Source organism: Saccopteryx bilineata, chromosome 6 (genome assembly GCF_036850765.1).
Source record: "Saccopteryx bilineata isolate mSacBil1 chromosome 6, mSacBil1_pri_phased_curated, whole genome shotgun sequence".
Taxonomy (NCBI): Eukaryota; Metazoa; Chordata; class Mammalia; order Chiroptera; family Emballonuridae; genus Saccopteryx; species Saccopteryx bilineata.
Window position 1 is genome coordinate 143879286 of NC_089495.1, and position 144179 is coordinate 144023464.

The 144179-nt window shown below is 45.4% G+C and overlaps 1 protein-coding gene and 1 non-coding gene across 4 annotated transcripts; one reads left to right on the forward strand and one right to left on the reverse strand.

Moving 5' to 3' along the window:
- Nucleotides 1-4999: 4999 nt before the first annotated feature.
- Nucleotides 5000-102872, reverse strand: CYRIA (CYFIP related Rac1 interactor A). 3 transcript variants are annotated; one of them, XM_066235010.1, is made up of 13 exons: nucleotides 102763-102872; nucleotides 59538-59689; nucleotides 40468-40643; nucleotides 36164-36243; nucleotides 22608-22729; nucleotides 21257-21362; nucleotides 18797-18933; nucleotides 18290-18367; nucleotides 17997-18113; nucleotides 17826-17905; nucleotides 15453-15579; nucleotides 12699-12769; nucleotides 5000-9965 (listed from the first exon to the last, which is right to left on the reverse strand). In XM_066235010.1, the coding sequence occupies exons 4-13, from the start codon at nucleotides 36231-36233 to the stop codon at nucleotides 9902-9904; spliced, it is 972 nt and encodes a 323-aa protein (XP_066091107.1). In that variant the 5' UTR covers nucleotides 36234-36243; nucleotides 40468-40643; nucleotides 59538-59689; nucleotides 102763-102872; the 3' UTR covers nucleotides 5000-9901. The 3 variants fall into 3 exon arrangements, with proteins under 3 accessions (XP_066091107.1, XP_066091105.1, XP_066091106.1); XM_066235008.1 differs by lacking the exon at nucleotides 40468-40643; XM_066235009.1 differs by lacking the exons at nucleotides 40468-40643; nucleotides 102763-102872 and adding an exon at nucleotides 87010-87102.
- Nucleotides 10374-10449, forward strand: TRNAT-GGU (transfer RNA threonine (anticodon GGU)). Its single transcript has one exon. It is a non-coding gene; the product is annotated as a tRNA-Thr (tRNA).
- Nucleotides 102873-144179: the final 41307 nt, after the last annotated feature.

The window sequence follows — 144179 nt, forward strand, 5'->3', positions numbered from 1 at the left end:
GGAATTGTCTGACTCCATCAGAAAGAATAACATAAGAATAATAGGTATATCAGAGGGAGAAGAGAAAGAAAATGGAATGGAGAATATACTCAAACAAATAATAGACGTGAACTTCCCAAGCCTGTGGAAAGAACTAAAGCCTCAAATTCAAGAAGCAAACAGAACACCGAGTTTTCTTAACCCCAACAAACCCACTCCAAGGCACATCATAATAAAGATGACACAAACCAATGACAAAGAAAAAATTCTCAAGGCAGCCAGGGAAAAGAAGAGTACAACATATAAAGGAAGGCCTATTAGATTATCATCAGATTTCTCAGCAGAAACTCTACAAGCTAGAAGAGAGTGGACCCCAATATTTAAAGCCCTGAAAGAGAGAAACTTTCAGCCAAGAATACTATACCCATCAAAGCTATCTTTCAAGTATGAAGGAGATATAAAAACATTCACAAATACAGAAAAGATGAGAGAATTTATCAACAGAAAGCCCCCACTCCAGGATATACTAAAGGGGGTTTTCCAACCAGATTCAAAGAACAAAAGAAAACAACACCACAAGTAACAGCTCCACCAAGAACACAATAAAACCAAACTTAAACTGTGACAACAAAGGAAAAAAAGGGGGGAGAGGATGGAGATTAACAGTAGCAAAGGACGATGAAGTGCAGAAATACTTATAAGATAGGGTACTACAATGAATATGGTAGGTACCCTTTTCATTACTTAATGGTAACCACCCTTGAAAAAACCACCACAAAAACACTTGACTTAAAAAAGGTAGCAACAGAGGAAAGAAGTATGGAACACAAACAAACAAAAACAAATGATAGAAAAACAAAAGAGAAGAATCAAACTAGATACAAAACTAACAGAAAGCAATTTATAAAATGGCAGTAGGGAACCCACAAGTGTCAATAATTACACTAAACGTAAATGGATTAAACTTACCAATAAAAAGACACAGAGTAGCAGAATGGATTAAAAAAGAAAATCCAACTATATGCTGCCTACAAGAAACACATCTAAGCAACAAGGATAAAAACAAATTCAAAGTGAAAGGCTGGAAAACAATACTCCAAGCAAACAACACCCAAAAAAAAGCAGGCGTAGCAATACTCATATCTAATAATGCTGACTACAAGACAGAAAAAGTACTCAGAGACAAAAATGGTCATTTCATAATGATTAAGGGGAAGTTGAATCAAGAAGACATAACAATCCTTAATATATATGCACCAAACCAAGGAGCACCAAAATATATAAGACAGCTACTTATTGACCTTAAAACAAAAACTAACAAAAATACAATCATACTTGGAGACCTCAATACACCGCTGACGGCTCTAGATCGGTCATCCAAACAGAGAATCAATAAAGATATAGTGGCCTTAAACGAAATACTAGAACACCTGAATATGATAGACATCTACAGGACACTTCATCCCAAAGCGACAGAGTATACATTTTTCTCTAGTGTACATGGAACATTCTCAAGAATTGACCATATGTTGGGCCACAAAGACAATATCAGCAAATTTAGAAAAATTGAAATTGTACCAAGCATATTTTCTGATCATAAAGCCTTGAAACTAGAATTCAACTGCAAAAAAGAGGGGGAAAAACCCACAAAAATGTGGAAACTAAACAACATACTTCTAAAAAATGAATGGGTCAAATAAGAAATAAGCGCAGAGATCAAAAGATATATACAGACAAATGAAAATGAAAATACGACATATCAGAATCTCTGGGATGCAGCAAAGGCAGTAATAAGAGGAAAGTTCATATCACTTCAGGCCTATATGAACAAACAAGAGAGAGCCGAAGTAAACCACTTAACTTCACACCTTGAGGAACTAGAAAAAGAAGAACAAAGACAACCCAAAACCAGCCAAAGAAAGGAGATAATAAAAATCAGAGCAGAAATAAATGAAATAGAGAACAGAAAAACTATAGAAAAAATCAATAAAACAAGGAGCTGGTTCTTTGAAAAGATCAACAAAATTGACAAACCCTTGGCAAGACTCACCAAGGAAAAAAGGCACAGGACTCAAATAAATAAAATCCAAAATGAAAGAGGAGAGATCACCACAGACATCATAGATATACAAAGAATTATTGTAGAATACTATGAAAAATTATATGCCACCAAATACAACAATCTAGAAGAAATGGATAAATTCCTAGAACAATACAACCTTCCTAGACTGAGTCATGAAGAAGCAGAAAGCCTAAACAGACCAATCAGCAGGGAGGAAATAGAAAAAACTATTAAAACCTCCCCCAAAATAAAAGTCCAGGCCCAGACGGTTATACTAGTGAATTCTATCAAACATTCAAAGAAGACTTGGTTCCTATTCTACTCAAAGTCTTCCAAAAAATTGAAGAAGAAGCAATACTTCCAAACACTTTTTATGAGGCCAACATAACCCTCATACCAAAACCTGGCAAGGATGGCACAAAGAAAGAAAACTACAGACCAATATCTCTAATGAATACAGATGCTAAAATACTAAACAAAATACTGGCAAACCGAATACAACAACATATTAAAAAAATAATACATCATGATCAAGTGGGATTCATCCCAGAATCTCAAGGATGGTTCAACATACGCAAAACGGTTAACGTAATACACCATATCAACAAAACAAAGAACAAAAACCACATGATCTTATCAATAGATGCAGAAAAGGCTTTTGATAAAATACAACACAATTTTATGTTTAAGACTCTCAACAAAATGGGTATAGAAGGAAAATATCTCAACATGATAAAGGCCATATATGATAAACCATCAGCCAACATCATATTAAACGGCATAAAACTGAGGACTTTCTACCTTAAATCAGGAACAAGACAGGGTTGTCCACTCTCTCCACTCTTATTTAACGTGGTGCTAGAAGTTCTGGCCAGAGCAATCAGACAAGACAAAGAAATAAAAGGCATCCATATCGGAAAAGAAGAAGTAAAGGTATCACTTTTTGCTGATGATATGATCCTATACTTCGAAAACCCGAAGGACTCCACAAAAAGATTATTAGAAACAATAAACCAATACAGTAAGGTTGCAGGATACAAAATTAACATACAAAAGTCCATAGCCTTTCTATATGCCAACAATGAAATATTAGAAAACAAACTCAAAAAAATAATCCCCTTCACGATTGCAACAAAAAAAATAAAATACCTAGGAATAAACATAACAAAGAATGTAAAGGACCTATATAATGAAAATTACAAAGCATTGTTAAGGGAAATCGAAAAAGATACAATGAGATGGAAAAATATTCCTTGTTCTTGGATAGGAAGAATAAATATAATCAAAATGGCCATATTACCCAAAGCAATATACAAATTTAATGCAATTCCCATCAAAATCCCTATGAGATTTTTTAAAGAAATGGAACAAAAAATCATCAGATTTATATGGAACTATAAAAAACCCCGAATAGCCAAAACAATCCTAAGGAAAAAGAATGAAGCTGGGGGCATTACAATACCTGACTTTAAACTATATTATAGGGCCACGATAATCAAAACAGCATGGTATTGGCAGAAAAATAGACACTCAGACCAATGGAACAGAATAGAAAGCCCAGAAATAAAACCACATATATATGGTCAAATAATCTTTGATAAAGGGGCCAACAACACACAATGGAGAAAAGAAAGCCTCTTCAACAAATGGTGTTGGGAAAACTGGAAAGCCACATGCAAAAGAATGAAACTCGACTACAGCCTGTCCCCGTGTACTAAAATTAATTCAAAATGGATCAAAGACCTAAATATAAGACCTGAAACAATAAAGTACATAGAAGAAGACATAGGTACTAAAATCATGGACCTGGGTTTTAAAGAACATTTTATGAACTTGACTCCAATGGCAAGAGAAGTGAAGGCAAAGATAAATGAATGGGACTACATCAGAATAAAAAGTTTTTGCTCAGCAAGAGAAACTGATATCAAAATAAACAGACAGCCAACTAAATGGGAAATGATATTTTCAAACAACAGCTCAGATAAGGGCCTAATATCCAAAATTTACAAAGAACTCATAAAACTCAACAACAAACAAACAAACAATCCCATAAAAAAATGGGAAGAGGACATGAACAGACACTTCTCCCAGGAAGAGATACAAATGGCCAACAGATATATGAAAAGATGCTCAGCTTCATTAGTTATTAGAGAAATGCAAATCAAAACTACAATGAGATACCACCTCACCCCTGTTAGATTAGCTATTATCAACAAGACGGGTAATAGCAAATGTTGGAGAGGCTGTGGAGAAAAAGGAACCCTCATTCACTGTTGGTGGGACTGTAAAGTAGTACAACCATTATGGAGGAAAGTATGGTGGTTCCTCAAAAAACTGAAAATAGAACTACCTTATGACCCAGCAATCCCTCTACTGGGTATATACCCCAAAACCTCAGAAACATTGATACATGAAGACACATGTAGCCCCATGTTCATTGCAGCACTGTTCACAGTGGCCAAGACATGGAAAAACCAAAAAGCCCTTCAATAGAAGACTGGATAAAGAAGATGTGGCACATATACACTATGGAATACTACTCAGCCATAAGAAATGATGACATCAGATCATTTACAGCAAAATGGTGGGATCTTGATAACATTATAAGGAGTGAAATAAGTAAATCAGAAAAAAACAAGAACTACATGATTCCATACATTGGTGGAACATAAAAATGAGACTAAGAGACATGGACAAGAGTGTGGTGGTTACCAGGGGTGGGGGGAGGGAGGACATGGGAGGGAGGGAGGGAGAGAGTTAGGGGGAGGGGGAGGGGCACAGAGAACTAGATAGAGGGTGGTGGAGGACAATCTGACTTTGGGCGAGGGGTACGCAACATAATTTAATGACAAAATAACCTAGACATGTTTTCTTTGAATATATGTACCCTGATTTATTAATGTCATCCCATTACCATTAATAAAAATTTATTAAAAAAACAACAACAACAAAAAAACTACATATCCTTAAGTCATAACATTGAAGACTTTAGCTCTTGGGTGGTTTAGGAATGGTTAATAAAATAGAGCTCTTGACTTGAAACAAACTCTGTCATGGTGCAAACCAGGATTCTTTAAAACATGAACAGAAAGCAGGGCCAAGAAAAGGGATCTCGAACTTTGTTATTTGATGAGGAAAACTGGAAGATTTCATGGAGAAATGATTTTCCTAACTGAGTTTATGAGAACTTACAGCCTAAAAGACTCCTTATAAACTAAATGTTAGGGCATCTGAAATCTTACCAACATTTCAAATGGTGTTTTGATGGAAGCATTTTGCAGAAGGTATTTTCAGGATATCCACCTCCAGTATTTCCAGGATTTATGAACTTTGTGTAAGAGGAAACAGGCAAGGAAAGAGTTACAGAGGTAAAAATACCTCAAATCAAGTCCCAGAAACTTGATTTGACCAGGGCAGAAAAACTCTCTTCTTGAATTTTCTTTTGAGTTGAAGCCGACTGAACTACCAAGACCTCTTATTATTTAGACACCACGTCGGTGTGAGCAGGGATTTTCTTTTACTAACAGAGATAAAAATTCTGGCATTGAATAAATTAAATACTTAATGAATATAAATAATTTCAATGAATCAATAGAATTAAATATCATTGAATCAGTCACTTAGTTTGTGCTGAGTAAGTATAGTTACAGATCTTTCAAATAGCACTTACAAATTCTATTTGCTCATTGATAACTTGAAACATAAAATCTGATGTGAACACAAATTGCAAATATTCAACAGGCATCATGAATGCAGCCAGCTGAACTCTTCATCCCGTCCTTCACAAAGAACCTTGACTGGTATGAAGGGTGTTCAATCCCTCTCTAGCTGTGTTCTTGACAATCACACATACTCTACTCCTCTTTTTCCCCTTTAACTCTCAGCACTCTTTTAATTTAATCTCTCTCCTTCTCAGCTTTCATCCACTTATAATTTGTCCATATGCCAATTTATAGAAAATGTCCCATTTGTATTCATTTCTCTTTGTCTTTCACATAGAACTTTATAGAAAGTTTCTCTTGGAGATTGTGACCCATTAAGATCACACATAATTAGGTCTCAAGTGATAAGCTTACAAGGTACAGACAGGCATTAAAAGTCATGCTCTAGAATAGTTTTAATGTTCAATAGTCAAGAGAATGGCTTTAGTGCTAAAGTTGCCTGAAAAAAATGTATGTCTATATAAGGAACAGGTTATTTGCTGATTTAGCAAAATTCATAAAGTGCTAATGTACTTAAAAAAATGACTGAAAGAGCATTTATTAGGATTTTTAGCCTCTTTGGACAAATATATCTCATGCATTTCTAGATATCAATCATTCCTCTATTTAAATAATGCTTTTTTTCTGATGAGAAGTCTTTGCTGAACTTAGTCATATATAGCTGATAACCAGAGCTGTACACTTGGGGTATTTCATGTTGTGTAAGAAGAAACTAAGACAGAAAAGTCAAAGGCAGATGGTGTGATTTCCTGGTGCCCAGAACAAATGTTCAGCAACTTTCTATGTTTGGCATGTGTCTATGATTGTGTGTTTATCGCCCACTCAACCTTGAACATCATATAAATGTAGGTGTATTTTTAAATATATGTACCAAACTTTAATTTTCATTTCACACCCAAAACTTGTGTACAAAAAGAGGCAAAACGGGCAAAAAAATATTACAATGACTTTAGCAAACAATACATGACGACTTTAAACAGCTTTGTGTATGCAACAGCCTTTATAGATGAGGTGGGGAAATTGAGCTTCGAAGTGTTTGTTCCTTTCAAATAAAATCCTAATATTTATTATTAAAATCTGAAAATCTCATAGCTTTCTAGTATATAAAATTGAATCAAAAGATCTACTGGACAACTGGATCCCAAAATTTAGTAGGATCTATTTTTCTTTCAAGGAAGCATGAAATTATTTTTACTTCGGTGAAATGATAGATGATGTATCTAAAAGTTCATTTTACCATTAATATCTTGATATAATGGTGATGACTAGGAGCAAACTTTTATAAAGCATGATATTAGTTAATAGTTAAAGTATAGTATCCAAGACTTTCTTTCAGGTTGTAAATCAATATGCCAGCCTGAACGGGTCACCACAGTTCAAACATTTATTGCACCTATTTTTATTTTTTATGACTAACTCCTTATAGTATATGAAAGATTTCTGAGAACAAATTTATAACACCAAAATAGCAGTGACTTCAAGAAACATAATTTCCATTTTGTTGCTTGTCCCCAAAATAAATATCTGAGTAATGGAAAACACTGTTTACTTGAAAACTAGGAGACATCAAGTAGGAAATATAGTTAACATTGACATGGATATATGGTCACTAGCATTTTCCCCTAAGCCACCCATAGGTCTTGGATGCATGTGCATGCAGCACACAAGAATAGTGATTGTTCAAGGACTCCTGATGCCTGTAGGACAGTCTGTTAAAAGAATTTGTCTCCCACAGTACTTCTGGCGTGGACCTGAGGTCCATCACCTGTTAGCGATCACAGACGTTCAGTTAACCTGTCCTCCTCATAGTCAGAGGCAACAGTTCAGACCCTGGGCTTTGGAGAATCCATATACTGGTGAATAAATCTTGACTTTGAGACAACATGACCTGGCTAAATTGGGGTAGGCCAGCAGCCCCTCCCATATATTTGGTCCCATTTGATAGAAAGTCTAATTAAAAATTATACACATACTCAACTATGTACTCTGAAAGACCATTCCTCTTTCCATGACTTCATCTCCTTTCCTGATAAAGGAGGAAAATTGACCCAGTGATGATAAAACATTCAGTGACTCTCTATTTCCAGTCTTGACAATTGTTGCCAAAGGATAATGTGTGCCTTCCAAATAGAAGAACATTTCTTAAGCTGGATACTTAATGAATTTGTGCATCCATTGCTACCCTACTTTCTGGTTTACTCTGGGATTTTAGAATCCCTAGGCCTGAAAGGGTCTTGAAGGCCATCTAGTGTATTTCTGCTCTGGTGGGAGAAATACCAGCCAAGCATCTGTACTGGTCCAGCTTGAAAAACATTAAAAAAAGAGTCTTTCCTCTCTGTTGACTGACATTTAGATATAGACCATGGAATCTGTTCTGCCACTTGGCTGGGTTTCTTTGTTAAAAATAAAATAAAACAAATGTAGGTCCCCCCTTTTCTCAGAGACCTCAAGGGAATGTCACCTGGCCCTTACAGTCTTTAAAGCAGTGGTGTGACAGCTCACCCCTCGGGACGTTGTGAATGATGCCGAGCTCTAACGTACCCAGACTCAACTTCTGGAACTATCATTCACGGGGTAACTCCTTCTGTCTGTCAGAAATAGAAAGTAATTACCTAGGCCAGACTGAGGGTTTACTTTGAATTATCCAGTATCACCCCTGTAGTAGGTATGCATAGGCCATGTGGTGAAATCGAAAGAACATGGAGTCCGGAGGGGGCGTCCTGGGTTCTAGTCTTCCATCGGGGCAGGGAGCATCCTGATTGGCGTCACCCTCTGTCTCATCTTCCTTTTATTGGAGATTTGATTTCCCTGATTTCATTCTGAACCCTGATCTTCAGTCAGAATGACTCTAGGTTTTGTCCTACCATCAATCATGAGGGTAAGGTGGGATCATGCTTAGAGGACTCTACTTCTACAGAGAAGCACGTAGGGGTCAGTTGTTGTAATGACTCACACTCTTGCAGAGTGTCTGTTTTCAATATCCATTTTATAGATAAGAAAGGTAAGACACAGTGCTTAGGTGAATTTCTCAAGATCTCTCTGTGAATCAGTGGGGCTAGAACTAAATTCAGGAACTTTGGCTTTATACATGGCAATAAGCTAGCCATGGGGACCGGGAGATGCTGCGTACAAGGGACCAGGGGGCCAGGAAACATAGATTTCTTCCCCTCCAAATTTTCAGTCTTCTGGTAACTAATGAAGTGCCCCAGACCTTTATAGTCATGGGAATGGTCCACAGAGATCAAAGCTCTTATTAAAAGGAGCTGTGTGCCGAAGAGTGCCCAAATGACTGGAATGTCAGCAAACTTCTCCACAATTTCAAAGCCAGAGCTCCCTTTCCTTGTCCCAGCAGATAGATGGGTAAAGCATAGAGATGACTGTCCTGTTACCTGGGTGTCCTTCCTCCCAACTTGTCCCCCACTTCCAGGACAGCCACTTTTATCAGCCCACCTGTGACAGCGCACCTGTCTGTTCCTGCTTCTCTCTTGCTAACTGCTCCAAACAGATGACTTTCCTCTTGCAAAATTGAAAAAACATTTTGGAGGGATATAAGTCTAGACAGAAAGTGAATGTGCTGATGAATAAAACACGTGCAAATGGGAAGGCTGTGCGTGTGGTCTGCAGTCTCAGGAAAGAGAGCACATTCTGAGTTCCAAACACATGGGCCGGAAGCCCCACATGCATTTTTCTTTTTCCCATCCCTCTCTCCTTCTGTCAGGGTATCAGTTGTGTTTCCTGTAGCTGAGCCAATACAGGATATCAAATACTTTGTGTTTCTATAATATACTTCCCAGAGAGATTATACATCTAGAATTTAAACACTACCACAAACTATTAGCTATTAGCAATGTCTGATTGCTACAGGTGTAGTTAAAGGACTCAAGCGGCAAAGTTCAAAGTCTCCAAATTTTGCCTTTGGAGAAAGGGGTTTCATTTTAGATATCAAAGGTAAGGCTCAAGTCAATTTATGCTCTGCTGGGTTGAGTCAGTCAGGATACAAATTAAGGTCCATATATTTCAGTGACAACAAGGAAACGGTTATGTAAATACACAAGTATTAACATCAATCTGTATTAAATTATGTAAACATATACATCTTCTGAGGTCAGTACATAGATCCTCTTCTTGGAGCAGAGCTTTACTGAAGCATTGCTCGAATCTGTTTAGAAGTTGATTCATCATTCAAGTGCTTTGTAGTGAACCTGGATGGAGAGAAAATGATGGAGTTCACTGTGCAAATAGTGCTCTGTGAAAGCTTCTGTAATGACTCGCCAGCCCATCCTTACCTTGGGAGACACGAGGGATACTTATATATCAAACTTAGGTTGGTCCTTTAGACAGAGAGTCACATTCCTACACTCAGAGTATCTTGTACAGATTGAATAGTTGATTCTTCCTTCCAAAGGAATTTTGTATTGTGGTTATTAAACAAGTGGATCAAATAATCAAATAACTACAGAGGAGATATGAAGCAATCTCATTTTCCAGGCAGGTAGACTTCACGTGATTGAGTGCAGACACCTGGCCATCTGGGTTACCCCCGCTAAGTCACAAATTTCAAAATAGGGATTTGAATAGCAACCTAGCAGCACTAAGACCACTTATAGTCGGCCCTGGCCGGTTGGCTCAGTGGTAGAGCGTCGGCCTGGTGTGCGGAAGTCCCGGGTTCGATTCCCGGCCAGGGCACACAGGAGAGGCGCCCATCTGCTTCTCCACCCCTCCCCCTCTCCTTTCTCTCCGTCTCTCTCTTCCCCTCCCGCAGCTGAGGCTCCACTGGAGCAAAGATGGCCCGGGCGCTGGGGATGGCTCTGTGGCCTTTGCCTCGGCGCTAGAGTGGCTCTGGTAGCAACAGAGCAGTGCCCCAGATGGGCAGAGCATCGCCCCCTGGTGGGCGTGCCAAGTGGATCCCGGTCGGGTGCATGCGGGAGTCTGACTGCCTCCCCGTTTCCAGCTTCAGAAAAATACAAAAAAAAAAAAAAAAAAGACCACTTCTAGTTTCCTGTTTTTTAGACAACACTCATCCTGATTGCCACCACCATGGGGCACAAATGCAGTGAACAAATAATAATAATAATAATAATGTAATGTAATTTGCATCCTCACATTAACCTAGTGCGGAAATAGTTTATGAAAAGGAAGGGAAGGAGAAGTAATATGTAATAAAGTCTTGATGATGTCCTAGGCTCTCCACTGAAGTTCATTTCACTCACTCTGACTCTTTGCAAGAAAGGTTATTTGCCTCCACTTTACAGATGTCAACACTGAGATTTAGAGAGGTTCCGTGACCCGTTCCGATCACAGAGATGGCGATGAAGGATCTGTGAACAATTTGGATTCGGGTCTGGCTGCTCTAAAAGCCTGTGCTCTCTCACTCTGCACACTGCTTACAGGACACACACATGCCAGCACTTGGAGGGGACCCACAGCCTACAATGTTGCCCTGCTCTAGAAGTCTTCCTTGATTGAATGAAGCTGAAGACTTGAAACACTTAAGTATGAAAGTCTCCATACTGAGACGGAAAACCAGCTTCCTGTGAAATGGACACCACTGGATAATCCCTTGGCTGACCCACAGAATCTGGAAGGCGCTTATATCAACTCTACAGCTGTCTTGAACAATGATGACTTAGAAGTGCCACAGACCAGGGTCAACCTCAGGGTCTAGTCACAGGCTTCCTGTGTATCTCAGCTTCTTTATCTCCTGAGGGAGGGTAACAAATGAGCCTTCCTTCTCCACGTGCTGATGACGAAATAAGACAACGTGACTTGGAGCGGAGTATAAAACATAAGTGTGATACGTAGGTGGAATATTATTGCTCCATTCCAATTACATTTATTGAACACTTACTGTGTACACAATATTGGGTAGAACTGAGGGAAATAAAAAATGGGTAAGATAGCTAAGGGACCATAAACTTTTCAGGACGTAATCCAGTATTGGAATGACTTACACAATGAATGATTTGACGAATTCCTGTAGACACATCACAGCTACACAGTGAGCATCCCTTTCCTGAAGGTGCTCGGGCATTACTTATTGGCAGAGAGGAACTATCACGGGCCACAGCTGCCAAATACTTGAGCACCCAGACCTTGTGGGACAGGTTCCCCAATTCTGGCAGCTGCATATGTCAATGCTCAGGGAGTTTCAAAACAAATCTACAGGTCTGACCTGTGGTGGCGCAGTGGATAAAGCGTCGACCTGGAATGCTGAGGTCGCCGGTTTGAAACCCTGGCTTGCCTGGTCAAGGCACATGTGGGAGTTGATGCTTCCAGCTCCTCCCCCCTTCTCTCTTTTTGTCTCTCTCTCCTCTCTCTCCCTCTCTCTCTCTCCTCTCTAAAAATGAATAAATAAAATAAAAAGAATTTAAGAAATCAATAAATAAACTCTTTAAAAGAAAAAAATATATATATAAAAGAACAAATCTACAAACACAGTGGGTGCCTGAGCCCCATTCCGAGGACTCTAATTCATTCGGTCTGGGTTGGCCTGTGAGCGTCAGCAGTTTCTAAAGCTATCCACACAACTCTTCTGTGCAGCCAGTTTTGGGATCCATCAGTGAAGAGGGAAGAGGGACCTGGGAGGTGGCTTCATCTGCTGAGCCCCTACTAACCACAACCACAGAGCAGGGTGGCCGGGAGTTAGGCTTCTGACCTGTGGGGTCGCTCAGACCTGAGTTTAGGTCATGGCTTGGCCATCTGCTGTGCAACTTTTGGCAAGTTATCTGACTTCTCTAAATCTCAGTTTCTTCTGTCTGTAAAAAGAAGATGATGAGAATGGCGCTGACCTTCACAGGTTGTTGGGAAGAGTAAATGTGTTCAACTACGCAAGGGGTTGAACCTAGTGCCCCTGCCCTCTGTTCCTGGTGGCATCTAAGTTTGAAAAGGTTCTGAAGGCTGGCTGTCCTGTGGGTCTCGCACGGGCGGAGGCTCACCTGAGGGCGTTCAGCAGCCCCTCCACACTGTCTGGGGCCTGCTCCTTCAAAACTTTTATGCAGCCTTTCATCTAGGAAAAAGAACAGCAGTTCGTTAATACTCTAGTAACTCTGCTCATCATAACCTCTGTCGTTATAATATTTGTCTGCAATCGTATCACAGTATTCCTGCTCACAGATGGAGAGTCCAAGAGAGATGGGGAATACTAATCTGAGATCCAGTCCATAGGATTGGTGACTTGATAAGATATGAAGGTGAAAAAGGGGAAAGAAGACAAGAAGACAATTCCTAGATTCTGAAAGACAAATACAGGTTTCTGGCTCAGGGACCGGGTTGGAGGAAGGTAAGATACCTGAGCCAATAGCCCAGGAGGAGGAATAGCTTTGTGGGCAAAGGATGACCTTCAATTTGAGGATGACTGTTTCAGGTATCCAGAGGAGGTGAGGTCTGGAATTCTGGACATAGTTCAGGCCAGGGGCTAGGTTATAGATTATCGCATACAATTTTAAGGACATCGGTTGAAAATGCTTTCTCATTTCAGCATGGCTTTTCTGGCAGCCAAGAAGAGCATCTAGTCTCTAAAGGGTGCATACCCCCATGTGCCTTGGTAACTTTGCTCTGATGATTCCTTCTGCCTGAGAATTCCCCTTGTTTGTGTCCATTTAGTAAGAGCCTACCCCTTCTTCAAGCTCTACCTCAAAAGGTGACAGCCCACCATCCTTCTGTCTCTGCCTCTAACACAGGGAGTGTCTCCCTCATCTGGGTTTCTAGATCTCATTGAATATCTCTTTTGCACTCCAGGGCAAGTTTTTTGTAAGTGCATATAATAGTTCCTATGCCAAGGCCTCACAGATAAATATTACTATTTTTTTCACAGTTGATGTCAACACTTAAGGATTTATAAGCCCAGTGCATGTAACTCCTGGCTTAGAAGCTGATTGGAAGATCCTTTATGTTATCAAAATAAATGGCCCAACTAATACAGTTGTATTTGGTAAACTCAAAACTTTTTTAGAGATACATGAAAAATTTAGTATGAGGACATTTCTAAGTGAGACCTGCATGAACAAACAGACTTCATCAAGATGATGTGTGGTTAGATGGAACATCATAGAATGCTTAGGACCTCAACGGAAAGGCTCAGTGAATGGCAAGCAATGACAAGCTTTTCAAAGGTTAAGAATACAAGACACAATTGTACCTAGTGTATTTTTAATTATTGACTCTGTGACAAGTTAACAAATGGTTATGGTAGATGAGACTGTCCTATGAGTACCAGGTAATAAACGCAATCTATATTCAAATGATGTTCATGGAGTTGTTAATAGAGTTATTTATACTCAATCTATTGCATAAAAATGTTAAGCTTTACAAAGTAAAATATTTATTGGTATAAAAGTTTCTATAATATACTGTTATATAACTTAAATGTTTAAAAACCACATTAGTCCAGGGTGCTAATTTGGTAAGTACTTATACACATACATAAACATCTATGTAAGCAGAAGGGGCATATGTATGCTGACCCTGCTGACAGTGGCCATCCATCTGTGCTGAGGTTACTACAGATACATTTAATTTCCTGTATTGTGATTTCCTGTAGTTTCCATATTAGACATTTATTTTCTTCGCACAGAAATAGTTACATTACAAATAATGAAGAGCCATGTCTAACCGTGTTAGGAAGCCAGAATCTCAAAATGAGTCATCCAGGTTGTATTTTAAACTGATAAATTTTCTTACATTCTGCAGACTCATGGGTCCTCTGGGCATGCAGACTTCCTGTGCGTTCAGAACAGATGCTGTTCTGTGCAGATGAAGGAACACAGAGTGTGCCACCCAACTCAGCCGCGTCAGAATGTTAGTACCAGGAGGGCCTGTTCTGTACTTAAGAGGCTTATCAATACATGGGATACACTGCTGGGTGATGCTTGAAGCAAGCGCTGGGCTGAGAAGAGGCAAGCTTTATTCCACGATCAACAGGAAATCTCTTCCACACCAAAATCACTTGTTTTCCAATTTTATTCATTCCTTCAGAAGGAAAACTCTATGGAGCATCTACCGAGTCCCATGTTCTATATGCCAAAGATGCGGCTCGGCAGTAAATCAGACATTGAGTGTATAGATAATGGTCTCTGCTCCTCATTGATCTACATCTGTGGGGGCATGAGAAAATCTAAAAGGATAAATGCTCTGAGGGTCAGAGAAGAAAGAAGGGGAGGAGGGAATATTTGAAGAGGACCTTAAAGGAATCCGCCCATCCGAGGAGAGGAGAGTACTCTGGGCACATGCTGATGACAAGAACAGGCACGTGGACCTGGTGGGCTCACTGCCAAGCTCAGAAGGAGAGGAAGTTGGCATGTTGTCTGGGATTGTGCAGGGTGCCTTATAATTTAGTATCTCCCTGTGCTGTACACATGGAGGCTCAGAGAACATATGAGGAATACATTTACATAGCACTCAAGGTACAATGAAGGGGCAACTTGCAGCTAAGTGACCGTTCATCTATCTGTTCAGCTCCGCTACAGGCTGGGGGGTCAGCCCCTCCACGTTTCTGTTATGCTTTTGAGGTTGGATGTTCAGTTGTAAGCACATAAAAAGGACTGGACTTCCTCTCCTGGAGAGAGCTGCCAGGATGGGGCTTGGATCTCAGAGGTCATTCTTGGTAGGGAATGGATGAGAGGGAAAAGCAAGGTCTCTTTGGCAACATTCACGACCTCTTATTGGAAAGCACATTTTATAATTATTCTTACATCGATCTTGGATGTCTTGCAGAAAGCTCCCACAGGGTGGACATGGTCGTAGAGGATGATGACCCCCACCATCACCCTCATGCAGAACATCAGCGTCTCTTCGCTCGTAAACCTACTCCTGTACTCCCTGGGAGAGACAAGAGATGGCCCCGGTTACTGCCTGGCCCGAGTATGCTCATTTACGGCTCCACACTGGCTGCTTTAGACTCCTCCAACCCTCTCTTGAGAACAATCCCAGACCTGCACCAGCTGGGTTAATATGCTCTTCTAGAAACCCATAATGATAATTCTCCTTGAATCTATCCAACCAGCAATTCAGCGTGAAAATAAGGTAAATTAGAGGGCAGTCAATTCTCTTCTCTTCTGCCCTTCAGCATGCCAGCTCACTGCGTCCATCACTCCCCACCCATCAATCTTGAATATTTTATAGCAGTTCTCTCTGGCTGTCCAAGATTATGGAGAATAATGGTTTCATTATAAAGAAAAAGAATCAAGCTCATTTCCACAGAGCAGCTATCGTGCCTGCAGTCAGGATAACTACCTTTGTTAAGATACAGGTGCAGATTGAATTGAATTGTGGGAGATACCTGAAGAAATGAGGTGCTGTTCATTGGGCTGAAAGTATTTGTGAAGTTTGAATTTTGTTCATTTACCCCGACAGGGTCTCTGATTATTCAGATTACTTGAGCTAATACTAGGGGCTTTCTTAATATCTATTTCATTATGAACTGGTCCCTCAATGAAGATAATTATTGGTTTTTGTCTTGAAATAAGTCTCAACTTCAATACAAGCAAAATATTTAATATTTATGTCATCTTACACTTGAACAGAACGTCAAGTTTTCTAAGGCATTCTTGCTACCTCTGGGCCTCCCGCATATGGCAACCTAGATGGCACTGTGAGAGCTTCAGCACGCGGGGAAGCCAGGCCCCGACACCGTGAGAGCTTCAGCACGCGGGGAAGCCAGGCCCCCACACCGTGAGAGCTTCAGCACGCGGGGAAGCCAGGCCCCGACACCGTGAGAGCTTCAGCACGCGGGGAAGCCAGGCCCCCACACCGTGAGAGCTTCAGCACGCGGGGAAGCCAGGCCCCGACACCGTGAGAGCTTCAGCACGCGGGGAAGCCAGGCCCCCACACCGTGAGAGCTTCAGCACGCGGGGAAGCCAGGCCCCCACACCGTGAGAGCTTCAGCACGCGGGGAAGCCAGGCCCCCACACCGTGAGAGCTTCAGCACGCAGGGAAGCCAGGCCCCCACACCGTGAGAGCTTCAGCACGCGGGGAAGCCAGGCCCCCACACCGTGAGAGCTTCAGCACGCGGGGAAGCCAGGCCCCCACACCGTGAGAGCTTCAGCACGCGGGGAAGCCAGGCCCCCACACCGTGAGAGCTTCAGCACGCGGGGAAGCCAGGCCCCCACACCGTGAGAGCTTCAGCACGCGGGGAAGCCAGGCCCCCACACCGTGAGAGCTTCAGCACGCGGGGAAGCCAGGCCCCGACACCGTGAGAGCTTCAGCACGCGGGGAAGCCAGGCCCCCACACCGTGAGAGCTTCAGCACGCGGGGAAGCCAGGCCCCGACACCGTGAGAGCTTCAGCACGCGGGGAAGCCAGGCCCCCACACCGTGAGAGCTTCAGCACGCGGGGAAGCCAGGCCCCCACACCGTGAGAGCTTCAGCACGCGGGGAAGCCAGGCCCCCACACTGTGAGAGCTTCAGCACGCGGGGAAGCCAGGCCCCGACACCGTGAGAGCTTCAGCACGCGGGGAAGCCAGGCCCCCACACTGTGAGAGCTTCAGCACGCGGGGAAGCCAGGTCCCAGGCAGCTTTGACCACTTGTTCGAGGGTCCAGTAGGGGCTACAGATGTAAATGGAATCCTGACTTTTGAATGTGGATTTCCTCATTGCCATACTGTCTCATTGTTAACAACCTAAACCATTTTAAAAAATCAAGTAACCAGTTTAAATATAAAGAAACTACTCAGAGTGAGAGTGAGAGAGCAAGAGAGAGAAATTTTCGTTATCACTTTTGCAACAGTCTCACCACTTCTCTTGGTTCCAAATCTTTTCTCTAATATATTGGCATAATACCCAGTGATTTCACCCAACCCCCCACTTGATTCTTACACAATTTCTATAACATCTTTGACTCGAGTTTTGGTTCTGCTATCTAACAAGCTACGTGATCTTTAGAAAGTGAGCCTTAGCTTTCTTATCTCTCCAATAGGATAGCGACACCTATCACCTAAGGTTCTTTATGAAATTAATTCAGACAGCAGGTGTGTAAATGTTAATGTGCCAACCCAATTGTTAGATGGCGTCATCACCATCATCACATCAACAAGCTCCTGACCATGAATGCACCTCTGGTGTAACTTACGGCGTCTCCAGCATAACTTTACAGACACTCGTCATCGTGCTGAGGCAGTCTGTGGTGTTCTCAATGGGCAGGGTTTTGTTCTGTTTGGCAGACACAAATGCATGTTAGCCTTGCAGGCAGCTTTTGGGCTCAATAGAGAATTAAAGCACCTTGTTGCTCAATTCCACTTACTTCAGAGACAAAGTGCATGGTGGCATTGCTAAGGGTTTTCAGCATCGGCGTGGCTTCTGCATAGAAGAGGGACATTCGATTGGCCATCTCATTATTGACTTCGTTCTCAATGTCTAGCTGATGAAAACAAGAAGAGAAGATGCAATTGATAAAGAGATGGACAAAATCCCCACACAGCATCCTCTGGAAATTGCATTACAGACAAGTCTTCGCCTCCTCCCTGTGCCCTGCCTGATGCAGACATCAAAGAAGATGGGAGATTGGGTGTCTGGACCAGGAGACCCGGGACTCACGTGCATGTTGTTAATGCGGTTGCGACTTATTGTTCTCCTGTAGTAGCTGAAGTCATTCTGAATCGCCGGGTTCCGCATCTGAAATTAAGAAGGGAGGGAAGAAGGTCCTCTCTCAGCATTGGATGGGGAGTGTACTGGGAGCCCCACACTAGGTTTCTAAATACGCCAAGATTTCTCCTTGCTACACAAGAGTCAAAGCAACATTTGGTTAAAAATAAGTACTCAGAGCTTCATTATTTAAAAATATGCCCGGTTTTTACTGTGTATTTATTTGTCCTCAATGAGAAACAGACACTCACAAAAGGTTTTATCCTATTGTCATAGGCAGATTTTGAATCGTCATGTAAAAACCACAATCCTGAGTCACTTTGACCACAGAGTGAATATTCTCACCACATTCCATCTCTCACTCGGCGCTGTCTCCCAACCCCACAGCTCTGCAGAGGACCTGTACATAGCAGGTGCTCAGTACCAGTTTGTTAAACTGTCAGAGGTAAGTGGCCTCACCTTCAGCTCATCGAATCGAAGGGTAAAATGCAGGATTTCCGCGAACTCCTTGGCCAGGGCCTGCTCCCGCTCCAGATGCTGCGTTGGCGTGTAGGGCGGACAGGTCAGAGACTCCAATAAACTCTGCAGAGCTTTTTCTGAAAGTCAAAGGGGTAGATACACATTTGAGGGAACCTACAGAGAGCTATTAAAAAGCACCATGTGCAGCCCCAGCTGACATTCTCAGAGGGCACCTGTCAGAGTCCTTCCTTTCCCCGTCTTTCCCGGTATTGTGTGTGACCTGACATGTGCGGACAGCAAGAGGAGGAACCCCACATGCGAGCAGGCGTATCCCCAGTACAAGCCCCCCACCCATGGCCGCATGGTCATGTAAATGCCTCTCTAAGCTCAGCTGCCCAGTAGTCCCAATTGCTAACCGTGTTAGAAAACCATAAATACATGTTTTTGGAACCTGTGCATGGGTTAGCCATTCATGGTCCAGGAGGAGACGAGGTGCTTGTGAACACCTGGGTTAGATGACCTGCCTTGGAGAGAGACCTCGGGGCCCGTTCAGTGTTTCTCTGTATCTACCGTCTCACCTCATCTCAGCAACATCTTTTCTACACACCCATTGCCATACCTACCTCCATCATTGCCCTTGAAACAGCCTTGTCACTTCTACTTATGTGTCTCTAAACAACCCTGCAGTTTTCACTTCCATGTATTTCTAATATGTGGGATATTTCTAAGAGCACCAAGTCATTCAATCAACCCTCTCCCCGAGGGGTTTGCCAACTCTGGCCCCACTTTTATTTAACAGAGTTTTTAAAAAATTTTAAATAATGTTGTAGAGCGGGTAAGTGGGACTATGCAAATAATTATTCTGTATAAAAAAATAAAATTTTTAAAGTTTTATTTAAAACTCTTTTGTGGTTTTATTTAGTGTTAAATAAAAAGTAAAGGTTTTATATAAAATTTTAAAGTTTTATTTAAAAATAGCCACACTGGTTCCTCTATGTATTGGCAGTGGTTATTTTTGTGCCACAATGGCAATAAAGACAGGCTGGCCTGCATGCCTAAAATATGTTATATGGCTCTTTACAGCAATGCTCGCCAGCACCTGCGCTAGAGTCTTACATGCCCTTTCCAGCATCTTTACAAGGGCGTGTCGAGCCTTGTCCGTCTCTGGGCATGCACTACTTTCTGAGGCAGCTGGTTCGACCTTGACCTGCTCTGGCAGGTGGAGCTTTTCCCTTCTGTTGAGCTGAAACATGTCTCCTCGAGGTTTCAGGTCCTAGACAGAGGCTTTGAGGGAACAGAGAAATAGCTCCCTAGCCAACCCGAGTCTTCAAAGGCTCTCTCTTCCTGAACAACTGGTTCAGTTCATTCAACTTCTTCCTCCCTCTGGGTCTTAGCATCAAGTTCCCTCAATATCATGGCTATTATTCTCCTCAATTTCTCCATTTTCCTCTTAAAATGTAGCATTCACTTCTGGAAAAATTAGAGTAGAACACGACTACCCTTTTCCTCATTCCAGACACATTAGCGAATGAAACCTCAGACAGTTGGCCTGTTGAGGGAAGCAGGTACGTCACATTGGTGGTCAAATCCAGAAGACTATCATAGCAAACTGGACTTGACCTTTACTTCTGAGAAGCCATTCTGTACCTCTGCCGGGTTTGGTTTTGTTTTCTTTGTTCTACATCAGTGGTAGTCAACCTGGTCCCTACCGCCCACTAGTGGGCGTTCCAGCTTTCATGGTGGGTGGTAGCAGAGCAACCAAAGTATAAATCAAAAGATAGATTTAAATATAGTAAGTTGTTTTATAAAGATTTATTCTGCCAAACTTAGCGAAAATCTGACATAAAGTATTTTGTAAGTAATTATTATTATATGCTTTAACTTGCTGTAACTCTGCTTTATAAATTTTATAAAGTAAAGTTACTTCCCTACTTTATAAATCACCATTACTGTGGAACCGGTGGGCGGTTAGAAAATTTTACTACTAACAGAGATAAAAAGTGGGCGGTAGGTATAAAAAAGTTGACTACCCCTGTAAAGCTCAAGGGCAGAACATTATGCTTATCTTTCTTGTATTTTATTGTATTCTATTTATGCCTGACTCCAGCTAACCAAGTTCTTTTTGGGGTAGCAGTAACATGAGTTTCCCAACTTCTCCATCATCCAGAAATAGAATCAGACCATAGTGAAACCCTTAAGAGTCGGGCTTAGCTGAGAGCACAACCAAAGGGGCCGCTCATAGAGACGCTCTAAATGTTCCAAGAAATTCAGGAGATGAGACATGGAGGTGAATTGAAAGAAATGAAAAGGACAGGTGTTGTTTGTCCATGAATGGCCTCTGGTAAGACCAGCAGGTGGTTATAGGACATTTGCTAAGGCACCTAGCTCTCCTGTGACTGTCACCGAACATCATAATAGAACTGCACATGTGAGACATGGAAACTATAAACACAAACTCACCTAGCCTTATGGAAAACTCATAAAATCTTTTTAGCCTCACAACCAGAGGACACACTGCATTCCAAGCTTTTTCCTGAAGCTGGATGTCATTGGGATTTTGAATTGCCTATAAAAAAAATCACAGAATTATTTAGAAAGAAACAATAAGCTCCACATCAAAATGACTTATGATAGAGCAAGAACTTAGATTAAAAAAACAGAAAAATTAAAAAAATATTTTCATGTACTTCGCTAATATGTACTTGTTAAACTAACGCCAGTGCATTGGACTCCAAGATGTTCAGTTAAAATGGAGATTTTAGCCCGTGAATATAATGCAAATGACTACAATTTGATCTGTGTCAACTGATTTCTCTTCTCTTAAATATAAAAATGTGCACATCTAATTGGAAGCAATGCAGCCCTCCCCAGCCACCATTTATTCCTCTAAAGCAGAGTGGATGCTCATTATGAAATAAAAATTCTATAGGTCTTTTCTCTTCTCTGTACTATGCAGTACATTCTTGTTAGTCTGTGATGTTACCTCAATTACTTAAATTAATGGTGTCCCCCTATGTAGAAAAACAACCTTCTCACAGGCTGTTACTTTCTAATCCACGCTGTTTTGTCTGTGTCTCAGCAGCTGGAGAATTGTGATGTTAGTGGTGTTATTTGTTTAGAATAATTTTGGCAGCAGCAGTAGGGGTGTGTGTGCACGTGTGTCACACGCGTGCATGTATGTGTTGATGCATCTACAAAACTAATTATTTTAAATAAGAAGAGTGAGAACTTTTTCGCCTTCAGGGCATTTTGAAGTCTCAAAAGGAACCCTTTGCAATCTCCTGTTTTTGTTTTGGTTGCTTTGTTTATTATGCATTTATTTTTTTATCTCACAAGTCAGTTCAAAACGACAGACCTGCAGGAGACTCAAAGTGAGGTAGTTTATGACTGTTGTTTGTGGTACTGGTGGAACCTGCCCAAATTATTACAAAATCTTGGAAAGTTCATGTAAACCCAGACTTCGTGACTCATATTTCAACTGTTGTGCATGGACTTTCTATGTATGTTTCCCTCAGAGGAAGAAGAGTCTGACAAATTATTGTTTAAATGTGAGTCCTGTAATATCACACATATTTCTGTGAAGAGAATGGCTAATATTTTACAAGGTCTACCACAGTTTGTGCTTAGATTAATGAACTAGAATAAAAGGGGCCATTCATACAGTTTTTTAAGAAGACACATTACCATCCTTGTTCTTCTTATTACACTAGGAAATACTAGGTCTATTACTTAATCCTGCTCTGTGTGTGCGTGTGTGGGTTTCCTTTCCTCTCCAAGGGTGTTGTCAGCTCAGTGTTAATCGTTGGCATACGTCTCGAATCTCCGGCCCTGCGCCCTTGTAAGCCTGCAGGTCGGCGAGGATGCTCTCAGAATCCTGGAGGACGGCACTGATCTGGTTCCAGATTTCCCTCTCTCCTTCTGTGGGCTGGGCATCTAAGCAAAAGGGAAACCAAGAGACAGACGGCTAGTGTTCACAAATAGCTGGAGAAGAGGATGAGCAGGCAGCTCTGCCTATGAGACAATCCGATTTTATTCCTGCAGGTTTGGTATTTACTTTAGCTTAATAAGCTACTGGGAAGGGAAAGTCAACACAACTTGGCCCATTCCTCAGTGCAAAACGGTCATCAATCTTTCTGTACACATGAAATCAAGCTTGTTGGAATCATTGTTGGCACTCTTTGCCGAATACACCTACCATGGGTTGAGTGGTGCATTGGATGCTAGAAGGTATCAGCATTGTCTTTTTGGGTCCACTTTTAATAGAAGAAGCAATTGGACATTTTCCATTATGACTAAGAATCTATGAATCTAAGTATACATACGAAAAACCATCCCCTTCGTTTTTCCATATAAAAATAAGCTTAAAAGATGAGCTAGTTATCCTTCAGAGACATGACAGAAATCTATCTTTCCAGAATACAGGACAATGTAGAAAGCACTGAGATTTGCCATTGAACATGAACTTCACAGAGGCCCGTGTTCATTTTAAAGACACCTGTCCTGTTGATATTTGGTCTTGACCATGAATGTCACCCACAAAAATAAGTGACACATTCAAGCTCACCTAAGTGAAGAACATAGTCTAACAGTCATGGAAGCATCCCCTTAGCTCCTCAGTGAATTTTCACTTGACTACATCCCTGAAGCCAACACATGCTCTTGTCCCAGGAGCTGTGTATATAGGCTGGTGGGTCACAGCTGAGTGATGGTGAGATTGGGCTGTACGCATCTCACAACCCCTGTACAATGGATTAGCCTGGGCTAGGAAGAGTATTAATCTCCACCTTACACAAAGAGATAGGTGTCAGTTCCCAAAATCCTGTTTTCAAAAATCTATGTCCCAAGGCACTAAATTCTTTCAGAACACGTCATTAATGAAAGAAAAGGATAAAGGCTGGCCTGGCTAACTCTCCCCAGATCAAATCCCAGTTTTGACTAATTTTGTTGAAAGCACAAAAAAGGTTGATCCTATAAAATGTAATTCACAGTCGTACTCAGGGGGTAGACAACAGAATTCCTAAGACAGGTGATATCTAAGATGGCACAGATCAGCTGAGCAGGCCATCACAAAGGCGGAGTAGCTAGTGAGGCGAGGCAGACAGGGCTGTTCCTTTGCAGTGACCATCTGCCACACCTTCGTCCTAAGGCCAGACATCTGAATAGTGATGCCCATGGGGCCTCACAGACCATTTACTTGCCAGGTGCTGCTAAGACCTAAGAGATTCGTAGTTACCTGGGAAATGAAGTTGTACCTCTCTTTAGATAAACAAAAACAAAAACAATGACCCTATTGATTATCCAGAAATTCACAAACTACACTTCCTACAAATGAGATGGATTTTAACCAGGGAATGAGAAAGGATTAAAATACACACACAGGAAGGTTAGAGAAGAAAAGACAAGTATGGGCTGGGAGGAGTGGAACCCACTTAGCGTAAGGGAAGGGACCGAGCGGGGCAGGAGGCAGGCAAAGGGGTGTATCCATGGGGACCACATAAAGGCTGGGGGCCCAGACAGCACGGCTGGGCTGGAGGAGAAGCTGACCTGCCAGGCGAGAGGACAGGATGCAGTCTATTGCAAACTTCCACACTTTCCCACGAGCACTTGGTAGGTTTTCTCAGGTACAATGCCATCCACAATATTGACCACTTTCTATCTGATCTTTCTCTACTTTCCCAAACTTCTCTCAAAGCAACGTGGCTGTCTTCTAATAGAAACCTCAAAGCTCACAAGCTAGGAAGAAAGCATTTCAGTGGAACAGAATTCCAGGGTAATGCTGGCAACTTTCAAGTAAGAGGAACATCAGGGAAGAGAACATAGGACAAAAATGCAAAGCAAGGATCCTAAAAAAATAAATAAAAATCAAACACTGAAATCCTTTCTCTTTTTGGTGAATGTATCGGGGAAAAAACACAAGCCAAAGAAAATTTGTTCTTAAAGAGCTATATCTTTGAAGAAGAGAAAAAGAAAAATCACATCTGTGACCAAGAGTCTAAGGGGAAAAGCTATTTGGATATAATTATAAAGCAGGTGTGAAATGAGAAGGCAGTTGGAAACCAGAAGATGAAGCCTTCAAATCTTGACTCCCAAATGACACTATCTCCACAAGCCACCACTTGATAAGGTTTAAACAAAACAGAATTACAGCAGAGTGGGCTGGGAGAGGGTGTGGGGAAAAACAAACCCCCAAACTCATCCTTTCCTTGATTACTGAGCCACAAAAGGAGAAAGATGTCAAAGTTGGTTTTTAAAAATAGAGGTCTTTCAGTATGTAAAGCCAGGAGCCAGGGCCTGGGAGTCTATCACAGCAGCCCAGCCCATGCAGGTTCGCATTGGATTCGGACAGTCGGTAAAGAAACAACGGAGCCACAAACTGGTGGGCCATAGTCTTTAATCTTAGCTTGCACCCGGTGGGCAAGTAAAAATACACACTGGGCTCCAAAACCTACTCACATTCAGTGCTCACAAAGCCACTGACTTATCCGAGTTTCCTAGAATCAAAGGTTTCTAGCTCACCAGACTTATTCACCTCTGTTCCCCATCTCCTTCCTTATCCCAAATACAAACTCTACACAAACTGGCATCTCACTCAGCACTCCACCATCTTGGCTGCTTCTCCTGGCCTCCTCCACGTGGCCTTTCTCTGCTCTCCTCTGCTCTCTCTTCTAATGATAATCTCAGGAACCAAGACCCAAGTCCCGTTCTGCCCCCCATTTTATAGTGTAGCTTCACAACCTTTAATCCAATATACAAAATAGGGTAGTCTCTAATACAAAGTCACTTCTCTGAGGCATGATTGGATTGTACCACCCTACATCAAAAAGGGTGGGAAAGGCTTAATCCCAAAACCAAGCCCCAGGCTACAAGGATTCTGCCTGCCTTTAGCCCACCCCAACACACATTAATATCACCTGGGCAACGGCCTCCTCGTGTTATCTTTAACAAAGTGAGCATACTACATTTTATCTGCCCAACACAGTACTTCCAAGAAAAGACAGTTTCTGATAGTGTCCTAAAAGTAGTACCAGCTGTAGATGAGAGAACCCCTCTCTCCATCCCTGGTGAAGTGCCGCTTCCTGATACAAACCAACACCACCATGTATGCGACCACAAGGTGTTGGACAGGTGGCACGAGGGGTAGTGAGTGAAGGCGGTGGGGAGTGCCTTCCACTACCCAGCACTCTCCCTGGGCCACCGGCATGCCCTGGGAAACAGGACCCTCGGCCCCAGCCTCTGGCTCCGGGGAAACGTTTCTTTGGACAGCTGGCTTACTGTCCTGGTTGAACTGTTTCTCAGGCACCCCCGTTCAGCAGAGGAGGGGTGGGAGAAATCAGCCCATCGTCCTGTCTTTCATCTCGACTTAGAAATGGGGTGGCCCATCTTCTCCCATAATCTGTTAGCGTTGCTGCATGCCATATTTTATCCTCCTTCCCCATCACGGGACTGCAGTCAGCGCCTTTCCCGTTAATAATTAGGCCCTAGTGCCAGCAGCACAATCCCTGCCTTCTGGGCAGGGGTAGGGTTTGTGAGGTTCTCAGGGGACCCAAACCCCGAGTGGCACCAATTTCCAAGGTAAAGACTGTCGACTGGGAGAAGCTGTGATCTGTCTGTTTCTCCTTTCAAATGGGGAAAGGACTGTGTAACCCTAAGCGACATTTAGCACTGGCCCATGTCCTTGTGAAGTCTGTAATTCACCTTACTTTTAACCTCTGGCTCAATGATCAGTCAGGACTAATTAATGAGAATCTGACTCATTAGACCTTAGAGCTCTGGCCTTGCTGTACTGGACAGTGTCTCTCCAGGGCCTAGCAAGTGCCTGACATGTGATAGACACTCAGGAAAAATGTGCTGAATGAATAGTTGGCTGGGTGATTTAAATATATTTCTCACACTATGCTTCATGATGATCTTCCTGCTTGTCTTTGAATTCTGCAATCTTTGGAGTCAGTACTCTCTCTTGTCTTCAGTGCCCCCATAAGGCCCGACCAATTGGAGACTCTCAATAGACATGTTACAAACCAATAAACAAATAAGGAAATAGACCAGGAGTTGAAGAATGAAAGTCTTGGGATGCAGAGAAAAAAATAAAAATAAAAATTTTATGACTTCTAGATGTTCCCCTTTGTCTCTTCCTCAAACGGCTGTTCTGTCTCTCACTGTTACCATGAAGATATATGCATCTGCTTACAATCACATTAGCTCATCCCACTTTCATTAAGAAGTGTGTTTTTAAATTGTCCATCACTGACTTATGGCCTCCATGTCTCCTCGGTGTGGTCCACACACCAATAGGATATTTGTTGAGTGAAAAACTGCAATCATGTTTACTCTCCCAATCAGAAGGCTGTTATCATTTTGCTTTCTGGACTATTCCTTTGAGAGGCTTTGGGGTTTATACATTTTAGTATTCTCCATATTGGTAACTATATTTTTAAAAATTCATGTCTGTAGATGCCAAGGAAAGACATCTCGAAAGAGGCCTTGAAGCATTCGTGATTGAAAGGTTGCTTTATTTAACCTATCGGCAACCTCCCAAAGCATTTGCTGAGTCAACACGGACTCTGAATTGCAGGTTTGGCTTTTCTATTTTAACACAAAGATTGACCTTTAGTCAAAGGCACACACATATGCACAATGCCCACCAAATAATATTCTTGATGAAAATAGGTCTTTATTTCCCTCTGCTGCCAGTGAATTCTTTTGTGATGTTTCCTTTAAAAACCACATTCTAAACTTCTAATCATCACTAATGATTTCATCAAAATTGAGAATGGCTACATAAAGCCAGGCTGCTCCCATCTAACAATGAAGCTGTTAAAAATCCCTGTGATTTACACAGGCAATTTCAGAAACCAATACTTCTCGGAGCCTTGGAACCAGCCCATCCAGGCCATTCCCCAGGCGATGATTTAAATCCTTGTCCTGTACTTGCTATTGTGGAAAGTGTGACAATGTATCATGTGCTCTGCAATCTTGAATGCATAGATTCTTGTCAAGAACTCGCTGGATTCCAAGGCCCTTGAATTTTTAATGGTAAAAAAATCCCTCATCAATTAAGAGAGGTAAACCCATATTCATGTGTTCGCAGGGGATCTCTTTATCCTTCCTTGACTCAGTTTGCTAGTGAAGGTGGATAGGAACTCAGCACTTTGGTATCATGGGGTCAGGTGGAGGTTTGACAAAGGAGGGCTATAAGATTTACTGGAAGCAGAATGCCTGGCATTCCACTGTGGGGACAGAGAAGAAGGCGGCTGTGTGTTTTGTTTGTGAGGATTGAACATCTTAGGGGAACATACCCCAGGGTGGGACATCGGGGCTCAAACCAGAGCAGGGCTGCCACATCAAAGGGTCCTTATCTTTGTCAGTCAGTTAAGAATGCACTCTGTCTTCACCAGCAGCAGGAGCACACATACCTTCTTCTAACGACCTATGTGGGACTGCATAGAAAATCTGACCAGAATCAAACAGATTCACCAAAGATAACATGAGGGGATAACAACTTATTTGGAGATGTCTTTGGCTTTGAAGGAATCCCTGGCACTTCATCAATAGGATATGTCACTATCTCTTCACACCACCAGCTGTTGTATAAACACCAAGAAAGATACAGCAAAAAAGGATTTGAGGGAGCCATAACTTAAATCTATAGCTCTTCTTCCCAACCCACTTCCTCACTCCTCCACCCCGCTCCCTTCAGGGTAAACTGAGAGACGTAAATAACTATCTATTAGTAACATTTGGGGATGGAAAATGGCAATGATTTATAGCACGGTGTATAACTGCTTATAGAAGCAACATAACATTGCACAGGTCCAGTGAAAAATGTAAGTATGACTGGGGTGACATTTATTTGTACAGAAACATTAGTCATCCCTCAACAGCGCCCAGAGCCCTCTCCGATGGAATAACCAATGAGGGTTTGCAAAGAGCAGTGATGTTTGAGGTGTTAGAAGGCTGGTTTATTTCATTTACATGCAATGGGATCCCTGAGATATCATGAGGGAAGGAGCAATGCCAAGAATGGAGTTTTTTGCCACCCAGATTCTATTGCCAGTTTTGCCACTTACTGTTAGACCCCAGAGCAAACCAATTAATCTCTCTTTGCCTCAGATTAATTCTTGGTAGAGAGAGAAGCTGGCAAGAACCCCCGAATAAGACTCCCCCTATCTCCTCGTGTCTCCTCTCTGTATAGTCCTGTAAAGTCATAGTGTAGGTGTGGACAGAGAGGTAAAGCACTTAAAAAGCAGAAGTACTAGAAATGTAAGCAATTGTGAGTGAATCTCTGGGTCGGCATTCATATACAGCTTCCCAAGTCTGTTTCATTTAACTAGGGCTTCTTTGTTTGCTTTTCATTTGCAAGGTGACCAAAAATTTCCCTCTTTCTCTCCAAGATTATCTGGTGTCTTCTGAACAACCTTAGCAGATGTGAGGGTACCAAAGAGGGACAGATGAAAGAAGGGATCAGTAGTAGCAAGCAGTGGGTTGTGTCAACCAAAATATCCCAGATGGTCAGCTAATCTGACACCCTCCTTGCTTTAAAGAATGGGAGAATGGCATCCTAATAGGTCAGAATGCTCAGTCTTTCTGAGAGCATAACGGCTTTTAGGTTTTAGACTTTCTTTCTTAACAACCTCACCTCCACAATGACTATTCTTGGTGTTCCTATTATTCTCACAAAGGTCAGTTTGTCTTATAAAAAAATGATTTTCAGTTACTATCTTCTAAGAAACTTGCTTTCAGCACAGCCTGGAACCTGTACTTCTGGCTCTCTGTTCTAGTACAGATTTCACTGCTACCTGTATTATTGTCTCTTCAGTGGACTTGCATCTGATCTTCCCAGTAAGATTACATATTTTTTTATATAAAAAGTGGTCATGTTCTTTTGATACTCCTATATTTATGTGCCCTGTGTCATCCATCTGTGCCTCTCTGCCTAATCCCTTGTTGTTCTCACTTGAGTCTATGATGCAGGAGATGCTATGAATATAGTTGCTGAATTAGCATTAATTTAAAAATAAAAGTTCTTAAGCCTATACTTCATGTCCAGCCCGATGCTGGACACGAGATAAAACATGATATAAGCATAAGATCTATTAACACAAAGATACCACCCCTCCCACACACTTAAAAGGTTACTGAGAGTTCAAAATTTTAAAATTGCAAGAGAAGTTTATCACATATGTAGAAGCAAAACATGTAACACTCACATAAAGTGTAGAAGGGTGCTGACTGGAGGCATACTGTGTTAAAGTTCATAAATTCTTCATGAAGAAAGAATATGTTTTTAAGATGGATTCCATAAATTAAAGATGTATATTATAATATATAAAATAAGTGCTATGAGGCACAATTAAAAAGACAATAGAAAATAGAGATGAGAATACTAAAAATTATTTGATTTAATCTTAAGGCAGAAAAACATTAAAAACAAAGAGCAAACGGAACAAATGGAAATCAACACCAAGATAAGTTCAAATACAAACATTAATTAAATGTACATACAATAATTAAATGCAAATGGATTAAACATTCCAACTAAAAAGGAGATATCAGCTTGGATGAAAAGTGAGGGTGAACTATCAGTTTTTTTGCAAGAACACAGTATAAAAATTAATGCATAGAAAAGAGAGGGTACAGACACCACACAAACACTAAACATTAAAAAAACTGTTATGGTCAAATTATGAACTGGTGAATGATATATTCAATAAAAGATATGCAGAATCTCAAAATACTATAAAACTTTTCTGAGTGAAAATAACAGATATCTAAATAATTGGAAAGATATACCATATTCAGAGGTAGCAAGAACCAACATTGTTTAGATGTCAATTCTTACCAAACCAATCTAGAGATTAAATGTAATTATAATCAATATTTTACAAGATTTTTTTTTTAGAAATTGAAAACGAATTAAAAAATTTATTTAGACAAGTAAAAGAGCTGGAATAGTAAAAACAATCTTAAAAAGGAACAACATAGTTGAAGGACTTAATATTCCTAACTTTAAAACTTATCATTTGTTATATCTTGGTGTTAATTGGTGAAAAGGATCAATAAAACAATGGGAGAGAATAGAAAGACCAGAAGTTGGCCCATACACATTATAGTTAACAAATTTCTGATAAGGTTATTAAGGCAATCTATCTGAAGTAAAATGATTTGAAATAAACCCAGCACCTTTCTCAAAATACATACAAAAATTATTTCAGTATTTGTCATTGACCTAAATATAAAACTTAAAATTCTAAAACTTCCAGAAGAAAACATAGTAGAATATCTTTTGAACCTTGGGGTAAGCCCTAATGTCTTAAAGATGATATGGTGTGTGCTCAGCATAAAAGAAAAAATGATAAATTGCACTTTATCAAAATTTAAAACGTCTGTTCATGAAAAAAACATCTTTAAGAAAATAAACAGGTAAGCTACTGACTAAGTAAAAATATTTGCAAGCTACATCTCAAGGAAGACATGTATCCTAAATACAGTAAGTAACTCTTAGAACTTAGTAGTATAAAGAAAAATAATCTAAATAAAAATGGTTGAAAGACGAGTAGACGACATTTCTTAAAAATGATAAGCAAATAATAAACACATGAAAAAAGTATTCAAAATTATTAGTTACCATGGAATGCAAATTAAAACCACAATAAGATACCATCCTATAGCCAGTAGAATAGCTAAAAAGACAAAGATTTACAATACTAAATATTGTAAAAGATGTAGAACGCCTGAGTGCCCCATCTTGCTGGCAGAAATGGAAAATAGTACATCATGTTTAGAAAACTATTTGATAGTTTCTTGCAAAATTGCATATAACTGACCAAGCAAACCCACTGCTACGTATTTAACCGAGAGAAATAATGCCCATCAAAATACTACGAGAATGTTCAGAGAATGTTCAAAATAGCCAAAAACAAAACAAAACAAAAACACAACCCTATAAATAGCTTAGGTATTCATCAACAAGAAAATGAGTACATAAACTGTCATACATCAGAAGATGTTGTAACCAAAAAAAGGGGGAATTAATTATTCATACCTATAATTACATGTACAATAGATTTTCATCTACTTGGACTTTTAGGTGTCTTGAAGACCTCCCACTGAAAGGCAGACAGACACTGTGTGAAGGACTGAGGAGTGTGTCACTCTAGAGTTGTAGCTCTGACTTACGGCATGCTCTATACTGCCTGTTGCACAAAGGATAATAGGGAGACAGGAGCTAAGCTAAAAGGGGCCCTCTGTGACTAATGCTGGTGACCTCAGCCCTGGACCTTGGAACTCGAAAGGTTGCTTTGTTAGCTCCCCTGTCCCAAACACTAGGCTGGGCTAGTGCCTCACTTGGATGCACTAGTTAAATGTGGTTCCTAAACTGGCCAATCTTTGGAAACTCAGAATGTGGGCAAAAGCAGACCCTTTGGACTACAGCACCAAATCAGAAGCAGAGGCTCAGAGGACTATACAAAAATAAGGTCTGCCACATGTTTCTAATGGTCACCTCAGTCTAGGAATCACCGGAACTATTTCACTGAAAGGCTAATGATGCCCGCTGCCCACTTTGGGTGCCATAATGGGTGGATTCAGTTGAACAACTAGCAGACCTTCAGGCACACATCTCTCTGCACACTATCCCCCCCAAAAGCATCACTTATGAAAGATTAGGCTGCATTTTATTTCCCCTCTGTCTCCCAAGACTTTAAAGAGGATGAAAAAACAACAATGTTAAGTGGTTATGCAGAAGTGTGAGCATAAAGTGTAGACCTCACTGCAAAGGTCAAACAAGAGTTTAAATCAGATCTACACAACTGGGAACCTAAATACAGATGTGTCTAATTTTGTATTATATTTTGACCTAGCTTAATTATATCTATTTGACCTGGTTCAATTATATTCCATCACTGACTTCAAAAAGAATATTCAACACTCAAAGCAGAGGTGCCAAATTCATTTAAGCTATTGCTACATGCTGTTCAGCCTTCCTTCCTGCCTCCACTGCTTACTCCTTAACTCTTTGCAATCCAGCCTCTGTTCTCAAAGCAATAAATCTTAAATCTGTTCTCCCAGTAGCTCCAAAGAGTGGGGCAGCTCACTTTCCATATTGTTATCAAGAATCTCATTTGGTAAGATATCCTTTTCCCTCTACAATGTAGCCTATTTCCTGGATCCTCTGAATAATAAACCTCACCCCCCACCACGCCCCTGTCTTAAGCATAAGTGTACCTTAAGTTCCCTTCTGCTCAGATACTGTCTGATCTCTAGTCTCCCCCTAGTGATATTAGCTATTCTCTTCGGAGATGAACAGTAGTTAGGAACCTACAGTCCTGAGCTTGGGTACCTTTCTTGCCCAAGCCAGCCTTCCATTTCTGCATCCATTTCCTTTCAACAAGCTTTTGATACTTCCAACTGGGGCCTCTTGTTATTCCCCAAACATACCCTTCCTATTTCTATCCTCACTTTCATCTGCTGGAAAGCTCCTCTCCTGGTTTCTGAAAAAACCACTCATTCTTAAAGCCCATTCCACTGCGCCACTGCCTGGTCAACTTAAAGCCCATTCCAAATGCCACCTATTACTAGAAGTTTTCTCTGATCGTTCTGTGGTCTTTAATTTCCTAAGACTAGATGGATTCTCTTTCTCCCTCTTTATTCCCAGGCACACTGTGCTTCTCTTAAGCCCTTCATTTTATCCTGTGTTTTGAACTGTGTGCCTACATTGTCCTCTGTACTCACCTAAGACTTCATTAGGCAATGACTGTTCTTGTTTAGCCCTGTCTCCCTAATGTCACCTGGCTTTTGAGGATGTTTAACATACTCAAAATACTGTTACTGTATTGAGCTGAAATCTACAGACTCAAGGCAAATCATGACAACAGCCTTCTTTCCCTACCCTTCTAGTCCATCATGGTTCTTTTTTGAAAACCACCTTTAGGAAATAGGATTTGTAGAATCAAGAAACCAAAAGTGGTATTTTGTTGTTGTTGTTGTTGTTGTTTTTTCATGAGACACCTTGCTTTTTGATGACTAAGGGTCCCTCTCTACTCTGGAATAGAATGATGGCTGAAGACACAACTTCAGAACTCTGGTGCTCCAGAGAACACTAGTAGAAAACCACCACTGTTTTAAATCTCTGAAGATTTTACTTTTATCACTTTAAAGGCTTTTAAAATTAGACTTAACAAAGACTTCAACACTGCTCTTTGTGGAGGAAGCATGGAAAGCCAAGAATCCAAGAACAGATGTCGGCAAATGGAGGCCACTGAGTCTAGTAGGCATTTGTGAGCAGCAAATGCAGGAAAAATTTAGAGCACTGAGAAAAGCACAGTCATGGAACTCCCCTTGGTGTTTATAGACTTCTGCAGTTTCCAGTGAACGGGGTATTGTACTACTATTTTGGCCTTCGTGTATTCTAGATGAAACAGAGTAAAATGCCATAGAAAGAACCAGTTTAATATGCAAGAAGTAAAATTAAGGTGGTGAGATAATAGATAATTTATTCTGTAAAAATTCTTAAAGCTATTAATAAATCTATAGATTAATTAAAATAAATTTTAATGACAAAGATATGTTTATTGTAGAGAAGTAGCAAAAGTTCCATCAGTAAACAAGCCCATTCCTTCTGAAGTCCAAATCAATCTGGTTTGAGCTTTCAGGTGCACCCATTACCAAACCCAACCAAATCTAGCCAAACCCAGCCACACCCAACCAAACCCAGCCAGATCCAATCAAATCTAGCCAAATTCAATCAAAGCCAGCCAAAGCCAACCAAACCCAGCCAAACCCAATCAAACCAAGTCAAATCCAACCAAATCTAACCAAACAGCAGCAGCAGCAGCACAATGAGTTAAATCAGAAGTGAGTTGTCTTTCACTGAATATAAATAATATAATCTACGTTAAATATTCTTTTTCAGAACACAGGAGTTTTTGGATAATTTTTCCTGATTTTCAAGAAGTTATTTTAGACCAAGTAGAGATTCTGAAAAGATAAATCCAGGAAGCTTTTACTTTTTGGCTTGCTGCACCTTGCAAGAGTCTTATAACGTTTACCTAGAAAATGTTTGTTAGAAAATTTAATCTGTATCTAAGAAAGATTTAACATATTTTTAATATGGATAAGATGTTAGCAAAAAATCAAAGTTTAAAGTAGATTAAAGTCTTAAATTGATGGTGAATACTGGCAAAAATGACATTTAAAAGTGACTATACTTGTTATATAGAATTGCAATTAAAAAAAGTGCATGTGGCCCTGGCCGGTTGGCACAGTGGTAGAGCATCGTCTGGCATGTGGAAGTCCTGAGTTCAATTTCCAGTCAGGGCACACAGGAGAAGCGCCTATCTGCTTCTCCATCCTTTCCCCTCTCTTTCCTCTCTGTCTCTCTCTTCCCCTCCCACAGCCAAGGCTCCACTGGAGCAAAGTTGGCCCGGGCGCTGAGGATGGCTCCATGGCCTCTGCCTCAGACTCTAGAATGGCTCTGGCAGCAACTAAGCAACGCCCCAGATGGGCAAAGCATTGCTCCCTGGTGGGCATGCTGGGTGGATCCAGGTCAGGCACATGCAGGAGTCTGTCTGACTGCCTCCCCGCTTCTGACTTCAGAAAAATAAAAAAAAGAAAAAAGAGAAAAAAAAGTGCATGTGGGGACACAGGAAGAAAGGTGGAAACAGGAGTTTAGTCAATTAAACACAAATATGTCACTCATTTATAAATACATTCAATCAAAAAATAAACAAGATAAGAAAGAATCTCTGTACTTAGTCATGGTTCATAAGCCATTTTATCTTAGAAAAATATTTAAAGTTTTGATAAAAGAAATAAAACCATTCACAATCCTGAAATAGTGTTGCATTATAAAATAATATATAAAAAAGAGATAAAAATGACTAAAAAATAAATCATCTGTCAGCCTTATTCCTAGTATTGATCACTTTTTATTTCGTGTCCAGTAACAATTTGCTTGACATTAATCTGTGGAAATTACCATGTCTACTATTTTCCTTTGGAATATAACATAGAAGTGCATGATCATTATTAGGAAAAAATACCTGATGAAGATTTATGCTAAGCCTACAAAATCTGATCACTTCTAAAACCAAAGAAAACTATGGACATATTTTTTAAAAGATGTTCCATTTAGTTTTTTTGTTTTTTGTTTGTTTGCTTTTGCTTCAGAACATTTATTTTAGCAAACACTTCCTAGTACCTAAATGTTAAAGAAAAAAAAAAAGGAAAATGATCTTTGAAGACTCAAAAAGAAATGCAGTGAAAGTAGAATGTTTAAGGATCACATAAAATTTTTATGTTATAACTTCCTTATTAGCAAGTTATTAAGAAAAACGTTTTCATAATTATCTTTTAATTTTTAAAACTTACTTTCAAAATCCAGGAAAAAATGTGGATAGTTTTCAATTTCCCTGGTAAGGACCTTGAGCAGGTTTCCCATGCTAGCAAACCTAGGAAGACAACACAAACCAAATATCATTAGCAGCATGAGAAATAAACTTCTAAAGAGGTGACCACATTGACTAACATGCACAAATACAACTGAACCCCCATAACTATGTGTTAGCACCCTATAAAAAACATCTTCATATTGGGAGATGAGTAATAACTTAGCCATCATTTCCAATAAAAGTCAAGTATTTTAGTTATAAGAGATAGAGTTTAGGTATGGTCTAAAAAGTGTTCCCTTTCCCCCCTTCACTAATCCCCTTAAATCTTCACAGTTAATATCGTAGCTTTGCTTTGTTTCTGTTTGATTATGTTTGAATATACCATGTTCATGGACGAGCACAACAGAAAGGGTATTATTAAAATATCTGTCCAGAAAGGTAAATTTCTTAATGTTTCTGAGGAAGATTTTAGAAAACACAGAGGTACAACCTCAGAGACCTCTTTTTGCCTCTATAGAGGACACATTCCTGGTACAATTCCCAGGCAAATCAGAGGCTCTCATAATTTGACATTTAAGTAGTAAAGAGATTGGGTATTTCATGAACTGTAAAAATGAAAAGGTATAATATCCACATTTTATTCTTAATAAAATGGCAACCCAAGGCATTTGCAAAAATGAATAAAATATACAGAGAAATACACATTTCTTACATATCTGCAATCACACACTAAAAACAATGGAGCAAATGTAGTTATTATTTAAGTAGATAGCCTAATTTCTACTGCTTTAAGCTCTAGACATTGAACTGCCTTCTTCAGGAGGCCACCCATTCATTCATTCATTCAGCACATGTTTATAGAGTAACAATTTGATGCTTGGGTGCTGTGCTTTTTGCCAGACATTTCTCTCACTTGTGACCGAGATATTTCAGCTTGTAAGGGATCAACTTGAAAAATCTGAACTTTGAAATAGAGCTAATTACAAGGCTGCAATTTTCCATGCACATGGATTCTAACTGTATACAGAAAAAATTTTAAATGCTGCTATAAGAAAGATGGGTTGAGAAGAACATACTAGAAGGATGACTGTGCATGAAAATACACACCAAGCAGTTCCCAGAAGTACAGAAGGTGATATAGTCCAGTCTCCATAATCCTCCCCTGAGAAAACTCTCATACACGTGCAGTCACCATCTGTGTATCAGTTACTAATGTGAAGCTAGAAAGAGACCACATAGGGAGGTCTGCTCTCAATCCTAGCTGTTTCCTGCTAGCTCTGCTCAATGGCCTGTACAGGGGAGACATACTTCTTTGAGGATTCAGAGAAGAGAGAAGACCGTGTGGAGTGGGGTCTTTCGGAAAAGTTGGCTTTTAGGAGATGTGAGCTGACACCCAGCCAGGAAGGATTCTGGGAGTCTGGGTTGGCCCAGAGAAGCTCTTCAGTTAGAGGTGGGGGTTTTTAGGACTGAGAATAAAACAAAAGATAAAAGTTGGGTGACTCGACATGTCTTCCAAAAACAGAAGGCTTATTCCTCAAGGTTCATTTACTACAAGATAACTTTGAAATGGGTCCTTCCACATGATTTTCCAAGTCGTATCGAGAGAGGGTGTTTCTCTATTTCCTGTAGAAGGGCTAACAGAGCCTGTAAAGACTGCCTACATGTCCCTGCCAGGGGAGGCTCTCATCCCACAGGGGTGATAATTTGGGGTGTACACATGGTATTTTCTATGACTACTTTCTTGGCTCGGATCTCAAAACCACTTCCAAGGGAGTTGGCTCTAAGACTCTTCAACGGAAAACAACTACTCTCTTAAAGAAATAGTTCTCTGCAAACATTTTCTGTTCCAAAAAGGAGGAGAGAATTAAAGTGCCTGTGTACACACACATAGACACAGACACACTTTTTTTACTACTTTAAACTCTGTTTTTTGTTTGGAAGAAATTAAATAATAGCATTAGCTGTATTCCTAGAGTATGAAACCAGCTTCCAGAGCTGCTTCCTGGTAGCAGTGATGCCAACACCGAGTCCTTGTGTTAAAAAGAGGTGGCCATAGTTTGTGAGGCAATTTGTTTGTTTTTTATAAACAGGATGTAACAAAGGACTGGCCCAGAGCACAGCCATTGTGAGTGCTGGCCTTTGCCTGCACACACCGGAGTTTCAAGGCCTGATTTTCATGAATAGAATGAGTACTAAAAAGACTTTTTCTGTAGCTGTGACTATTTGAATGGAGAATTCCGAAGCCAATACCACCTTCTGTCAATAAAGAATAGAGGGTGAGAAAAAAAATTAAAACAGCAGACCCACAGGTTTTATTTTGCAATATTTTTCTTAAGGTCTAAGATGGTAAAAGGCAGTACCTCTATCAGAAAGCATGGCTGTTGTTAGCACTCTGAATGGGCCGACACCTCCCAGAATCCATACTATTTAGCATCCCTGGTGCAAAGATTTTAAGAAATCAATGACTTAGATTCTTTATCCATGACTTAATATTTGGGTGTTAAGAAGCCTTGGTTGATACAAATATCTTTCTGTATGGGAGCAGAGTCACAGAGGGACATGATCCCATATCAGGCCACTGCCTCCAGCTGCGCCCCTCAACTGCTACCTGAAATTTCCCAGTTTTACCATAAGTCTGACCTCCAAACTACAACGGTGCCCAGCAGAATGGAGAAAAGCAGTCTCGTTCTGGTGCAGGAATGTTCTGGGGACTGGATGTGATTTTAGGAGGGCTATTAAGACAATCTACCTTTCAACCTGATCAACAAGGTTCAGAGTTGGAGAAATCATGACAGCCGCCAGGACGTGACCCCAGATGCTTGCAGATGCCCCACACCGCCCTGTGAGGCAAGCAGCTGTTCTCACTTGCCTCCTACGAACTATCAGCACTGTCCACGGCACAGCCCTGATATGCTGGTATTCATGCGGCCCAGAGACGCTCTCCTGGTAACCGATGAACCCCCTTACGTACACTACTTAATTGTTCTGAATTATAAGCAAAACCATATACAAGACAGGCTGCTTTAAAAAATACTTCTCGCCTGACCAAGTGGTGGTGCAGTGGATAGAGCGTTGCACTGGGATGCGGAGGACCCAGGTTTGAAATCCCAAAGTCACCGGCTTAAGTGCAGGCTCATCTATCTGGTTTGAGCGGAGGCTCACCAGCTTGAGCCCAAGGTCGCTGGTGTGAGCAAGGGGTCACTCAGTCTGCTGTAGCCCCTCCCCCCCCAGTCAAGGCAAATATGAGAAAGCAGTCAATGAGAAACTAAGGTGCTGCAATGAAGAAATTGATGCTTCTCATCTCTCTCCCTCCCTTCCTGTCTGTCCCTATCTGTCCCTATCTCTGTCTCTGTCACTAAGAAAAAGAGAGAGAGAGAGAGAAATACTTCTCCATTAAAGTAAAGGCACGCATCTTAAATGACATTAAGCACCTGCTTTTCCAGGGGGAAATGCAGCAATGTAATAAAGTTGCTCAGTTTATCATTTCCAAGAGCTTGAGTCTGCTAAGCCAGGTCCATAGCACTAGGTGGCCCAGCTAGGCAGGAAGCCCCTTCCATCTGCCACCTCCGCCATGAAGTCAGAAGGATTTTTTGTTCTGTGGCTGAGTGTGTTGCCAAGAATCAAACAGATGATTTCATTCCCAGATGAAGGAGAAAACTGAAGTAGAGTGAGTCTATTAAGCACTTTCATCTGACAATAAAAATGAGTTAATGGCTAAAATGTGTTTTCAAAATGTTTTAACACTACAAGTAATGGCACTCAAATGGGAAAATGCCTTGAATATTCTCATCGATCATTAACACTACAGTGTCCCTTAAAAGGGCTTGGCGTTCCCCATGGAATACAAGCTGCTAGAGTCCAGTTGTAATGCAATCCATGGGAATTCTCAAAAAAAAATACACACACACACACACACACCATTAGGGAGCCGAACAATTAAGGGCAGGTAGAAAATAGCGCTCTCAATATCTGAGTTCAGTTTTCTAAAATAGATTATTACCTTATCATGGCTAATTTCCCCATAAGCCTTAATATTATAACAGCAAAATGTCTCCAAGAAATGAAGGCAAAATAAGATGCTTTTTTAGGGAATGAATGTCAATGTCCCACTCCCCCCCCAACCCCACACACAATTTCAAATGCTGGTAAACATGGAAACAATCAAACTGGGGCTTAGATCTGGACCAGCTCACTGCTGGGAAGTCATCAGTGAATTTGTCCCCTTCCACTTGTGAAATGAAGAATGTAGTTATGAGGAAACTGCCTGATATGTCTGATCCTCACCTCAGAGGACTGATGGGGTCAGCCCACCCAGGCCAGTTCTGCCAACTTTCGCGAGGAAGACCCTCTGCAGAGCCAGTAGCCCAGGAACCTCAGTGTGAGTCCTCGAAAGGCGTTTTGCTTACTGAGTGATGCTGGGCGAGTGATGTGTTTCACCTCATGTATGGCCTCACTTCAGTCTAGAAAATGAAAGGAATTGTTGAGAAGGTACCGAGTTTGCACTGTTCTGGCCATCAGTGATGTGGATTAAACAGACTGTCCGGTCTTCTGGATCACAAACCTTTTTCAAGAATTTCTTCTGGGCGCCTGACCTGTGGTGGCGCAGTGGATAAAGCGTCAACATGGAAATGCTGAGGTCGCCGGTTCGAAACCCTGGGCTTGCCTAGTCAAGGCACATATGGGAGTTGATGCTTCCAGCTCCTCCCCCCCTTCTCTCTCTCTGTCTCTCCTCTCTCTCTCTCTCTCTCTCTCTGTCTCTCCCTCTCCTCTCTAAAATGAATAAATAAAAAAAATTAAAAAAAAAAAAGAATTTCTTCTGAGGTATTTACCTGAACAAGAGCCAGGCCCCCTGCCTCAGAGTGGGGGGTGCAGGGGAGGCGTGCCATGCGCATGTCGGTCAAACTCCACTCCCTGAGATGTGGGAGGGCCCCTGTCTTCTTGATCCTTTCTCATCGCTCTGCTCCTTCTTAAGTGTCCAATTCCTCTAGCTGACATTTAAACGCTAATCTTCAATGGTCTTTCTTTACCATCCCAGATAAGACCCTCTGGACTCCAATTTTCACCCATATGCTGAGGACTTCTCAACCTCTAGCCTGGAACTTAACCCCACCCCCAACCCCAGGCCCATCCATCTAGGTAAACTTCCTGCAAACAGAGCAATGTGGGGAGCTAACACCGCAGGTTCTGCCCCCACAATGCCCTCCTGCTCCCTCATTCAATGTCAGGCATCATTATCCATCTCAGCAAATGAGCCAGAAACCCGAGTATCATCAGAGATTTCCGCACATCCTGTACACCTTGGATCCATTCTCTCCCCAAACTCTATCCGCTTAATTTTCCATGTCGCTCTTAGATCTGCCTCTTCTCTGGGCCCTTCCCCTTGCTGTGGTCTGTCCTGAGAGCCCCCGGCCACCATCCTCACTCTCTCTCGCCTCCCACTAGCCGACACCAGATACACTAAACGCCTCAGATCATGTGCTGCTCTCTGGGCACCGTGCAGGAAACATCACTGCACGGTGAGTGCTGCCAAATGAAACCTCTTGCATTGTCCTATTACGATAGAACCGAAAGCAAGCAAGAAAGAAAGACTTTCCCCTTGTCTCTACCTGCCTTCCATTCTCTGAGCAGCGGTATCACGCGTTTGTGCCTAAAGTGTCTCTGCCTCTGTAGTTCGCTGTCAGGTGGTGAAATATGACCTAGCAGATTAAGGTCTGGTGCTATTGGAGGGAGTCTTCTAGGAAGTCAGAATCCCGGAGGAACTCCAACCGCCCCAGACTGACTTCATTTGTAAGTCTAGGTCTTCAGAGGTGACCTGTCTTAAACTGGGACTCAGCTTTGTACCAAAGGAGGTTTGGAAACTGATGGGTCAAAGCATTGGGGGTATTATTCTCCAGGTCAAATTTATTTGGGGGGGGGGGGAGGGCTGCGTGTGTCAAAAATCACAGAAGCAGCAAAAACCGCAACAGAAGCCAGTTCACATATTACAATCCTGAAGAATTTCAAGGGATGTTGACAGGCTTCTTTACGTCTTAAACATCAACGAGGCCCAGTGTGCCGGGACTTCCCTTGAAATATCATCAGAAGCAGGAATGCCTTGGCTTGTATTTCCAGTTCCCAAAAGAAGCAATCACTTGGATTTCAATGGACTCTTCACAGCAAACCAAACTAACGTCTTAAAATAAAAGCCCTGGCCTGAACCCCAAGCAAGTAGTGAAGGCCATCAACGGAAGTTGGGTCAGGAGTGGCAGGTGGGGTGAGCGTTTGCTCAGGGCTGTGAGAGCGGCTCCCCAACGGACTCCATGGCTGAGAGGGGTGTGGAGTGAGCTGCGTGGAAGGAAGGAGTGTTTTAGCACAAATGCTTTCCAAGCACTGGTTGTCAGATGAAGATGCACAATTTTTTACAAGGTGTTCCGGGCCATAAAACGTGCCTTGACGCTCTTGTCTGAGCTTCGGCTCTTCTGAACACTTTGTACTTCGGTCACACCAGAATGTGGACAGTGCCAAGTGCTCCAGCGTCTCTTGTTCTCGCTTCTGCTTTCATTGCTCATGCTTTTCCCTTGAGCTGGAATGCCCTTCCCCTTTCTTTGGCCTTGCTGTGTCCTATCTATCTTTCAAGGTTCAGATCAAATAGCACTTCTTCCCAGAAATCTGCGGCCCATCCCCCATGTTGGATGAACAACCTTCCTTGTTGTAAATTCCTTCCAGAACTGTCTCCCCTCATCATTTATGTCCCCTGAAATGGCTCAGGAGTGTTAGATCAGGAGTCATTGCACAGTGACAATAACACCTTGCCAATTGCGACCAAACCGAGCAGAGAAAGGGCAGTCGTTGGTAAAGGGAATAATGAGGAGAAAAAAAGTATATCCACAAATATAAAAAACATTTCTGGGTACGTGATTCTGTTGTTTTATGACCATGGGTGACATTGAGAATCTGATGAAAATCAGCGTTCGCAGAGATATGCACACATGCACAGACCCACACATTTTTGCATATAATTCCCGGAGTTACAACAGGTACATGGAAGTCCAGGAACAGAAATTTCTCATCTATTTTCAAATCACCAACACTGGGCAGGATGAGAACTGCGTTTTCGAGTGTGTGGATCACAGATCACACTGGAAGGGGCCAGGAGTCACTTAGCAGAAACAGCATGGGCTGAGGAGACGTTGGGCTAGTCGGTCTACTCTTCTGAATTTTCCTCATCGGTAAAAGGTAAATCATAACACTTCCTTTGCAGTACTGTTATTGAGCAAATAAGATAATGCAGGTAAAGGACTTAAGTGACACAGCTGGCAGGCACTAGGTGAATTTACTGCACCTCCTGTCTTGCATATAAAAAAGTGCAGCCACAGTGCAAACAAGCTGCTTCCCTTTTACAATAAATTCTGCACTGCAGCTTGGGAGCGCGGGGAGAAAGCCCTTGATCAGACCATCGCCTCAGTGAAGCCCAGTGCTACACGGCTGCTGTGGGCTCATTCACATGGTTATTAATCATACAAGAGCTCATTTATGACAAACGCAGGTCACTCCCTTTGCATGACAAGGCATATGGGTCCACAGAGCCCCATTATCCAAAAAAACAGAGCATTGTGGGCAATGTGGGAGAAGCCGAGTACACACACACAAGCGGACATTGTAAGGCTGTTTGCACAACCCTGCAGTGCTCCTCACGGATTTCCTGCCAAGGAGACGTTTAGATCTCTCGGAGTCTACTGCAGACTTTTGCTCATTCAATATGGCTTCAAGCCGTGGGCTGGAGAAAGCCGGGTGTGTGGTCCCCTCTGCTGGCCATCCACAGAACTGCATGCTGGGATATTCAGATGACAAAGCAGACAACATGCTGTGCTCTCAAAATCCCAGATTCTTCTTCCCCCTTTTAAGAAGCATTGTGCAACAGACATGTGTTTCAGGGTCTGGAAAGCCTCGTTCAATCCAAAGTGTAGCAGGCATTGGCTACAGAACCTTGGATTAATCATCTCATGCCTCAGATCAGATCTTACTTTCCGAGATGGAGTCCACCTCATTCATTTGGCTGAGGCAGGCAGAAAGAGAGTGGCAGGTACAACAGCCGCGCGTGGCCAGTGAGGATGAATGCCTGTATCCCTACCCCCCTCCACTTGCCTCCACGAAATAGGCACTGTCATCTGACCTGTGAAATTGGCTAAGGAAATCAACTGCCCCTCCTGGGAATATCTTACACTGCAGCCAGCAGAGCAGAAACGGGACTTGATCTTCCTACAGTCTCATCTCTGTTACCTACATGCACGATTTTGCCTGGTGTCTGCCACACCCGACCTCTGGGACAGGCTCAGTGTGAAGGTGAGGGGTGAGCTGGCAGAAAGTCCCAGCTGAGCTGTATCTCTCAAAGATGAAAGAAAGGCCACACCAAGGAACTTTCTAAACTGAGCCGTGATCTGGCTGCTGGTGGTCTGTGTGCACCAAGAACATGAACTTGGGTTTGAGTCCCAGTTCAGCCATAGCTGGATGGTCTTAATCAATGCATTTAACAGTATTTACTTAACCTCCCTTGAGTCTGAGCTTCAGTATGAGTAACACAGGGATAAAGTCAACCTCTTCCAGAGTGGGTTTTTAGGAATAATAAGGTAATATATGTAGTTAGCCAGACACACAAATGGTACTTGCCATAATCACTATTATTGTTGTAATTTTTATTGTTCGACCCACTGGCCTTTGTTCTCTTCCTGTTGGGTATGAAGAAGAATTCCTCTTTCCTATGTAACCATTAATACCTGTGAGGGCTTTAAATACTACCATAGAGTATGTAGGCTGGTGACTTCCAGATTTTAACTGTCACCTGACTCATACATCCAACTGATGATTTGACTTCTATTAGGCACCTCAAACTTAACACATTCAAAATTGAAGTTTTGGTTTCTCCCCTCAAAATCAGCCATTTCCCAAGTCTTTCTTATCTGAGTCAACAAAAATTATGGCCATTCCATGTCCCCACATGCTCAGTCCAAAAATATAGGTGTTATCCTTGACTCCTCTCCTTCTCTCACACACCATATCCAAGCTAATAGGTTCCATCAGCTCTACTTTGAGGATAGATCTTAAATGGGATCATTTTCACACCTTCCATCATTGGTGCCCTAGAGCAGGCTATAAGCCATTACCACCTCCTGCCCAGAGTATCCTACTCGCCCCCTAAACAGATCTCCTAGCTCATAACCACTCCTAGCCACTCAGTCGATTGTTATGTGGCAGCTACAGTGATGCTTTACAAACTGCAACATGTCACTGGTCTGCTACCTCCCTTTCAAGGTGTCTTGCTTTGGTCTGAGTGAAATACAAGATCCTTCTCCTAGTCAACAAGGCCCAACATGATGCTGTCCCAAGGTGGTTCATCTCTGACATCTCCCTCCTTCACTGTGCTAGTCCCTGTTTCTGGTCTCCTCCCTTTTTCTTTCTTGAGCTTATCACATATATTTTTGCCACAGGACTTCTGTACTTGCTAGTCCTTCTACCTGAAATGTTTCCTCCCCAAAATATCTGCATGGTTTTTCTTTAGGTTTTTGTTAAAGATTTACTTTTCAGCAGAGCCCAGTGTAATTATCCGGTTCAAAATAGTACTTTACACCATCCCCTGGTCACTCATTATCTTTATTATTTTAACCTCTATGACCATGGACATAGGCCCCTCCAACTTCTAAACTAGGGCCTGGCACATAGCAAGAACTCCATACCCAGTGAACGAAGGCATTCATTCATGAACACAACCCCCGTGACCCCTTGAAGCTTCTCTTTCAACAAACATAAGCTTCTTCTTCCATATCCCATGGGATGAGAGGTCTCAGGACATCTGATATTTTGGTCATGCCATCTGATTTGGATAAAAATTGGGGAGAAGTTGTCATTCCTGGGGATGAGGAAGTGCATAGACGGTGACTATGGTTTTAGTGAGGGGCACCCTGGACAAATACACCATGGAACTACAAAAAACAAAGTGCATTGGGGGGGGGCAGTAGAGGGAGAGAAGGCTACATCAGCTGAGGGCTGAGTGGTAGGAGCTTGGGAACTAGTAAGCAGGAGCAGCAGCCTCCCGAGCAGGGCAGCCTCCCGAGCTGGGGGCAGTGCCCCTTTCGTGGTTCAGAGCATTTAAGTGCAACCCTGGGCCAGAAGGACAAGGACGATGACAATGACTATAGTGCCTCTGTGATGCCACCAAGTGCACAGGGGTCACAGGCTGTGTCCTACTCTCACTTCAGTCACTTATTTGCTATAGGACCTTGGGGAAGGTCATTCTCCTTCTCTGAGTCTCATCCTTATCACCTGAAACTCATCAGGACTGGCTAAAGAATCTGAAAAACTCCTCCGTGTTCCAATAGACTAGAGCTTTATGTGATGAGAATGGTCAACAATGACCAAATATATATATATATATATATATATACACACACACACACACACACACACACACACATATATACACACACACACATATATATGATATGTATATATATGTATATATGTACACACACACACACACACACACACACACATTCAGATGACCTAGTGCCAAGCTGTGAGCTAAGTGAATTATAAATGGGACACAGCTCCCACTTCAGGAATAGAACTGCGTACTAACAGCACGTTTGCAGAGCAGTCGTGGTCTTGTTTCCAAAGCCCTAAGATTTCAAGTTTTCTGGGAAGGATGGGAAAGGCAGAGTCCCAGCACGTATGAATGTCCCATGCTATGTAAAAGCTGGCCAGGGCTACAGTCCGGGAGTGCTATAGAATTTATTTCTGCGAAAAGACACTGGCTCAGGAGTTGGGTAGAATGCTTAAACTACTAACGAGAAATTGTTCTCAAGCCTTTGTTCCTGTTAAAAGCATCAAATATCATGAAATGCATAAACAGGCTAACTACAAATAATTTTCATGTATTTAATAAAGTGGGAGCTGGATTGGGCCATGCTGGCTTGCACAGCTTGGTTGAATCTATCATGTGTGTTCAAAGGTCTAATCTGATGTCTTTAATTCACTCTTTTCCTTTGGAATTTGAGAAGCAATAGAGGAACCTGCCATAGTCCCAACCCTAGCAGCCCAAATCAGGTCTCATTGCAATCACGTAGTAAAAGTGTAACATTAAGGCCCTAGGGTGAGGATAATTTGCCAATCCCAAAGCTATGCTCAACGGCTTGCAAAGAATTCCGCGAGATGATGAAACAACACTGTAATATACATCCCAAGGTTCCAGGGGTCTGTTTATGTGGCCCAGGAAATGGCTGTATTTAGTTGGAATAAGTAATAAGCTTTTTCAAAATGTCTAAAAATTATCAGGATGACAAAATTCTGTTTAGCTGGAAAAATCGCATTGGCTCTGTCCGGTTATCTGTGTACCCACATTTCACTTCGTCCTGGATGAAATTCAGCTAGAATCTAATGCCCTCCTCACCCTCGCGTCTGTGCTTGTTAGAACTGACCTCCTTCCTGTGGCTCTAATGCGCAGAAGTGGGCAAAAGCAGGTCTACAGTGTGTGACATTCTCTTGAGTTAATAAAGCTTTGTAATAATCATAACCTGCCTGGGATTTTTTTGTCTGAATTACTGTAAACCTACTTTTTCCCACCCCTGTATATACTCTACATATCTCTATCAAAAATATATAATATGCATATGTGTCTGCTGAACTCTTTGAGGGCAGGTCTTAAGCATCGTTTCACACACTGTGGCCAGCACGGTCCTTAACAGAGCACAGAAAGATGGAGAGCTCTCAAATACACGGCTTGCTCCTTGGACAGACTTAGAACTAATAAGACATGGTCCCTGCTGTGCCCTAGGATCAGGCCCAGGGCACGAAGTCATGTTCAAAGATGGCTTTAGAGAGTGGCAGGTCCTGGTAAAGACGACTATCTGGGTAAAGGGAAGCATCTGGGAAAGGGGGTGCAAAAGGGAAAGGAGATGGCTCACCGTGTCCCCAATAATCTGGGGGGTTCATGCAGAATGGGGCAGTGGGGCGGGGGAGAGGGAGGGAGAAACTGACAGGAAGGCCCGGGAGCTGGAGCAGGGGACGCAGTTCCCTGATGCTGAGAACACTTTCTCGGAGGGGTAGGTGGAGATGAGGGCCTTCAGAGCAACAGCTGTCACAGGCTCAGCTTTGAGATCTGGGCGGGTCCATCTTCTGGTTATGTTGAAATGGTGGAACCAGTTTCCTATGTCGCTCGTGGACCCGTTCTAATGGTAGTTTCCTGCCAGGCAAACCTACCACACCACCATGCTGGGGCCGTGATGCCTGCCTCAGGTCCGGGGCGGGGTGGGGGGGAGAGGGAAGCCCCTGCCTCTGCCTCTTGCCAGTGCCCTGTGAGTCCTCTTGCAACACCTTCCCTCAGTCCTATCTCTCTGGCTTGCCTGTCCGCCTCTCCTCCGGGAAGGTGGATGCCACCAGGATGTCCGCCTCTCCTCCTGGAAGGTGGGTGCCACCAGGGGTGGGAACTGGGACTGACTGCCTGTCCGCCTCTCCTCCTGGAAGGTGGGTGCCACCCGGGGTGGGAACTGGGACCAACTACTGCCTGTCCGCCTCTCCTCCTGGAAGGTGGGTGCCACCCAGGGTGGGAACTGGGACCGACTGAGGTTTAAATCCAAAGCAGGTCACTCGGGGAATGTGTGTTTCTGAATAAACAGAAAAACAATGAGTGGAGAAGTGAAGGTATGAACACCAAAATCTATGTTCCAGGCCCTCTTGTCCGGGTCCCAGCCACTTTCCTATAGAGAAGGAAGGAAGGAGGATGGGTAGGCAGGAGAGGGGAAAAGAGAGAGGAGGAATGAAAAAATGAGAGAAGGAATGAAGGGAGGGGGGAGGGAAGGGAGAAAGTGTGTTCCCCTACTTTCATAGCTAGTTTAATAATGATACAAGTTTCAGGCATATGAAGAAACAGACTCATAGGGATTTTACACTATGCTTGACAATTAAAATAAAGAAAACTTGAGTCACCAGAAAAGCAAAATATGGCCAAAGTGATGCCCAAATTAACTCCCGAAAGACAGCAGGGTTTGAGCACAGACTGCCTCCTGCCTCTAGGGGAGACTGCCCGTGACTTGTCCACAGAGAAGAGTGTGGAACGGCCTCCAGGCGGGTTCTGGCCGCTGCGCCTGCCGACCACCTTTGGGAGGCCGAGCAGGACAAGTCCAGTGTCAGGGACAGGCATGGCGAAACAGCAGTGTCTCTCCACCAAGTAGGGCTTCAATCCCATTTTGTGGCTGCTCCTCTCACTAGACTCCTGCATGGGGAGCACACACACGGCTGAGAGGCCTCAGCGCTCGTTCAGAAGTGGTACTCACTGCCTTCGGCCCCTTGGCAGGTGGCCTGGTGGTGACAGGCCTGTTCCAGGTAAGGTCATACTACTCTTCGGCCACCTCTCCTACCTGTCAAAGAGGACAGGGCTCTGAACCTGGAATTCTGAAAACTCAAGATTACTTCCCTCAATCCTCTGCTGCCACAAATCCTCATTATCAGGTGACCCTGCAATTTTAAGTGCTGCTCACAGATGATCTCAATTATGTCTCACAATGACTCTCAAAAGTAATTAATTAAGTTGTTTAGTTTAAGAGTTATTAAAGTGGTAACTCTGTTAAGACAGCTTTTCTTTGGGCAAATTCAAGAGCTTGCAGTTAAGTACTTTCTCCACTAAGGGGCGATATCATCTCATATTAAAAACTCCAGGCTGGGTCTGGGTAGGGACTTATTACAAAAACAGAAGTTAGTAACAAGAACAAAGTGGGAGATCAATTTCAGCATCCTGAATATTTTTTAAATGATATTCCTCTTAGCTGTAAAACATTGTTCAAACTGACAGCTGTGGGCCCCCAACACAGTAACTCAATTCTGGTTCAAGGTCATTTCCACAGAACTGGCCTTCACCAGTTTGCCAGGAAAGGAGCCATGACATTTGGGGATGAAAAATTAATAGATTCGGCCATTTGGCTTAGTAATTGTCCTCTCTGGCCCCTTCCGCTAATTTCTTAAATCACGTTTTCCACTGAAGGAAACATCTGTCTTGTGACTGAATCAACTTGACTCTAGTTGCAAAGAGTAAACAACCAAAATAAAAAAAAAAATGTAAGGCTAAAATCCTAATTCTAAACTTATCAGAATGAGTTTCTATCACTCACTGTGGAAGAACTTTCACTTACAATCATATCATGGAACTGGAAGATACTCCGGAAGTGCAAATTGAGATAGCTGGAGGTCCTCCACTGGCACACTGTATGTCCACCACAGGGCTGACAGACAGACAGATAGGGGACAGAGAGACGTTTCTTTCACAGAGGTGCTCCTGCCGGAAACTCACAATACGCAGGGAAGGCCACAGAGTCCCCGCGGGACTTCCCTGTTTGGATTGATCAACCCAGACCACAATTGAACCAAACAAACAAACTCACCAAGTTTATCTTCAGATTTATGTTGAAGCCCAGCCCTGTTTGTGATGACTAAACCATGTGTTGTCCTGATTTCAACTCGACCCTGCGGCCCGGGTTCCCAGGCTGGTGTCTGTGGCCACAAAATGACTACATTTGAAAGCTTTGTCCTTCACTAGCTGGAGGGCTCCCAGGCCTCCCAGGCAGATCAAATACTGTTTCGGCTGCTTCTAAATTCCTCGGGAAGATAGCGAACCCTTACTCAGACTTGAGGCCTGGGGCGCTCCCCAGTTCCTACCCCCCCCCCCCCAACGAGAACCAGCTGAACAAAGTGATCTCAGGTTCTCTCAGGTGCCCCGGGGGGTGTGGGACGCGCCCTGAAGGGGCGTGGAGGCACAGGCCCCCCTTTCAATGCCTAGTGGATGACCTTGGCCGTGGATTTGAGAAACCGCTACACTAGACCAAGCATGGGAAGTTTCAATGCCCAGTTCCCTCTGCGCCCGGTGTCTATAATTAGATGATGGTTTTAGGACTGGTTGGTTTCAGGATGAAGAAAACCAGGAGTTCCCTTTGTACTGGCACTTTGTTTTATGAGCGAGCTCGTTCATTGATTAGCACAAATGAGAGCCCATACAGGAACCAGGAACAGCATTGCCTGTGCCCCCACGGTGGTCAGGTCTGTGCTAAGTGCTCTCCATACAGTGTCACCAACCTGGAGCCCGGGACTGCATGGCAATAAAGTCTTCTCTCTAGTTTCAACACTGCTTCCACTCTCCCAGCCTCGGTCTACTCATCTGAAGAAAGGATCAGACATAGCCAGACCAGACAATCCCACAGATCCCTCTAAATAGTTAGCTCTTAGGACATTTCCAAGGCAAAAGTCTCTCGGTAAATCTTTGCTAAAACAGAAAATCCAGGTGTTTAAATGCAATGCTTGCTTACTTACTTAATCAGTCCACTGTGGGCAGCAACTCCTTCATTTGGCCCTCTAACACACTGTCCATTGGTGACCAGACAGCTAGTGTCTCTCAGAAGCGATACCGGCAGCTTCTGTTTTGCTCTGACCAGGAGCTCAGCGGCTCAGGACAGCCCCGGGTGCAGCCTGGCAGGTGGGCCCACGCACGTGGTAGATGCCATCTTCCTACCCTGCACTCTAGTTGGCATGATGATGCCTGAGCCAGCCTTCCCTTGAGTCTTCCCTTCCTGTTCCCTCTGTTATCACTCCATGAGATCTCACCCCAGAAGGACAGAGAGATCCTGAGGGCGAGGTCTGATGTCAGGGGCGAACAAGCAAGCCTTTGTGGGGCCGCGCGGCACACAGAGGCGCCTGTGCTCGCTCCTCCGGGAGCAGTCTGTCCTGATGGTGGCGGCTTCCATGCCCACGTCCTCAGCCCTCTTCCTCCCCCGACATTGGAGCTGGGCAAAGTGCAGGGACCCCACCCCGCACCTTCAGGCATTTCACACTGAACAGGCTTAAAGTGGGGCTCATCTCCTGCATCAAAACCGAAGAATCACTATCAAGTAATTGCTCTGGCAACTCCCCCACTCAGCAGGGCACCCCCATCCCTAAGTCCTCCTTAGTCTACTCTGCCACCTCCTCTCTACCTGCTGGCCCCCACCTCCTGCCTCTGTCCCCTCCCTGCCCCCCACTCTGGGCCAGAAGCGTCTGCTCCCCTAAAATGTTTCAGTTGTTCCTACGGAGTCGCGCACTAGTGATGTCTGTGTTCATCAGCGTTCCTGACCTCAGCGCTGAGCCATCAGCATCTAAGAGTAGCTCTGTGTGAAGGAGACACTTACTAACCAGCCATGAAATGACTAATTTCACAACCCATCCCCAAAATTTACTTTTCATAGAAAATTCTACTGAGGCTTTAGGTCAAAATAAAAATAGTTAACACTTAGGTACCCGCATCTATTCTGTGTGCCGGGGCCGCTCCGAGTGCTTACACGTATGAACACATTTAACAGTCAGAGCAGCCTTATGTGGCAGGGCCCACTAACAGTAGGCGGTGAATGGGCGGTGTGATGACCGCCAAGCTCCCAGGATGAGCCCCCAGCACAAGCTCATGGGACGGGGACGACCGCCGAGCTCACTAGTAAGTCTGGGGCCAAGGAGGACTCAACCCCGGGCAGCGTGGCTCAGCCTGTGCTCCTGACTCTAACACGGCCTGTCATGATGCCCACAGTTAAACAAACCTCACCTGAAGTCCGCTCCAAATGCACAAAATTTGGTATAGGGCATTCCTTAAAGTAGGGACTCATGCCTTTGCAAATGTCATTCCATCTCCAGGCTCATGTCCCATGTTGGGGCAACTGGAGGCAATCAAGATTGCCAGCCCCCGTCTTCCTCGACCAAGAGAAGAGAAAGAAGGGGTCCTGCAAGGGGACACGGAGGGCCGAGCGGAGGTGCGCAGAGGAAAGCTCCTGAGGCTGCACTCAGCGTTCAGAATTCTGCAGAATTCCTCTGCCCACTACCAGCCTGGTCTGGACCCCTGCATTCTTCCTGCTTTCCTGGTCAGGGACAGTCCCCAGCCTGGGACCACTGGGCCAGCAGGTTACGAGACCCAAACAGGGAAAGGCAGGCCCCCCCATCAAACACCCCACCCTGAGTGTGCTATTTCCCAACCCAGAGCAGAGCTGCAAGGAGGCCAGAGAACCAGAACAAGGGATAGAAACAAGGGCGTCAGCTACGCCGGGCTCACAGCACAGGCTGGGTAGCACGGACAGTAGGCCGAGCCCCTTTCCCTCTGAGCTAGATCAGCGGCTCCGTGCTCGAGGGCCAACCGAGGCCCTCCAGGAAAAGGAGAAGGGTCCAGTTCTCAGCTCCACAGCCGCTTCCTGGTAGCGGTGATGCCAACACCGAGTCCCACACTCCGGTCCTGCTGGACCACCTGGGGGCTCAGCAGGATTCAAAGACTGTCTTGGGGGACGAGTTTGGACATGGAAGCACCTGGACAATCACGTCCAAGTCCCTCATCGTGATGATGGAGAAAGGAAGGGGTGTCCAAGGTCACACGGTGAGCCGTGTCAGAGCGTGGGCTAGACCCCAGCTGGACCCTGACACCACAGTACTCTCCTTTCCTTTCTTTTGTTTGGTTTCTTTCTCTTCTCTTCCTTTCTTTTCTTTTCCTTCATTTCTTTTCTCTTCTTTCTTTTTGAACTTCACCATATGTCTGTTAAAGGCACCCAGAGGAAATGCTTACTGTCCAGGAGAACAGCCAGGGTTCTAGACAGAAAGAGGTGAGACAAGGCTCACATTGAGGACTTTCCTGAGAGGGTGAGGAGAAGTCAGGTACTACGTCTCATACTCAGCCAAGCCCATAAGGAAGAACCGACTGGCCCTCCGAGAGCACGCGGCCAGGCAGTGTCAGCTCTGGCGAGGGGACTGCTCTCCAGAGGAGGAATGGAGAGACTCCAGTCAGAGCCAAGCATCTGCCTCTTAGGCCGATGGATGTGGCGATGTTTAAGCCAAGCAGAAATGAGACATGGTTCTGTTCAGAGATGGCTCTGTATTGAGGGAGGGGTGCTCTGTGCCTAGAACTGGAACCAGCTGCCTGGTTCGATAGTGAGCTCCCCATCCCTGGAAGCATGTGAGGAGAGAGCAGCATGGGAAGATGGCGAGGTGTGCCAACCACACAGAAACCTGGAGAGGACTTTCAGACACATGCATCCCCGACTCCACGACAGGGTGCCGCTGAGCTGCCTAATCTGCACTGTGGACTTCTAAGGGAGGACTGTGCCCAAGGGAGACTTTTAATTGCTCCTCACTGGTTAGCCAGAGGCTTCGCCTACGTATGGATAAGGTGACATGGCATGTGCAGTAGAAGAGGACACCATTAGCGGAGGGTGTGGTCCCGACCACCTAGTAGCTGTGGGCCTTGGACAAGCTCCCCCATCTTCCTGAGAGACAGTTTCCTCATCTGTAACCAGATCCCAACTCCCTCCTAGTGGGCTTGTGAACATGCAAAACCATAACATGCATCAACCTGGGCACATCCGGGGAGGCGTGCAGGTCAGCGAGGTCAGCACTAACGCAGCTATTCGTCTTCCAGCCAAGTATGCCTGGAGCCTGTCAGCCCCAGGCTCTGTGCTGGGTTAAAATAAATTCTATGTGACACATATGCATTTATGTGCATGCATCTATAAATGTACACTGTAGTATATGCATATGTACATGTACACAAAATATACGTTTTTCTCCCAAAGGAAGGTAGAAGGACAGACCCAGTTTTTAAAACTCTTGCAGCTTCCAGGGGGAAGAAGCAGACCCAGTTCTCTGAACAGCTGAACTTTGCCACTAGAGGGCGCTGATACATCTATGCCACTGACCCTGTGTCTGGGGATGGTGAGGATGGAGTCCTCTCCCTCCTCTCTCCTCTTCTCTTCTTGGTACCCCCATCCTGTTCTACTCATTCACACCTACATGAGGTCAGAGAAGAGATCACCTCAAATTAGTCAATTTAATTATTTTTAGTCACAGTTGGGAACAAGGTGGGAAGATGAGGGGGTGGCAACTAATGGATTTTTAAATGGCAGAGTTGAGGCATCATCTGTGAGTGACATCCACTCCAGCTATTTCCTCCCTGCCATCAGCACAGAGGATTGAGTGTTGGCCCTTATTTATAGAGTGCTATTCAGTACCAGGAGCATCTCTCTCCCAGATCCCAACTCCTACTCATCCTTCAATGCCCCACTCATATGGCCCCTTTTAGAACCTTCCCCAACTTCCATGGCTTCTTTTCTTTGCATCCACATCGTTTTGTTCATGCCAGAACTCTTACTCACTATCTGCTCCTGTGACTTTGGTTCCTCTATATTTTTTCCCCACAAGCTTATGAACTCCTCAAGGGGCTGACCTTGTTTGATTTGTCTGGTCATTGTGGAGCCAATTTGCTGGAGTGGAAATTTTCCACGGGAACGTCCCGCAGGTCACTTCCACCAGTGCTCTTGGAATTCGTTCACCTCGACCACTGCGGAGTCCCGGCTGCAGGGGAGAGGAGGGTCGTTCACTCAGCAACCCTCTGAGCGCCTATCCTCTGTCAGCGTTCACCCCGGGGGTGAACGGCGCTTCGATTCGGCTGCTGCCTTTGAGTTGTTAGCCCTAGTTCCAAGGGCTAACACAGTGTTTGGCACCTGGTAGCTACTCAGGTGTTATCTACTTAATGAGTCTGTACATTTCTAAAGAGAACACTCTTAGTTTAGCATTCAACAGAGAGAGTGTTAAGAGTGACTACTGCCTATTCATTGTCTGACAAGGAGAAAATGTATCAAGGCCTCACTTCCATGACTTCTACTAGAATAGCATGGCCTTTGTCAGCTGTCCTCTCCCATCAGAAGCAAGGCTCATGTTCTAATCACTTCCCAGCAGTCTGTGCACCAGGCTGCATGTGAAACACTGTCCACCTTTCACATTCACACTCCGTGGCGGCGAGGCCCTGGACCCCTGCGCTCCCGGCGGACACCTCATTCTGTGCGTCTGCAGTGACCTGCTTTCCAGCTGCAGAAACTGTGATCTCATAGCATCACAAGAAATAAGTATAAAACAAGCACTTTACAGGATGGGGAGAGAGTCAAATAAAATTAGACCCTTTACTTCATAAAACTCTAATTTTATCAGGCCATTGATCTTTGCTGAAAGAACTGTCCACAGCTCTGAACTGTCCTCAGGACAGGCTCAGCCTTCTTCGCATGACACCCAAGCTTCCAGCTGCTTATTCTGAACGAGTCCCCCGGTGTCAGCATCGCCCCAAGTGACACTGCATAGCCACAAAGAATGATACCGCACAGAGACCCTCCGGGGACAGCCCCTGCTCAGCCTCTCCTCTGCCTCCCTCAAGTGTATCACCGTCCCGCTGTCACCTGCCTGATGACCTCGTTTCCAGGCTGAGTGGAGACCCTCCGGGGACAGCCCCTGCCCAGCCTCTCCTCTGCCTCCCTCAAGTGTATCACCGTCCCGCTGTCACCTGCCTGATGACCTCGTTTCCAGGCTGAGTGGAGACAGTGTGTCCCCAGGGAGCTTCCCCGGTTCTGCCCTCGGTGTGGGTCTGGGGCCCCTCCTCTGGGCTCCCTCACACCCACTCTTACACTCTTACACAACCCTGAGAAGTGTGTGTTGGCTAGTCACTAGTAGGTCTCCCAGTGAAACCACAAACAACTCAAAGGCAGCAGCCGAATCGAAGCGCCGCTCACCCCCGGGGTCCAGCGCAGGTGCTGGCAGAGGATAGGCGCTCAGAGGGTTGCTGAGTGAACGACCCTCCTCTCCCCTGCAGCCGGGACTCGGCAGTGGTCCAGGTGAACGAATTCCAAGAGCACTGGTAGAAGTGACCTGCGGGACGTTCCCGTGGAAAATTTCCACTCCAGCAAATTGGCTACACAATGACCAAATTAGGACAAATGCTCACTTCAACCTAATTCATTGATGCAACTTCCCCACGCAGCCTTGAACGAGTGCCAGTCCATGGGTCCCTTGATGTCACCAAGTCTCATTCATCTCCCAAGTCTCAGTACCTAGTACTCTGGACAGGCTTTTGCATGAATGGCTAACACTCTACTAGGCAAGAGCATCCACCCTTATTTCCACTTAGGATGCTTTAGGGATGGGGCCTCAGAGATGCCTCCCTACTTCCTTTGTCAGGCCCTGTTCAAATAACGTCATACCGGGTGGGCCTTCCCTTGTACCCGAGAGAACAGTAATGTCTGTTCTCCCAACTCCCTAGGATAGATATAGATAGATGATACAGATATAGATAAATATAGATATAGGTTAGATATAGGTAGATAGATAGATAGATAGATAGATAGATAGATAGATAGATAGATAGATAGATGATAGATAGAGATATAGAGATATAGATAAAGATAGAGATATATATAGATATATGTCCAGCCATATATTAAAAATATACATTTTTACATAACACTTAATACTGCCTAATATAATGTATAAACGCCCATTTACCTGTTGACAATCCCTCATCCCACTAGAAGATAAGCTCCACGAGAACGGGAACTTTGGTCCCATGCTGTACCCATAACACCGAGAAGGACACCTGCCAAGTGACCGAATGGACGGCAGCAGGAATGAACGCCCGCAGAGCATGCAGACAGGGAAGAAAGCCAATGTCATGGCCCTGAATGAACATAGACTTGAAACTCACCCCTGCGGAGTACCAGGCCAGGACATCACCCCTAGATGAACTGATAGCAGCATCAGAATACCGCCCTGGGTCTGGGGACTCTGCTGCTCTACAGGGAAGAGAGCTGCTGGGAGGGAGACCGTTTTCACCCAAGACCTCATGCGGTAAAGGACAGAGTAAGGGGCTGAGAGAGGGGTGGGCCCTGGAGTCACATATGACAGAGCGGGCCTTCCAGGTGGCTGGGCTGCAGAGGGCACTCTGACCAAAGACCAGGGGACGGAAGGCTGTCCTGGAAGACAAGCTCTGATCTCAGAAGCCTGTTGACAGCTTCTCTCTTCTGTAATGGGTGGGGACATACAGCGTATGAACACAAGGCCCGTCCCTGGGCTCAGACAGAACTCCATGAAGGATAAAGCTCCATTTCAATAGCTCTAAATGAGGCTGGAGAGGGAGAGAGGTGAACATTTTCTGAGGTCTAATGTAAGCAAAAGCAATGCTAATGCCTCATTTCCTCTGATTGTCACCACAAACCTATAAATGAGAATGTACTGTCCCCATCCTATAGATGGGGAAACAGGAGGTCGGGCATTTAAAATGACTTAAGCAAAAACCACTCAACTAATAAATAGCAGAACTGACATTCAAAGTCTGGTCGGTCTAATTCTGAAGCTCATCTCCTTGCTCTGAGTTAGGCTGTAGCTCATGGAGCCACACTCGGAAGAGAACCCGTCAAGGAAATAAGGAAGGGGCTCCAGGTCACGCTCATGCTCCAGTGAGTAAGAATGTGGTACAAGGCACAAATTGGGATAAGATGGCCCTGGGAACGCAGGATTGGAAAATACTTTAGGAATCACCTGGCCACACTTTCTGTACTCTGCTCAGCCATAGAGATTGCCCTGGTTTTAGTGTTCAAGGAGACTCAAGACATCCAAATGAGAAAGCACTTTAGGAGGGAGGATGGCAGAAGGTGACACCAGCAACTGGCAAAGGGTAACAGGTGTGCGTCCAGTTTGACATTTCCGCATCTTCTTCATGATCACTGATCCCGCACGTGTGGTCCCTGGGCCAGCGTACAGGAGGTGTGTTAATAGAACAGTGTCGCGGAGCACAACCCTCAGTAGGTCTTCAGTCATCAGGAAGGAGCGTCAGCTCATGTCTGGTCCAAGTTTAATGAAGAAGTTCAAGTAGATGTGGCCCTCTCTTTGTGGCTAAGAAGAAAAGTGTCCATAACTGATTGGGAGGAGGTTAGAGAGAAGAGAGGTAACAAGAGAGCCGATGTCCTGGCTGTGAGGGAAGGGGGCAAGGGGAACGGTGACCTGCGGCTTGTGCACCGTGCATGCTCTTAGGTGACAAGTTCATGCACTAAATTTGTCTCTAAAGATGGTAGAGCGAGTGAGATGCCAGCCAGACCTCTGCACAAGACCTCAAGTCACTTCCAGGTTGGCTATCAAGAAAAAAGCAACTTAAAGCAACTCTACTGTGCTCTCCTCCTGCACGCGGCTCTAAGCTACTCTATTTCATGCCCAAACACTCAATAGTCTCGGGATAACTCCCTCTCAGGATGCAGTCAGAGTCCAGAGACCTCTATCCACTTCAAAATTACAGCCACCTTGAAATGTGCATCAATTATTAATTAGGTCCGTTTTCTATGAGGGTTTTTCCCCCTTTTACATGTATGTGGTGTGAGGAGACATGGTTTCCCACCAAGGATGACAAATCTGGTGAAATGACTATCTGAAATACTCTCAAGTATTTCTATAAGCGTGCATATCAAAGTGCCAGGACCACAGTGCGGCCTGCCACCCCCCATCCCTCCCCCACGTCAGTGCTTTCTTACCTGGAGATAGCTCTAGTGATTCAGGGTCACCAATCCAGGCTGATGGGATGGACCAGCTGAGAAGCCGTCAGGCCAAGACACGCCTAGCTCCCGAATCACAGCTGTGACCCTCTGGAGTCCCGCAGTTTCTCAGTCCTCCGCTGAGTGATACTCTGTTAAAAGGGAATGCAAGTCATGTTACTGTGAGAGGCCATTTCCTGTTCGCCTCTCATAACAATACTTTTTTTTTTCTCTTTTCAAGGAGAGCAAAGAGTCCCTGAATCCTAGATTCTCAGGGGTGAAAGACATTCACGCAATAACCTTGTCCCATGCTTTCATTTTGCAGTTGAGAAAAGAGAGGTGAGGATCAGAGGAGAAAACAGCCTCACTTAAGCTTGGCCACTTGGAAAAGGAGTCCAGATGAGAGCGTGTCTCTGAGGCTCTGGCTTTTGGAATTTTTAAAAAAGCAGCCACATGCTCTGGCTGACATCTCAAACAACTGGTCTTTGACCCTGAAAGAAAAGCCTTTCTTTTTCTTTTCTTTTTTGTTTTTTAAACAGATTTTCAGAAAGGGAGGTGGCACTTTTTCCAGATTGCTGTTTTTGTCCATTTATCCCTGGGAGCTAAATTAGTAAAACAGCCTACCTCAGGCATGTGGTCGGGATGGTTTTCCCTGTTTCCCCTTAGAAAAATATTGTTAGGGAACAGCGTGACCCTGAGCACGGTGGGGGTGGGCTTTGTTTTCCAGGGACGGGCGTGTTTTGCCCAGCGGGTAGGTCTCTCTTGGGTCTCCCTCTGTCTCTGTCATTCTGTCCCTCCCTTCTCTCTCTCTTTCTGTTTCTCCTGTCTCTTTCTATCTCTGTCTCTGTGTATCTTTCTCCATGTTTCAAAAAACCACAGTAACAGACATGATCCCTTGGGTATCATTGAATAAGTCACTTTTCAGGCTACTGCACACATTTGAAGAGCCATTTTTCTGTGCTGGAAACTAAAACCAGAAATGGGATCTTGCATTTATTAAGCAAATAATGTCTGCCAGGAGTACCATGTGACTCTCACAGATACATTTTCCTAATTTGCCATTTCAAAAATGCCATTAACTTCATTTATCCAAAGGATTAGAGAACCAGACTTCAGAGAGCTAGAATGATCTGCAGAGTCATAAAGAGAATACGGTGCAAAATCATTAATAAACTCATCGCTTCCTCCAGAATCTAGCTTCTGTCCATCTAAACTGACTGTATTTAATCGGCCAAAACGCTGGGAGTTTTGCTGTGCTTGAGTTCGAATGCAGGAGAACGTCCTTTGGAATTGTCAACTGCTGTAATGGCATGCAGATTCTTTTTATGAGATTCTGTCGGACGGGGGCCCTAAAGGGCACAGCTTCCTCCCTGCCCCAGCCGGGCTCACGTGCTCAGAGGAGCTGGACTGGCTCTGGCTCCCAGCAAGAGAGAGGGGCCAGCCAGCCAGGAAATCATGATTATCAACGCTCTGCGCTTGTTCCTGTTCTCAGACAACAAGGGACAGGGCTGAGGGATGGGGTGGGGGTGGAGAAAGAGGAAGAAAAAACAGGAAGTGAAGGGGGAAGGGAAGGAAATGATAGAGAAAACACAGCAACTTTTAAAAGTCCTTGCCCTGATGAGAAAGTAATCTCAGCCGCTTCTGGGGCCGGCGCGGCATTCTGGGGAAGCGGGTCATGGTGGCGGCATGGAGAGACTGCGGTGGGTGCCATACATCACCCGCACAGAGCACAGCCCCAGGGAAAGGTGCCCTGGCACAGGAGCTGTTTCCCACAGGCACCTGGGTGTAGACCAAGAACAGACCAAATTTCCAGGGAAGAACTCTGTGGGAAGACCCTGTCTCTTACCTCCCGGATGTGAGAGAGAGACCAGGTGTGCCCCACAAGGACTTGCAAACAATAAGGAGGCGCTGTTGACGTGATGGGGTCTTGGGGGGAGGGGGCTACTGCTTTCTGTGTATACATTTGGGACTTGGTTCACCCAACTGGGCCCAGCAAGAACCCGCCTTCTACCACAAAACAAAGAGGGTCAGGCCCACAGAATGGTGGGTCACCTCCAGAGTCTGCTCTAAGATACTTCTTATCCATTTTGTTCACTTTGCTTGTTCATGGGCTCTTGTAAAAGTCCCCCCACATGTGATGGGCATCATTAAGAATGACAATCACCAGTAAGTTGAGCAACCGCACAAATAGTCAACCCTAATAAATAATCTAATCACATTGATGGGTACCGGGGCATAGGACAGGGGTTAGGGGATGTACTAGCCCGAGTGCACACCCTCAGACCTCCCCAAATTGGCTGTGCACCTGGGGAAGCTAACAAAAGTACAGTACAGCCCCAACCTGGGGCAAGGGTCAGAGCTTCTGAGCGTTTCTCTGTCACTAACCTGGCTCTGGTCCATGACTCGCATTCCAGTCCTCATCAGGGTTCACCTCCACTCATCTAACAGATTCTATCACAGAGGCCCCACCAGGAAGAACTGGCCTTGATTTAATAAATTATTTCCCCACCGTTCAAACAACAAGAGCAACAAAATGGAAGCATATGTGTGAGAGGAGCTTAAGCTTTTGGAAGTGATGGCTGGTGGTTTCCTGTTTGAGTCACTCATGGGCCAGATGTCCATGAGGGAGACCAGAGAAAGACACAACTTTCATGCGGGCCTGCAGGCAGCACAACCACACACAACAGTGACACTGATATGCTTCCGTCACCAGTAGTCATGGCCGGCTGGAGAAGTTGCTACAGTCCCTCAGGTCCATGGAGGAGGCTGACACCACCCGGGACCATCAGGAGTCTGCTCCTGTAGCACGTAGCAGCCAGCAAGATGCTTTTTAATAGCTTGTCTTCTTTGGTCATTTTTAAGAGAGGCAGAAAAACAGGGAGGTAATTATCCCATTTTAAAAATGGAAGAGCGGAAATGCAGAGACACGAAATGACTTACCCAGAGTCACATAACAGAACTGGGGCTGGAACAGGCATCTCCTAGACATCCAGTCTTGTGACCTTTTCACTTCTCTTGCTGGAAGTGAAACAACCCTGCCCCATTCAGTGGAGAGACTGAGGAATTGCTTACTATTCTGGAAGTAAACATTCCCACCCTCCTGGGCGAGCAGGTAAGGAATCTGCAGCCCGGGGTGGAACACGCATGTTCCCAGTCTCACTAACCAGCAGCAGGGCCAGCCTGTGAGTCCGGAGACCTCGGGGTGGCAAGACTGCGATTCATCGTGTACCTACTGTGTGTCGGGGTTTGTGCAGCACTGTTACGTCTTTAAACCTCACAGCAGCCACACAGATTTGCGGATGAGAAAACTGAGACACTCATCCAAGGGATTCAGCTTTGGAGTGGGAGTGCCATGGTTTGAAGTCAGGACGTGGTGAAACACTTCTTCTCTAAGCAGTTACATTAAAAAGAATGGGTGAGGCATACAGAAAGGCAAATTAGTAGAAAGGAATAAGGACCAAAGGAAGGACTGGACGAACAGATGATGCCTTCATTCAAAAGGCAGGGGAAGGAGGCAAGTCTCCACGTGGGAATATCGCGAACTGCTGAGTGGGCCCTGGAGTCAGCCAGCGCCAGTAAATGACATCTGGCCTTGGTGTTTACACAGCCTGGCTCGGTGGGAGGGAGGAGGAAGTAGGCCAGGCTGGGCAGTGGGTGGAGGAAAGGCCTGAGAGGGCAGAGTCGTCAGGGCGGGGAAAAGCGACGTCGCAGGAATCCAGTGACCATGTCAGAGGGGCAGGGACCCACTGGTCAGGCAGGTGAGCAAGATGCTGTCAAACGTCCCCATCTGGGACGCTGCACACACTGATAGGGACACCGGGCTCTGGTCTCAGCCTCGCAAAGGTCTGGGGATCAGGATGGAACAGCAATCATCTTTGAGCACTTCACAGATAGAGAGATTAATAACAGTCAAAGAAGAAGAATGTCATTTGCTGGCAACCTATTACATGTCCGGAAACAAGCTAGATGCTTCACATAGGTTATTTAGTAATTATACCACCTCTGTGAGGGCTGTATGATTATTCCTAATTTATAGATGAGCGACACTGAGTAACTTCCTAAAGGTCTAAAAGCTAGTCAGCTATGAGAAAGGACCCGAAGAACGGTCTATGTGGCATTTTGTCCCATGATGTCACCACCTGGAAACCACATGTGCTGGAAATGGTGACTTGCCTTACCCGTGACCGTACAATGGTGCTAACCCACAGCCAACTTACGCTGTCAAAACACAAAGGTCCAGGTTTTTACTTAAATGTATTATCTGCATGGCAGTGCATGTTCAAGGTCACACACAATCAAGGTGACCGTGCGATTTAGCATCTAAACCTGAATACTTGTGGGAGTGAAAGGGAAACCATTAATGCCACTAGGACAACAGGCGTAAATCAGGACTGTCCCAGGCACCCAGGATGCGTGGTCACCCTGATATCCGCATCCCACGGGCCAGTTATTTTTATGCTGTTGTGTCGGTAGAGAATGGTCCAGGACAGTGCCCTGCTTTGCAAGCCACACAAATATTCCTCTGCAACAACTCATTCTCCCTTTGCTCACCGGAATGTCTGCGCAATCTTCCGGGCCTGTAGGCCTTACATATAAAACAGGCCGATGCAACTTGGTTATAAAGCACTCATGCTATGGCAGGAGAAGCCAAGCTGTGACTGGCTTTAGCAATATATTTTAAAAGAACTATTGGGTTCCCTGTGGCCCGACAGCCAGAATCTGAATGTGCAGCTGCTCCAATAACCAGCCAGGCCCCTGATGTGAGGGCTTGGTGGCCCTCCTGGCTAAGGCCACTGAAGGCAGCTGGACAGGCAACCCATGCGGGAAGCCGCTGCTGGTGCCCAGACGCCTTGGAGACTGCAGGCCAGCGACAGGACACGAGACCGTGTTTCCTCAAGAGGCAGCATGTTGCTGGGGCAGGACAAGCCTTCCTCTGCTGCCAGCAGGACCTGACCCTGCCCGGGGGGTATGGAGCTGGGGCCCTTGGGCGGGGCGTCGCCCCTTCACCCCACCAGCCTGGGAGGACAGAAACAGCACTGAAAGCCGGCTTTTGTTTTCTTTTCCCCTCACATTCTGCCTCTTAAGAGTCTCTGACCAAGAAGAGCAAAGAATCAGCTGTTCTTTTAAAATCAGGAAATAGTCTTGACCCAAACTCACCCATCAATGCCGGTCAAGTAAGTGCTACCAGGAAAGTGACCCCGGGCATCGCAGGACGGCTGGCCCAGAGACCTCCTCCCGCGCCAGAGAAGCTGACGGTCTGAGAGCCCGGAGCGGCCCGGAGGGGCCGGCGCAGGCTCTGGGCCCCCATCCCGCAGTCCCACAAACAGCCAGGCTCTTTCAGTGTCATGGAGGAGCTTCTACAGGGGTCGTATTTGGTAAATAGGTAAGGAAGGCCCCTCCTCAAAATTACGGTAGGTCACACTCATAGGCTGCAGGGGTTAGGGCACGACTCATCCTTGAACTCACTACTGTTATTAGGGTTATCATGACCATTACTGTTATTATTACTAATAGCATTCAGGAGAGACCTCTGTCCTAGAGAAAGGAAGGGAAGAGACTTGTCCAATGCCACTCCACAAGCAGGTGCAGATGCCAGGGCTAGAACACAGATCTCCCTGCCAACTCTGTTTCTTCCACATCAAGAGGCTGGGAAGCCAGGGTAAGAAGCTGAAATGGGAGCGGCCTAGGACCCAGTGGTGACCAACCGAAGTGGCCCGAGCTCAAGCAATCCTAGATTGTCAGAGGCGGAGGAGTGGATGATGGTGGTGGGACAGCATATGACCCTTCCTCACTGTGCGCCGGCCGTGCCCCGGGCACTGTGCGGCACTCTCACGCCACATGACTGTCGCCCCGGGCACATCAGTGAGGTGGTACTCCCATCAGCTATATCTTGCATCAAGGAACTGGAGAGTGACTCAGAAAGGCTGAGTGACCAGCCCATGGTGAACTACATACATTCATAAGGGTTGATAATGAAGCACAAGTTCGACCCAAGTTCAATCTCACAGCCTCAGTCCAGCCATCGTGCTGCACAGCCAAGGAGGGCCCGTCCCTCACTCTCAGATGGGGTACCTGACACAGCGTGGGGGGCAGTGGCCAGCGGCAGGGTAGTAGAACTGAGACAAGAGGCCAGGGCTCTGCTCCAAAGCTCTCATTTGCTCCACTGCCCGGGGTGTGGTTTAACATCTGTTCTGGGCTGCGCCCCACCCGCACAGCCATTGTCCCTGTGTGAGTGGCGGGAGGACACCAGTCAAACTGGCTAATGAGTTCAGAAAACCCCACCCAGTTTTTCCACCGAACCAAACTGCCGAGGTCAATGCCTTCTCTTTCATAGAGTGCTTCACAGTGTTGGGTATATCAGCTCTTCTTCTGGGGTGGGGAGTGGAAGACACTTTACAAATCAGGTGAGATGCGTATTCTCCCTCTGACAAGTCCAAACGTCAGTAAATTAACGTCAGCCCAGCTGACAGCCTGGGCTATCAGCTCATGTTCCTTTCTCTCTTCCCAGGGCTGCAGCCACAGGAGTGTCGCCTTAATAACTCACCAGGTTGGAGGCGTTCGTTAGCCGCGGACACTACCTCCTCTCCACCGGGCAGGCAGCCCTGAGACAGAGATGAAGAAGCACGCTTTGCCAGTTACAGTAATGGTCGCAGGGACTGAAAATACTGCACGGGGAATAGTCAATAACATTGTAATAACTAGGTAAGATGTCGGGTGGGCACTAGACTTACTGGCTGGGATCACTTTATAATGTATACAAACATCTAATCACTAGGTTATACACCTGAAACTAATATAATAGTGTATGTCAACTGTAATTGAAAAATAAATTAAAATAAATTTTTTTAAAGACAGAAACAAACACAGCTCAAGCTGGAGAGGCCGTGCCTGACAACCAGTGACAGGAGCCAGGACGGAGCCTCGATGTGGATGAATGCTTCATAGGGACAGGCAAGGCAACTGAGATCAATCCCCAACTCGGCCTTGGCTGGGCTGTGTGACCTTGAGCCCCTCATTTCTTCTCTCTGATCCGCCGATGCAAAATCTCTCAAACGCACATCTTACAATGAAGGGCGTACGTCAGCAAGCTTCTCTGGGCTGCTGTGAAGACCCAGTGAGCTTGCCCTTCTAAAGTACTGTAGCTGTTTGGGTTTTAATTCTGCTGCTGGCTGGGAAGCTTTCCGAGAAGAGGCGAATGCCTCGTTTATCCAGAGCCCTGCACACATGATGAGGGCTGAGGGTTGAATCTGTATAATTTGGCTCTCGTGAGGACAGTGAACAGGGGAGAGAGGACGAGGAGGCAGGAACGCAGTCAAAAAAGAGGCCGGTCTCCGGCTGTGCAGGACTTTACATGGCACTACAGTGATTATGATGCCCAACACTAAATCGAATGATTTAGTAAGTATTAGTGGGAAGACGGTGCAGTGGGAAGAGCCTGTGGTTCTTGAGCTCAATACATGTGAACTGTAACTTCCTGGAGCCTTGGCTGCCCTGTCTCTGTAATGGGAACAATAGGTCCATTTCAAGGTCATTGGGGTTACCCAACGTTGAAAGTGGCCAGTGCAGTACTTGGTACCTATTTGAACTTCAGCAAAAACAACTGCCCCAAATGAGTGGGCCAAAGCTGACCCAGACTGTCAGAGTAAGCAAGTATTCTGGAAATTCAAGGCCAGTGCTGTCTAGGACTAAGAAATGGTGGCAAGACCAGACGGCACTGGGTACAATCTGAGAGCCAATTGGGCTGTAGCCATCTGTCTTCCAAGTTTCCAACAATGACTCTGCCATGCTCCAGAGATCCGCAAATACTTGGGGCACTCACAGACCGCAGACCACACGGGTCTCACACGGCAAACACCGCCCAAGGGCCACAAGCCACCTGCGAGCTCCCCAACAGCCCCTGGCTTACAGTGCCACCAACAAAAGCCACCTCTTGGGTGACTAACACTGGGTGTTTTATAAAGATTGCATTTACCCCGAGTCTGACAGATCGCAAAACACTGTGGGTTGAGAAGCAGGTTTCTGCTTTGACCTTAAAGGTCTCTAAGACACTGGGCCAGTCGCTCCCTACCGTCCAATGCAGTGGGCGTTGGAACCTGGGGCCCTCATGTCTACGAAGCCTTTCCACAAGGTGTTTCTGCAAGAGCCTCACCTATGACAGACACTGCCATTTGAGAAAGTAATTTTCTACGAGGCAGGCTTCTGCTAAAAACCCCATGGAAATGGGGCCCTCTGGCAGATGGCCCCCATTCATAGCCACAGGGAATACTCTGCAGCCCACAGGTAGCTGGAGTCCAGTTCTTGCCCCACCAGTTCCTGGCTGTGCAACCTCAGGTGAGTTCCTTCACCCCCTCTGAGCCTCCACTTTCTCCTGCGAGCCTCGAGGCCATGGGGTCGGGCTCGTGCCATGTCCCTACATTCCCAGCACACCTTGTTTTACTTCACAGGGAGCATCGGCCTCACTTTACTCAAATGCTACAAGGTGACCCGTCCTTCCTCGCCAAGGACAGAGCCAGGTACACTTCCACAAAGCGGGCATGGGAGGACATGGGGACTTCCATTATTCTGAGTAAGGGGAGAGAGTGCGCGCTGGCACAGGGAAGAATGATGGAGAAGGTACCTGGGACAGCTGGGAGCCGGCTTATCTACGCTGCGGAGCACGGTCACCCTGGCCTAGGACGACAGATACTGGCGATGGCACAAAGATAACTAACGGCACAGCTGCTGCCCCCGGTCCTGGTCCCCACTGCAAGGCAAACCGGGAGTCACGTGATCAGCCTTCAGGCTGCATTCACCCTCAAGACTCAGTGCAATCCTGCTTTCCTAACAGCACAGGGCTGCAGGGCGTGCATCCCTTACCCCTCACTGGGGTCCCAGGCACCCCGCATTTGGCCATGAGGAAAGGAGAGGTGGGAGCTGTGGACAGGAGAATGCTGAGGATAAGCTCTCCCCAGAAATTAACTACAGAAAATGGACTTTTTCCTTGGGAACCACCACCATCTAACAAAATCCATATTCCTAAACCTAGCGTTCAGGTCCATACAAATTAAGAAGCATTCTCTATATAATCCCTCATATAAACCCATATGATTTACTGCCACTTTGAGTGTTCTTGCCCTGATATGCAGACTTACACCTCCACGCTCCTCCGCTCTTCCTGTCATCATCGAGGCCAGCAACAGCCTCACCTCCTCCATGAAGCCTTTCCTGATGCTGCTGGCACCCTGCTTCACAATATCCCCCTCTCTCTGAACTCTCATGGCACACTCTATCTGCACCTTTCAGCATCCCGCACCCACGGACTTACACCTCCACGCTTCTCCGCTCTTCCTGTCACCATCGAGGCCAGCAACAGCCTCACCTCCTCCATGAAGCCTTTCCTGATGCTGCTGGCACCCTGCTTCACAATATCCCCCTCTCTCTGAACTCTCATGGCACACTCTATCTGCACCTTTCAGCATCCCGCGCCCACGGGTTGCCTCATCACTTTTTGATTGGACTGTTGCACCAACCGCGTGACTGGTCTCCTCCTGCCTGCACCATGGCCCAGTGCTCTGCAGAAAGAACTTTCTAAAGTACAGCTCTGATGATGTGTCTTCTCAGCTTAAAACCCTTCCAGTGCTTCCCACTGCTTCTGGGATGAAATCCAAATGCCATAGCATGCTCCCGCCCTTCCTTGGATGCTAACCACATTCAGACACATCTAACTGCTCCCTAAGGTTATGTAATGAGATGGCACCAAAGGTGGAAAGAGAAACCAGGTCTAATAACCGGAGACGGGTTCTTCCCACCGTCCTAGGCTCCTCCAGGCTTAATGCTGGGCCATAGAGGAGATGGCTAGGCGCATGTTACAAAACCATGGCCAAGGTCAAAATCACAAGACCAAGCTTAGTCCTTAGGCTTGATGAGTTTTTAATACTGACAACCAGGCCATCCACTAAATAACCAATCGCGAGAGTAGGCATCTGAAGCTCAGACATAAGAAAGTGCATTTGCTGTTCATATCAACAGTGAGGAGAAGATCATTATTTCTCCTTTCACACTGTGGACACTGAGGTTTACAGAAGTCACAGCTCCTATCAGCACTGAAACTCCAGCCAAGATGCTTCTCCACACACTCAACATATCTGAGGCTGAGCAGCAGCCTTTAGTTCCTGCCCAGGGTCCATGCTGGCCAGGAGGTCCTACTGATCGCTCCTTAGGGCTGCCACTCTAAGCCTGGAACTCTCCCACTGCTCCAGCAACCCCTTAGATAGAAAGATCACGTAGAGAAATGTTCATTTAACAGAGAAAGGGAGGAAGAAAATGCCATTCTAACAGCTTTATACTGGTCTGAACAGATGAGCAAAAACGCTTAGCAGGCTAATGCTTCCCCATCACACTTCACAGTAATGAGCGCCTGTGGTTATAAGAGAAGGGGGATGGGTGGAAGGACAAGGCCTAGAGGAAGCAAGACGAACATCTGAGCAAAGTGTACATGGACCCAGGGGGGTCCTGGAGACAGGTGACACGGGCTTATCGGAGCCAATCATACGTTACCTCCTCCCAACACCCCCGTCAGTGAGGTCTGATAAATAGAAACCAGCCATGGTGGGAGTATTTACATCATGAAATTGGCAAACACTCTTAACCAGGGGTGCTTTGTTTTTGTCTTTCTCAGGGAGTCAGTTAATAAAACATTTACTAGCCCACCACTAAATGGATCCAGGCGAAGGGCTGGGAAGACAGGAGATTGAAAATGCAGCTCTGCCTCCGACACACTGTTTGACGGGCAAGTTCCTTCTCTTTCTGGTCCTCTGCTATCTAACAAAGGGGAGTCAAGTCCTTGCTTTCCTTGCACATAACTATCTACATAAACTAAGACAGGGGACAGAAGGGCATTCTGGTCAATGTAAAGCCATGAGGACCTATTTGTCAATGTCTGCACACATTTTTTGTTGCCACAACTGAATTGAGTGGTGCTACTGGCACCCAGGGAAGCTGTAACCCCTCCCCCAACACATGAGACAGTCCCAACAGAGACTTATTTTGCCCAAGATGTCAGTGGTGCCCAGGTTGAAAAACCCAGATCTAAAGGTAATCAAACACAGTGGCCAAGTCAAATTGTTGGGTTTTTTTTTTAAGACATCAGCATCCAAGAGAATCAAAGGAAACTGGTCCATTGTCAGGAACCCTGGAGGCCAATGGCAGAATAGGGCGAGGTGTGCTACAGGTGCCAACGCAAGACGAAGTCAGAGCTCTTGCCCTAACATGGTGCTGAGCACACAGTAGGTGCTCAATACTGGTTTGTGGGAAAGCCAGATGGGCCAAGTCGAAACCATAACGTGCTCTGTCTAGCAGGCTCACACTCCAAGCCGGGCACACTACCTCCGCTCTCCCTGAACGACAACAGACAGAAGCCTCCGACCAGGGCGATCTCACCTCCTCTGCAAGGAACATGGGAAACAGCGGTGTGACATCACCACCGGCTATCACAGCGGCAGTGGTCAGAAGAGTGATTTTATTTAAGTCACTTTCTAATATGAGTTGAAATATCTTGAAAGGTGAGGTTTTCAAACCCTCCTCTGGGGGAAGCAGTTGTTAAAAACACACAGCAGGCCACCTGCTTCTGACACATTCAGAAACCACACTTTCCAGACAGCCCTTTTATCCCTTGTACCACTTGGGGCTGAAAATACATTTAGCACAAACCACCCGAGGCGGAAACAGCACTAGGAAGGGAGTTGGATCAGGATGGGAACAGGCGGCTCAGACACCCACAGGGGCGGGGGCAAAGCCGTGACAGGAGGACACTCACTGGCCCTGGGGGCCTGGAGTCGGGGTTCGGGGTGCTGCAAGGAAGCTTAACCACAAGCCTCCCCCAGAAGTCGCCCACAAGGCTCCCAACTCTCCCTCCTCCCACTGGGAGTGGCAGCTCATTTCTCAAGGAATGGGTGACGGGACAGAGGACCACCCCTGGTGTCGCCTGAAGAGCAGAATCTCCCCTGTAAACCATCTGACTCACAAAGCCCTGTAATTAAAAGCCCAAGGGTTCAGATCTAATTCTAGGTGTGGCGGGACCCTGTGAGCAGAATAACCAGGCGATTTGCCCTTCCTGGTCTATGAATGACAACTCACTTGACTCAGGGAGACACACAGGAGCCCAGAGCTGGAAGCCAGCTGAGCTGCGGGGCCCAGCCCTGCGCTGCGCCCACCTGCACTTCCGGGAGAGGGACTGTGGCCCCAGAGGAGATGGGCTTCCCCAGGGCGGCTCTCAGCTCCTCGCTGCCCCGAGCGTAAACAGTTTCTGATGCTCCTGCCTTGAACAAATTCTTTTCTTTCTTTATTTAACGTTTTACAATTCAAAGCAGTAACATGATAACTCCTTCGGTCATGATAAAATCATTTTGATATTTTATTAATAATTTCTTCATGTATTAGCTTGCAAGCTTGACTTTTTTCATACCAATAATGACCAACATTTCTGAATATCCTTTATGTGCTAAACACTTTACAAAATAGTCTCTCATTATTTAAAAATAATGGCTTTATATAACCTCTCGCTGATTCAGACATAAAGATTCAGAGTGTTTATGTGAATTCCCTGACCTCATCATACAGCCTGTTGGTGGCAGAAGTGGGATTCGCATGTAAGTCTGTCTGACTCTTGAATTTTGTGTTCCTCCAACTCTAATGACCTGCTTGTCTCCCAATGACATGTTGACTCAGTGCTAACTAGATCAGCACCACAGACTTGGGAGACCAGCCTCCTTCTTAAATGTGTCCGCTGGGCACAGTGCCCATGGCTCGGGTCCAGGAAGGGAGTGAGTGGAGCAGCGGCTGCAACTTCACCTGGAGTCTGAACTCTGCCACACGCCTGAACGGCACGCAGGACAGCCACCAAATACCTGGTGGGTTGCATCCTCGTTTGGGGTGCATGCATTGGGACAGTGACGAGGAGGAAGAGTCCCACGGAGGCCTGCCCCACAGCCCATCCCTGGCTTCCTGTGTTTCTCCTACTTTGGAGATGAAGGTGCTGAGATGAAAGTTCGGCGCCTCACCCGCATTTGCTGGTGGCCCATGAGCTACTGGAGAAAATAAATACATAAACCAGCAATTAAAATAGATATTCCTTGACTTACGATGAGGTTCCATCCTGAAAAACCCATCAAAACTTGAAAATACCATTAAGTTGAAAATGCATTTGGCACACCTCACCTACCAAGCTTCAGAGCCTTGCCTGGGATGCTGGGACACTCACATGAGCCCAGTGTGAAGCAAAAGCTGCTGACACACAGCTCACTTTATAGCGTTGACTATCTCATGGAACTTGTTATGCATATGGCTTTTGCACCATCACAACGTCGAACGCTGGTCATTTGAGCCATCGTAAGTCAGGGACCACGTGTACAGGGTGGCAGCTGCTGCACTGAATGGCACAGGCTGATGCAGAGTCTCCAGTGATGGGGTCTAACCTCACCCATTCGGTGGGACCTGGGGGATGAAGGCTTCACGGAGAGGCCAGTGCCTGAGCTGAGTCTGGAATCCACACAGGGTTGAGCAGAGGCAGACCGGGTCATAAGAATGAGAGCGAGGAACAGGGGTGCTCAGGCAGAGATCACAAGGTAATAAGTGTGGACAGGAGAGAGGAAACTCGGGAAGTAAGAAACTATTAATACATGGAGCTGGGCATAGCCGGACAACGACGGCGTAGCTGGGCAACGACAGCGGAGCAGGAGAGAGGCCTGGAGAGGCGAGGGCGGAGCCAAACATGGGCCCTGCAAGCCTCGTGAACGAGCCTACACTCTAAATGGGGGCTGGATCTATAACTTACCTTTCATTATCTGACAGTGACAGTGTGATATTTTATATCAGATACAAATATTTCTCATTACTCTAGTGGTAGTGACCTTAGTTAAGTGACTTCTCTACTCTGGCTTCACTTATTTTATCTCTAAAATGGGAAAACATATCTCAAGGGCATTATAAGAATAAGGTGAGCCCTGGCCAAATAGCTCAGTTGGTTGGAGCATCACCCCAATACATAAAGGTTGCAGGCTCGAACCCCGGTCAGAGCCCTTACAGGAACAGATCAATGTTCTGGTCTCTTTCTCTCCCTCTCCCTTAGTCTCTCTCTCTGAAATCAATAAGTTAAAAAAATTTTTTTTTGTCAAAAAAAAATGAAATAGTGAATACAAGGATTATGAAGGATTAGAAACAGATGCGAAATCCATATGGAGAATTATACCTGACTTCTCTCAAGACTGCATGAGAGAGAGGTCAGCACTGTAAAATGGGCCCCCCAAAAAGAATAACCTGGGTGGGAGATTAGGGTGCACGGAGCTGAGGCCACTTTCTTCCACTGTAGGTGCCCTGTCAGGAGGGCCCTACCCAGCGCAGCACCTGGGCACTGACTTGTCCTGGGAGCCTGTGTTCTGGGCTCAATTTCTGGTCCCTGTGACAGCTGAAAGGTTGCAAAAAACCAAACACAGGAAACCCACCTTGCCTATTTATCCAATGTTTCCAATTTCAGATAACAGAATTATTTTCACAAAGCCTCGGTGGCTAAGACATATCTGCTATTCAGAGGAAACAACAGGGCCTTTGCTATGGTGGTGGGCACAGAAATGCCTGGGGAATCTGGGTGAGTCCTCCCTCCGTCAGCCTGGCCCTGTGGTGCCTGCCTCCGCTGCAGTCAGGCAGGACAAAGCTCTCCAAGCTGCCTGCCCGCCGGGTTCCAGGCTGCAGGCCCGGGTTCCAGGCTGCAGGCCCGGGTTCCAGGCTGCAGGCCCGCGCGGGGGAGGCAGGCTCTGCAGAGGGACCTTCCCCAACCGTCGCACAATTCATCGCCTTTATCAGCACCATGTCTCCTCCTGCATTCTGTAACACACTTTTCTTCCCATCTCAGGAAGAATGGAACGACAGACGCTGCTGCTGAGGGGGAAAATGTCTGTAAAATTTAAACCATGGGGCATTTGTTCAAGACTCCTGGGTAATGATGTCTCTTGATATATAATTCATGATAGCCTTAAAACTTGGCCTACTTTGACACAGAGATCATATATTTTGGAGATGTCAGGAAGGGGGAGGGAGAAAATCATTTTTAATGAACCTTCTGTATTGACCTTTTGAGCAAAGCCAGACAATATTTTGGACCATTCTTTTCTCCCATAAGGTCTTCCCTTAAAAAGGCTTTTATTTTATTATTTTTTTTCTTTCTCTCTCTTAAATCAACAAGGCAGCATATCCTGCAGTTTCAGTTTTATCTTCTGTGACACTAGATAAACGAGGCTGAATCCATCTGTTAGCACACACAAGGGCTGCGAACGGTGTGAAAGTGGGAACACACGCATGCGCGCGCACACACACACGCACACACACACACTCCTTGCAAAAAGAGGAAAAAAATATCCACACTTTCAAAAAAAATTTTATCATCAGCAACCCTACCGAATGCCGACCAGATAGCAGCACTTTTATCCTTTTATGGGCAAATTCAGGAGGAAGCCAGCCTTGCCACAAAGGCTGTTCCCCCATGCGGCCACATGAATCTGGATGCTGGGGCTGGCTGCAGGCCAGGCACCTCCCCCACAGCCTGGGGTTCCAATCTCACCAAAATCAGCTGCTCCCCCTGGGTGTCATTACCTGCCACTTCTCAGCCCTCGGAGCTGATGCTGAGAGAGTCCCAGAGCAGCCAGAGGATGTCCATTCTTAGGGACAAAGGCCATGCCCCTGGGCTGATTTTCTGGGGGAAATGGGCAGGCAGGCTGCTGGGGCACCATCTGAATTGCTTGGCATTTCCTACAGCAATGCTGGTCGGGGTGCACCGTGTGTTGCTTCTCTGGGCTTTGAGCACTGCTTTTGTTCAACGATTCCTGAAAATGCCGAATGTTGTTGATCGGCTCAGATGCTGATCAACAGAGGATCAGAGACTGGAGGTTGGTGGTGATGTGGCCCAGGCCCTCGCCAGCACCCACTCCCAGGGCTCACTTCTCCACCATTGCCTCTTTACACCGGGCACAGTGCAGGGGGGCAATCTTAAAATGCAGAGTTCCTTTGTGTCCTAAAAGCAGCCACCATGTTCATCACAGAGATCTAAAAAGAATCAAGCTTCAGGCCCTGGCCGGTTGGCTCAAGGGTAGAGCGTCGGCCTGGCATGTAGGAGTCCCGGGTTCGATTCCCAGCCAAGGCACACAGGAGAAGCGCCCATCTGCTTCTCCACCCCTCCCCCTCTCCTTCCTTTCTGTCTCTCTCTTCCCTTCCCGCAGCCAAGGTTCCACTAGAGGAAAAGATAGCCTGGGTGCTGAGGATGGCTCTGTGGCCTCTGCCTCAGGCGCTAGAATGGCTCTGGTTGCAACAGAGCAACACCCTAGAGGGGCAGAGCATCGCCCCCTGGTGGGCATGCCGGGTGCATCCCAGTCGGGCGCGTGCGGGAGTCTGTCTGACTGCCTCTCCGTTTCCAGCTTTGAAAAAATGCAAAAAAAAAAAAAAAAAAAGAAAGAAAGAAAAAAGAGAAAAAGAATCAGGCTTCAGCTCATAACAAGGTGAAGCTTGAACACTTACTGTTTGGAAGAGGATGCGGGTGGAGGGGACAAGTGACCCCCTCAGCCACATTGCACTTTGAAAAGCTTATGTGGTTTTGGGGAGGGCTCAGAACCGAGGCTGCACCCCAGGCAGCCTGCCCTCCGGAGCGCATGTCCCACGAATTTGTTCTGTGGTGTCTGTCAGCGCCCCTCCCCCTCCTCCCACGCTCACTGCCCTAATTTAGACCTTATTATCTTTGTCCAGGATGGTTTTGCGCACGCTGCCAGATGGATGCTTCGTGAAGGAGGACAGCTATCACTGCGCCTCTCCATGGCTCAAAAAGCCACAATTTTCCCACTGGCTAAGAAATCAAGCCCAGCCCAAGAGGCACTCGGCATCAGGTCCTGGCCAGAATTCTAGTCACATCCTTCTTGCTCCTTCTCATAGCCTGCCCCTTACCCCCAAGTTCAGAGCTTCCTTCCTAGCTCGCCCACCTGCACGGCATTGCTCTTCTGTTTACCTCTACCTAAACGTCTTCTTTCCACTCCATCTCCTTAATTTCAACCCTAGTCATCCTTCAAGGCCAAATTCAAAAGCTACTTTAGCCATGGACTCAAACTTGATGCCCAGGGAAAATTTCCCTGTCCTTTGAACTCGCATCATTTTACAATATCTCAATCATTTTCTTTTGCTATAGTGAATTCTGTACACCTTGGGTTTTTTTATTCCACTAAAAGCCACATCTGAAGGCAGAGGAATGCCCAGTTGACTTTAGCATGTTCAATCTAGAGAGGTCCTGACACAGGTAGGGGTTCTCTTTTGCAAAGTTCACAAATATGGTTCCCGGATTGCAGACATACAGCAATTTCGTGCAAAGCACAGCTACCTACATGGATCATATCACAGTATGTAGAAAAGCTTCACTGGAGAAGCACACAGGTGGGTGGGTGAGCTGGGGTCCTAGGTGGATGACACCAATGACCTCTACGATGCTAAACCCAGCTGTCAATTCTCAGTCTTCAACTTGACAAGACCATCAGCAATTGTGACACATTGGGTCATCATCCTTCCAGAAAACCTGATGCACCTGAAGGCTAGGAGGCCGCAGTCCCTTATTTCTCCTCCTAGCTATGTCGGCTCCTTCCAATGTCAGTTCCTTTGGCTGGTTCCTTCTTTTCCCCGAGACACGTAACATCGGCCTTCCTTGGACACGGGTCTTCTCAGTCTGCCCGTTCTCTATCCAGACGCACTCCTTGGAAGAGTCTCGATAGGGACTCACTCCTTGGATGATCTCACCCAGTTTCATGGCTTGAAGTATCGTCGTCATTTGGATAAAGCTCACATTCATTATTTCCAGCTTTGTGCGCTTGCGAGAGCCAGTAGTTTACTCAAAGTCCACGCTCGGATGCCTAACGCGAGCTTTCTGTGGCCTCAGACTGAACCCGTCTCGCCGCCCAGGCTTCCTCATCTATAGACTCCTCGTCTCAGCTAATGGCAATTCCATCCTTCCAGCTTCTTAAGACAAAACACTGAGTCATCTCAGCCTCCCTCTATTTCCCGTCCCACAGCCAGTCCTTTGGGGAATTCTTCTGGCGTTACCTTTAAAATATATCCAGCACACATCAAACTACATCCCCTTTTCTCTGCTCCATTTATTCCTCATTGTTCTTTTGACCTTCGAATAAACTAAAAGGCAATATCATCACTTTGTTACACATACCTATGTTATTATTGTTTATTATTATTATTATTATTATTATTAACCTAGTTTCTTCCCACTGATGGATCCCCAGTGTCTAGATCAAGGCACAGCACAAAGCAGGGAGGCAATAAGGATTTGTCAAACACTTGAATGAATAACTTCTGCCCATGGTCTCTGAACTGTAGTTTTTTAAAAAGTAAACAGCTTTTAGCCACAGAGAAAGGCAACTGAAAGGCACATGTAGGCAGAGAAATGAAAGAAGCAAGGGCCTGGAGATATAGGTTCTCCAACACCTTCAGATGCAGCCCTGCCCTGCCCTGCAGCCTGGGGCAGGTAGCAGCCCTGTCCCGCAGCCTGGGGCAGGTACCAAACCACTCAAACAGGAGAGCTGAGAGCTTTCCAACTTGTTACAATCTGCCGAGCAAAGTTTGAAGGAAATTCAGTGGACAACTATCCTTTTTTTTTTTTTTTTTTTTTTGTAAGAAAGACATACAAAATGGAAATGAAATACACCCATGTTGGTAAATAACTATGTCTAAACACTTCTCTACAATTTTCTTTGCATTACCCATTTCTCTACCATAGTACAAAGATAATGTCCTGAGTTTTATCTATATTTGTGCATAGGACCTGGCCAGGTCAGTCCTGCTCCCTGCCTTCCCCACTGGGTTCACCCAGATGCACTGTTTCAAAATAATTTGTTCAATGAATGAAGAAGTGAACGGATGTCTTCTGTGCTGCCAGCCAGGACCAGCTCCAGGACGGAAGAAAATAATCGAGAGAGCACTCTGCCCTGAACGTGCTTTCGAGGCAGAAAACCCATTTGTCCCCACCTGGGCCCCAGTGCCTGGGTACCGGCAGACATTCAGTAAGGATTTTAATGCCTACAAGTCAGGTTCATCCCTGCAGCCCTAGGATTGGTAAAGGACGCTGATGCATGTTGCTTTCTTGACTCTGTCCTGGGGTCTCAGCATTCTGTACTCTGTCGCTGGGGTTTGATCCGAGGCAGAGCGGGTGCAGGGCCTGGTGGAATACCCCACTTGGTTGTGGAGTCCACCCTGCCACCCAGAGAGGTGATGACCAGAATCAGAAAGGCTCTGTTCTAAGATCAGCCCCTTCATTGGATGGACTGAGTCATGGGAGCCTCAGTGTTTGCATCCATAGATAGGGAATCATCACACAGTGTGCTGCACAGGCTATTGGGGAGAATTTCTGAGACCCTTCGAAGCCTGACCTCACTGAGCGCTGGCCTCAGATAACCATTGTTTCTCCTGAGGGCATGCCCTGCCATGCCCCCCAGGGAGACGGAGCTCCCCAGGCTGCTCAGAATCCATGTGTCAAGCGGGTGCTGTGGCTTAGCTACTGCTGTCTCTCTCGGGCTTCCTCTGGGCGTGTTTTCTTGGCAGATGTTCGTGGAGAGACTGGCCATCACCCAACCCAGAAGCACGATTAGGGCCTTGTGAGCTCTGATCAGAGTCAGGAATGAACTGGCTTGAGAACCAACTTCCTCGGAGGCCACACTTAGATAATCACACGAAAGATGCATTCAGCCCCACTGTGCATATTTTCTCTACCTTTGGGGGTCTTTAACATGGAAGGGGGGCAATTATTGCTATGGGAAATAAGAAGAAAGAGCAGAAAAAGAAAGCAGAATGTTCATCGCCCTGCCACACACACGCGTGGGTGTGGAGCCACAACCAGTAAGCCTCTTACAGGTCAGCAGCTGATTGAATTTACCTGATGGTACATGGAAGACTGGACAAGTAAACTGATTAATTTCAACATGAGAAAGTATAAATTCCTTGTTTTTATCGTGGTAGAAACCAGGGTAGAAAGACTTGGGACAGTTCAAGCATTCTTTCATTTGAAAGTCATATTTCAACTGAACTTGCAGACATTCCAGAGGACAGCTGGCAGGGGAGCAGGACACATTCTTGAGAACCAACATCCTTCCCATTTTTTCCAAGGACGAGGGCACTTTTACAACAACTAACAAACACCACACCGCTCATATGCCGACTTAGTCGCCTATACGTTAATGAAGTCATCTCTCTTTGGCATGTATATTTCTTCAACAAGCACTAGCTAAGGTGAGCAGGGACGTCTCCTGGGCTGATGCAAGGGCTGTGGGATTTGGAGCCAGAGGTCTTGGCTTCCACTAAGAGTCCTGAATAGGTCTCTCCCCTCTTGGAGCCTCCCTTTCTGCACAGAATAAAAGGAAATTAGTATGCACATGCCACGCCCACCTCCCAGGGCTAATGAAGCTTCAACAGAGCTTTTGTAAAGACTGGCCTCCCGCAGTATCTGATAAGTAACAGGCCCTCAAGGGTGCCAGTCGGAGCTGAATGCCTGCTGAGCAAATGCTGCCCTGTGACATGAGCAACACCTACTTCTGCTTTCAGAGTGGTCATAGTGCTGGAAAGTAAGGTGCACGACATTCCTGTGACTCGGCTATCAGGTAGAAAGCAGCAGCAGCTCTAAGATTTTACAAAGAAAATGCTCTGGAGGGTCAGACAAAGCAGAAATTATTTACAGCCAGGGACATCAGGGAGGGCTTTCTGGAAGAAGGGACATGGTGTAGAAGGATGCCACAGTTTATTTTAAAGGATAAGCATGGATGATTATTCATGCATACTTTAATACATAGAAAAGTCCAGGCCATTGTACTTGATAATAGGGAGGGTATAAGAAAAGAAAGAGACCATAGCAAAGACCTTGTCTCTGGATAATTTATAACCCAGTTGGGAAGAGGTCATGTGTATACATTCATACACACACACACACACACACACACAAGTCAGCTGCCCTTGACAATTTGTGATGAATGGCCAATGAATAATTCAGAGTGACTAAAACAGTAAGGCAAGCCACGCAGTACAACCCAGACCGTCCAGGAAGGTCTCAAATAAGGACCAGAGAGCTCGGGTTTTTCCCTCACTGGGCCTCAGAAGTCCCATCTGTAAAAAAGAGGCCTTGGTTTAAATCAAAAGATTTGCTAACTTACGGTGTCAGTCTAGGGGGACAGCAGGTGGGATCAGGGTGGCCAGAGCCCCACTGGCCCTACCCCGAGGCCAAAAAGAGCTTCACCTATCTCTTCTGTGTACTGTACAGAATTACTATTTTCCAGGTGGCCATGACATAGAATATTTTTAATATCCCTAGTCCAGATGACCTAAAAAAATCTGCCTGTTTGGTGGACCTATCAGGCAGAGCTGGAGTGTTGTCCTGAAACAAAGAGGGCTTAAATCAGCAAACGACAGTCTTAGGAGTCTAGAGAAGCCAGACCCTACACGGGGCATGAGGACCTGGGCACTGTCCTGGCCAGTGAGCTCAGGTCTCCCTGCAAGACCAAAGAAGGCATGTCATTTGGTGCGGGAGCCTCCTCGGGCAACTTTGCTGTCTTCCATTGTACTTACCTTTATAAAAATGTGTCAGCTCACTGGGCCATAGGGTGTCCAAATATTTGGTTAAACATTATTCTGGTCCTCTCTTTGAGGATGTTTCTGGGTGAGATTTAACATCTGAGTAAAAGTCCCCAGGGTGAGAGGGCCTCATCCAGTCAGTTGAAGGACTGAACAGAGCAAATCTGCCTTTTCTTTGAGCTGGAGCATTGGTCTTCTGACACAAACCATGGGCTCTCCTGGTTCTCAGGCCTTTGAACTCGGACTAGAACTATATCATTGGTTATCTTGCATCTCTAGGTTGCAGACTACAGATCTTGGACTTCATATATATGGACTTCACACACATAGGATATATATATATATATCCTTCCTATTGGCTCTGTTTCTCTGATGAATCCACACTAATACATAACAGGTACCAGGAGGCATATTAATTTGCTCTAGCAATGAAAACACATCTGGTACAAACTCCCTTCCAAAAAGATATTATATAGCTGATAACTGTATTAATGCAAATTAGTGAGTAGAGATTGAACTTTCTTGTACCATCACAGTTAATATAAACAAAAAAATAAAGAACATGTATATACAAATATGAACTAATTAACAAACGTGTAAATTGAAGCAGGTCTGGGGTAGGCTTTGAAATGCAAAGGACCTTGTCGAAATGCTATCTGGGAGCTACCCGAGTCCAGGTGAGCGCCTCAACTTCCCACAGACACCATCTGCACCAGCCTCCCCGCGGAGTTATTAAAGTGACGAGAGCCCGCCCAGAGCAGAGAGCATGCCGGGAGCTGGGCAAATGGTGGCTCCCTTTCTCCCTGTTAGAAACCCATGCACGAGGTCCTACAGGTCTGTCCGGCCTCCACAGGGCCCGCTGCCACTCTGGCTTCATCTGCTCCCCAGACAGACCACCGATGCTCAACTCCTGGCTTTGTGGCAGCAGGTACTCTCTCACTGCGGGGTCCTCCACTTTCTTTCCTTCTGCCTCGGACAGTCCACACTGTTCTGCAGATGCTGGCATGGCTCATGACCCTCCTCTCAGTGCCCGCAGTCAGACTGCCTTCTCTGAGCCACCCAACAAGAGCGAGCCTCCTTCACTGTTTGCCCCGTGACCCAGCTTTACAGCTTCTCAGAGTCCTCACCACTGCCTGGTAGTGTGTGTGTTGTATATATGTAATGCACAAAAGATAAAAGTTGGGGTTTGTTTTGTTCAGTACCAAGAACATAGTAAGTGTTCAACAAATAGTTGTTAACCAAATAAGGGAAGGAAGGAATGAATCAACCACGCCCAGACATCACATACCCATTGCCACCACACATGCTCAGAGGTACACAGGGTAGACATTCAGTCTTGGGTAGAAGCTGCCAGCAGGGTATAGAGGAGACAAGCTCACCCCCTGGGGCACCCCACTGCATAAACCCTAACTGGAAAACCAGTGTCCTTGGATCCTTGAACACATCCTCAGAGCTGTACAGAGACTGTCTTCGCCCACTAATGCTGGCAGAAGGGAACAATGATTAACATGTAAATAAGACCTATATAGTTCCCGTTATTACTGAAACTCCACTTTTTAAATGAGCTGTTGTGTCTTGCTAAAACCTGTTGATCCTGGTGACCAAAGCACTAGATGTTGAAATGGGTTTTGAAATGTCTGGATGCTTAGGATGGTGTTACCCAAATGCATTAGAGAAGAACACCTCAATTACAGAATTAAAAGCAGAATGATGTTGTATTATTTTCAAGTTCTCATTGCAGTTCACATTGCCCTTTAGTCTGTTGTCTACAAGGTCTTAGAGGAAAACAGCTGAGGATGGTCTGCGAGGCCCCCAGAGGACACTGTATACGCAGAGGGGCACTGTGATTTATAAACGTCCTCCTGGGACCCAAGCCCTCTTCCTGAGACAGAGCACTGCACTTGTTTCCTGAGCTGCACTTGACCATACAGGCCCCACACCTTCGACAGACTGGCCTGGCACTGCCTGACCCAGGCCATCACACGAGACATAACCAGAGGCCCCAGAGAAAGTCTGACAGTGTCACTGTGAGTGACCCTCGTGCCTCAAATGAGCATGGCTTTGGGAAGCTTGTGCCCAGGTCAACACCACACCTGCTACTTCCCTGGTGTCTAGTGGTCAGAATCCCAGACACCACCACGAAGTTCGAGGCCCATGGCCGGGACTAAGTGGAGGCCCTGCCCAAAACAAAAGCTCACCGGGTCCCCTCACTGCCCAGGCTTGGGGAGAGCAGTGCCAAGGGTGCTGACCCTGATGAGTTTTCAGGTCTGTGCACTGTCCCAAGACTGTTCAAGATAGGTGTGGCCACCTCTGCTGTGGGGGACCGTCCGTCCCACATCCGGCTCAATCCGCACCTCATTTCTACTTTTGCTCTCCCTTCTCAAAAGACCAGCAACAGGCAGAATGGTCCCCGAGGAGCCAACCACTGTGCTGCTGTCTGCCTGCTGGCTCTCTGCCAAGGGTGATCAGAGCTAAGAACCAACACGGGTCGTGAACGCACTGAGCACGCACTGGGTATTGAGCACGGCTCCAAACACTTCACAGGCCTCACCCAGCAAGTGCTCACAGCACCCATAGGAGGAAGATGCAATTATTATTACTTGTATTTTACAGAAGTGAACAATGAGGCACAGAGAGGTTGAGTAACTGACCCGAGGTCACACAGCTGACCCTGAGTACAGCAGGGGCCCACATTCCCTGTTGGCCTTTGGCTGGGCCCTTGCATCTTGGTGCCCTGATTTTCATTTCTCTAAATTTAAGAGGTGGCCATTGCTTCCAGAAAGACAGGGTAGGAACAAAAAACAACAAAAGCTATGAAGAATAGTGTTTTTGGATAGCCCCAAAGAAAGACGCCACACTGTTATCATCACCCCTGCAAGGACAGTGACCATCAACAGTGTCCAAAACCTTGAGTTATGTTTGTGCCACGAATGTTCTTTGATGTCATGAGTTTCAACATAATGGGAGGAGGGAGGTTTCAGAGATATGATTATATTTGAGCTTAAGAAGTAAATGGATAAACCTGTTTATCTAGCACAAAATTAAAACATGTTTTGTCAATTTTTTTCATCTTAAACAAACTGTAGAAACTCTCACTATACTTGACGCTTGGGTGTGGGAGCGGCTGTGACCTCATGCAGTTATTCAAAATAACTAGTACTATGTTGGAAATCTATTTGCTAGTCACAGCGCTGTTCCACCTGTAGCACATGGGGGTAAATGAGACAATATTTCTTATATTTTTTCTGGCATGGAGCAGCTATATTCTAGTATAACTGAATGTTGGCCAGGACAGTGGGGTCTTGTTGACTGAAATATCAATACCCTATATATGCTCAATTCCTACAACACCATCAAATTCAATTTTATTAAGAACATAATACTCACATCTTGGTTAACCGGATTTTAGTGTGTGGGTGGGGTTGCATAATTTTCTCAATTGTGACAAGATTACACAGCTTTTCTGGTCGCCGCAGGACCTGTATGTACCATCTCCCTCCCACAGGACGGGAACACAATTGATAAGGACTTGGCCATGTGCCCTGTTTAGCAAGTGGAATGTGACAGCATAAAGCAGAACCTTCAGGAAACATCTCAAGTTTCTGTGCTCTCGCTCACTTTCCTCCTCCTGTCACGAGCATGACAATCCCAGCGCCAGCTGCCTCTCCAGCCTAGTCCCAAATCAGAAGAAATATGGAGTGGTGCTACAGAAGCCAACCTGCGACCCCTGACACACGACAATAAGCAAGATGCCTGTTGCTACCAACCACTGAAATTTGGGGATTATTTGTTAGGCAGCTAAACAGGCTAATACACTGCATTTTCCACAGATTAAATTATTTCATATTTACAGGTTGAGGTCAGCAAAGAGGAAAGTATGTGCCTTTCATGCTGAGGTCCCCAAGACCTAAGAGCGGTTACGTGACGGTCCAGAGTCAAACAGCAAAGAGAGGAGGGTGATGGGAACTCCGCTGGACTGTGCAAATCTCCTTTGCAAACTGAGACTGATGAAAACACTAGCAAATGATAAAGGTTTCATGGGTCTCTGGGCTAGTTCCTGACACCAGGGATGATGTAGCAAAAAAACCCCAAAATAAAAAAAAATCAAGATATCTACAATTTAAAAGGAAGGCAAAACCAATGGACAGAGCTCCCAACCCCAGAACGGAACAAGCTGTGAACTTCAGCTCCCCTGCCCCGTGGCTGACAGCCTGGCTGAGACGGCACGTGGTCAGACTGAGACCTCTCAGGGACCCGGCTGCTCTGCCCTGGCCATCGGAAGGCTTCCTGGACTGCAGCATCTGCAGGACAAAAAGCCCCAGAATGACCGTCACATGCCTGGATCCAGTACTGGGCATGGTGTGTTATTTCAACAGGAAATTCAAACATCAAGTGACCCTGACCTTAAAACCGAGTCAGGGAGGTAGTAATTCAGGCCAGCAGCTAACAGGATCTGACATGAGTGACTAATTCAATTTTCTTGTTCCTATTGTTTTAAAATCAATCCCAACTGCCTTTTTTTTTCTTTTTTCTCTCTTACTTTTACTCTTTTTAACAAAGCTCCTTTCACCAGAAGTGAATCACCTTAATCATTTATTGGGCAGATTTCAGGCTCTCTGTCCCAGCTTGCTGACATATGAGGAAGGCATTCTGTAGCCCCTGATCTTTTCACCAGAGAACTCATTTTTTAACAACAGTTATTTGGGGGTGGGGGTCTGAGAGAGTTGTCGCCCTGCGTGTGGCTTTTCACAATTCACACAGCCGGTTTCTTACCCTGACCCGAGCTCACTGACTTCTGACACCTTCCTCCCTCGCTGGACCCGCAGAGGCAGCAGGCACGTCACACCCCAAGCGTTTCACATCCTGGGCAGCCATCCTGGCCTCTCCCTGCCATTAGTATAACACCACCAACAAAAAACAGCCGGTGCCATCATGTTCAAGGAGACAGATAAATGTGCACATTTGTAAAGCCCTGCACTGGATCACAGACACCAGACACTCGTATAAAATCAGGGCATGCACAGCACTGGACGGTTGGTTCAGAGGTAGAGCGTCGCTGGCGTGTAGAAGTCCCAGATTCCATTTCTGGCCAGAGCACACAGGAGAAAAGCCCATCTGCTTCTCCACCCATCCCCCTCTCCTTCCTCTCTATCTCTTTATTCCCATCCTGCAGCCAAGGCTCCATTGGAGCAAAGTTAGCCCGGGTGCTGAGGATGGCTCCATCGCCTCTGCCTCAGGCGCTAGAATCGCTGGGGTTGCAACACAGCAACACCCCAGATGGGCAGAGCATCGCCCCCTGGTGGGCTTGCCAGGTACATCCTGGTCGGGCGTCTGTGGGAGTCTGTCTCTCTGCCTCCCCGCTTCTCACTTCAGAAAAATACAAAAAAATAAAATAAAATAAAAATAAATCAGGGCAAGTGCTTCTGACGCTGGAGAAAGCCCCATTGGGCAGCTGGAGATGCAGCAGTAGTGAAGCTGGTCAAAACTGAGCCGTGGACAAATGTCAGACTTCAAACCCTTCACCAGGGGCCACTTCACTCACGGAGGCCCCTCACAGGCATGCTAGGAACGTCTTGCAATTTGCATAGAGTTTTCAACTTGTTTTCAAAGCCTGTTATCTTTATCTTCATAATATCCCCGAGAAGGAGGGTAGCAGGCCAGAGGTCACCTCCACTGGTGGGTGAGCAGACAGAGGCCTGGGCAGGCTGCGTGACTTGTCACAAGCAGATCGTTGGCAGGCCCAGGATGTCGCTCTGTTCCTTTAAGGTCATGCACTGTGAATTTTCATCCCCCCACCTTCAGACATCTGGCACCCTCATTTGAAGTCAGGAGACTCAAGTGCTCTTACCCCAAGTACTTTGGAGTGCTGCTCAGGCAGGGTCCCCGGGAGCACGCAGGCTGGGCGGCTGAGTTCATCCGCAGTGTCTGCGCAAGCGCCCAGCACAGCGCCTGCAAGCGGTCCGCCTCAGAAAGTAGCTGTTGAATAATTTACAAAGCATTTTCTCTTTTTTTTTTTATTTTAAATAAACCCACCAGTTGCTATCCCAGCTGACACAGAGTCACTTCCCTCCTCACTCTCATTCACCCACAACCCAGAGTCTTATAACTGAGTCAGACACGCTCGGACACACACATCCCTCTGCTGGACAGCACACATCACCACCACCTTGCCTTGTTAAAATTCTCCAATGGCTCCCCACAGACTTCGGATGGCCTCCAGCTTCATTCAATGTCCACTAATTACTACCTCTCCCTCAAGCTCCCATCCTACTGGGCAACTTGTCCCAACTGGTCTGAGTGGGGACAAGTTGTGCTAAGGGTCCTTTTGTCCTAGACATGCAAGATTCAGATTGGAAACAGACATGTAGGTAGGTGCTGAAAGCCTGGGAGGACCCTGCATGTTACCTGTTACAGGTGGCCACACACCCCTGCACAGACCTCTCTGTCCCCCCTGCCCGCCTGCATACCCTGCACTCTTCCCTTGCCTCTGAAGGCACCCAAGCAGCTCAGAGACCAGCCTTTGCTCTGTGAGGGGAGACTCACTGCCAGGGAGGATGTTTTCTTTTTTCCAGAAAGATCTCCAGAGACACAGCCTTCCAGGTCCCCAGTTCCCCCCAGCTACCTGCTGAGTCAGCAGAGCCGGGGGCTGCAAAGCCGGCTGGAGTCCGGACACTCTGAGGGTTTCTGAGAGCCTCCTACAAACAGCGCCCAGAGGGGACCCGGGCCACCTGTAATCCAATCCAATCCAGGGTTCTGCCGGCTCCACTCAGCGCTCTCCTCCCCACGACTTTCACTTCCAGCCCCTCCTGGCACACACCGATGCCATCCTGTGATGTCTGTCCAGAAAGGAACTGCCTAATTGGAGTTTAGAGGCAGCAAGCTTTCAGAATTCCCATCTTTTATCAAAAGAATAACAAATAACCTTTAATTAGAGTTCTTGGCCTTAAAAAGAAAGAGAAAAAAAGAAGTGGTGTTATCATAAAAGTTGAACTTTCCTTCTCCCCCAGGCCTGGAGCTCAGTGCAAGAGACAGGAAAACGAAGGACAAGTGTGGCCTTGTCACTGGGGTGCCCGGGCCAGGATGAGGACCGCTCAGTGGACAAGGAGACTGAAAACACAGTGAAAGGTCTCTGTCAGATGGAGCCCCAAGAGGGTGCTGGCATCACAGGCTGTCCCATGTCTAGGTCCCCAACCTCACCACTTTCCATTGTCTCTGTCCTCTCTGCCATGGCCGAGCTCACCCGCCCTGGGTTTGGCGCTGCCTGCTCCCAGCCTAGAGCATGGAGCGAGTGCCCGATTCCTTCTCTCACTTCCTGCAGATCCTCTGTCGTCGTCATTTTCTCATCCGGCCTTCCCTGACCTACTTAAAACAGCAACTCTCTCAAACTGCCCTGCCCACCCCTCCTTCTGTACACCCATCTCTGCTTCATGTTCCTTCAAGAAACATATCACCATCTAACATATATTTCACTTGTTTGGGATCTACCTTTCCCCAAGAGAAAACAAGCTCCACAGGGACAAAGTGTCTTGTCTGTTGGGTTCACTGCTGAATCTCCAGCAAATGACCCAAAGGCAAATTGCTGGCCTCGGTGTGGGTGCTCAGTAAATACCTGTTGAATGGGTGGTTCAATGGATGATGAATGAATATGGGACAAATGGATGGATGGATGGATGGATGGATGATAGATATATGTATGGATGGATGAATGGATGATAGATGGATGGATAATGGATGATTGACAGATGGAGGATGGATGGATGGATGGATGGATGGATGGATAATGGGTGGATAGATGGGTGGGTGGATAAATTTGGTGGGGAATTGGGGGAAATTTCCAGAAGAACGTAATACCAGAAGTGAACCTCAAGGATGCATTTGGGTAAAGAAGAAGTGTTTTGGAAGAGAACATGTATCTCACGTGTCATCTTGGGGAAATCACGTGACTGTTTTCTCTTCTGTAATATGATGGCCATGCATAATATTTTAAGGCTCTGATGAGCCATTAAAATAAAAGAGAAGTTGGGGCCAACAAAAATGAGCCAAGATGGCATAGGCTGATGCAACGAAGAAAACAATAAGAGGAACCGTGCCCTTCTCCACAATTGCCGCACCGAGCTCTGACTGCAGCAAACAGAGATGAGGAAGTCGGGCACAGTGAGGGTGACAGCAGCCTGGGTCAGCAGGACTCGATCACACAGTTCACAGGGGAGCTTCGGTCCTACGCCAAAGGCAAAATCCCAAGCACCGTAAAGAACTGGCCTTGGCAATGTTAATTCCAAAGCAAACCACAGCCTATCACATGCTATCTGCCTATGTTTTAAAGCAAGTTTTAAAACTTTCTCAGCTTCACTGTCTTTATGTTTCAAAGAACTATAAGTAGATCTTCCTTGCAAAGTTGTCTGTATGGTGAAAAATGTGTACAAAACAACACACAGAAGAGAATTAATAAGAGCATAATTCATTGTTATTAATATAATTTAAAATTTGGGTATATTTTTTAAAAAATTATGTGCTGTGTCAGTACTGGCTAACCTGCAAATCACTAGGTCAAAAATAATAACTTGTGCATGTACCACAAAACAGCAAGCACGCTGTAGCTATTTTAGTTTATATGAGCTACTCAAATATTTCCTGAGTTTGAGGTTGACTGATAAATTTATACAACCCACAACCTCACTAGCAGATTTCTGCATGAATAAAGCAAAGAAAAAAGGGATAGGACCTTGACACAGGTGGTTAAATGGGAGGAAAATAACAGGGGAGAGTCATAGGGTAGAACTGCCCTTCTCGGTGTTCACATTGAAAGAGGTCCCTCAGCCTCGCCACAGCACCTGGGCGATTAGTTCCATTCTTGAAGAGAAAGGCCAGGGGTTGGGCTGAGGCACAGGCTTGTCCAGAGGGTGACCAGCAAGGTCTCGGCCTTGGCTGCAACTGCCAGGGTTTAAAAGGGCCCCCAAGGCATGTGTGCACATGCAGTCACACATGCTCACACACATACACATACACGCATTTGCACATTCACAATCACACATATACCACACTCACACATTCACGTATATATACACCCATGTAATAGGCACACACTTGTGTTTACAAATACCCACTAACACACACACGCACACACACATGCACAGGGCCGGGTCTCTCTTATATAGGGCCCAGTCACCATTACAGGTATCCTCACCTCAGTGTGCCCTCGTGTCAAGCAAATTTACAACTCTTGAGTGGCTCCAACAGTCTGTGCAAACTGAAGGCCTTGAAGATCCTAAAATTCAAGGTCACTTCTCTGTGGAGGAAACCCCCTGTCTGCAGTCAGGCCCTGGTTCCTATCATGGTTACTGCCAAGTGAGAACCTTCTGGAGGAGCAGGGTGGGTGCTCAGACAGGCTGAGCCCCTGGCTTTCTAAATTGCCTTAGATTCTGGAGGAAATGGTCAACTTTCCACCTGGCAAAGTCAGAATTATGCTACATTAAGCATAAAGTCAAAAGACAAAAAAATAAAATAAAATAAAAGAGAGAGATAAGAGAGAAGGCTATGGGTCCCCTCTCCCCTTGAACCAAACATTTTACATTTCAGCATCTAACCCACAAAGACGCAGGCCAGAATAAGGACCTGTCCCGGTCGCCTGGGGACATCTTGCACTGGCCCACGCTCTGCGTAGAGAACTTCCACCCTCTGTCCTGACACCCCTCCACAACACTTAGCTCGCCTAAACTGCAACCCCGATAATGCGGAGTGTGAGTCACGACCGGGCCAACGGGAAGCCTCAGTAACAGGGTGAGTCCTCGCTGGGCTCTAATGGAGGCACCAGGGCTGAAGGAAACCCAGCACAGAGTCGCCTAAGGCACCAGAAGGCCAGTGTACAAGAAGCAAAGCAATGTCCAGGCAGAAACCGGGGCCCTCACGAAAGCCTCTCCACCTCCCTGCGGTCTGCCCTGCCGGGGGCTGGATGGAAGCTACAGGAATGCCACCAGGCAGGTTGCTCAGCACTTTTCACCCTCCTGTGGGGCCCCAGCCACAGCTCCTAGACTCTCAAAGAGAGAGAGAGAGGAGGAAAAAATCCATTTACCTAGAACCAGAGGTCCTGGGGCCTGGAGAAGGGAAGCAACATGCCCAAGCCCTCCCAACAAGTCACAAACAGACCGGAGACAAGAACCAAGACATTCCCACACTCTGCACGGGGCGTTTCACTTCCCCAAGCTCACACTTCTAGCCCTGGTTCCTCCTCACCAGGCTCAACTGATAAGTAGAATTCAAAATCTCCCTTCTACCTCCCCCACTCCCCGGCTAAGGGCAAAACCTGATTATGAGCCACACGAGATCAAAAACTCCCAGCTCCTCCTTAGTTCTAAGGAATTTTCTTTTTTTAAATTACTTTGTCCCAATGAAATTTTGGAACCCACGATTTTAAAAGGTTTTGTTGTTGTTGTCCGTGTGTGCCAAAGCATGCTCATTTAATTAACTCTCTATTATGTAAACTGCTGACATATGAAGCCGACCACTAAGGCTTTTGATGAGCACCAGGTGAGGGGGTTGTTCCACCATCTGGCATGCAGAGGTAGGAGACTCAAGGCCCAACCCACGCCTTCCCCACATCTTCCCCACACCCTCACCCCAGAGATGTCAGTTCCTGTGGGCTTATTATTGAAAGAGAGGTCCACAAACCCCCCTTTTTTAACTTTTTGCTCAGGTGTGCATCAGAAATTTTCAGATTTTAGAAAGGTAATATAATACATATACCATATTATGTACACCCACACCAGGGTGTGGGGCATTCATCTGACGAAAATGTATTCATCCCAAGAGGATGATACCTCTTTCTGTTATACTTGGCTTTATCATGCTTCCCAGATATTACTTTTTTTGTTGTTGTTTTTTTACAGATTGAAGCTGTATGGTAACCCCATCCCCACGTCAGGCAAGTTGATTGGCATCATTTTCCAACAGCATTGGCTCACGTCACGTCTCTTGTGTCACATTTTGGCAATTCTTGCAATATTTCCAGTTTTCTCATTATTGTTATATTTGTTATGGTGATCTGTGATCAGCGATCTTTGACATTATCTTTGTAATTGTTTTTGGGTGTGACAAACTGTACCCATATAACACTGCGGCAACCTTTAATCGATAAATGCTGTGTGTGTTCTGGCTGCTCCACCGGCCAGCTGTTTCCCCATCTCTCTCTCTCCCTCTCTCTCTGCTGGATCTCTCTATTCTCAGACACAATAATATTGAAATTAGGCCAATTACTAACCCTACAATAGCCTCAGAGTATTCAAGTAAAAGAAGGAACTGCATATTTCTCACTTTAAATCAAAAGCTAGAAATGATTCAACTCAGTGAGGGAGGCATGTCCAAAGCTCAGTGAGATAGGCTGAAAGCTAGGCCTCCTACACCAATTAGCCACGTTGTGAACACAAAGGAGAAGTTCTTAAAGGAAATTATAAGTGCTACTCCGCTGAATACATGGATAAGAAAGCAAAAGATCCTGCTTGCTGATAAGAAAGTTTTAGTGGTCTGGCTAGAAGATCAAACCAGCTACAACACTCTCCTTTTTTTGGAGGGGGGTTTTGTATTTTTCTGAAGTTGGAAACGGGGAGGCAGTCAGACAGACTCCCGCATGTGCCAGACTGGGATCCACCCGGCATGCCCACCATGGGGCGATGCTCTGCCCATCTTGGGGCATCGCTCTGCCACAATCAGAGCCATTCTAGTGCCTGAGGCAGAGGCTACAGAGCCATCCCCAGTGCCCAGGCCAACTTTGCTCCAATGGAGCCTTGGCTGCAGGAGGGGAAGAGAGAGACAAAGAGGAAGGAGAGGGGGAGGGATGGAGAAGCAGATGGACGCTTCTCCTGTGTGCCCTGGCCAGGAATTGAACCCAGAACTTCTGCATGCCAGGCTGATGCTCTACCACTAAGCCAACCAGCCAGGGCCTACAACACTCTCTTAAGCCAAAGCGTAAGCTAGAGCAGGACCCTAACTCTCTTCAACTCTATGAAGGTTGAGATAGTTGAGAAAATTGCAGGGAAAAAAAGAATGCTTGAAACCAACAGAGGTGGTTCATGAGGTTTAAGAAGAAGAACACTCTCTGTAACATAAAAGTGCCGGGGAGCAGCAAGTATGGGTGAAGAAGCTGCAATGAGTTATCCAGGAGGTTTAGCTAAGACAATTAATGACAGTGGTTACATAGAACAATAGATTTTCAATGTAGATGAAAAAATGGTCCTCTATTGGAAGAAGATGCCATCTCAGACTTTCATAGCTAGAGAGGAGACATCAATGCCTCCTTCAAAGATTCAAAGGATGGGCTGACTCTTGTTAGGGGCTAATACAGCTAGTGACTTTAAATTGAAGCCAGTGCTCACTTACTGTTCTGAAGATCTTGAGGCCCTTAAGAATTGTACTAAGCCTACTCTGTCTGTGCTTGATAAATGGAACAATAAAACCTGGATGGAAGCACGTCTATTTACCACACGGTTTACTGAATATTTTAAGTGACTGTTGAGACCTACGACTCAGAAAACTGGAATTCTTTCAAAATAAGACTACACATTAATAATGCACCTGGCCACCCAAGAGCTCTAATGCAGATGTACAATGAGATGAATGTTGTTTCCACGCCTGCTAACATAATATCCCTTCTGCAGCCCATGGATCAAAGAGTAATTTTGACTTTCAAGTCATATTATTTAAGACATATATTTCGCAAGGTTATACCTACCATAAATAGTGATTCCTCTGTTGGATCTGGGGAAAATTAAAACCTTTTGTGTGTAAAGAATTCACCATTCTAGTACCAGTAAGAGCATTTGTGATTCATGGGAAGAGGTCAAAGTAACAACATTACAGGAGTTTGGAAGTTGATTCTAACCCTCTGGATGACTTTGAGGGATTCAAGACTTCAATGAAGGAAGTACCTGCAGAGTTGGTGGAAAGAACCAGAGAACTAGAATTAGGAGTGGACCCTGGACATGGGACTGAACTGCAATCTCATGATAAAACTTTTAAAGAGTGCTTCTGACAGATGAGCAAAGAAAGTGGTTTCTTGAGATGGAATCCACTCCTGGAGAAGATGCTTTGAAAACTGCTGACAGGACAGCCAAGGACTTAGATAGACTATTACATAAACTTAGTTGATAAGAAAAGTGGCTTCAAAAGATTGACTCCGGTTTTGAAAGAAGTTCTTTATGGATAATATGCTATCAAACAGCACTGTATGCTATAGAAAAATTGTACGTAAAAGGAAGAGTCCATTAACGAGGTCAACGTCTATTTTCTCATTTGAAAAAATGCAAAAAGAAAAAAAGAGAGAGAGAGAAAAGAAATGAAAAGAAATTACCACAGGCACACCAACCTTCTGCAGCTACCAGCCCGTCAGTCAGCCATCACATGGGGACAAGACCCTCCCCAGCAGAAAAGATTATGACCTGCTTAAGGCTTAGGGACACTTCTTTAAAAATAAAATATTTTTTTTATTAAATTTATTTATTTTTTACAGAGACAGAGAGTGAATCAGAGAGAGGGATAGACAGGGACAGACAGACAGGAACGGAGAGAGATGAGAAGCATCAATCATTATTCGTTTTTCACTGTGCGTTGCAACACCTTAGTTGTTCATTGATTGCTTTCTCATATGTGCCTTGACCACGGGCCTTCAGCAGACCAAATAACCCCTTGCTCGAGCCAGCGACCTTGGGTTCAAGCTGGTGGGCTTTTTGCTCAAACCAGATGAGCCCGCGCTCAAGCTGGCGACCTCGGGGTCTCGAACCTGGGTCCTCTGCATCCCAGTCTGACGCTCTATCCACTGCGCAACTGCCTGGTCAGGCTAAAAATAAAATATTTTAATTGAAGTATGTACAGTGTTTTTTTAGACATAATGTTACTGTACATTTATTAGATGACGGTATAGTGTACACACTGAAAAGTTTGTGTGACTCCCTTCATTGTGATACTTGCTTTATTAGGGTGCTCTGGAGCTGACCCCGCCATACCTCCACTGTTGGCCTGTAAAAAGTCTCATGTACAGTCAGGCCAGCTTTTGCCTCCAAATGAGCTATAAAAAAAAAAAAAAACCCTTATACTTCTCAGAAGATTTTGGATTTGGGACTTATAAAAAAGGGAACATCAGAAAATAGTTTACGACCCCATTTAATTCTGAAGGACTCAAGGGTCCGGATTTGAAACCTCAACACTCCAGAAAACACACACACTCACACACACACAGAGTAAGGAAAAGATTTAGAGTGGGGAGATCGATCATACGCTGAGTGCAATGCTGGATACTGACCGGAATCATTACCCTTGCTACACTCCAGTAAACATCATACTCAGATTCATTTCAAGTATGAAATGAAGGCTCACATGCTAGAAATAAAAGTCCAGAGGGGTGCATGTGGAGGGCTTTACCACGGGCAATTCAGGCACGTGTCTGTGTGTCTGTCAGAGAAAGGAGAGACGTTCCTCGTCATTTTCCACCCAAAGAAAACAAAGAGGAACAGGCAAACACTTTTTAAACACATTTTCTTCAAATCTCAGGCAAAGAGAAAGATGGACATATGTTTTATTCAGATTTTCTTTGCAACATTCTTGAGCCACAAATATTAATTTCAGCTCACTAATTAGAAAACTTAGCAAGCCTAGATAAAGAATCTGCCAGCACCCTGGAGCGCTGGGGTATTTGCACGGAACTCCTAGAGCACATTTCGCCTCTCTGAATTTCAGAGTTGTAGTCCGACTGTAGCTTGTGTAAAGGCTGAATTCTTGTCCCAGCCTTGGAAAACCCACTGATTTTTGTTTCTCTCAGTCTATCTATCTATCTATCTATCTATCTATCTATCTATCAATTTATCTATCTTTTCCTTGACCTCATTTTCTATAGAGACATTAGACAAAATTTGTGCTTCCAGCTTTGACAACAAAGGAGGCTGCCACCCTGTAGGCTGAGACCAGCCATCCCTGTGTTCCCAGGAGCTCCCCCCCTGGCTCAGGAAGGGTCTGAAACATAGCTTCAACACCACTGCCTCTATTGGGAGGCTCCACAGCTGGGCCAGGCCACGTGCCTCACAGACCAGAGGCTCAACTCATTCCTGCCCAGGGCGTTCTCTGATGAAGTGAGCTGAGCCGACGATGCCCTCGAAGGACATCAGTCCAAAGCCAGAGACACCAGTCACAGGGGAGCTTAAAACACAGCTTTATTTTATTTTATTTTATTTTATTTTTTCAGTTTCAGGGTATGCAGGCACAGGTAGGTCTTTGAGATGAGGACTTGACCCAAGACACACGCTTGTTAAGTCCACGCCCCTCACACATGTGCTGCTCTCGTTTCTAGTGCAGTGGCAGAAAGAGAGCAAGCTTTGAGGGCACTCAGATGTGGTTTCAGATACCAGCTACGCAACCTTCCTAATGAGGTGACATTATGCAAGTTCCTTAATGCCTCTAGACTTCAGTTTCCTCATCCATAGAATGGGGATAGTACCTATTTCAAAAGCTCTTCAGAAGATTGCTAAAAGTGGATAGTAAATTCTTGTTCTCCCTCCTGCTACCATTCTAGCATCTCATCACAGGGAACGCGAGCCTTGGAGAGACGGGTGACCTGCTCAGGCAGCTCAGGCTGCTTGGTGGTGGGCAGGGTGGGGTCAGACCTGGGGCCTGTCTGCCTCTCCCTGGCCACACACAGCGGTGCCACTGCACTCCCGGGGCCGGGCCTCCCGTCACATCGCTGCTGTGGGAAGGGGATACACTTGGTTACCAGCGAGAATGTGAGAACGTGACAGTGTGCTGAGGCTGTTGTGTGTTCACCATTGTTCCTCACGATCCTAAAATGATTGCACATTTTAATGTGTTCTAAAACCTGGAAAGCATCAAACCAAACAGTTTCATGAAAGGGCATTAACTTAAAACAAAGCACGCTGTGAGGTCAAGCCCTCCATATCCATGTGACTCTCTTCCCCACCTCTCCCTTTTGTCACGGCATTGACCGCCAGTCATCTATTAGATGCTCCATCAGAACGCGGTTCCCTCCTCGGAGGGAAAGCAAGCTTTCTCTGCGCTTTGGGAGGAGGCTTTGAAAACACACCCGGCTGTCCCTATCCCCAGCTCTGCCTTGGCAACCCTGCTGGCTGAGGCTCCCAGCTGCTGCCTTGTCACCTGTCACTCGGGAAGAGGAGCCTGAGGGCTTACTAGAATCATTGGCCACAGGTGGAAGGGCCCAATAAGTTATGAAATCCAGCCTTCCTGTTCCACCACCAGTGGAACTGAAGTGCAGAGACCTGCTCCGCTCCCACCCGGGCAGTGAGGGGCAGCACGGAGCCGGGGTCATTAGCCATCCGGGTCATATGCTCTCCCTCCCTGCTATACATCAGTTGTAATTCACAGGCAACACCCACGTGGAAGAAACGGGCTGTGCTGCACTGAACGGAGACAATTAGTATCCCTGGGACTCTGCACTCTGTGTGACATTCGTCAAGCGCCACTTGGGTCCCTGTCTTCCTCTACCTCCCCGTGGAGTGAGAGCTACCTGTAGGTAGGGACCGTCCACACTGATCACAGTGTCTGATCTCATGCAACACAGGGTTAAGAACCCAACCTGCACACATTTGTTAAATGAATGAATGAATGACCTCATTTTTATGCTTGATCCATCATAAACTGCAATTAAACTCTTTGGGGACACTGCCTTCACCAGTTTCATTTTAAAGATCTAATTATACATGCCATATAGAATTTTTATTAGAAAGGGAAGTCATTAAATAAGCAGACACCAAACGCAGGCCTGAGATAATTGCAACGAGAAACGCGTCTGTCTACAGTGCTAAGCCAGACCCGGTAAGCTCACTGCTGGCAGACATGACACCCGTGGCCAGCACTTGGGCTCAGTGGGACAATGGGATGCTTAAACTACTCATATCAGGCTTCTAAGCTCCCTGAGAAAGGTTAGTGAGCAAATTCTGTAATTGTTCTTCAACACCTCCATCTTCCTAGATGGGAGTTACATGCCTGAATGCAACCCATCTTGCATTTGTGGGCCCATGCTCCTATATTTGTTGCTTCCATCCCCCATCCCTGGGATGTACCTCTCAGGCTTTTCCCTCATAAGTCCAGTTATGAAATCAGTTCAATTTATTTCCACGACAAACCAGCAACCCCTTCTCATGCAAAGCAAGCTACTCCTAACATCGTCAAACGTCTCCTCCTAACACAGACATGAAACATTCTTCCATATATCACTTCTAGAAAAGGAGTCTCTGCCAACTGCAGAAAGCCTTGTTAATGCTGTGCTGAGAGCAAAACCCTAATAAAGTCTCTAAATATTTACTATGAGTCTGAGTTACTGACATTGACCAGTTCCACCCCTACCCCCACCCCCATGAAAGTCTGTTTGCATTCTTCAAACACAATTATTCTAGGTCACTGACACGCCAGCCAAGGAAATGACAAGACTGTGGAGAGCCACACAGAGCAAGTAGGTCCCGGTTTTACATTCTGGCCCAGCCACTTACTAACTGCTAGAGTCTGTGCAAGTGACCTCACCTTCCCCGGGTTTCCATAACTGTAAAAAGTGGATGATGATGTCAATTCCAAAAAGTTGTATTGATGATTTGGGGGGGAAAAAAGTAAACACACATCTATGGTAACTTTAAAATAAGAAAAGGAAGCAAAACATGCCCAGGATAAAAATATGGGGCATTCCTTTTAGAGTATTTTTCTGATGGAAGAACCAAACATACACAATGGGGCAAGGACGGTCGCTCCAATAAACAGTGTTAAGGAACTCTGCGCAGCCACGAGCACAAGGATGATACTGGGCCACGATCTCACATCACACGCAAAAATTAACTCAAAAAGCATTGAAAACTGGAATGAAAAACCTGAAAACATGAAATTCACAGAACAAAAACATAGGCAGTCAGCTCTTTGACATGAACCTGGGCAGTGTATTTTTGGATTTGCCACCAAAGCAAAGGCAACAAAAGCAAAAATAAACTCATCGAACTACATCCACTTAAAGCATTCGCACAGATAGTCACATGTTTTTGAAATTCAGGGTGTTTGTTGACATTTCCAATGTGCTTCTCTCTGAGAAAACAAAGGCGTTGGTGATTTGCACAGTGCCTGGTGTTGTAGAACAGAGCTTATCTGGTAAGAGATAATGCACAGATTAACCAGCAGCACCAGGAATGTGAGCATGGGCAATTTTCAACCTTTCCAGATAATAAATGGATCTCTGAGGGCCAGAATCAGTACAAAGAGCTTCCCACCACGTTTCTAAGAGGACCCAGAGGCCCAGTAACTGAGAACTCCTTTCTAATCAATATAACTAAATAACAGCAAGTCTGCTGTGAGGTGGGCACTGTGCCAGACCCTATAAACATATAAGATCATTTACTGCTTAGAAGGCAGATGTCAATATTGCCATTTTACAGACACAAGAACTGAGGCTCAGAGAGGTTCTTCATTCAGAGTCTCGCAGCTGGGATGCAACAGTAGTAGAATCTGAACTCACGTCTGACCTCAAAATCCTCTTTCTGATCACCACGCAGCCTCTGGGAAAGGATTTTGACTAAGATGGAACAGGAACCAGAGGCTAATATGAGTGGATGAATCAAAACTCTGAGAGGAAGGCCAGTTGGCTCCCTGCCACGTGCTGCTCCCGTCTGTATGAGGGGCTCTGCAGCAACCACCCCATCCCTGTGAGGGCCAGACAATGGCTTGCCAAGTGGGCAGGGGCAGGACTGCTGTATTTCAGCTACAAAGCACAGGCTGCCTGATTCAACTGGAATGGGTCACCATCTTGGGCCCCACACCTCCCTGCCTTTCCCCTTCTCACACCACGTCTCTGACTCTAGCACAAGGGACTCTCCACATCTGTCCTCAACCCCAGACTACATGCTTTGAACAGTCATTGTAATCATTTTTTAAACTCCAGTTCCCACAATTGTATTTGGTACAGAGTAGATGCTCAATTAGTCTAAGGTGGATAAATAAAAAAAAACAAGTTGAACGACATCAAGGTTGGGCAAGATGACTAAAGAAGGCCTCTACTCCTGAGATCTCACAGTAATTCTTTCTAAGTCATTTCTGGATCTGGGCAGTGTTTCAGGGTCTCTTTGACAGCGAGGCCTTCTAACAAGATGAGGATGACATGGGTCATTCAGGCTTTTAGTCTTTCAAAGCACTCTCTATAAGCTACTCTATTCCCTCCTACAAGAACAAGCAACTATGGCCATTAGGACAGAGTCTGTCAACAGCATTTTAAAGACAGAAACTGAGGCCCATACAAATAAAGGCACTTCCTCAGGGCCAACATTTGACCTGAGGCTGCTGACTCTCTGGACTTTCACCATAATGCTTTTTCAGCTTATTATAAATATTAACAAGCATGGAGCACAGGCCATGTGGAGGGAGAAAGGGGAGGATGTGGGGAAGAAGAGGATGTGCAATGAAGGGAAAAATAAAAGGAAAGAGAAGGGACAGCTTCTCTGAAGAGTGTCACTGACAGCTGACAGTGGATGACCCTATGGCCTAGTGCACCCTGAGCAAGGGCTGGCTCGGGAGGGACTGATTGGCTCTCAGTGTCCCTGACTCATCCAGCTGCATCTAGGCCCTAAGAGTAAAAGCAAACCGAACGCTTCTCAGTGCTGAGAAAAAACAGGAAGTCACAAGTGGCTTTACTCTCCTCTCAACTTGGGTCCCAGCACTTGGGGTAAAGGGATCTGACAGGCAGTTGCCTGCCAGCGTGCCTCGGCGGGAGTCCAGCGGCACACTGAGGGGTGAGGACACTGGGGACCACCTTCCGATGTGATGCCCACTCGCCCCTGTTCCATTCATTTCAAAAACTGAGCACTGTGTGCTAAAATCAGTAACCTCAGGGAAAGAGCCCACTCTACAAAGCTTGGTACATGCTCTTGACCCCGCAGAACTGTCACAAAGACGAAAGGAAGTAGCACGGGCAAGTCCTCCACCACACTTGTAATCTATTATTAGCACCGAGGCAGGATGCTACCCACTGTGTGCCTGGGACTCTGATGCCATGCCGATGCCCCCTACGCAGAGCTGGAGGCAGGGGAGTGTAAGGTCTGTCCCCACCTCTTTGCCCTATTTTTCCTCACGGGAGTCCAGGCCAGGATGAGGTGAAGTTCTGCCAGCCCCCAGCCTGGGCCCAGAGCCCATGTTTATGACTGTTTATTTCAGAGCAAGTAGAAAGAAGAAATTAAAGCCATAAAAGACAGGACAACAGACCAATAAAAACCAACTCCCAGAAGAATCAGAAGGAGGAAGGGAGGCAAAACTGTCACCATAGCAACAGAAGACAGTCAGAAGCATGCAAGAGAAACAGCCCCTGCACTGCCTCCTCTCTTCACAGCACAGCAAGCCCTGGCCCCGACTGCTTCGGGAGCTCAGGGGAAGCCAGGATATGCCAGAGAGTCCCGGCCCCAGACCCAGATGCCCAGCCTGACCCAGCTAGCGGCCACCCTTCTCATGCTGGCCCAGCATAGGTGGCAGCCCTTCATGGTCCCAGACCAGAGCTCTGTGCCCTGGGGACTCAATGCCCTGCAGATGGCCCACGTCCAACCAGAGGGATGGTGACTACTAGTGAAAGAGGGGAAAAGTTTCAAACAGGAAAAGAAAGGAAGGCCACAGAGCTATGGGGGAGACAAAGCTGTTACTCTGCCCAGGGGGCAGGTGGGGAAAGGAAGGTGCGTTTGTGAGGTGGGGCCCAGGCCAGGAGATCAGGCCAGGAAGTGCGGCTCTCCCAATGCAGTGGCGGAGGAAGTTCTGGGAATCTGGGCTAGGGTCTGCATGTAGCTTTGGAGATCTTCAATGATGAAGCTGTTGGGGGGTCCTGGTCACTGGGAATGACCAGGCCAGTGAATCAGGGCAGGTAGGAGGAGGTCCCAGAGACCAGCTGGCCAGTTTTGACAGAGGCCGCTCAGTCCTTCAGCTGGCAGGCAAGACAGGTGTCTCCACCAAATAGCACAGCTGGCCTGGGACCAGCCTTTTGGGAAGTGGGTCAAATTGTTCCCAAGCTCAGGATCCATAAAGTCAACCCTTTCTCCAGATTGGGAGGGGAGGGGAAAGGAGATGGCAAGGGGGCCTGGCTAAGAATCTCCAGGGGGGGGGGGGCAGGTGGCAGTGGAAGGGTCCAGACAGTCCAGGTGTGCAGGCGCTGGGGAGGGCTCGTCTCTGCCTCTAGGAACGCAGGGATTGGTGGGGGGCCGGGCCTGTCCTCGTGGGGAAAGAGTAAGCAGAGGGTTGGGGTCGCCTGGAAGAATGACTTTGGAGATAATGATACCTGGGGGGAGGGGTCAGGGATGGGGGTGAGTGGTTACTGGGCAAGGGGGTGATCTAGATTCTAGAACACCTCAGGAGGCTGTGCTCAGGGAAAGGGGGCAATGGGGCGCAGAGACGGACCTCTGGACGGAGATGGCAGGAGAAGGGCTAAAGGACCGGGTCCTGGGTTCTCCCGCCCGCTCCCAAGGCTGCTGGGCGTCGGGGGCTGGGGAAGGACGGCAGGCTTCGCCCAGCGCCCTAGGAGCCCGCTTTCCTGCAAACCCCCGGCCGCGCCCCCGCCGCGCCCCCGCCGCGTCCGCGCCGCGCTCACCGGAGCCGCCGCCGCCCTGCTCGGCCGCCCGTCCGCCGCTGCCCCAGCCGCCGCTGCCGTAGACGCCTCTCCCGCGGCCGCCGCAGCCTGCGAGACGGTTCCGGAGCCCCGCCCCGGCCCGCCCCGCCTCCAGCGCGGCCCGCTGCGGCCGCCCCGCCCCGGCCCCGGGGATCCCCACCCCCGCGGCCACTCGGCCTGGTCCCCTCTGTGCCCAGGAGCTGATGCTGACCACATCCACCGCGGCAACTTCTGCCCTCAGCCTCGGCCACTGGCTTCGCCCTCTCGGAGGAAGCGGGTTCTTCTCTTGCTGTTTCTACACATCGAATTCCTCCATACCCACTATTCCCCTCCAAAAAAAAAAAAAAAAAGAGGAAAGAAAAAAAAAAAAAGACAGGAAAGGCCCTGCTATCAATTCCTAGATTCACAGTCCAACCTCAAATTAGCGCCCATGAGCCCAGTCACGACCAGCGCAGCCCTTCCCCGACTCTCAAATTACTTTGGATTCTGAATCTAGCCTCCCTACTCACATTATTTACAGGTTCCCAGCCCTGGGGGCTTGGGGGGGGGCACGGTTATCTGATGAGACCACCAGAAATGTCTTCGCAAATGCTTAGTCCAAGTGTAATTACCCTAAAGAGTAAGTCTACAAAAACACTTTAAAAATTCTGTGATGCAAGGGGACAGCAGGGGATTACAGTGTCATTGTCATGATCATTGTTTTAAAACATCTGCCATGGAGGCTTTTTGCATTAAAGAGAGAGATTCAGGAAACCAGAGGGCTGCATGGTGCCAAACAGGTTGTGAGTCAGAGCTCCTGTTTGGGGGGGCGGGGAGGGGGGGAGATGAGTGTGAGTGTGTGTGTGTGTGTGTGTGTGTGTAAGAGTGTGTGGAGGGGGTGTTTCTGCAGGCTCCGGCCTCTCCGGCTTCCTTTTCCAGTCAATCAGCCAGAGCTCCTGAAGCATTTACTAAGCCCCACAGTGGGCCAAGCTGTGTGCATGAAGCTGGCGTTGCAGCAGTGTGCGGGTTGGTAGCATAAGGCAGGCAGGTCTGGGAGTGCAAGGAGCCTCAGAAGACCTTGGTCAGGTTCCTGCCCTTTCTGAGTTCCAATGTCCCATACTGGACATGACGCCATCCCTGCTGGGGATCAGACAACCCATGGGTCTGAAAAGCTTCCATGAGCTGCCTAGCGTGGTTCCTGATCTGGGTTTTGGCAAGAATTCAGACAGGAGCCAGGAGGACACTGTCTAGTTAGAATGAAATAGTTTCCCCATTGGTAAGGGTCCTTAGGTTCAGAATAAATACTTTTCAGTCTTCATTTGTGTCTGTCAAGGCCCCCCATGCCTGGTCCAGACTCTGCTGTCATTCCCTGAAAAGATGATTCATTTTATTTTGGGGTAGTTTTATTAGAACATTCTTCTTGTTCTACCCGTACACACACACACCAAAATATCTTAGTCCACCTTGAACCTGGTCAGAAGGGTAAGGAAGAATCAGCCACAGAAGCCATTCATTCCATCAAGCACTGTCATTTCAGACGAAAGAAATCCTTACTTTATACGCACCTGTCTCTAATAATACAGCTTAAGTTGATGAGAGGAGACTATCTGATGGATGACATTTCACTTCCAAACGCGTAAAGACAGCTCTGTTTCAGTAATTGAGGGATACCTGCATGCTATTGCCTTGTCCATTGTAGAATAAAAGGGTTTCTAAATATCAGTGTGGAATTTAATAATTGTTTCCTATGACACAATCATCAGATGACCTAGTCTTTCAGCTTCATCAGTAGTACTAATAACAAGGTGAGGGATGAGTAGAATAAAGACTACAGTGGAATTAAATTGTCGTTGAGGGGCAGGTAGGTTGAGAGAAATTTTCAGCTGGTTTCTATTCACAGTATGCATTTGCTAAAATAAGCCTTAAGAACTGAGTTATATTTAAACCGAACTATTCTAGTTTCAAGGACATCCTCATCGCTTACCTATTTTTTTAAAAGAGATTTCTTAGGCTTTGCCGAAGTGCCAGTCACTGTGCTACATGATGGACACAAGTCCTCGTCCCCGAGGAGTACACAGACAGGTTGGCAGCACCGTTCATGACCAGGCAGACTAGGAAACAGTAGAATAAAGGTTTTGGCTGTCTGGTCCCAGCACAAGAAGAAATTCACTGTGATTGTGGGAAATTGGGAGCCGACTCTTTTAAGGTGACCAGTGAAGAATGAGCCAGTCTTCTATAGGTAGGAAGTGGGGTCGAGGACACTTCCAATAGAGGGGTAAAAGAGTTCGGGTGGCCGCAGTGCCAGAGTGACCGGACAAAGTGAGGCTGAGAGCGCAGAACTGAAACATCAGCTTGAGACAGCTGCACTTGACCCTGGTAGCTTCCAGGGACCAGGCAGCTTTGACTGGAGCCTCCAATAGAGAGAATGATGACAAACTAAGGGCACTTGGGGACCAGAGATGAGGAAAAAGGAGGCAGCAATGAGAAGATCAGAAGAGCATCACCATCAGTGCTTACGGGCTGTGGGCTGCCCACCCTGGGCAAGGTTCTGCTCCCCCATGGTTGAAAATCATCCCCAGGCTTGGAATAGTACTTAGCACAGATCAGTCCCTGATAATATTTATTGAATACTTGAATGATAGGAACACGCAAGATGGGCATCCACTCTGGAGACAAAGCAGCAAGGGCTGATCCCATCCAGGGCTGCTCTGTATCCACTGCGGTCCGTCCTGGGGCAGGGGAAACGTTACCCTTTCTCAGCAGAAGTTCTCTTGTTTCTTGAAAGGTCATTTCTGCTTCTGTACCTCTGCTCCTATATAGGCACCTAAGATGACATTCTCCCCATTTCCAGCTATCAAGACCCCTTGCCCTATGTTAATGATGCCTTGGGACAGTGGTGGCATGATGAGCTCACACTTCTTTCCTCTGACAATTTGAGCCACTTAATTGTTGCATATGCAAGTTGCTTGAGGACAAGGAGATTATCTGAGACACAGATAAAACTCCAACTGGATTTGGAATCAAAGGTGAACATGCATTCTGATTCTGCCACTCACTAGCTGTGTAAACAGAAGTTACTTAAGCCTTTGGAGTTTTGGGTTCCTATTCCATGAGGTGGGAGTAATAAGACTTACCTTAGAATGTTGATGGGAGGGCTAATGTAGCTGCGAAAGAAAGAATAAGAGTGTGTGTGTGTGTGTGTGTGTGTGTGTGTGTGTGTCCTCCTAGTGCTGTGAATAATGCTGGGCATGCAGCAAGTGCTCATTTCAGACTTGCTGCTCAGCGGGTTGATTCAGAGTTGAAACTTGGAGTGGAAGCTGAAGGATTCGGTGTCATGAAGCCCCACAGTGCTCTCTGCTTGCTTCTCTGCAGGAAGGAGTTGTTACTTTGTCCCCCCAGTTCACTTGTCTTCATAGGAATCACAGAGTACTTTCCGCCTGGCATTCCTGTAGTGGCTTCCTAGATGGTGGATTCTCTTACCAATTACAGGCCAGGGCTCCTTTATGTAACTAAGGTTTCTAAGGAAACATGGTCAGGCTTCAGAGGGAGCATGATAGCTTTGATTATGAATATCGAGCTAATTTTCACAGCTGACATCCGGCACACTTCCTTGTCGCAAAAACCATAGCCCAACCCATATAGAGAAACTTGGTAATGGCTGAATATCCTTGCCTGTGCCAGAATTAGAGCCTGTGACTTAAGAGATCTGAAGTTAATGACTTCTTTAGTCACTGAGATTGTCAAGCTCTTTCAGACCACCCTTCCTTTGCACATGGTTCAAAGCCTTAAACAGCCTTTCATCCTGGCTCATTCACTACATTTCTACCACATTTTAAAACTCCCAGATCAAAAACAACCTTCTTTAATGCCCTCTTCAACTCTCCAAGGTCATGTCAATTGTTTTTTCTTGCAAGCTTCCATAGTATTGCCTTCACACTTTTTTTTTTTTCTTTTTTCATTTTTCTGAAGCTGGAAACAGGGAGAGACAGTCAGACAGACTCCCGCATGCGCCCGACCGGGATCCACCCGGCACGCCCACCAGGGGCGGTGCTCTGCCCCCCAGGGGGCGATGCTCTGCCCATCCTGGGCGTCGCCATATTGCGACCAGAGCCACTCTAGCGCCTGAGGCAGAGGCCACAGAGCCATGCCCAGCGCCCGGGCCATCTTTGCTCCAATGGAGCCTTGGCTGCGGGAGGGGAAGAGAGAGACAGAGAGGAAAGCGCGGCGGAGGGGTGGAGAAGCAAATGGGCGCCTCTCCTATGTGCCCTGGCCGGGAATCGAACCCGGGTCCTCCGCACGCTAGGCCAACGCTCTACCGCTGAGCCAACCGGCCAGGGCCCGCCTTCACACTTTTAACATAACTCAACAAGCCATGTTGATCACCTCAGATTATACACATTTTGTGTTATTCCCAGAAACAATGAACTAGCGGATCGTGAACCATTGCTCCTAAGGAAATAGAGGGTTAGGTTCCTGTGAGCCTCTGCTCCCAACATTTTCATCAACTGATCAGTGCATAGCCTTGTTTTATATGTGTTTCTGTTTAAAGACACCTTACTTAATACACATTGTTGCTTCATTAATATTGAATTCATACCCAACGGCATTTTAACTCATATAACTTTAGAAGAAAGCTTGTCTAACGTAGGCATGTTCTCCACAAGGCACATCACAGCCTTCTCACACTTAGAAATGCTAGATAGCATTTCATCACTATGCTTGGGGGCCATTTTAAACAGTGAAATCACCAATATAAATCATAAAGATATAGAAAACATGGCACTAAATAGATCATGAAAAAGGGGATTGCTCACAGTATGAGCACTGAAGCAACAATACAGAACTCTGCCTAAATTGACCTCAGCTAGAACTATGCATACTGGTGACTCAAGTTTTTTACTATATGGTGCGAATTGGCAAACAACACAAAGAGTCACTAGAGTATTAATTTTGAAGTCACAAATTTTAGCAAGTAGGTAAATTCACAAATACAGAATCCTCAAATCATAAGCATGGACTGTATGTGCCTCCAGACTAGGCCATGAACTCTTTGTGGCCAGAATCTGTGTCTTATTGGCCTTTGTATCTTTCCAGCACCTCTAGGAGCACCTAATAGATAAAAAAAATTGATGCTCAATAAATGCCAATTGAATGAGTTCACTGTGCAATCCAGACTTGCATTTCTTCAGCCATTTCTTCAACAATTTATAAGTTTATAGTAATAATGTACCAAAATGCATCTGGTTCTTCTCTCATATGAATGTCAAGGACTTTATTTGGTTCCTTTCAGTTATCCTAGAAGAGACCTGCCTTTAAATGTAAGGAAGATCCTGTGTGGAGTATGTCCCTCATGTGTGGCACATCTGTATACTACAGATATTGCCAAGATGAGTAAAGATTAGAAACAACACCAACCACCTACTTCCTCCAAAGAGAAGAAGGGGCAATAAATTTGAAGGATCTGAAAAAAATACAGTCAAACAGCCAACAATGAGAAACATTACATAGCTTGGGGAGCTGGAAGGGGATACTAGTGATGAAGAACAGAGTGGTAAAAGAGAAGGAAAGTGGACAAGTAGAGGCAGGGAAGTCACAGGGACCATGCAGGAACTTTGCAGGGAGGTCAAGATTGAAACCTGAGCCCACTTCCTCACATATGGCAGTAGGACTTTGGGCAGGTTTTTAAACTTCCCTCTTTCTTGTTTCTCATATATATATATATATATATATATATATATATATATATATATATATATATATATAGTGGGGATAATAAGACTTCCTGTAAAGAGCTATTTATGCAACTGACATTCATTGAGTGCCTACTGTGTGCCAGATGGAAACAGGAATGAGTTCGTGAATGTGCACATAATGAATTCATACTGAGCATGGTGTCTCATGTAACTTAGCTACCAAACTTAAAAAGTTATAATTATTTACAATAAATTAGCTCTACTTTCATTCTCCCTTTTCTTTCTTTCTTTCTTTCTTTCTTTCTTTCTTTCTTTCTTTCTTTCTTTCTTTCTTCTTTCTTTCTTTTTTTTTTATTTTTTTAAATAATTTATTTATTGATTTTTTTTTTTTTTTAGAGAGAGAGAGGAGTGAGAGAGAGAGAGAAGGGGGAGGAGCAGGAAGCATCAACTCCCATATGTGCCTTGACCAGGCAAGCCCAAGGTTTCGAACCGGCGACCTCAGTGTTCCAGGTCGACGCTTTATCCCACTGCGCCACCACAGGTCAGGCCTCTTCTTCCTTTCTTCTGCAAGATTTATATGGATGACTTCTATTACCTTCTAAGTCCAAACCCTCTGATGCTTTTTCACAATCTTTGTCTGGCCAGGTAAATCCCAAAAGTTTTGATTGCATCAGTTTGGGTCATCTAAACAAAATGAGTTAACCCCTCTAGGGGACTCAACCTCACCAGCCACAAAGCTTACACCATCTCCAAAATCACCATCAACAAAGTAATGACACATACACGAGGGCCTCTGGGCCAAGTCTGAGAGTATTTTATAGGCATAGCCCAGTCATCTAGGTAGCATCACAAACAGGTAAGTAGGGGTCACTTCTGACTGTACCCACTTTATAGCCAGGGAAATTAAGGCTTGAAAAATAATTTATTTAAGTCATCATCTAAGTCTCAGCTATAACCACAAAGATAAAACAGAGGTGCCATGGCTCCTTGAATTTAGAACAAAGCATTGAGTATCTTGGACAACTTGATCTTCTTTTCTTTGCAAACACTTTCTTTCCTCTTCAGGAAATTTATCAGTGAGCACGTAGGCAGGTTGATTTAGGCATAGGCCAGGATTCTCTTACTTGCTTTGGGTGATTTGGTCTAATTTAGGGAACTGAAAACCCAAGTCGGTCCTAAGACAATGTTAAAATTCCCACCAAACAGAATAATTGACTAGAGCTTTTCTACAAGTCCTGCTACTAATATATATGAATATGTTTAAATGCCCATAACTACTATATGTGGCCATCACATAAATGGCCATTTTAATGGTTTTCAACCTATTGTGCTTGCCTTTTTACTCTTTAATCACTTGAGAAATTACTTAAAATAGTGACACAGTCACTTGGATATATTTAGAACTCACATTTTTCTTCTTCTTTTTGTTCTTCTCCCTTGAGCCACTATGTAGATCAATTTCTATGAGCTGTTTGCCTGACTCATTTCAAGTTATTTCTGATTGGTCTCCCCTGCTTTCATATTCAGCGCCTCCAATCCATTGTCTGCCCCAATGACAAACATGATCATGGCAACCCCCTGATGCAAACCTTTCCATGGCTCCCCACCACCTCAGCTCAAAACTTTGCATTCTTTGCGGAACTGACATGGCCACTTGTAAACTTTCCTTCTTTCTCTCATTTCTTTTCACTCTATAACTCAAAATGCTATCTTGCTCCTCCTCCATCCTTTTGTACCTGCTAATTCATCTTCCCAGAATGCCCCACTCTCCATAATCAAATAGATGAACTCCAGGTGAGAGAAATACCACCTTGTAATGAAGTCATTTCTGAACTCTCATCCTCAGTAGTCCCAAGGTCTGTAACTCAAATACTTTCTCTCACAGTGTTTTAATTCTGCCCATCACTGCCCGAGCAATTGGAATTTAGGGATTTTTACATACATTATATATGTATGTAACTATACATATGTACATGTGTATAAGTATGCATATATGTGTGTGTGTGTGTATATATATATATATTATATATACTTTATATATATTAAACATCCAGTGAGTTGATTTGAGTTAAACTGAATCCCTCAGGCCTGACCGGGCGGTGGCGCAGTGGATAGAGCATCAGACTGGGATGCGGAAGACCCAGATTCGAGACCCCAAGGTTGCCAGCTTGAGCGAGGGCTCATCTGGTTTGAGCAAAAGCTCACCAGCTTGAGCCCAAGGTCACTGGTTCGAACAAGGGGTTACTTAGTCTGCTGAAGGCCTGTGGTCAAGGCATGTATGAGAAAGCAATCAGTGAACAATTAAGGTGTTACACCGCGCAATGAAAAACTAATGATTGATGCTTCTCATCTCTCCGTTCCTGTCTGTCTGTCCCTGTCTATTCCTCTCTCTGACTCTTTCTCTGTCTCTTGTAAAAAATAAAAAAAAATTAAACTGAATCCCTCAGGACCCAGAGATTAGAGAAATTACCTTTTCAAGTTATTTCTGGGAAAATAAAATATAATCAAGCTTGGAAAAGCAACATAGGACCTTTCTAATAAGAGTCATGCCAGGGTCCTTTTGTCCTTTGTGGTAAATAGAACAAAACTCCCACAATGTGCTTTTCTAATTGTGTGATCTTAAAATACAATCCACATTAGTGATTATTAATCACATTCAACAAACAGTCCTTGTCTTTTGATGCTGAAATGCTTCCTTTCCTCGTGTGCCAACACCTCTACATTCTCTTTGTTTTAATTACACGAAGCATCTTTTTGTTCTTCCTCTTGGACCTCTGCCTGGGAGGGCGGGGCAAGCTATAAATAATAATCATCATCATTATAAGAAATATTATTGCAGGGTCTATTTTTAGAGCTGCGGACGAACTCACAGGCATGCCCAGCACAGCCCTGGGAGAGCAGCAGTGATTTCTTGGGGAGAGTCTCGGGCTCTTGAATATTTCACCTGTCTCATTAGTGTCACTCATGTGGCGTGACTGCTCAGATGGCAGCTGCTTCGTCCAATAAACTCTGTCAAACTGCTTCCCATCTGTTAAGAGGAAATGCAAGGTTTGAGAAAACACAGTGACTTTTTTGATGTGATACATAAATGCGATTGGCTTTCTGATTTCCACACCTGATTTATACTCAGGCTTCCAAGAATTGACCTGAAATGTTTTTGTGTTTTTAAGAAATAATTGGAATATTACCTTTTATTACACATATTCAGACATTTCAAGATCTTTAAAGAATCCCAGAGCAGAAGGGCTGTAGAAATAACCTGATCCAGTGTGTTCATTTGACAAAGGGAAACACTGAGGCCCAGGGAAACAAGATGATGTTCCAAGGTCATGTGGCAAGCGCCTGGTCGTCCTGGCTGAAAGCTCGTGTGCTGGTTATAAGCAAGTAGCTTTGTCTTTCCCCAATGCCAAATGAGTCTGCACCTACCTTCCCATCTGAACATTAAGCTTTCAGCCCATTGTATATCCAGAGTGCTAATCCTCTGTACATAAATGGTCCAGTTTCTTCCACAGTTTCTCAGAGATCCCATAACTGTTCAGTTGGCCTAGAGTGGGTCTTGTCTCCAAGCGGGATGGGTCAAAGTAGTGAATGGTCCAGGCCAAGTCCGGACACAGGAATCTGAAACTGTCCTTCTAAACAGACCGAGTGGTCTATTGGGAAGAGCTCGTCCTGCCTCTCGGATGGTAGAGATAACTTTGTTTTGTTTGTTGTATGATTTGGGGCAGATCGGTGAACTTCCCTAGTTTCAATGTTTCCATTTGTTCACCATGGATGATGAATGCCTAACTAGCAGAATTTTGAAAGAATCAAATGCAATGACAGATGTGGACAGGCTGTGAGAAGCTAAACAAAAAACCATTATTTCATGGAGCAATAGAATATTTCACTTTTATTTATTGCCAAAGTGGCATGCGTGGTATTTGATGCTAATTGTTTTCAAGCGGCCAGGTTTCCTTTGCCCCTTATTTTTCTCCTACCAAACATCATTGAAGTTTGAACAAATCTTATGTTTTCATGTATTTAAGAGTTTATTTAGCACTTACTATATGCCAGACACTCTGATAGGTGCTAGGGTTACCAGGAAGGATGCTCTTGTAGCCTGCCTGCCTGCTGGGAAACAGACAGGAAAATACATAAGAAATTGCCTTATAGTATGAGGAGCGTATTAACAAGCCCAGGGACAGGCACTCTACCTAGTCTGTGAAAAAGACTTTCAGGAAAAATGTTAAAGATTGAGTAGGACTGATAGAGGGAATTTCTCTTCAATATTTATCCTGATACAGGGGATAGTCCCCAGGAGTTTTTAGCTCTCAAGTTTGTCCTCACTTAGTCTCCAGCACTTAGTCAATTTCCCTTTAAGTCAGGGGTCAGGAACCATTTTGGCTGAGAGAGCCATGAACGCCACATATTTTAAAATGTAATTCTGTGAGAGCCATACAACGACTCGTGTACATTACGCATTATCCAATAAAAATGTGGTGTTGTCCCAGAGGACAGCTGTGATTGGCTCCAGCCACCCACAATCATGAACATGAGCGGTAGGAAATGAATGGATTGTAATACATGAGAATGTTTTATATTTTAACATTATTGTTTTATTAAAGATTGGTCTGCGAACCAGATGCGGCCATCAAAAGAGCCACATCTGGCTCGCAAGCCATAGGTTCCCGACCCCTGCTTTAAGTGTTTCTACCAGACTCCACAGTGGCTTCTGCTCCTGGTGAGCTATGAGCCTCTACAGTTTCCTGACTCTCCAATTTTTAGGCCCTGTGACCTCAGTTCTAGGTCGCATCTGTGAAAGGTTGTCAATTTTCAGTTTGTTCTGCTTTTTTCTTGTGAGGATGGGAGTGAAGACTTCCATGTTCGGTTCCTATTGAACTGGAAACTGGAAGTCCCCAGCTTTGAATGTTTTTTTTTTAATATTTATTTTGTTTATTTCAGTTACACTTCTGTGTTGGTCCAAGAGCACATTGTGTCCTGATACATAGTTACTTCTTAGAAATGGTTCTTATGTGCTTAGAAAGACTGTATAGTCTCTCTCATGAGTTACTTAGTGACTTATGTTTTTAGAATTTATTTTTTCTTTTCTCATATTGGTCTTTTCTTACATTGTGATTTCTCTGTTTCTGCAAACATTTAAAAAGAGTTATTTTATGGTCTTTTAAAATGACTCCATTGTCTCCAGGATTATTCTTTGTTGTTCCTCTTGCCTGTTCTTCCTGTTTGTTCATTTTCTCATATGGTTTATAATGTTAGCCATATCTTGTTGTCAGTGAGAATATTTCCAGTGGGAATCCTATGTCACTTGCTTTGGGTGACAGTTTCTTGTTTGCACCTGCTGAGAATTTAACTATACTGGACCAATGTTTATGTGAATTTTATTTCTTTGGGAGTCCTGACCTACTGAGGTGGCTTAAATTTGAACCCCTTCCTGGGTCCTGATTACTTGTAGCTATGTGTGTTCCATGCACTGGCTTAGTAGATAGGGAGCTTTATTATAGCTTTTGGGGGGGATTACGTAGACAATGACTTTCTTACAAATGACAATGATAGGGGCTGCAGAATCAATCCAGGCCACTTCTTTCCTGCTGCCCACCCACATGGGGCTGCTGGCGGAGTTTCCCTCTCTGTGTGGGTGTCCATCCCCAAGCCCAGCTGTTAAAGCCCATAACAGGTTCCAATTCCGCTGTGACACTTGTCAGTGTTAACATCACTGACCAATTTTGAGATGCCCTCTCATTTTTTTTTTCACTCTGAAATTTTCCTTTCTTGGTCTCAAGTTAGGCTGTGAATTTACCATTGCTAGCTAACTTATGTTTCTATTTTTAGTCCAGCATTTCTATGTGTTTTGAGTAAGGGGCGTATCTTCCACTTAGCTGTCAGTGGTTGGGGACATATGTAGTCTGAAACAGGTACACAGAAGTCAGGCTGTCCTGTGGGCAACCAGACCCTCTGCAGGAGCACAGGAAACCCTGGCTCGAAGGTGGCTTCATCCTTACTCTCTCGTCATGCCAGCGACTAAGTAAAGTTAGGCTTGCCTGGTCATACAACTAACTGAAATGTGGAAAAGAAAGGCTTTTTTTTTTTTTTTTTTTCTGAAGCTGGAAACGGGGAGAGACAGTCAGACAGACTCCCGCATGCGCCGGACCAGGATCCACCCGGCACGCCCACCAGGGGGCGATTCTCTGCCCATCCCGGGCGTCGCTCTGTCGCGACCAGAGCCACTCCAGCGCCAGGGGCAGAGGCCAAGGAGCCATCCCCAGCGCCCGGGCCATCTTTGCTCCAATGGAGCCTTGGCTGTGGGAGGGGAAGAGAGAGACAGAGAGGAAGGAGAGGGGGAGGGGTGGAGAAGCTGATGGGCGCTTCTCCTGTGTGCCCTGGCCGGGAATCGGACCCGGGACTTCTGCACGCCAGGCTGACACTCTACCACTGAGCCAACCGGCCAGGGCGAAAGGCTCTTAACATGAATAATTTTTGGAAAAAAATTTACTTCCTCTAAAACAAAGAGACTTTTAGCAGAACTTACTTTTTCTGAAAGAGATTCCCTATGCCTGGCCTTGGGGCTGGTCTCCCAGACTGTGGCCTTGGACTAGCTTTGAAGTAGCAGGTGTTCTCAGAGTGTTTCTCCCTGAATTAACCCTATAGATAAACATTGTATGAAAGCTTGTTTCACTGCTCTGTTTTACTGCTATGCTTTCTCCCCTCCCCATTCCTCAATCAGTATGTAATTCTCCCTATAAAACCTAACCCCAAAATGCAGTTGGGGCCGCATTGATTTGAACGACTTAGGTTTCCATGTGGTCCACATAGCCGGCTAAAGACTCCTAATTTCCTAATTTGACTAATTGATTGATTGTGTGGCAAGATGTTTGTTTCTCACTGTTCCGATATAACATACCCTGTCCACCACAGCTATTTTTTTATTCTTTTTGCGTCCTAGGTCACTAAAGCCTATGCCTGACTCTGCAGGACCTTTTCAGCTGATGCATGCTTTGAATGGTGCCCAATATGGGTCCCAGGGGACTCCTCAGACTGCAGTGTGTGTTTAGCGCCTATGTGCAGTCCTCGGTCCATCTCTACAGGAGGACCTGATGCCACCACTTTGGACTGTGGCCACAGGTGCTGTTCCAGATGTTCATGCCTTAAGAATGTGTGGTTCCTTTTTCTCAGTCTGGGTCAGTCTCCAGGCCTAATGACTTCAGCTAGAATATGTGATTGCAGTTAAAAATTCCCCAAGATGTAAAAGACTCCTTGTCTTGTCTCAAAACCTATGATCTTGAAAAAAAAAAGTTATCAGTACAGTTTGATTACTTCAAGCTTTTAAAGAAATATGTCCCTCAGTTCATCCACATTTTAAAATATTTGTTTAAAGAAAATTATCCTTATCCTAAGGTTACTAAGTAATGAAGACAATGTTAGATGAGTTTATTTACCTCTAACATGATTTTCTTCTCCTTTTATTTCCCAATAAGGAAAACCTTTAAAAACAATATTTCTCAGGGGCTGAAGAGAAGGAATTATGATGGTTTCTTCATGGCTATTATCAACCATGAGAGAAAAATTCAGCTAGTGTGCAATTTTCAAAGAAATGAAGCGATTACTCTGTTAATGTCTATTCAGTTCATTTTCTATTTGGGGAATTGAATGTGAGGGCGGCTGCAGAAATCTTCAATTGCAATAGGAGGCTTCTCCATCTGCAGAACTTCTTCAGCGTCGCTCACAGTGAACGTGGGCATATGAGTAAGAACTAGAGTTTTGTTCATTCCTTAGAATTTCACACTTAACGCAAATGAAAGCTTCTGGTAAAAATTACTATTGTTATTAAACAAATGCATTCATTAAGTGATCATCTATACCTCAAAAGGCTGAAAATATAATATATAAAACCTCAATTAGAGGTGATGTATAAACATGTTGATGTTATTAAAAGAAATGAGCGTGTTAGTCAGAGGATGCCCAGACACCTGAACAGGTAAGTCGTTGACATAAAGAACTAGCGAATTGAAATTCTATACAGGCCAAGAGGATGTGTTGGGAAGAAACACCGGAATGGGAGTCAAGGGCGTGGGCGTTAGTCTGGCTTTCTCGGCCCTCAGCTGAGAGAGCTGGGAAACGCCCCAGTCTCCGTGGGCTTCACTTTCCTGTGTGAAGTTGGACAAAATTAGGAAGTCAGACAACAGTTATTAACACAAAAGTCACGTATGGGCAACAATACGTGAGTCCCCTCTTCCAGGAAGCTCAGCTTATTTAACAAGAAATAGAATAAACCACAGGGAGTCTATGTGGGGAGAAGGCAGAGTAAAAGCTTGGCCGGGTTTGTTGTCAACTTACCGATTCGCCCCAGGGACTGAGCTTGAGGCTGGGACAGCCCAGGAACCCACGAGCGAGCGTAATTTAAGTAAAAAACAGTTGGGCAGGGTCTGCCAGAGGAGAGAGGGAAGCTGGCTTCTTGGTGGCCCCAGAGGCTAGCGGCATGGCTGGGGGTGACCTTACTGGCTAGGGGGGACATTACAGGCAGGAGAGTTGGACCTGAGAGTCTGGATGGCATGTCACACTCAGAGACTGGAAGGCAATGGAGAGTTCTGAAACAGCACTGACTTGCTGAGTGACTAGAGGGTTCACTGTCACCCTCTGGCTTGCTGTCATTCATGGACCACAACAGCTGTGTATTCCAGGAACTCGACAAGGCCCTTCTCTTCAATTCTGAGGGAGAATCTCCAATCTAAGCAACACAAATTGGAGAGGTGGCAGGGGTCCCACCATCACTGGACACATTGAGGCAGGGTGCTTCCCCTGCCTACAGGAGGGGTCTTTTTCACCTTGGGATGCGTGGACATTTTGTTGTCGAGATTCTCTGGGTTTCGGAAAGCATCGGAGAGAGTGGCAGGTAGGGGAGAGCAGGCAGGGGAAGGAGCTGGGGCACCGTGAGCACTGGGTTGGAAATGCACCCCAAGCAGCCACATGAGGACTCAAGGGGCCCAAAGGTAATTAGGAGAAGGTGGAGACCGCCTGAGCCAGCAAGCATGAGGAGCGGGGGAAGGCAGGTCCTGGTGAGGCTGCAACAGAAGGGCAGAGCCAAATGGCCCAGGACTTACAGAGAGAGGAAAGGAGGGATTGGGCCGTTCCCAGAATGGGAGGAGAGATGATGTGGGCGATCACAACCCAGGGAAGATGAACAAACATCTGCCCAGATCCCTGGGCAGCGCGATGAAACCTCTGCTTTGTGATTCAACTTCATGCATCTTTGCAGAGGTTGGAAACCTGTTCAGGGTGTCACTGTAAAGCCACAGACACAACCCACCAGGCTTAGCACATGGAGCTCAGCACTCAAGGAAAGATGGCTGGACACTCAGAGCCGGAACATCCGTGCCACTCAGGCCCCCGCACCGAGCAGTGTATGATGTTGCAGCCAGTGTGGTTTGTCCCTTAGACTCAGAGGCCCCCAAAATGTGTACCTGATGCCAAACCCCAGGCTTTACCTGTAAGCTTGGGGCTAAGTAGTCATCAGGGAGAGATGACAAGGAAGAATGAAACAAAAAGGTAAAACAGGAAATGTTCTGCCATTAGCTACTAGGGAAAACAGCTTACATTGTGATGGTTTTCAAAAAAGCGGTGTTACAGCAACCACATTCATCGTCTCAGGAATCTCAAGAATTGCCTTGTAATCCTCACAACCAAACACCACAGACCCCCAGAGAGCGATGAGCAGAGGAAAGAGACAAGGTTGGGAACAAAAGGGGTGGTCTGAGCAGAGCATTAGCCCAGGTAGGCTGATGTCCAAAATCATTCAGAAGGAGGTTCGTGGAAACTCATCATGGAGGTAGGAATTTTCTGTACTGCTATTGGCACCCATTCCGTTGTCAGGATATCCTAATCTGTGTATATACAAGCACCTCTGCCACCACCCCACCACAGTCCCATTGGCATGGGCACCTTCTGACGAAACACCCTTGCAGCTGTCTGTTCTGACTCAGTGCCAGGCACCCAGTAGCCAACACTTGAAGGAAGCTTCTCAAGTTATTTTCTAACGTAAATGATTTTATAACCAGACTTCTCCTCTGCAGAGGCTGATTCCACAAGAGGCATCATCCTAGAGCCCAATTACTGCAGGAGAGAGCCGACAAGTTAACAAAGCCAGAGGCCGCCGGTAGGATGTTTGGAAATTTCTGGCAGCAACCCAACTGGGGCTACTTCCTCAACTCTGGACAACGACGGGTCAGCACAAAGGCCATTTCTGTATGGAGACCTGTATGGAGCCCCTTCTTTCTGTCTCTGCCCGTTGCTGCTTATCTGATTCCGTGCCTCTGCCAAGCTGATGCTCCAGTTTCTGCTCCTCTCCACTTTCAGTCCCCATTCTTTGTGACCACTGAAGCTCAGCCTTGATACGCAGAGTCTAAGGACTCAGAACAAAGAGGGAAAGAAAAATGGGTTTGGGAGACGCAGTGGGACAGGTGGCAGAAGGGGATGTCCCTTCTTCTAATAAAAGAGACATTTTCTGCTCAGGAAGCTGCACTACATGTTCCAAGAGACTCTAATTTTGGAAGAAATTATTCTTGGGAGGGCACTGAGTAGATGAAAGGGAAAATGTGAGGGAGGTTGGGGCAGATCAAGGAGTCAGTTAGATGTCAGGTTCGATAATTCCCAGGTATTTTATTCTAATTCCTTCTTCTTCCTACTTACTCGTCTTTCTTTTCATTGCACTTTATGGGAAGGAGGAAGTCGCAAGGTTAACTCTCACAACTTAGATTTGCAGAGAAAAATGGTAATTTAAAAAATTTGCATGTAAGCCAAGGCTCCATTGGAGCAAAGATGGCCCGGGCGCTGGGGATGGCTCTGTGGCCTCTGCCCCAGGCGCTAGAGTGGCTCTGGTCGCAACATGGCGACGCCCAGGATGGGCAGATTATCGCCCCCTGGTGGGCAGAGCGTCGCCCCTGGTGGGCGTGCCGGGTGGATCCCGGTCGGGCGCATGCGGGAGTCTGTCTGACTGTCTCTCCCCATTTCCAGCTTCAGAAAAAAAAAAAAAAAAAATGGGAAAAAAAAAAAAATTTGCATGTAATTGAATGGACTTGCTTCTAGTCTTTGCTGTTAGCCAGAATAAAGCGCGCGCGCACACACACATTCACACACATCTATAAACACACACATCATATAGACAAAATAAAAACCATCCAGACTTATATTTTAATCTGGTATAAAAGCTCAGTCCACTTGAAAGTTTAAATGATCTCTGAGGCATTATTGAATTTCTCATTGGAGAAAACGTTTCCCATTGTTTGGGGAGCCTGCTGCCATTCTCCCCTGCCTGGAACGAACACTGGGCAGATGGGGGGCTGTTCATGTGGCCTCCGTGCTGGGAACGCAGAGGGCCCTGGGGTGACCCCGGTTCTCAGAGTTGTGATGGTCCCACCCGAGGAACTGCCCCTTGCCGGGCAATTGACAGTAAGAACGGTCGTCTTCTTTGAAGAGGCATACCCCGTCTTCCTCTCCAGAAGCCATGGAAAGGAGAGTCTTTAAATCTGAGCATCCAAAAAGTGCTGTTTGGGATAAACTTAAACAAACAAACACAAAAACAAATAAATAATGATGGCCATCCAGACCTATGCTGATAAAAGCTCAAAATAAAGGAAAGAGAAATCCTTCAAAAAATTTAGAGAAAAAAAAAAGTAATCCCGACACCTCCGGAGGCTGGCAGATTAGATTATCACCCAACTTCTCTTTGGCAATGTCAGTTGTTAAAACACTGAAACGTGGTTCTCAAAGTTATGAGATAAAATTATTTTGAAACTGGAATCCTAGAACTGAGTCAAACTGAAACTGAGGCAAACTTTGAGAAGATGAAGTAAAGATATTTGGGCAATGCAAGGACTCAGAGAAACTTCCCATAGACTTGTTAGAGCCCTGATTCTGGCAAAATAAATAAGAAAGTCAAGAAACGGAAGATATGAGCTAGAAAAAACATTGGTCTTGCTAGAGAAGAAAACAAAGGAAAAAAGCTGAAACAAGACCACACTAGACCAGTGACCAATAAAACCTATGACTGACCTAATTAGTTTTGTGTAATTTAAAAATATTTTAGCACTAATCTGGATCTTAACATAGAAGAAAGGGAAGAGTGTGACATTTTACAAAGGATTTTGTCTTGTGGTAAAAGGCATGTACACTAACTGGCTGAGAGGTTGCCATGTAATGTAATGGTTTAAGGGTTTCAGCACCAAAGTTAGGATGTACAAACATGAAAATACTAGAGGGACAACATTAACAAAGAAAATTTGATCAATTAAAAAACACAAGACAGTAAAAGTAAAAAAAAAACACTAAGAAAGTGTATAAAATAAAAAAAATAAGAGTTCCAAAATAAGTCCAGCAGACATAATTACAATGCACACAACACCCTCAGACAGAGTGCCAGCTCTGTGCTGTTGATGAGTAGCATGCCAAAACCCAAGAAAACATAAAAGGCACAGTTGAAAGCGGCTTTTTTAAAATCTATCCCAGGCACATTGTCGCACAAATGCCAAAACAGCAACATCCATTTTAGAGGAGACAATTTAAAGTGAGGATTTCTAAGCAAGACAATGGAGAGATAAAGCGGTTAATAAAATTGGAATCCTCAACTAGCTACGAACCAGGGATTTTTTTAGACTCTAACAATTATGTTTTAAACTGTGTGCTGAAAACTGACAAATTCTAAGGGAGACACGCAAATCCACATTAAAGTATAACATTTGAATACCATGTTTCTGGAGTCAGCAGATTAAGTAAACAATAAAAAGGGACTGAGCACTGAGCTTCCCAGCCCTCTGCCCAGCAGTGGCCGCAGATGAGTGGCTGAAGGGCTGACTATTGATCCACCTAGCCATGGAATGGCCTGGTGGGACCCGAGGCAGCCGCAGCCTCAAATCAATCACCACAGACTTCAAGCAGCTTTGTGCATTTCCCACAGGTGCCATTCATACAAATTACCCTGTGAGCTGTGCTCTGACCTGAACAAATTTGGGAATGACTGAGGAAAACTAACTAGAATCTGATACGAGATACAATGAGTCATGTAGTCACACTATATTATATATGTTTGCTATTTGTTGTATATTTGTATAGCTTTTCTATGAGACTTTGCGTATCTATCTGTTTGGCAGTGACAGGGAGTGTATTACATTTTAAAAGTTGTAGACTTTCAGGTTAGTAGTATTCCTAGGAAAATGTATAGTCTTACTTTCATATAAGAGAAGAAAAGTTAAGAATAAAAGAAGAAAGCATACAATTAAAGAAGACTGGAAAGCCATCACAATAAAGCAAAATAAAATGCAAGAATATTTTAACAAAGAAAAAGAAAAAATATATAAATTAGTAAAAAGTGACAAAAGAATATTTGAACAGTAAGATGAAGTAACTACTCTTTGAAAACATCAGTAAAATAAAAAATCTAGACAAATTAACCTAAGACACAAAAGATATATAGTAGAAAAAATTTAAAAAAGAATAAATATGAAGATTAGAACATGATAATGACTGCAATGGTAAGAATAATACATTAATTTTGATAAAAGTTAAAAAAACTAGAAATCATGAATGATTTTTCTAGTAACACACCATTTAGCAAAATGAAATCAATAGAAGTTAGCACACTTGTCTATAACATGGGAGAAATAAAAAAAGTAGCCAAGACCTAGCCCTATGAAAGCATCCAATCCAGGTTGCCTTTTAAAAATGAGCTGATTCCTGTGCTATGAACTATTCTGAAGTACAGAGAAAAACAGGTACTTTACGGTCAGTCTATTGATATCCTGATAAGAAATTCTAAGTGAGGCACACATACCTCACTCTGCAGTGAGCTAACAATAGGAGACATCTTCACTTCGTAAAGTACATCTATGAAATTGCACAACTCACAGAATAAAACCAAAAGAATCAGAGGCATAAATATTAGGAAGCAAAAAAAAAAAAAAGGATTTGTAGGCCACTTAATTTTTTAGATGCTAAAATCAACAAGAATAACAAATTTGACCAGGTGGCTGAACTGAAAACACAAGAAATCTCAATTTCAATATACAGTGTGTCTGTAAAGTCATGGTGCACTTTTGACCGGTCACTGGAAAACAACAAAAGACGATAGAAATGTGAAATCTGCACCAAATAAAAGAAAAACTCTCCCAGTTTGATACCTATTCAGTGCAGTTCGATGTGGGCTCACACACAGATTTTTTAGGGCTCCTTAGGTAGCTATCCCGTATAGCCTCTACAGACTCATCACTGACTGATGGCCTACCAGAACGGGGTTTCTCCACCAAACTGCCGGTTTCCTTCAACTACTTATCCCACAGAGTAATGTTATTCCTATGTGGTGGCGCTTCGTTATAAATGCAACGATATTCACGTTGCACTTTGGTCATGGATTCGAATTTAGTGAGCTACAGAACACATTAACCTTTCCTCTGTACCGTCCATATCTGGACTGGCATGGCGGTGGGCTGCTCCGCTGTATACACGGTGTTACATCATCAATTGCACATGTGCACATGCTGCCACATCATCCTCCAGAAACTGGGAGGGTTTTCCTTTTACTTGGTGCAGATTTCACATTTCTATTGTCTTTTGTTGCTTTCCTGTGACCGGTCAAAAGTGCACCATGACTTTATGGACACACTGTATTATAACTCTAACTTGGATATTTGAAGAGATAAAATGTCTCTGGCTGCCTGATCAGGTGGTGGCGCAGTGGATAGAGCGTCAGACTGGGATGCGGAGGACCCAGGTTCAAGACCCCGAGGTTACCAGCTTGAGCGTGGGCTCATCTGGTTTGAGCAAAGCTCACCAGCTTGGACCCAAGGTCGCTGGCTCGATCGAGCAAGGGGTCACTCGGTCTGCTGAAGGCCCATGGTCAAAGCACATATGAGAAAGCAATCAGTAAACAACTAAGGTGTCTCAACAAAAAACTGATGACTGATGTTTCTTGTCTCTCTCCGTTCCTGTCTGTCTGTCCCTGTCTGACTCTTTCTCTGTCTCTGTAAAAACAAAACAAAATATCTATGGCTACAGACATGAATTTAGAAGTACCTAGGGCAAATCCTAACAAAAGTATGCATAGCCTATGAGAAGTAAATTAGAAAAGTGCTAAATGGTATGAAAAGGAAAACAACAACACCAAAAAAAAAAAAAAAAACTGAATAGAAATAACCTAATATCATAAAAATATTACTTTACCACAGGTAAGTTTACAAATTCAAGCACCTCTACTTGGCGTTAAAAGATTTTTTAAAAAGACACTTGACGAGCAGAAAGAAATGTTTAAATGGAGTGGAAAATAAATGTAACTAGTACAATTGACTAAGCCTGACTGATGATATAATAAAACCCACACCCCTTTAAAATGTACTCAGAGGTTATTTTCTTCTGCCCTCTGTGGAAAACTCGAGCAAACAAGTGATTTTTCTCCTCATTCTCAGATGACAGATAGTTCTATAGTCATTGACTTTCCAAACAATCTCAATCCAAAAATTAGGATTTAAAATCCAAGATACTAAGTGAAACTCCTCCTGACTTCAACTTATCTACCTATTTATTTATATTTTTAATTGATTTATTGGGTGACATTGATAAACAAAATTATATGGGTTTCAGGTGTATAGTTCTATAACACGTCTTCTGTACACTATACTGTGTTCACAACAAGTCAAATCTCTGTCCCTCACCATTTACCCCCCATGCCCTCCTCCACTACCCCCACCCCACAATCTCCACACTGCTGTCTGTGTCCATGAGTTTGTTTGTGTGTGTGTGTTCTTTTCTTTACTTACTCCCTCCACCCTCTCTCCAGCCTGGACACTGAGAATGAGGACTAGCAAGGAAATGAGCTCTTATTAGGTGCCTAGGCCGGCTGGCTTCGCGCAGGGAATCTGGGAGTGGGAGTAGTCTCTGTGGACTCTCCCTTGGATGTCATTATGCAGTTGTTAGGGAGTTATTGTGATGTTGGCCAGAGACTAGGAGAGATGGCAGTGGGATAGCTCCATTCACTTACTGCCTGGAGGGCTTCACCTTGAACGTGGTAAAAAGACGCTCTCTCTCCACTCTCACCTGTAGCTTCTGCCTGCCCTACGAACTGTCACTATTGTCCAGTGTTTTCATACTTTTAATAATCTTGTTCACTGATTCACTTTAGTAGGACATTGGGAAAGGGAATGGGGATGTAAAAGGAATCAAATATTCTGGGACATTGAGACCCTGAAATCCTACCTGGAGCTTTGTGGTATAATGTCTTATGTTCATCTTGTGCTCTAGTCTAACTTGAAAGTCCCTTGAGGGTATAAGTCAGCATTACATCTCTTTAACATGTACACAGGGCTTTCACTAAAAAGATACTTATTATTATAGGTTGGCTGAATATTGGATTAACATTATTGTATTTATATCCATTTTTTTTTTAGAGATAGATTGAGAGAGAGAGAGAAAGAGAGAGAGAGAGAGAGAGAAAGAAAGAGGCATTAATTTGTTGTTCAACTTATTTATGTATTCGTTGGTTGCTTCTTCTATGTGCCCTGACCAGGGATCAATCCCACAACCTTAGTCTATGGGGATGATTCTCTCAACTGAGTTACCTGGCCAGAGGTTATCCATACCCATTTTTACACAACTGGAAGCTGTTTTGGGGGCTAGAAGCTTTCTTAGGTCAAGTCTCCCAGAACCCAAACGGGAGAAAAAAATTATGTGCAAATGATTGACATAGAATATGCTACCAGTACAAACAAGTAAGGGAGTGACCGGGCAGAAAAGGGAAGAAAAAGGAGGGAGAAACCAAGAGAGAATGAAGTTACAAGCAAAGCCCCAGCCTCTGCCTGATGCCACAGGGAGCTTAGGGGTGTAAATTATGCCTCAGAGTTTCTCCCCTTAAGTTTTATCAGCCTCAAACTCTCGCACCAGTCACTTGGCTATGGGTCTCGGCAGCTTGGGAGTGATGGGGTGTTGAGGGGGAAGGTAGCCCCCAGCCTTCTGGCCCTGTGCTTTCAGATAAATCAGCTCCAGGTGAAGCCTTACAAAGCAGAGAGGGACAAGTAGGCACACAAAAAATGGTCCAGGTGCCAGAGGGGATTTGGGTGGAAAAGCAATATTGCCACAGAAACCTTGCTTTGATTTTATTTTCGTAAGTCATTGCTTCCTTGGGTGTCACCCATTTGACCACTATGAGACATCTCCCTTTTCTCTAAGCAATGACAAAAGTGGTAATTTTAGCACTGGGTAGGACTGATGTTTCTGTTACTGGTGGTTGCTGGGTCAAGCACAGGAAACACTCACTCTAGGTCTATCCTTCTGAAGATTATTGGGAATCTCCAGATGGCTCCTTGCCACCATAACTTTCTAATGGAGACCCCGGTTGGTGTAAACCAAAAGCTTTACTAAGGGAAGGAGAATTGCACATTCACACTGTGAAATTTGGCTAAGGCTTTGCATAGATTTGCACCGGACACACCCACTTTAAAAATGCCTGGCAACCTTATGTTCATTTTTTGAGGAACCTTTTACTGTTTTCCATAGTGGCCGCATCATATACATTCCCAGCAACAATACATGAGAGTTCCCTTTTCTCCACATCCTCACCAACACTATCTCTTGTCTTTTTGATGATAGTTACCCTGACAGGTGTGCAGTGATATCCCATTGTGGTTTTGATTTGCATTTCCCTGGTGATTAGTGACATTGAGCACCTTGGGATTTGCTTGGTGGTCATTTGTATCCTTCTTTGGAAAAATGTCTGTTCAGGTCTTTTGCCCATTTTTTAACTGGTTGTTTGTATTTTTGTTATTGAAGTATGTATTCCTTATACATTTTGGATAGTAACTCTTTAATAAATGAGTTTTTCATATTTTACTAGGTTTTTGAAAAGAAAATGTTTGCAAAAAATAAGTGTTCCTGATATATGTTTACTTGTTTTCTATTACTATTTTATTTGTTGTTTATTTAAATTTTCTATGCTCTGATTTTTTTCACATTGTTATTTTGATCTTTCTCATTGGTGGCTCATTTGTTTTCATTTTTCCTTATTTTCTGATTAATGCATTTGGCTTCATATTTTCCAGTACTGCTTTAACTTCATCTTCCAATTTTAAGGTGCAATGTATTTCGTTCATTTATATATATTAATTAATTTTTACTTTTATTTTCTCTTCAACCCATTAATTTTTGAAAATGGCAAATAGTACCTAATTTCATATATATTTAACATTTGGTTTAAATTTTAACATTTACAGTTAATAACATTTAGACTTATTAAAGTATTTTATCAACTTCTCAACTCACTGCTGTTTTTCTCCTAGCTTTATCTTTTTGCTGAATTCAATCTATATTGTGTGTTTCACTTAGTATATACATTATCATTTAGAAATTGTGTTGTTTTGCCACTCACATTGGGATAATCTGAAATTAATGTTTAAATAATTAGTTGACATATACAATCCAAAGTAAGGGTCAAGATTTATGATTTCCAATGTGAAAATCCATTTGCCCTAGAACCATTTACTGAAAAGGCTAGCCTTTTGCCATGGTTTTGCCAAGCCACTTTGTCATAAGTAAATTCTCTCTCTATATATATGGGTTTGTGTATGAATCCTTTCTGGGGCTCTGCATACTTCTTCAACCTCAAGCCAATATCAGATACTCTCATTTACTGTAACTTTCCAGTAAGTCTTAATAGCTGATGTGCCATTTCCTCAATTTTGTTTTATTTTTCAAGACTACCATGGCTTTATTTGATCCTTTGCATTTCCATTTTAATTTTTGTTTGCTTGTTAGTTTCCTTGGGAAAAAAATTATACTCAAGAGAGAAACCAAAATAATCTGTTGTTATGATTTTGTTTGCAAAAAATCTTTAAATCAATTTGGGGAGAATTGAAATCTTTGGAATATTAGGTCTTCCAATCCAATGATATGCTTTTTCCTTATATTTATGTCTTTTTAAATTTATCTCAGTAATGTTTTGAAGTTTTCTCTATAGAGTCTTTACATACCTTTGTTAGATGTATCTTTAGATATTTGATATTTCTTTCATACTCTTATAATGAAAATAATTTTTAATTTTATTTGGAAGTTTTTTTGTTGTTAGTATATGAAAATGCAATTTTTGTTTATTGATCTTTTATCCAGAGACCTACGTATTTAGCTAAACTCAATAACTAGTCTATTAGCCTATGTTTAGATTCTCTGACTTTTTTAAATCTACATGTCATTTCAGTTGCCAATAGTAAAATTTCTATTTTTTCAAACTTCTCTTTTTTATTTTTCTTGCCTAAATGTATTGCTCAGACCTCCAGTACAATATTAAATAAATTAGCAATAGTTGGCATCCTTGTCTCATTGCCACTCTCTAGGGAAATTATGCTCTCTTTCCATGTTAAATATGATGTTTGTTGACATATTTTAGTAGAATAGTTTTATCAGATTAAGTCTGTGCATTTCTAATCCTCAGTTACTGCATTTATGAGTATTGGATTTTATCAGATGCACATTTAAAAGTGAATTAATTTTATGACAATGACTGAAATATACAATTTTAAAACAAAATATAAATATGAAAATTAACAAAGAAAATGAAAACCCGAAAATGTTACTTACTATCAAATAACTTTCATTTATAGTTGAAATAATTAACCATCACCAACTCCACTTTACATATTTCCCAAACCAATATGGATTGGGACAGTCATTTTACCAAATATGAGGGGCCCCCTTCATAGGAAATATATAAGAATAGAAACAGAAGGACAGCTGACCGACACATTTTATGAGGCTATTGTAACCTTTAAATCAAAATTGGTCATAGCTTGTTCAACATATCAAATACAGGGCCATCCTTTTTCGACATCCATTCAATGTATGTTGGAATTTCATATTGTAGCTTTCATTTCTCCAAGGTTCTAGGACCTCTCTTCCTTCTCGCTTTGAATGAGTCTCTTTCTTGGTTTTGGTCATCACTCATTAAGCCAATTTCATTGAGTTTCCCACCTCCCTGATTTTAATTCCTTATGGCCCTTTTCTAGAATTTATATTTTCTTTTTGAAATTTTCCCATTATATTTTATTTTCATGCTATTCTTATTTTATACTTTGTCCTTCCTCAATTTGTCACTTTGCATACTTTAAATGTCCCTGACTCAAGTTTCTTTTTTGGGCATAAGTTCCCCTCTTTGTTGCAACTGTCAATTACACAATAAGGGAGTTTCTTCGTGTGATTTTTCATATTCAGTAGAGTTTTTGGTTTTGGTTTTGGTTTTGTTTTTAGGTGTGTTTGTGTGTGTGTGTGTGTGCCCTGGTTGTGGATTGATTTAAGATTTGTGGAGATAGTCATATAAAGACTTCTGGGATTAATTAACTAAGTCATGTTTTACCTTTTTAAAGGTTTTATACCTTCAAAAATGTTTCAATTAGGGTCATGAGATAGTGCCTTGTATAGCATTAGAGCTTTCATTTCTCTCTGACCATACTGCTTCTGTCTCTACCTGTATAGGTCACCTGCTGCTCCTTTATTGTTCATAATATTTCTAGTCTCAGTCCATCAGTGGTCCAATCATGTAGCTCTGAGTTCCATGCAATGAGGCCAGTTCTTGACCCATCCCCTTCAACATATAGCCATATCTTTTCACTCTCCACAGGTATTCAAATCTTAGTTCCTGGGTCAGATGTCCAACACAGATACTCATAGAAATGACTTTGACATATATTCTTATAGCAATGAAAATGAAGTCTCTCTTTTTCTTTTTCTGTTGGAAAGACATGGAAGTGTTTTTCAGTCTGCCATCTTGCCTGAATGTAGGGAATAAGAATTAATAAATGTTATTTAAAATCATACTTCTTCTATTTGTAAAATATATCTATTGTCTATTTTGCAAATGGATGATTAACTAATGGATAGCTCAGTCTTGGAACAAGATAATGAAATTGTTCTTCATTTAATTTATAGCGTATTAGGTACTTAGTGCATCTAGCACAGCAGATACATGGCATTAAAAGGAATAAACGCAAATTCATGATCATCAATGCCTTCCCAAGTCTCACTAGAGCTCACAGGAAGGCCTTTGAAGTAAAAATTATGATGACTGTTCTGGAAATTTAAAATCAACTGCTCCAAACATGATCTCTTAAGTTGAAAGAATTAAAGAAGCTCCTTTTTACTTAGCTTTTTTTCCAAAATGCATGTTGCATCTGCATTTGTTAGAATATCCTGGGTCATCGTCTTCAGTGGAATATTTGTGTGCTTCCTGCATTATTTGGGGTTAGAGGCATGGCCTACTAGGAAGAAATGGGTCTGACTGGCATCTGAAGAGCCATCTAATGGCCTAAAACCCAGGAAGGTTAGTCTGTAGTCTGCAGTATTGGCTTTTAATCACCGGAAACCAGGATCAATAAACAAGCCAGCTTTTCTCTTTCTCGTATGTATGTGTGTGTGTGTGTGCGCACACAGTCACAGACCTTTTCGGGAGTTAGCATTTGAAATCAAGCTAGAGTTTCCGGGGCCACTCGGAACTCTTTCTGGTTCACTCTGATACACGCCAGGCTCCCACTGTCTCAAGGGGCTTTCTTAGGACCACGAGGGTTCTTTAAACTGGAAATGAACTTAGAGATCAACTTGTTTATCCATCACATTGTACATGTGGGGCACCTGAGGAAAAGGAGGTGAAAACACTACAGGTCCTGGGGATCAGCCCTGAGGCTTGGTTGCTCTAGAAGAAATGAAAGGAGTGCCTTCCTGGGAACTCAGTCCCACCTTGGATGTGGACAAGGATGGGGACAAGGACACAGGAGTGGGAAGGTCCTTGTTGGCTTCTTTCTGAGTCTCAGTCCATCACCTCTGCTTTTCAGCCATCACCCAGACACAGAAAAGAAAACCCTGATTACGATGCCTTCGCCTTGCAAGGAGAAGGTTACGAACAGCACTAAGAAAATATAGTTAACACACCAACACTTCTACCCCTGCTTCTGCTCCTCATTATTCCCCTCCCAACCCCCAAGGCTCATTCCAGCTTCTTCCTCTCTTGGTCTGAAGCCAACTCTTCTGCTTCTGATGTCGACTCCGGCTGATTTGTTCTCTGGGAGATGTGTGCCCCTGGATTTCCCTTTTGACTCTCTGCCCGTCCCTCTCTCCCCGTTCCCGTGCCAGGAGAGTGAGTGAGGCTCGAGTGTGGTGAGAGGAAGGAATGACTCAGGAAACCTAATGGGGAAGGGAGAATTGGCCAGTGTCAACAAGCCACTCCTGGCGCACTTTATCAATTGTACTTTAGGGAGAACTGAGCGGTGGGTAAGAGGCAAAAGGCATACTGTGGAAAATATGTATTAGCATCAGTGAAGCCAGAGTGGGCACTGCACATTTTACATACTTCTGTCTTGTAAGAGAGAGAATATGGATGCTTCGTTAATGCATCCCAGATCGTTCCTGTTAAGTGAACTCTCTGTGCTCCGGATCTGCTTTTGCAAAACAGGAATGAAGTTACAGGTTTTGCATAGTTTTATCAGTCTTAAATGGGCATGCCTGTGTACACCTTTCAGCGTGGGTCCTGGCGCCTACTAGGCTCTTGGTAAATAATATTTTTTAAGCTCAAATATTACATTGTTAAGACTGTATTTATATTTTTCTCAGCTTGAGAGGCATCCAACATGGAAACAAGTATTTAAGCCACTGCGGCAACCTTATACCCGTGTTCCCAGGCAGAAGCATGCACGTTTCCAAACCCAGCAGTCTGGGTCCTGCCCGGTAATGCGGCTCCCTAATGAGATTTCCATCATGTTTCTGCTCTCCCAGCATTTCACTTGGGCTGAGGCATACCAGACCTGAGACGGGTTTCTCCCATGGCTGAGGGTTGTGGGAGAGCCTGGGGCAGAGGGCAGGGGGTAATGGTGTGCAGAATGGGCTGAGTTGGGAGAGCAGGGAGCTGTGTATGAGTTCGTTAAGACTTGGTGAGTTAACTAAGGAATCATTTTTTTAAAACTTTGTCAGTACAGTTACGCACAGCCAAAGAAAACATTTCCATAGTATAGAAGTGCACAGTTAAAAGTAAAAGTCCAATGCACACTTGTAAATGTACATAAGCTTCTGCTCTGCCCTTTCATCTACACATACAGATAGGTTCATATTAAATATAATCACCTTGAGAATTGGGGCTTCAAGATGGGAATTTGGGAGGTCACATTCAGTCCGTAGCAATAATTAACAGTAAATAAATAAAAGGTATAGTTTAGATAGTGATACAGAGGAGAGAAATAAAATAGGTAATATGATCTAGTGTTATGGAAAGTACTCCTTTACACCGAATGACATGTTTATCTAAAGAGAGGACATTTGGCTTGAGGCTGAAAGATAAGAAGGAGGCACTCCTGTGAAAAGGAGGGGAAGAGCTCTGCAGACGGAAAACACAGGCACCAGAAACACGCGTGGAGCTCCAGGAAGAGAGAGAACTCAATGTGGTTGCAGAATGGGGGGCGACAGAGAACACGGTACACAATCAGGTGCAAGAGCAAACCAAGGGGGCTCTGAAGAGCAGGAGTGGGTTGGGATGTGGGAGACTTTGAAATTGTCTGAATAGTTCATGGTCATGGCTTGGTCCAGGAAGATAGCAGTGCAAATGGAGAAGAGTGGAGCCATTCAAGACATTATTCAAGGGTATAATCACTAGATAAGACCAGCTGATAGATGAGAAAGGAGGTAAAGGAAAAAGGTGGAATCCATAGGCATGGACAGGTTTTGGCATTGAGCAAATGATGATGCCGTCGACTCAGATGGAAAGAGTAGTGTTTGGGAGGACTAGGATGGAATGATGGGTGTTTTGAAGGGACATGAGAATCACGGAACTTCTTATTTATTTATTTATTTATTTATTTATTTATTATATTTGAAGTGTTTAGTAGACATTGAAGGGATGATGTTGATTAGACCATTGGACAAACGAGTTCAGAAATCAGGGCTAGCCATACAAATTTGTGAGTCAACATTTGGGTATTAGATACACAAAAGCCATGAGACCAGAAGAAAGTGAACTGAAGGAAAATGTGTCTGGAGAGGACATTGTCCCAGAGAAGACACTGGGCACTGTAATGCTCAGAGGACATAAAGAGCGGGAGAAGGACCCAGAAAGGAGACACCGAGGATGTAGGAGGAAAGCTGAAGGTGACGCTCGAAGAGGATGTTCTCAGAAGAAAGTCACGACTGCTGTGGAAGTTCTTTCTTAGAACAAATTAACCCTGACTTCGTATTTCTTCTTCTACAGCTTGGTCTCAGCTTGTAACTCCGGAAAGCATTCAAAAATGGTCAAAAAAACTTTAATGTTTCATCGTAAAAGAAAATATATGCTGGAGTTATCCTGTCCCTAGTTTGAATCCTGGGGCCACCGCTGATTAGTCGTGTGACTATAAACAAGTGACTTGGCCTTGGTGAGCTTCATTGCTTCTCATTTCTGGAATGGAGACAGTGACATTTATTTTGCAGGTTGCAGTGAAGTTCAGGAACAATGCACATCACACACCTAACCGATAGCATGTGCTTGATAAAGTGAAGCGATTACATAAGATTGGCCCTCTTTTCCCTGTGATAGCCTCAGAAAGATTTCATGATTGACCTCATATGACTTTAGAACCCCAAGTTATCTAAAGCTATCATTTCTCCTTTTTTCCTTTCTCTTTCCTCCAGCCTCCATTCCCATGCTTGGCTGGTTTTCCAGATCTTGGAGAATTTAAAGCAAAGAGAGACAGCATCATGCAAGCTATGTTTCCCATGAACACAACAGCATGGGCTGTATTGTAAAGAAGGAAGCTACTTTGAGAAAGTAGTGCACCATGGATGAGAGCTCCGTTTTTGACTCACAGTACATGAGATTTAATTTTATTTCCCCTGCTTCCAAGACACATGAACTTGAACAAATGACTTAAACTTTCTGTGTATCACTTCCCTCATTTGTAAAATGGAAGTCATAGTACCTACCTCCCAGGGTTGTTAGAAGGATTACAGGAATAAAAATTAGTAAAGTACTTAACAGAGAGCCATGCTCTCTGTATTGAGTAGGTGTTCAATGAATCTGAGCTGCTAGCTCTGGTCAGGATTTCAAGTGGATGGCTGGATGGCCTCCCTTCCAGAGTGTGGTTCCAGGGATGTGTGCACACAGGGGAGGTGTGGGCTGACTGGGGGAGGTGTGGGCTGACTGGGGGAGGTGTGGGATGACTGGGGGAGGTGTGGGATGACTGGGGGAGGTGAGGTGTGGGATGACTGGGGGGGAGGTATGGGATGACTGGGGGAGGTGTGGGATGACTGGGGGGTGGGATGACTGGGGGGGAGGTGTGGGATGACTGGGGGAGGTGTGGGATGACTGGGGGAGGTGTGGGATGACTGGGGGGGAGGTATGGGATGACTGGGGGAGGTGTGGGATGACTGGGGGAGGTGTGGGATGACTGGGGGGTGTGGGATGACTGGGGGAGGTGTGGGATGACTGGGGAAGGTGTGGGATGACTGGGGGGGAGGTATGGGATGACTGGGGGAGGTGTGGGATGACTGGGGGAGGTGTGGGATGACTGGGGGGGAGGTGTGAGATGACTGGGGGAGGTGTGGGATGACTGGGGGAGGTGTGGGATGACTGGGGGAGGTGTGGGATGACTGGGGAGGGGTGGGATGACTGGGGAGGTGTGGGATGACTGGGGGAGGTGTGGGATGACTGGGGGGGAGGTGTGAGATGACTGGGGGAGGTGTGGGATGACTGGGGGAGGTGTGGGATGACTGGGGGAGGGGTGGGATGACTGGGGGAGGGGTGGGATGACTGGGGGTGTGTGAGATGACTGGGGGAGGTGTGGGATGACTGGGGGAGGTGTGGGATGACTGGGGGAGGTGTGGGATGACTGGGGGGAGGTGTGGGATGACTGGGGGTGTGTGGGATGACTGGGGGAGGTGTGGGATGACTGGGGGAGGTGTGGGATGACTGGGGGAGGTGTGGGATGACTGGGGGAGGTGTGAGATGACTGGGGGAGGTGTGGGATGACTGGGGGAGGTGTGGGATGACTGGGGGAGGTGTGGGATGACTGGGGGAGGTGTGGGATGACTGGGGGGGGAGGTGTGAGATGACTGGGGGAGGTGTGGGATGACTGGGGGAGGGGTGGGATGACTGGGGGAGGTGTGGGATGACTGGGGAGGGGTGGGATGACTGGGGAGGTGTGGGATGACTGGGGGAGGTGTGGGATGACTGGGGGAGATGTGGGATGACTGGGGGAGGTGTGGGATGACTGGGGGGAGGTGTGGGATGACTGGGGGGAGGTGTGGGATGACTGGGGGTGTGTGGGATGACTGGGGGAGGTGTGGGATGACTGGGGGAGGTGTGGGATGACTGGGGGAGGTGTGGGATGACTGGGGGAGGGGTGGGATGATTGGGGGTGTGTGGGATGACTGGGGGAGGTGTGGGATGACTGGGGGAGGTGTGGGATGACTGGGGGAGGTGTGGGATGACTGGGGGAGGTGTGGGATGACTGGGGGAGGTGTGGGATGACTGGGGGGTTGTAGGATGACTGGGGGTGTGTGGGATGACTGGGGGAGGTGTGGGATGACTGGGGGAGGTGTGGGATGACTGGGGGAGGTGTGGGATGACTGGGGGGTGTGGGATGACTGGGGGAGGTGTGGGATGACTGGGGGAGGTGTGGGATGACTTCTGAGGCCCTTTCTGCCTTTGACTTTTTCAGATTTGATGACTAGGGAAACTCAGTAATTTGGGGGTGGACTATGTCCAGCGGCAGAGAAAAAGCAAAAACACTAGTCCTTGACTCACAGGAAGCTGCGACACATTCAAGAAGACCTATGGATTTAGGGCAAAAAATCAAAATCACTTCAGGTTTGAAAACTTCGACTGGTCCTCAGGCTCGTTTGATCACGTATCTTTCGTTACAGAAACAGGATGATATGGAGAAAAGACCCTGAGGTCAGGGTGAATTCTAAATTCAACTCTCAGTTCCTCTACTTACTACAGAATGGCTGAATGTCTCTGAGCCTCAGTTTCCCCAATTTACAAAGAAAAGTACTAATGCTTGCTTTCCAGGGGTATTAAGTGAAATGAATGATGCAATAGTTGCAGCACTTGTCCCACTGGACTGCAGCCCCATCCCTGCTCAATCTCATTTTCTCCCAGATTCCACGAATATTAGTGCAGATGACTTTTCCGGGAACCAGAGAAAGCGTACATCTACATTTCCAGTGTTAGATCCTGTTATTGGATGCTATTTGTATCAAAAAAAACCCACTGAAACTAGACTTATGACTTGAATTACTAAAAAAAAAAAAGGTAGCGTTTGCAAGTTCTAAAAATATTGCTCCGAAATAAGGCTGTCCAGCCCCCTAACGCTGAGTAAGGTAAACCCTACCTCTCAGTTTAATAGGCTGCTGATAATTCCCTGTATGCCAATGGGGACATCAGCCAGTGCCAAGATATTTTTAACTGGTCTGAACAAACACATCCTCATTTGCATCCAGCAAGATGTAACCTTAGCAACAGTGTGTATTTTGGGACTGCTTTTCGTTTAATGCAAATGAAGTCCCACTGATATACCCAAATCCGATGACAGATTTCAACGTGACCAATTCACATTGTCTGAGGCCTCAGGTCCCTGGCCAGCCGGCATGATTCTGATTTCCCATCACCAGCCAGCGTGAGCCAATAGGGCCCAAGCAGAAATCATTTTAGAGCACTGATTTTTCTTGTTTACTTTCTTCTAAGTCACTTTTATTTAACCAACCGTCACTCCCATTACAAACAGTCTGAAGTATGGGGAAGACTGGATATTGCTGTGTAAAGAGCTTAGGTTTCACAGTCGACAGAGAATTAAAAACGTAACTGTGCTTCTTCCGAATTCTGACCTTGGGGCAGGTACCTGCCCTCTCTGAACCATGACCCTGTCTATGAAATAGAGGCAATCAATCATTTACTAATTTTCCTCCCTTGTAAAGTTCTGAGTATTAAATAGCATAGAATATGGGATGTGAGTTGTAAAAAGGTAAAAGGGAGATTGGGATTTGAGGACGTACTTTTGCAATTTGTGGCTCCCAGTTATAACTAACTGCTCTGACACCTGGGACATAGAATTGGTGGCAAGGAATTGGAGCAAGATTTCCATTCTGGAAGTGGAAATGGTGATGAAGGAGATGGGCCTCCCTGGAGACGGGACCCTCCACTCTTTGCAGTCCATCCTTGGCTAGTGTTGCTGAACTTGAGTGACGTAAGGATAGACCTATGTGGAATTAGACAGGACATTCTCCTTTTTCACCAAAAGTAGAGCAGCCAAAAACATCTGAATAACAGAGGGAGTGGCCAGTCCTGTTGGAATAGTTGAAGTTGCTCAGCTTGAGTTTCTTGGTCTTTCGTCTGTTATTGCCACGGTCAGTTATTCTTCAATCTTGTTTATGTATTGTGCACTGAAATACATGATTGCACAATTGATTACATTGTCAAACTGTGAGCACGACTCACCCAATCTTAGGGTCACACTTGATGAAAGCCATGGATAAGCCATGGATTGTGATGGAGTGCTCAAGAGTAGGAATTTGAGTGTCTGTGAGTATCTCTATGTGTGTGTGTCTGAGTATGGACCTGGATGGTTCCAATTGTGTGCATTCATGTGTCTAGGTTCATGGCTCTGTGCATGTGACCCTATGAACTGGGGTTTGTGGGCATGCATGGAAGGGTGTGAGTTCACATGGTGTGTCTGTGTTATTAAATCAATGAATGCATCATTTCTGTATGCTTGTCGTTGTGTAGCCGGAAGGGAGCAGCTGAGGATTAGGCATCATTTATTCGTTCATTGAAGAAATATTCACTTAGGAGATGAGCAAGCCAGACTTTGAGTCTCTGAGGTCATTGGCTCAGTCAATGAAGGAATCGTGCCAAATGGAGATGGAGAAATCCTGGTTTTGCTTGTGTGCATGGAGCACACCATGGCAAAAGTCTCTGTCCACGGGTGCTCAGGTAGCCACTCTGGGGTATGGCAAAGGCTCCAATAATCTCTGTGGTCATACATATTACACCATAGGGGGCTTTGACAAGCCATTCTTGTTCCTAGGAAAGGCACCCCGTGGTGTGTTCCTGCCTGTGCAGTTCTACAGAGCATGTTTCTGGTTCATCAGTTCAGTTATTATTCTCCCCACTGGAACCTCTCGGATGTCTTCAAGGGCTTACACAACAGTCTCCTCATGTCACACTGTGTTCTTGTAGTTAGGAAACTCAGGATAATTGGTAGTATTCCAGTTGCTGTCAAAGTGGTAGTGTTGAGTGTTCTACAGAACAGAAGGAAAGTTCATTATTTCTACCAACATCGGAGAATTCCGCAGAGAGGATGCCTTCACATTTCTTTCTGGGCAGGAGAAAAGAGAGCATCACATCCAGGAAGAAGGCATGCCTGACTAACTAAGTCCCTCAGGGGTGAACTATGGTGGAAACCCAGGTCTCTTCATTCGGATCTTTCAAAAACCCCTCTCGCCTGACCTGTGGTGGCGCAGTGGGATAAAGCGTCGACCTGGAACACTGAGGTCGCCAGTTCGAAACCTTGGGCTTGCCTGGTCAAGGCACATATGGGAGTTGATGCTTCCTGCTCCTCCCCTTTCTCTCTCTCTCTGTCTCTCTCTCTCAACTCCTCTCTCTCTAAAAAAAAAATCAATAAATAAAATATTTAAAATAAAAAAAAACAAACCCCTCTCCTGTGGGCAGCTCTCATGTTATGGTCAGTATGCATGGCCATGAAGTGCCCAGGTTGATTAAACTTTATCTCTGGTGTGTCTGTGAAGGTGTTTCTGAATGAGATGGCATTTGAATCAGTGGACTCGGTAAAGCAGACTGCCCTCCCCAACGATGCTGGGTGTCGCCTAAACAGTTGAGAGCCTGAATAAAGCAAAGGCAGGGGAAGAAAATATTTGCCCTTTACTTCCCGCCTGTTGATCTGGGACATCTATCTGTCTTCTTCTGTCTTTCAGCTGGGATTTATACCATCGGCTCCCCTGGTTCTCAGGCCCTGGGACTCACACTGGAATTATACCACCAGCTGCCCAGGTCTCCAGCTTGCAGGCAGTGGACTGTGGGACTTCTCAACCTTCATAATTCCATGAGCCGATCTGGCACAGTACATCTCCTTATCTATCTCTCTTACTGGTCTGTTTCTCTGAAGAACCCTAGCGCACTCTCTGGACTCTCTTTTCCCAAAGTGCTGATGGAGGTCCTCTGGGTTTGTCCTGTGGGCTACTGGAGCGTTTCAAGTTTAATTGAGGCTCTGAGGGGAGGAAAGCAAAGGGAGCAGCCAGATATGAAGGTTCACGTCCAGGTTTTCCTGACTTGAGCATGGTTCACGTTTCTCAAGCCTGAGTGCAATCTACACTGGGAGTGGCCAGGGCAGGGCTCCCCCTCGCTCCGCTGTGCCTTCTCACCATCGCACTGGCCTGGCGTGGTGTCCAGGGTTGAGCTCCTCAGGAAAGCAGGCTTAAAGCTGAGATGAAGGAAGCTCGTCGGAAGTCCCCTCAGGATCAGGACCTGTGGGGAGTGAAGGATGTCGGGTAGGGCATGTGGAGAAGTGGAACTGCAGTGCAGTGGCAAGAAAAATCTCAGCTGATGCTGAAGGCAGCTCTGGGGCTGGGTTAGAACTTGAGCTGTTTTAAATAGAAGAGAGGAGCCCGGGTTTTTGTTCCCTGTTATTAACCAGTCACTGGATGCGGGCTGCCTCCAGGAAGGGCGTGACCTTGGGCAGAGTGGTTCACTTTAAGGAAGTGCAGTCCAATGACTTAAGGAGATACACTCAGCTAAGAGCCATCTGCTAACCACACTCTCAGCAGCTGGGAGATTGAGTGACTCAGCCCTGTGGGGGGATCTGGGTGACACACCACAGAATAGCCAGGAAGCAGCGGTGAAATGGACAGTTCTCAGCCACACGTGTGCCTGTTCTCTTACCAGTGAGCTTTCCTGACACGGGGTTTGGTTTTTCCTGCACTGGCCCTCTTACAGCTTTGAAAATCACTGCCTTCTCTGTCCCTGTTCCTCCCAGGACGCATGGACATTGCCTCAGTGTGCGTGTGTGTGTGTGCATACATGTACGTGTGTGCTTGTGTGCTGTCCTGTGTGTGTTTGCCTGTGTGTTTCCCATCGACACCCACTGAGGCTCATTTCTGGTGGTATCTCGGGTGACGAATCTGTTTTTCCCAGCCACACTGAGTGGCATGAATGGCTAGGATGGTGGTGATGGGGCCCCTGCCCTGGCTTTGCTCTGTTTTTATGCTCAGGGCATGTCCGGGTCCCCAACTTGTGATCTTGGGACACAGCGTACTTCATGACACTTACAGGGTGGAGCCTGCACCCAACAAGGAGAAAGACTCCAGATTGGGTGGCTTTGAGGCCTCCTGAGACTTTGGGGACCTCTCAAGGTTGGGCTCCAGACAGGAGGGAGATGGGCTGGAGTGGCCATAAGGATTCAGGGGCCCTGAAGGGTCAGCCTCTGCCCGCTCCGAACACGGCTTCCATTCTCCACAGAGGGCAGGGGTCATGCTGCTGCAAGTTCACTAGGACTCTCTCCGCATCCCTGAATCCAGACTCTGAGGAGATTGATTACCTAGGCTAAGGGACAGTAACCCTTACCCCCCAGACTAGTTCTAGAACCGGGCAGCTTTCTCTGGTGTCCTGGAGGTCATGCAGAGGGTCTGCTGGATAGAGTGCTCCTTCTCCAGGAGTCCGACCTTGGCTGTGGCCCACATTTTCCAACTGCGAGTCGGGCTCTAGATCTGGCTAGACGGCAAGTCTGGAACCTGGACACAGTCTGAGACTGCCTTCCAGTCTGATGGGTGGTAGCAGGGAGATGGCTGATGCCTACTTGGGCCTTTCCAGAGTCTTCAGAAAGTCTCTCTGGCTTTTTCCATGAGATCTTGCTGGCTGATGCTAGAGTTTCCCTCTAGTAGATGACAGCATTTTTCAAATGTAGCTCAGACATTGCGACCCTCATTGAGGGTGATTCAGGGGATAGTGCTTGACATTCCATTTGGGGCCTGGGTCAGATTGTGGCCTATCCTAGGAACTGAATGAGCTGATGTTGGGGGGGACAGAGAGAGGGAAGGTAGGGGGTACTGGTGTGGAGAAGGCTGTGGAACAAGACAGAACTGGAGGCTGGGTATGGCCTCAAACCAGAGTTTGCCAGCTTGTCAGCACGATCTTCGTCTGGCTGTCACGGACCTTGGAAGGTTCAACAGGGAGTAACGTCACTTCGCAGGCTTAAGTGCGGGCCTGTCAGGGATTGGCCTGTGGGCTGCACGCCACCTCATGCTCACAGCAACGCCGTGAACGAAATGTGCCCGAGTTCTTCCTGAGGAAGCTGACCTGGGAACACCATTTACATGATCACCTCTCTTGGACTCAAAGGAAACTTTCCAGAGCAGGTGACAACTGATATGGGGCTTCTGCAAAGAGGTTAGGAGCTCGACAAACAGGTCTTTGTTCCCATCCTGCTCTGTGCTGGGGAGTTCCCAGTGGAAGGGACAGCACCCATCACTGATAGGGTCTCTCAGGGACTGAGCCATAAGCCATAGTCCCCATTACTGAATAGATGAATAAGCAGGAGCTTCCAGAAGCCAGATCAGAGGGGAAAAAAGCTCCTTTGCAAATTATAAAGGAGAAGAGGGAGACTGTGGCAGAGAATTTCTATGAAGACAAAGATGTCGTGGTCTTTCTTTGAAAGTAAAAAATGATTTTGCTTTATAGAGTTCTTTTTTAAAAAAAATATGATTTTCCTTTTATATCTGCAGTCTGAAATCTCATGAGAAGGGATTGAGGGAAGATCACGTGGCCCAGGATGAGTATGATTCCTTGACAGTGCTTACTCGTGTTTCCTGAAGGAAACAGGGGACCGCTGCAGGGAAGGTCCTGAGCTGGGGCCAGTGGCCGAGTTCGCTTCCGAGCTGCGGGGTGAGCTCACCACGCATCCTTGGGCTAGTGTCTTGTCCTCTCTGGATCTGTCTTTGCAAAATCATAAACTAAAAAGTGACTTTTAATTCTGTCCCATGAAGGGTCTATTTTTAACAACAAAAAAAAATCACACTGACTCCCACACTCTGAGCTTGCCATAACGACATTTGTAGCTCCACAATATTCCAAAAATCAGGAAGAAATAACATTTGTGAAATGTCAGCTTGTCAGAAATGACTGGCAACGGGGGACCCACGCCCATCCCCCACGCCTGCTTGGCGACGCGGACACAGCCAGGCTGAGCGAGGCGCCAGCCGCACCGCTGCTCCGGCGTGTTCTTGCTGACTCGACCGCGTGTTCTCAGGGCAGAAATAGAATCTGTCTGTCACACAGCAAGTGCACTCCTGGGAGGATGGGTGTGTGTGTGTGTATTTTTTAAATTTGATTTATTTCAGATAATTTTCTGTTAAAAAAATAATTTCTGAAGTGAAGGGTGGGGGCCCTGAAAAGCTGTCATCTCCCTGCTAGACAAGTCACTTAGCACAGCCTCTTGGCTTCCCCAGCTGGAGCCCATGCCAAGAATGCTGAGCATACATCTTGCAGGGAGTTCCTGGGGCGGCGTGGCTGAGCCCGCAGACCTCCGGGCGCGAAGCTCCACTTTGATGCAAAGCATCGTCAGGTTATTAGGAAGCAGAAGCAGCCCTCTCCACATCCCGGAGTCAGGATTCTCAAGAGCTCAGCGAAGCTGACAGCCCTGAGCTCGTGTGGCCCACAGATCAGAGTCCACACTTCCCACCTGGTAAGAGGGGGCTTTCCTCTTCAGCCTCTGACCAGAGGCATCCAGATGGCTCGGTTTCCGTCTCAGATCTACACAGCATCCAGTGAGCTCCCTGCTGCCCTGACCTGTTCTTACAGATGAAATTACCGGCGACATGAAAACCCCTCAATAGAATCAGCAGTTCAAGTCCAAACTTCTCCCCACGTAAAAGCTGCATAGCTTTGAACGGGCTATTTAGATTCCTCTGGATGTCCATGTATCTTTAATTTGAAGATCATAATACCATTTATTTTCCCTATCTTGTGAGTGGCTGTGCACGTCACATATTGCAGTGGGCTGAGCAGAGGCCTATGGTTGCTGTGCTCACGGTGCCAGACGCTTGCCCCTGAGGAGGGATAAGAATAGTATGCAGGTGTCAAGTATGAGAATAAAGCTGGAAGCTGGAGCCAAGGACATTGGAACTATGAGCGAGCAGGGAGGGAAAGTTCTTTGTAAATGTTGCTTGAAGGAGACCCATGTCTGGGAGCCTCCTCCATCCCAGAACATCTTGGGATCATTGGTTTTCTCAAATGAGTGAGTCCTGTCCCCATGCCCTTCACAGGTCCCTGAAAGAGACAAGAGGTGCTTGTCACCTTGTTCTCTCCTCAGAATGGTCCAGCTTAGCACCTGCTTGGCTCACAGCAGGAGCTCGGGGCCCCTTTCAGAACTGTTCCTTGGTTCCTTGGCCTCTTGCCCTCCCTGACTCACCTGGGTTGCTCTCCTGTGATGCTTTAGGAGTCAGGTCTCATGCACAGGGGCTTCCTGTCCTTGCTTTCCTCTCCCCTTGTGCCCCTAATGAGTCATAGTCCCAGCAGGCCACCAGGCTCCTCCGGGTGTTTATTCAGACTTCCTGTCCCCTGTGGATTCGAGGACGAGGGCATGTTTTAGACCCTAAGTGGGCACTGTGGGAATCTGGAGATGAGCAGGCATGATCTTTATTGTCATGGAGCTTTGTTAAAAGCTCTTAGCGAACTCGCCCCCACCAGACGAGAGAAGTCCTGACAAGCTGAGGACATGGACAGCCACATCTTGACTGGGGTCCTGCTGACAGCAGTTGCTCAGAACCACTAGCTCTTTCTTTCATCCATACACCAGCTCTTTGGAGATTTTCATACCCATTTTCCTGCTGAGGAAGCTGAGGCTCACAGAAGGGTAGTAAGTGGCAGAGCCAGAATTAGAAATAAAGTTTTCTAACCCCAGCTAATACATATTCCTAACAGGCCAAGACGTTTCAAATGGTGTGCTGGGTGAGAGGCCCACAGCGTGTCTGCGCTGAGAATAGCGTAAAGAGCTGAACTTGGTCTTGCTCTGCCGGGGAGAAGAATTCAATAAATGAGTACATGAGTCAGTGGGGAGGCAGCATTTCCTCTTCGGAAAACATGGGTGTAATTCTGCAATTAGAGGTTCCAGTAAAAGTGGGTGGGCAACTCCTTGGACATATAAATTGCTTCCAATATGCAGAGATAAACAGCTGTAGCCACATGGGCTGGGTCCAGAGGTCGGGATTTATACTTATGTCATGACCACTTTGGAACCCATCCCCAGCTTTGGCCACCAATTTCTAATTGAGATTCCTTCTTCTCTTTTTTCTGTTACAATTTACCTCCTCCTCCGAGGCATCTTGGTGATGTTTTACTTTAAACCTATAAGTATATACATTTCTACATATTGATGTGTGTATAACCACTTCCCTAGTTAAAATACTTCATTGTTTTCCTACCTCCGCAAAGTAGAATCTAAACATGTAAGTATGGCAGTATGGTTTATGGGGTTGTCTTAGCTTAAGTTGTCCTCACAGCAGACTCTGAGACAAGAATCCGGGCTCCGGCATTGCCCACTGAGAGGCAGGACAGCTGAGGCATCTAGCCATCAGTGCTTGTTTTTCACGGGTTGAGGCTGGCTTCCGGGACATTAGCTTCCCCGCACATCTGTCTGCTCCTGGCATGGGCAGCTCACTCATGGGGGGAGGAGGGCCCTCGGAAGGAGA

Bases quoted from the DNA above. Each gene is read 5' to 3' on its own strand.
- CYRIA (XM_066235008.1), bottom strand. From the start codon at position 36,233: ATGGGAAACCTGCTCAAGGTCCTTACCAGGGAAATTGAAAACTATCCA. The intron at 18,114-18,289 runs GTGAGTCCCGGG...TGTTTTCATCAG, and splicing joins ACCGCATTAACAACATGCAC to CTAGACATTGAGAACGAAGT. The intron at 12,770-15,452 runs GTAAGAATAATT...TCTTTTTCCTAG, and splicing joins GCAAGACATCCAAGATCGAT to ATGAAAGGCTGCATAAAAGT.